Here is a 110,906-nt window from a genome sequence, read left to right as displayed (position 1 = left end):
TCTAGTGATAACGGACTCTATGTAAGTGTTTATACTCCAATAGTTAACTAAACCATTGCCCACTGTTGCTTTAATTTTTTTATGGTTAACAAGTATACAATTGGCATCAATGCATTTATGACATTAATGTCTGTTTGTGGGATGACATTGCCCTTTCTACTAATATGGAATTGAATAACGCTGTCTTCTTTCCTGTCCATCCAATTGACATGCTCATCAGTAGCTGTATAATGGTCCAGGACATTTACAGCTTGGCGATTTCCTTATCAGATATGCATTCCACAAAGGTTTATGTCAATCCCGACATTTGTAGAGCCGAGGAGCTCCGTGACAGGTACTACATGAATTAAAGTGCTTAATTCCATTATAAAAATCCTTGCAGATATATGGGTAATGAGGATTAGTATTGGGTTTTGCTGTCCAGTAGTTGGTGGACTGATATTATGGTGTAGTCTATGATAGACGCATGAGAGCGTATTTTTAATTAACTATAATTGTACTTTAGGTTCAATGTATTCAGACTTTTTATTATTGTATTAACTTGAATGCTCTGTAATTCTGATTACATGTTACAACCGGCATTTTTGTGTAATATTAATTGTGAATTTGGTGTAATTATAAAACCGAATGCAAATATATTCAACTATTGTATGCTTGTGTGAATGAGAATTTCTGCGTCTTAAATTTTCATTATGTGGTATATGATTTTTCAAAGCAAAAGTTTATTTATTTCTTTTATTTTTGATTTATAAGGAATATTTTAAACCTTGAATAAATTTCTTTTTGAAAGTTATTTTGCTCACAAAATTCAAAAGTGGTTTTATAAAATTTCCAAAAATCCAAGTTATTTTATGGTATAAATTTTATAATTTTTGAACTTGTGTTTTATTTTATAAAAATAAATCTTTATAAATGTTAATTGTTATAATTAGCAAATTACATAGTTATCCTTGCATGCAAATCTCTTCTATTCAATCCAAAAGGGATAAAGAGTCAATAACCACCCCCACTAACTCTTATTTCCTAAGCCAAATACCTTCTTTATCCTTGCATGCAAATTGAACCAAGTTCAAGTGGAAGGCTAATCATGTCAATTCTTAATTCCACTCACTTTTGGAAACACAAAAACCATAAAACAAGCAAAGACATGATCATTCACTCCACTCACCACCACATTTTCTCCTCCCTCCCTCCTCCCTCTCTCACTCTCGGCCCTCCTCCCCCTTCACTCTCGGCTTTTAGCCGAAACCCCCTTCCCCATTTTTTTCTTCAATCCTCAACCAAGCTTCCACTCTCTATACAAGTAAATGTTACTTCCCATGATCACTCATATTTCAAAGATTTTTGAGTAGAAAGTTTAAGTTTAAAGGTTGCATGTAAAGGTTTTAGTTGGAACTCAAAGTACAATCTTGATTCTTATGGATTTAAGGTTATTTTTGAGAGGACTACAAGGAATGGAGAAGTGCCAAGTCTTAAGGGGAAACTCTTGATGATTAAATGGCCATTTTCTTCCATTTCATTCGGCCATGACCATATGGGAGCCGAATGAATGGTCCTTAAAACTATTCTTGTTGCTTAATTCGATTTTTGCATGTTTATGTGATAATGGCTTGAATTTTATGGTGAATATTTGATAAAACTCTTTGCATGCTAAGTGATCATCTAGTTATATCTTATGCTAGGCTTGCATGTCAATTTTATGATAGAATATATGTAGAAAATATGTTGTTTTGGTTTGCAAAACCCGAAGACATGCATGCATGTGGATTTCTCTTAGAATGTTATAAGATTTTAATCATTTGGAAAGATTTTGTTAGTAAGCTTTAATTTCAGTAGGAATAAGGTGTTAATATTGATTAATGCTCATTGATGCATGGTAATAATTCGTGGTTATCTTTTATAAAAATGTATATCTTGTTGTTTCAAAAACTTGATGATTTGTGAGTTGAGAAGTGTAGTTTCTTTTGTTTTGCCATAATTGCACCTTAGGTAAAGGATGATCTCCACCAAAGTTATTTTGAGTATAAGGGAGTTAGTTCAGTAGATCACCATGTTTAGGTCTTGGTTTGAGTATTGGGTTGTTGGTAGTTGAGTTTGTCAAGTCAAGACTTTGGAGAAAGGAGAGTTATAGTTTCTGCAGAAAATCAGTTTAGTACCCTGAGGTTTAGAGTGAATTTTGACCATGTCATTAATGTGCACTTTGAGGCCCAATCCACCAGAAGTTATTATTGGGAGTATATAAAAGGTTTTAGGTGTTGGTTGGAGGTTTGCATGTCATTTTGTTAGGTGCACAAGTAGAATAATAAAATCTGTCCAGCAGGGGACAGTTTTGTTGTAACTTAGAAATAGGGAGATTTGACCATGTCATGGGTAGGCCCTCATTAGGCCCTGTTGGGCATTAGTTAGAGAGAGTGTCAGAGAAGTTTTTCCAACCATAGTTCATAGGATATGAGTTAGAACCGTGTGTCACAAGTTAATTCAAGTCAGGGCGTTTTCTGCCCAGAAAAACAGGGGAATCTTGGACTTTTAGCTTAGGCCCAAGAAGGCCCAAGCCAGGCCCTTGAGCCACATCAAGTTTGTGAGATGCCCTTAGGTCAGGAGAGTCTTGTGTAAAAGTTTTGAATGAAAATTTGTAGTTTAAGAGTGTCTAATGCACTCAAGAAACTATAGTTGTCATTCTGAAATTTGCACCAGTGAGCACTTTCACTTATCACATAGTTTTAGAATACTTAGGAGTGAGATTTAGGTTGACCACCATAGTTGTAAGATAGTATAAGGTCAGTAGAGCAAAAGGCACAGGTGAGGGTCAATAGGTTTTGGATAGTTTAGTAAAGGCACATCGAGTTAGGAAGCCAAAATTTGAAGACTTTGTCTAGTTTAGCGACCAAGTGACTTAAGTTGTGAGTCGAGATCATCCAAGCCTAGTGTTGCATTATGGTGTATATGGTGTTATTTAGTATTAATATATGATATGTGATTATGTGGCTATGTGTGAACATTTGTAATTTAAAAATGAATATAAAATTAAGTGCATATAGGCCTAAGTGTCATCCGTGTTAAATTTCGGGTTGTAAATAGGCTAAGTTGGTGAGAAAATATTATAATGAGGATTATTATTATTATTGTAGGATCTCAGGTCGAGGGAAAACTTGCCATAAAGGTCGAGTGAAGCTCCAGTTGTTGCTCCTACCAGTCAGACCAGACCAGCCTTTCTCAAGGCAAGTGATTCAACTTGACCTTTGTATTTACTGCTAATAGTTCATACATTGCTACAACTATCATGTGTCATTTGATATATTAAATCAAGCGTATCTTATGTTTATCTTTGAATTATATAGAGATGCCATGAACCCTCGAGTACGTATTGCAAGTAGTTCAAAAGTCTTTTCATGATAGTTGAATGCCATGATAAAATAAAGAGTTGTTATAATACTTGATTGATCCTCTTGATTAACATGCTAATGATTCCTAAGTATCAATATCTCACCCTGAAACTTGAACCCCTATAGAACCTTACCTTGAACTCTGATAGTCAGATACTTACCAACGTGATTCCTCATTGATTGATACCTTCTTTCTTATCCTAAAGCTTGACAATTCTGATATATCCTGAGTTAAAGATCATTTCTGCATACCCTAACACCCTTAGTATTCATGAAGCTTACCTTCTTGATGATCCAGCGCTTGAACCTTGATGAGAAACCATTGCTTAAAGCCCAATTTGGCATTACCCTTTTTATAATATCCAAAAGCCTCACTAAATCCCCTTGTCCAATCTTTGATATATGAAAATCATTCAATTACTTGAATAAAGTATAGTTTTGTGAATCATGGCCCTGATATTCAGTACCTTATTTCCCGTGTTTCGAGTTGATCTATAATTCCTTGATAAAAAATGTTTACTGTAAAAAGAGATTTTTGTTATAATTCAGCATCAGTTTTTGAAATAAATAAAATGTGGGTTTTCAGTCCCAAAGGGGGATAAATGTTTTCTTGAATGGTGGATCTGGACTGAGACGCGAGTCCTTTCCACACTTATATTAGGCTTAAAAGTTGCCTAGGGATTCCCATTAATATTTTAGAACCCAGCGAGGTTCGGGATTACTTCGCGGCTGATCACCGGCTGTAATCCGTAGCGTCATAAAATAATTTTGATTAAGACATGATTTTGAAATTTGTTTTGATACAAGTAAAAATGATGCCATCACTCATAGTTTTATCCCTTGTTATCATTGGTTATGTCTTTCCATTGTCATTCTTTAATGTATACCTCGAATAATATTTTGTGTCGTACTGTTAACACTTGTTGAGCATTTGGCTCACTCCTTGCTTTACCCTGATATTACAGCTAGCAGCTATGGTTAGATTCAAGCAGACTTCCATATAATGCTTCATATGGTGGCATTCCCATGCTTGCATGATAGCTGTTGTTGTAAGAAAATTCAACTAAAGATAAATGCTCATCCCAACTGCCTTCAAAGTCAATCGCACAAACTCGTAGCATGTCTTCAATTGTTTGGATAGTTCTTTCACTTTGCCCATCGGTTTGCGGATGATAAGCGATACTCATGTTTAATTTAGTTCCAAGACATTCTTGAAATTGTCTTCAAAATCTTGAATTGAAACGGGGATCTCGATCAGACACAATAGATATTGGAACTCCATGTCGCATCACAATTTCCTTAAGATACATGTGTACTAGCTTGTCGAGTGAAAATCTTTCGTTAATTGGTAGAAAATGTGCCGACTTCGTGAGTCTATCAATGATTACCCATATCGCATCATAATTTGTCTTAGTCCTTGGTAGTCCTACTACAAAATCCATCGCTAGATGTTCCCATTTCCATTCTGGAATGTCTAACGGTTGTAATAATCCGCTCGGACGTTGATGTTCCGCTTTAACTCTCTGGCATGTGTAGCATTTACTTACCCGTTCTGCTATTTCCTTCTTCATATTTGGCCACCAAAAATTTTCCTTCAGATCGTGATACATTTTTGTACTTCCTGGATGAATGGAATACTTTGAATTGTGCGCATCTCGCAATAATTCTTCTTTCAGTTCTGCCACATTAGGGATCCAGATTCTTGATACGAAACACAAAATTCCTTTATTATCCTTTTGAGTTGTGATTTCTTCCCCAGTTAAGTTATCATCTTGACTCATCACTTCTTCTTGACAACGGTGAAACTTTTCTAGCAATTCTGGTTGAAAAGTCATAGTGTAGATAGCTTCTGCAGATTCATTGGGTACATGAATTTCAATTTCCAACTTGCCTAACTCCTTGGCTAATTCTTCGCATGAAGTTAACAAATTCAATCTTTCTTTTCTGCTCAGCGCATCTGCTACAACATTTGCTTTTCCTGGATGATAACTGATAGTAACATCGTAATCTTAATCAATTCCAGCCATCGACGTTGATGCATGTTCAGTTCCTTTTGTGTAAAGATATACTTCAGACTTTTATGATCCGTATAGATTTCGCATTTTTCACCGTAGAGATAGTGCCTCCACAGTTTCAACGCAAATACGATCGCTGCTAATTTCAGGTCATGCGTAGGATATTTATGTTCATGAGGTTTTAATTGTCTCGAAGCATATGCAATGACATTACCGTGTTGCATCAGTACACATCCTAATCCACGATATGAAGTGTCACTGTAAATGACAAAATTTCCATGTTTGTTTGGCAATACGAGTACCGGTGCGGTTACTAACCGATTCTTCAGCTCCTGGAAACTTTCTTCACATTTGTCATTCCACACAAACTTTTCACTTTTTCGAGTTAACTTGGTTAGCGGCGTTGCTATTTTCGCAAAATCTTTGACAAATCTTCTATAATATCCTGCCAATCCCAAGAAACTTCGAACTTCTATCGGTGTCTTTGGTCTTTCCCAATTCAACACAGCTTCAATCTTTGTTGGATCAATATGGATGCCTTCTCTACTGATGATGTGTCCTAGAAATTGTACTTCTTTCAGCCAAAATTCACATTTCGAGAATTTCGCGTACAATTGCTCTTTCCTCAGAATTTCCAAAGCTATCCTCAAGTGTTCCGTATGCTCTTCTTCCGTCTTTGAGTAAATCAAGATGTCATCAATAAATAAAATCACAAATTTGTCCAAGTATTTCTTGAATACCCTGTTCATCAGATCCATGAATGCTGCTGGCGCATTTGTCAAACCGAATGCCATTACCAAAAACTCGTAATGCCCATATCTCGTACGAAACGCAGTCTTTGGAATATCTTCAGCTTTAATCTTCAATTGATGATAGCCTGATCGCAAATCTATCTTTGAAAACCATGCGGCTCCTTTTAGTTGATCGAACAAATCATCGATTCTCGGTAAAGGATACTTGTTCTTGATAGTGAGTTTATTCAATTCCAGATAGTCAATGCATAATCGCATGCTGCCGTCTTTTTTCTTCACGAACAACACCGGTGCACCCCATGGGGATACACTGGGTCGTATGATGCCTCAGTCTAAAAGATCTTGCAATTGTGTTGAAAATTCCTTCATCTCGACTGGAGCCATTCGATAAGGATCTTTCGAAACTGGTTTTGTACCTGGTGCTACATCAATCGTGAACTCAATTTCTCGATCTGGTGGTAACCCTGGAAGCTCATTTGGAAAGACGTCCGGAAATTCACATACAAATGGAATATCTTCCATTTTAGGACTTCATTTCTCAGTATCTAACACATAGGCTATGTACATCTCACATCCCTGTCGAAGTAATCGTTTGGTCTGCATCACTGTAAGAAATTTTTTCCGCTGTTTTTCGCCTTTGAATATTACCGTTGCATTTTCCGCAGTTTGCAATTTGACTTTCTTATTCGCACAATCGATCTGAGCATTATGACAAGCTAACCAGTCCATTCCCAAAATGATATCAAACTCTCCTAGCTTAAAAGAAATCAAATTTACAGAAAAATGATGTCCGGCTATTTCGATATTGCACGCAGGACATATTCGATCTACTGGAACTTGGTCGTCATTTGCTAATTTTATAATTTACGTCTCGCCCAACCATTCGATTTCACAATGTAATTTATCAAGAAATTCTTCAGAAATAAAGGAACGGGTAGCTCCAGAATCAATTAATGTTTTCGAATCTACGGAATTCACCAAAAGCGTACCTGCAATTACACTCTGTTAGGTCCCAATTTGTTTGTAGAAGGGGGGTTGAATACAAACAATACCAAATAATCGAATAAATGCGGAATAAAAAATGTGAAACAAAATTCAAGTTAAATAAGAATATTATTAAACTTGAAAGGTGTTACAACAACTGTATCGATTACAAGGAATTAATCTCAAATTAATTCTCACAAATCTAGAATAAATTCGACATGAACTTTTTCTATTTTTGTAATAAAAAGATTCAAATGCTAAACGCAATTTGAGATTAAGTTCTAGGGATTTTGATCCGCTAGATAGTTACACAAGAACAAGATAAAGATTTCTAGTGGTTTGGATTTAACTTTACAAACTAGAAATTATGTCTTGAAATTAGCAGAGAAGATGAAATATTTGTTCTGCTTTTTTTTCTTCTTGTTCTCGGGTTCTGTTGTGTTGTGTCTAGTTGTTGAATGGCTGCTTCTGTCTTTTTAATCAATCAACAGAATGGAATGAACTGGAATGACAATCCTGAGCTCAACAAGACAATCCCAACAGCTAACAAGACTTTCGGTAGGACTATCAAATGAACTAGCAAGACTATCAGAATGAACTAGCAAGACTATCCTCCTCCCAGTGTAACTTTCGGCAAGACAATTATTTGTACTAGCATGACTTTCGGTATGACTATCAATTGCCATACCGATTGTCATATTAGTACAACCAGATTGTCTTGTTGAATTTAAATAGATTTTAATCCAATTTAAATTCTGAAAATCCTTAATATTAATTCTGAATTAATTAATCAATTAATTCAATTAATCAATAAATTAATCTTTGCAGATATAATTTATTTTCTTAATTAAATTATATGACTTAATTAATTAATAGAGAATTAATATTAATCTTGAGCAGCAACCATTCTTCTGAAAATCTTCTGAAAATCACTGTCAATTATGAATCAATTCCACCACTTCAATGTTGACACTCGATGTACTGTCTGGTTCATGAGTGACTAACTTCCGTGACGTTTCTTCAAGCCTTGACCTTGATATTCTTGATTTTCTTCAGATTAAATCCTTGTAATTAATTGATACCCTGACGAGATCTCTGTCACTTGATTAAATCCACAATCTTGATTTATATCACTGAGGCATGATCAATTTCTTGAACTTCTTCCAGTGAATTAATTCCTCAAGTCTGTAGATGAACCTTGTCTCTGAATCTTTTGACAGATATTACTTTGTGAGATCTCTTTGACGGTAGATCCACTATATACTTATTACATTCTTATTTGAGTTGAGTTAAATCCTCGAATGTACAAATAGGATATGACATGTGCCTTACAATCTCCCCCTATTTGTTTGTTAGACAATAACACACAAATACCTAGAGGATAACTCAACTAACAAATAAGAAAAAGATATAAACAGAAATGCAAAGTAAATAGCAGAAAAGTTCTGGATTACATTTAACATTTTCCAGATTCCAAATAGATGTGCCTCTAGACTGAACATATCTTCAAGTAGTTTCATCTTCTTTTGTACAACCACATTTCCTTTTGAGAAGCGCATATCTCTCTTGCTTCTCCCCCTATGAGAATCAACTTATTAAAGAAGATCACCTTCGTTTACCACCTCTCTCGTACAATAGGATCCGCAGATAAAACCAATGGTGCTCCCCTTTTGAAAATAGCTTCTTCCCTTACTAGAAAATCACCTTGTGTTTACCACCTCTCCCGTACAATAGGATCCATAGTTACAAATAACAATGGTGTGGTGTAGTGTACATATGTAGGATCTTTTTCTTCCTCCCTGCTATTTCTCCCCCTTAGTTGAGGAATCTTCCACACTATTACTTAAGCTTTTATCTCCCCCTTAAAGAAGGAATGTATGCCGTCGTCTGAAGGAGTTCTCATATTTCACTTGGTTGGAAAAGAAATAACAAGTGTTTCTCTTTCTTCCTCACTGTGATTGTGTGATTCTGTTTAGTGTACCTCACATGTGTTTCACTCTTTTCTCCACTCGTGTTTACACTCATTCTCACAAGTGTATCACTCTTCTGTCATAGCTCCTTAAACCAGCTGTACCTGCAAGGAAAATCACCTTAGCCATCCTTAAGGAGGTCACAGGTGGTGCAATGGGAGTTCGCAAATCCCCATCCTTGTTAAACTCGTCAGATAAATCTGAGTCATAATCTATAAGTTGCTAGTTTCCCTTTTAGGGTTCCAGATTTGAATTCTGGGAAGGTAAACAATGATCCATCGAATTTAGCATAAAGATCAAAGTTCCCTTCTAATGTATGTGAAGACATTTCCTTGTGACTCATCAGGTAATATCTGAATCATTGTCAACAAGTTGTCGATCTGCACCTATGTCAGATCCACTATCCGCAGATGCATCCAGGGGATTTAAGCTTGGGGAGGTAGACACTGACCACTGACATATGGCTTTTGGATCAGTATCCTCTCCTAACACCTGTAAAGGCAATTGGTCCATTAACGAACCTTGAACAATCGAATCTGACCTTAAAATGGTCGAAACTCTTGTTTCCATCAACTCATCCTTTGTGTGTGTAACCTTTCCTTGTGCATCAAGAATTGTTTATATTTGAAGTGGTGACACTACATCGGATACCCTGGCCGACAGGCAAATTTCAATAGACACACCCTTTTGAGAGAATGAATCTAGTAACTATTTTTGTGCCTTTTCAGCCATTACATCTTTTTGAGAAGATGTATGGGGGCTAGCAGTTGTCTCGGTTTAAATACTACTCACCTATGTAGGAGACAGAGCTGCTGGGTTGACTTCAGAACCTTCCTTATGTGGTGCACTAAGGCACTATCTCCCTCATGCTCACTCATACTTCTTTTTAGTCGTAAGAGAGTGTTGGTTGGTTCTGTTTCTGTGTTTGTCTTTACAGTCTGGGATAGATGTTGTGGGTTTTCAACCTCATGACTGTCAATGAAAGAAAGCCATTGGAGACTGAACTTGTATCACAGAACATATGGCAATAGAGAGATAAAATGTACTTAAGATATATAATGAATGAAAATTATACATTTAATCTTTTAAGAGAGATGATGTACAATAGTGATTTCAAAGGATTTTACATGAAATAATAAATCACTAATGTAGAAAGAAGTTTGATTTTCTCCTAAAACTCACTGCACATATAAAACAATATGTTTGTGCCTAGTGATAAGAGAGTTATAAATATGACGACTCTACTAGTTTATATAAAATTATAACTTCAGTTAGAGTGCCATACCATGTCCTTGACGATTGCTTGAGTAGTACACTAGTTCATACCAACCTGAAGTGAGATTGTGAAGAAGAGATTGCATAGTCCAATAGATCTGCAGCTGCAAAGTCCATGAATTGTGGTGCATTGACTTCCTCTTTTGACTCACCAACCAGGAGTACACTTGTACACATCTTACTAGAGTCCAATTCCAAGTATAATGTGCATCAGGTGCCTGATATGTCGTAATATTCTCAAGTCTTATCACTGGTGCTATATGTTAGATACTGCTTCCTGATGATAACCTAGCACAATATACAAAATTTCACTGATAACATATCCAGCTTGCAAACAGCCATATCCCTCAGATAAACCTTTGCTGTTATATCCAAAGGTAACCAGGGGGCCAGCTTTCTCAACCACATTTGATAGCAGGGCTCTATCTCCGGTCATATGTCTTGATGATCCACTATCAAGAATCCACACTACCGGTTACACCTGTTTAATGCCCTGCACTACAAATGGATTAGACCTTCTTCGGAACCCAAACTTGGTTGGGCCCGGCATACTTGTAGAATTGTCCTTTGTCAGGCAAAACAACATTTTTAATTTTAATGGTCACAACATCCTCAATGACTGAACATTTGACCTTGTAAACAGCCTTAACAAATTTCTGTTTAGGCTTAGGCACAAATGTCTCCTTTCTAGCCTTAGAAGTACTAGCAGTCTTAGACCTATCATGCTTCTTATTATTCACATGCTGACGAGGAGTAGTCTTATCACTAGAAACATGCTTACCATTAAAATAAGCATACATCAAATTAAAAGCACAAGACATACAATTAGCAACACCACATGCTTTATGAGAGTGATTAACAGCAGGCAATTTATGCATGGTAGACATGGCAATTTTGTTATCCAACTCATGTGTGTCTGAGTTAGTCTCAGTTGCTTTCACAACTTTGACTGGAACTTTCGACACACTTGACTTGGAAACAACCTTCTCATTAGCATGATCTTCAACACGTATTTCTTCTTGAATAACAGAAGAGGTCGCATCAAATGGTTCAGCAATTAATGCTTTATAGAGGGGTTCATCAACACCCTTAAGCACATGTGGTACTTCCCTCCCTTTAGCACAGACATGAGGAGGGGAGTTTATGCCTAATTATCCAATAGCAACATTGTAATCATAACCTATTCCAAATGTTTGATTAACAGCTTGCTTACTGTAGAACTCTTTAGCCTTCGAACAAGAATTGAAGTAGGCTCTAACCTTAGTCTCAAGACCGGTGATCTTGTCTTTGAGAATAGTTTTGAGTTTTCTATAACAGTCAACTCTATTCTCTAGAAAAGATACTTGTTCTTTTAACTTGTCTTGATTAATGTGCACAAGTCTTAATTCATTGACCTCTTTCTCAAGGTCTTTGATGTGTAAACTTAACAGTTCATTATCACGACGAGCACAATCTAAGTTACCTCCTAGATGATAAACTAATTCAGCATCAGTATATTTTACCTCTTTTCTTGACGATGAAGCTTTTCCATCAATAGCCATAAGAGCAAGATTCTCATCTTCTTCATCTTCACTATCAGTATCATCCCAGCTTCTTCCCTTTGCCAGGTAAGCCCTTTCAGAGTTACTTTTCTGATTTGAATCATAAGAGTTCTTCCTTACTTGCTTTGGCTTCCTGCATTCTGTGGCAAAGTGTCCCAACTCATTGCAGTTATAGCATTTAATGGTGCTCCGATCAACCATCCTTGTTTTGTATCCACCACTACTGGTGTTAGAGGATGAAGATCCACCAGTCTGGAATCTGTTGTAGTTGGACTTGTACTTGAACTTGGGATTTCTTTTGAATCTGACATTGGAGAATCTCTTGACAATTTGGGCCATTGACTTATCTTCCAATTGCTCCAGCTCTTCCAAGGAATAAAAATCATCACTGGATTGATTTGTAGTAGGAGGATCATATTCTGCTACTATCACATTTTCCTCAGCCTTGGAAAACTGTACCATTCTCTCCGACTGTTGAGATTGTTATTGTTGTTGACCTTCAGCTACAAGAGCAGTAGATGTGCTGACCATTCTATCTTTCCCGTAGACTTCCTTTTGCTGAATCTGCTCCAACTCATAGGTTTTCAACACACCATAGAGTCTATCCAAAGAAATCTCACTCAGATCTCTAGCTTCTCTAATGGCAGTGATTCTATGTTCAAGATGAGTTGGCAGTGTTAAAAGGAACTTTTTGTTGACCTCCCTGATTGAATAATATTTCCCATTTATGCTTAGGTTGTTGATCAACGCATTATACCTCTCAAACACTTCAGTAATTCCTTCTCCTGGATTTGATTTAAAATGTTCATACTCGGAGGTTAGGATCTCCAACTTGTTCTCCCTAACTTCCTCTGTACCTTCATTAATCACCTCAATAGTTTCCCATATGTGTTTGGAATTTTTACAGTTCATCTCATGTCTGTTCATCAAGGGATCGAGGGAATCAACTAAAATTAACTGAAGGCTGGCATCCAAGGAGGCTTCTTCTTTTTCAGCAGGAGAAAAATCCTCAGGCTCTTTTGGATAGGTTCTAGCTTTGGTAATCACAACATCATCTACTATCACCTCTGGTTCAATAACCATTGGAGTTGTTGGACCCTTCTTTAACAAGTTCAGATATTTGGGATTTGCAACTTGTAAAAATAAGAGCATCTTCTTCTTCCACATGATATAATTTTCTTTATCAAATAGTGAAATTTTAACGGTTCCAACTTTTTGTGAAGTCATTATGATTTTTTGAATAAATAAAAATTCAAGGAGTTGAAAAATCACAAAAGTCTAGGATCTTGATTTGTTCGTTAATCAGAAGGCTCTAATACCAATTATTAGGTCCCAATTTGTTTGTAGAAGGGGGGTTGAATATAAACAATACCAAATAATCGAATAAATGCGGAATAAAAAATGTGAAACAAAATTCAAGTTAAATAAGAATATTATTAAACTTGAAAGGTGTTACAACAACTGTATCGATTACAAGGAATTAATCTCAAATTAATTATCACAAATCTAGAATAAATTCGACATGAACTTTTTCTATTTTTGTAATAAAAATATTCAAATGCTAAACGCAATTTGAGATTAAGTTCTAGGGATTTTGATCCGCTAGATAGTTACACAAGAACAAGATAAAGATTTCTAGTGGTTTGGATTTAACTTTACAAACTAGAAATTATGTCTTGAAATTAGCAGAGAAGATGAATATTTATTCTGCTTCTTTTTCTTCTTGTTCTCGGGTTCTGTTGTGTTGTGTCTGGTTGTTGAATGGCTGCTTCTGTCTTTTTAATCAATCAACAGAATGGAATGAACTGGAATGACAATCCTGAGCTCAGCAAGACAATCCCAACAGCTAGCAAGACTTTCGGTAGGACTATCAAATGAACTAGCAAGACTATCAGAATGAACTAGCAAGACTATCCTCCTCCCAGTGTAACTTTCGGCAAGACAATTATTTGTACTAGCATGACTTTCGATATGACTATCAATTGCCTTACTGATTGTCATATTAGTACAACCAGATTGTCTTGTTGAATTTAAATAGATTTTAATCCAATTTAAATTCTAAAAATCCTTAATATTAATTCTGAATTAATTAATCAATTAATTCAATTAATCAATAAATTAATCTTTGCAGATATAATTTATTTTCTTAATTAAATTATATGACTTAATTAATTAATAGAGAATTAATACTAATCTTGAGCAGCAACCATTCTTCGGAAAATCTTCTAAAAATCACTGTCAATTATGAATCAATTCCACCATCTCAATGTTGACACTCGATGTACTGTCTGGTTCATGAGTGACTAACTTCCGTGATGTTTCTTCAAGCCTTGACCTTGATATTCTTGATTTTCTTCAGATTAAATCGTTGTAATTAATTGATAACCTGACGAGATCTCTGTCACTTGATTAAATCCACAATCTTGATTTATATCACTGAGGCATGATCAATTTCTTGAACTTCTTCCAGTGAATTAATTCCTCAAGTCTGTAGATGAACCTTGTCTCTGAATCCTTTGACAGATATTACTTTGCGAGATCTCTTTGACGGTAGATCCACTATTTACTTATTACATTCTTATTTGAGTTGAGTTAAATCCTCGAATGTACAAATAGGCTATGACATGTGCCTTACACACTCGGACTCTGCATTGCTTCTTTCATTATTATGTTGAAAGTCCTTGCTCTGGTTTGATTCGGCGGCGGTGGCGGAGGTAATGCCAACACTTTCGGAATACTAATTGCCATTGCGGGTCATCTGCAATTCCTAGCGATATACCCTTTTCTCCCGCACTGGAAGCAAGTGATTTCTGATGTTTTTCCCGTTGGACATTCGTTAAAATAATTCCCTTTCTGCTTACATTTGTAACATGTCACCTCCGCTTTGATACAGATACCAGTATGTTTTCATCCACAAGTTCTGCAGTATGGCACTGGGACTCTGACAATTCTCTGCGGTCTAGGGGCTTGGAAACGATTTCCTGTTGTCTGGGTACCTTGTCCTATCCTTTTGAAATTCAAATTTGTCCGGGCTTGAAATCCCGGCTTCCTGCTGGAGCGGTCTTGGAAACTTCCTTGTCCTCTATCTCTTTATGATCTTTCACTTTCTCCTTCGATGATCAAAGCTTTCTGAACCACGGCGGTATTCGTTGTCAATTCAAAAACTGCAACTTGTCCACGGATCCACGGTTGTAATCCCTCTTGAAACCTTTGAACTTGTTTCTCTTCAGTATCCACTTGTTCTGGAAAAATCTAGCCAATTTAGTACATTCGGCTTCATATTCTGTTACAGACATACTTCCCTGCTTCAGTTCCAAAAACTTTATCTGCATTTGATTTCTCACATAGCGAGGAAAATGTTTCTCTAAGAATAACTCTTTAAACCTGTCCCATGCAACTACATCTTCACCTTCTAAAGTCTTTTTAGATTCCCACCAATAATTTGTTTCTCCTCTCAACAAATAACTAGCAAAGTCAGTCTTCTGGTCTTCACTTACTTTCACTAGCGCACACGCTTTTTCTATTTCTTTCAACCAAATAGTAGCCTTAATAGGATCTGCTGTTCTTTCAAATTCGGGAGGCTTAACCGACTGAAACTGTTTGAAAGTAACAATAGGTATAGCCGGTGGTATCTGGGGCTCAGGACGAGGTGGTTGCTGTAACATTTGCTGTTGAATTTGCTGCTGTTGTTGTTGCATCATTACCATCTGTTTTTGCATCAGATGGAACATTTGGTTCATGGTTTCATTAGTCTGTCCTTCGGAATTACTGTTAGAAGTCTCAGTCCTAGTCTTTCTTTTTGGTGCCATCTTCTGATAATAAAACAAGTGATGTTTCTTTAACAGTTTAATAAATAATTGACAATAGGTAATAAAACAATTTATCTTGTATGATTCAAATAAAGAGAACAGTTGCTTAATATAAAAATAGGAAATGTAAATAGTTAAATAAAATGTTTATTTTTTTCGGACATAATTTAAAATACGAAAAGCTGTAAAACAATAAAGTAAAAGTAAATGCGGTAAAACTGTAAAAACTGAAATTTAAATAAAAGAAAATTTGAAAAGTTCATCATATATATATATGACACCAGCCTCAGGTGTTAGTGCTTGGTACAAAAAGTCTCGCTCTGCTGGTTATGGCTAAGTCAACTAACTACTACCAGTTAAACTACTACTACAAGTCAAACTACTACTACACACATACACACTACTCACTATGTCATACTAAGCTGCATCTATATACATCAGTCATTTCCACTACGTCAGTCCCCTATAGTCAAAATCTCAGAATCCCAGCGGAATACGCCTCAGCTCATCCCTAAGTACCTGAACCAAAGTCTGTGCTAAAAGAAATATCCTGTAGAACTCCGCAAAAGAAGGCGGTCCCTCATGTGTCAAAGCATCTAACTCCCAAGTAGCACTCATCAAAATAGACTGTAACCTCTGTCTCATCCTGTAATCTGGCTGTAATGCAGCTAATGGTCCTCGGTCTCCCTGATCAAACAAGTGCATAATCTCCCTACACTGGGCTCTCCAAAACTCAACGTCCTCTCTCATAACACTATACTCATGGTACGGTACCATATATGGCTGTGCAACATGACCTACTGACTCTTGCGATGGAACCCTCTGCATCCCTGCAGCCTGCTGTGGAAATCCCAACTGTAACTCCATATTATGCTCACCCATACCCTCAATCGAAATCATCTGAAATATCTCTGGCTCCGGGGCATACTTCTGAATAGGAGGTACTACTACTGGTGGTGGAAGCTCTGGCTCAATCTCTGGCATAAACTGATACTCTACTGGAAGTGGAGGTAAAAGCATCGGCTCAAAGAACTCTAGTGGATCAAACATCTCTACTGGATCAGGAATCAGATCTGGCATTGGTGGTGCTGGCTCCTGTGGCAATGGTGGTGGAGGTGGAAGAGGTGGAAACATATACTCAGATACTGGAGGTATAACTGGTGCTACTGGCCCAGTGACGGTCCTCTCGGAAGATGCAGAATAACCAGAAGATGCCATCTGATAATATACCAAGAAAAGAAAGGTCACTAAACAGTCCTAAGATTTATACTTTCCTATTCTAATCTGACCTAAATCCTAACTCTACTCTTCCTATTTAACTATTCCTATCCTATATGATCTCCCTATCTTATCTTAACCCTAATGTTTTTGTTTTCAGGGACCAAACTTACAGCTCTGATGCCAACCTGTAACGCCCTCCAGACCAGGGGTATAAGTCTGGGGGTTACTAGCTAATTACCAACCATTTTCAATCTGATTGACAAATAATAAAGAAATGAATCTAAACCCCTTTAACACTAACCAGGATCTTTCTAAGTTGAAGTATGAAAACAAGAATCACTATCTATTTTTATTACAAACCAAATTCAAAATCTCACAAACTCTTGTTATTACAACCCATTGTCTAATCCATTTTAAACTAAGTTCGTCTTTTATTCAAACACACACACTATCTGTATACACACCACCTGTTCGGGAAACTCAAAGCTTTCTTCCTGGAATGAGATCAACATCTTGGGTATGAGAGGATCTCGAGGCTTGACCCGCTTCTTTACCACTCGAGTTCTGATGGGTTTCATAATCCTTCTTAACTGAAAACAATAAGGTGAATAACCACAAAAAGAGGTGAGCCAAAAATTGCTCAACAAGTCCACAAAATATAAACAGTGTTTAACAATTTAAGTGAAACGATAAACTGGGTATATCTACAAAGATATAAGTCCACGAGAGTAGAAAGAAGGCCATTGTTGGCGAATACAAACGAACTAAACTGGACACAAGTTCGCATCTATACCCTGCTGATCAGCCAGGATACATTGCAGATCTATATCTCATTATATAGATCCAATCGGGCACCCAGGCACTACGACCCATCTCAAGGATCCGGTTATGTCCCGGTCCTTAGGATTAAGTAAACTTAATCCCCAATGTATCACTATCCAGTCCATGGAATAGCAACCGGAATAATCGATATGCTTTGATATATTCTAATCACCAGAATATATCAATATTGGTGAGTAACAATTGAAATATGAACAATGAATTTAAATGAAAAGGAAAATCAAGAATCAAAATGAACTATGAACAAGAGAATCAAAAGAGTACAAACGTGATAAGAATCTGAAGAAATATCACTATTCTGAAAGTAGAATAGGGAAGAAACTTGCCTTCTGCGCGACTCACTGTAATTAAATCACTTTTCGTCTATCACCTACTCAACCTGCCTTTCTGGCTTGGCTTCTGTTAGCAAAATAGACTGGTTAATTCATTTTGTACTTCAATTGCATCTGGAATCGACTTCATTTCGTTCTTAACATTTACTAATGCGCTTATGACTGACTCGCATATTGTATATATATAAGCATGTAAGACTCGATGAACCACATAATACATATAAGCACATAAGCATATAATCATTTTTATAGTTAGAATAATTTTTAGAATCAAAATTGACTCGCTGATTGATTCGCTGATTGCCATCTGCTTCATTTCCCATTTTTCCGGAATTTTTCGGACTCGTCTCGGCAAACATTCCGACTGATAATCAAGCAATTATTAAATTCAACTAATTTCTAGAAGAAATTAGGTCTTCATATTATTTGTAATGAAAAGAATTCATTTTTTTGAGAAAAAGGGCTTTCGTTTTGATTAAATCGGACTAACGGTCTATTTAATATCAATTAAACACAGATAATTCAATTTATTATTCACTATAAATAATTATTACTAATTTTTAAAACTCAAAAATAATTTTTAAATCATTCTTTAAGAAAAATCAGAACCAATAATGATTTTTCTATAATTTTTAGAATTAAAATGAATTTATTATGAATTATTGGAAATTACTTGATTAATTATCAAAATAATTAATCATTTTTAAATAATTAATAATTAATAAATAAATAATAAATAATTAAGAAAATAATTAAATCTGATTTTTTGAAAATATTTTAGAATTATTTATAATATAAATCAATTAATTAAATAATTAATTAATCAATTTATAAAATGAATAAAACTGATTTTTAAAATTAAAATAAAATAAAAGTAAAAATAATTTCCAGAAACAATTGTCAGAAATCAATCCCTGACAATTTCAGATCAAAACCGGGTCAACTGGACGGGTCAAACGGGTCATGAAGAACACAACCGGGTCGACCTTGAAGGTCCACCGGTTTCTGGAAATTTACCAGATTCCGGCAGCCTTTGGCCGGACTCCGGCAACTTCCGTTCATGGCCAAAAATACATCATTCCATTTCGTTTTTGTTCCCAAATCTTTCCATGTATCCTTCTAAGTTCAATTCTGATCAAAACATGACCATATCATCACCGGAACTTCATCTCCGGTGATCTGCAACCCACAATTCCGGCCAAAGTACGTTTTTACTAACCTGAACTTACAACCCTATGTTCTGTACATCAAAATGAAGCTTAGAACATGAAGAATCTATCCACAACATCAAACAGAACCAAAAATCATCATATAGTTCACAAAATCATTCAACCCGACTTACAAACGGGTCAAAATACCAACTTTTGATTCTGTACATGAAACTTAACGTTCTATAGTGCAAATCAAAGCTAAGAACATATACAATCTAACCCCTAACATATCAGGAACCAAATATTCACAGAAATCATCGAGTTGTAATTTAAAAATTTGGTATAAACCCTAATAATCGAATATCACTATTCAGGTATCGTTTGTTCAATTAAACACCATGAATCGATTGCAAATAACATCAGGAAGTTATATCAATCATCAAAACATCACAATAACCCTAGAATCAAAAAGCCCTAATTCGAACATAAACCCTAGAAATCGAAAATTGAAAACTACGAATTAAAACATGAAATTGATACTAGTAATGGAAAGAACAGATCAAGACCTTCGATTTCGATACTCGAATCACTCGATTAGATGCAGAAATCAGCTTGAAATCACGGTTTAATTCTTGACCCGATTCTGAAAAATCCGACCCGAATTTCAGAGAATTGCAGATTTTCTGATTTTTAATAATTAATTAATTATAATTAAATAATAATCAGGCTATTTATAGTAGTAAAAAAAATTAATACCCCTAAATAAAATTAAGGCTCTAATTTTAGATCTTTTAAAATTATAAGCCCCTAATTTTATAATTTTTGAGTATTAAAATTTAATTTATAAATATTCTATATATACAATATATATGCCAAAAATTCCCAAAAATTGTGAATAATGCAAAAATGCAAAGAAATAATATAATTGAAAGTCCTATAATTTTATAAAAATAAAAATGTGATTTTTGTGGGGGTTTTAACACCCAATGGGGCCCAAAAAAGTCAATTTTCGCGAAACGAGAAATTTTGTAAAATACCTAGATGTTCAAAATAATGTGATGGTAAAAGCCGTTTGATGAAAAATAAGGCCCATTATTTTATTTGAAATACTGGCTTTAAAATCATGGTTTGGGTCATAAAACGTTTGAAATGAAAGCTATGAATGCAAAATAAATTTGTCTAAAAAATATCTTAAAATACCGGAACGACACAGAATACACGTAACATATAATAGTTAGGGTCTGACAGACAATTACAAATAAATGACACATTATTACATATAATTTATTATAATTATGATATGATACAGACGTAAATTTCTCAGACGTTACACCATCAGTATCAGTAGGAGGTGTAGGGGTCACATGAAGACTGAATGATGGAATAGAAAGATCCCTAGCAACCTGCTCAATAGACCAGTGAGAACGATGAAGAGGAGGAGGCTGCTCAGTGGAAGGGTCCTCGGTACGAGTCTGCTCAGTATGAGGATCGAGAGTGGGAGTCAAGCCAAGATCAAAAGGTGGAACATATCCATACCTATCACGAATCTGAAGATCGTGCTGGACATGACTAGATGATCTCGGCTGATGAACAGAAACAGTATGAGCAACAGAATCACGTAACGGAGGATCCCGATCATCACCAAGATCTGTAGCAATAGGATCAGTACGACCATGAGTAGATGACTCCGGCAAATCATGAAAATCAGTATGTAATGGAAGACCATCAACTTCAAGCTCTGTAGCAACAGGATCATTATCAACAAGAACTCTAGCTCATCTACCAGCTCGTTCACCGCCACGTCTACCTCGACGGCCCGGTTGTTGCCTCTCCTCCAACCTCCTAGCTCGGAGAACCTCCACAGGCATCTCATCAAAACCATGTAATGTGTACTCTCTGACAAACTCACAGCACTGGTCAGCAAACTGTGAGATGTCAGGAAGAACGTCCTGTGTCCGCTCAGATATCTGCCTGAACATAAGACCCTGAAAAATAAACAAAACAAGTAAACACATGATACAAGATTCATGTATCACAATAAAACAACTAAAGCATTTATAATGAAACTATAAAAACAAATACAACCTATACAATAAATTGATTTTAACGCGATGATTAAATGCACCAACACGAGAAATGAATCTGACAGTCCTCTCTAAATACCAAGGATGGTACTCAGGCACTGCACTCTCAGCAATAATAGCATCTCCAACAAAAGTATGATCTAAACGATGCACCCATATAGCCAGACTAGCAGCATGTTTATGAATCCATCTGATTTTGTCATTGCCCCGCAAGTTCGTACTATGATCTGCCTCCGAGTAAACAACATCAACGGGTATAGTCTGCACGAGACCAAACTGTCTAGCTACTCTATCAGGGCAATGAAGCTCCACTATGAATATACATATCAAAGGGCCACGATAGCGCCAAATATGCTCACCAGTCAAACAATAAGCAGGAAGCTCGACAATGACATCGAGAGTGTAAGGCTGCCATACAAACTGAGATGGTCCAAGCCCATCCAATAGTGTCTGAATAACAGGGAGGGTATGGCCACCCGTAGTAGTGTAGGAATGACCATAAAGCCACCTAGAATCACATTACAATATATAAATTAGTTTTCAATTTTAAATTAAAACCCATGTCATATAAAGTTGCTTCTAAACGTTTCTAAAACCCAATTTGGGGATTAATGAACCCTAGAATATTAAAAATTGCTAAATTTAAATCTCAAATGAAATTGAAGTCCGGTTCCTAAGGTTTAGGGCCTACCGGCCCTAAACCCTAGCTTAAATTAGGGTTTAGGCTCCATGATTTAGGGCCTAAAGGCCCTAAACCACGAATCCTAAACCCTAACCGTTTACATATCATATATATTTGCTCTTAAACGATTATAAAACCTAATTTGGGGATTAATGAACCCTAGAATTTTAAAAAGTTTTAAATTTAAATCTCAAATGAAATTGAAGTCCGGTTCCTAGGGTTTAGGGCCTACCGACCCTAAACCCTAGATTTAATTAGGGTTTAGACTCCATGGTTTAGGGCCTTAGGCCCTAAACCACGAATCTTAAACCCTAACCGTTTACATATCATATATATTTGCTCTTAAACGATTCTAAAACCCAATTTGGAGATTAATGAACCCTATAATATTAAATTGTGTTAAATTAAATTATAAGTACCTGAGTCCACGTGGAGCTGCAGGCTGACCCTCCCAGAAACGAGCATTAAATAAAGGAGTAGCGGTGCGAATGGGAGCAAGAGTGGTAAATCTCTCCCACGCCCATAACTGCAACAGTATCAAACAACCAGCTACCTCATCAACCTCCTTCTTGCTTGTCTTGCATAACTCCCTATACAAGTAAGCAAGCATTGCAGCACCCCAAGCATACTCTCCGCATCTGTCTAGGTCACGAAGAAAGTGTAGAAACATAGGATGGAAGAGACCTCCAGAATGATCAGTGAAAAGAACCCCACCAAATAGATGAACCAGATAACACAACACCTAAAACCGAATGTCATCTACTGTAGTATCCTGGGGTAAATGTACTGGAGCACATGATAATATAAAAGTCAATCGAACTCTAGATCCATTCATGTCTCTCTTCGGATCAGGAGTTTTGCCAAAAATCTCACCAACATAGACAACCCAACTCAAACCAGGGCCAGGGGTGACATCTGAAATAACAGCATCGCCGTCAATAGGAAGCCCTAACAAAACAGCTACATCCTGTAGAGTAATAGTAACCTCTCCCATAGGCAAGTAAAAACTATGAGTCTCTGGCCGCCATCTCTCAATAAGAGCTGATATGACTCCAATCCAACTGTAAAGTGAAAGGAATATGTCCTAAGTCCAATCAGGAATTAGGATTTAGGAATAACTTTTATGTAATCTGTTTTGATTTCATTGATATTAATAAAGACTTGTTTTGTTTTTATTACGGGCTTTATCTATTTAAGTGTTTAAATAAGATATACCATAGTTTAGAGTAAAGCTTTTTATGGATTATGATGAGATCATAATAGTGAGACCTAAAAAGATGATAACTCTAAACTTAAATTATTCCTGATCATAGGATTACTAACTGGTAATTAATAATCCACAAAGATCGATACATACTATGCTTGCTTCATTATGAAGGATGTCTGTTCTCATAGACATTTGTGTGGTGACACTATAGCTAGTATGTAGGTGCTTATTATGGAATAAGTTCACTGAACATGACTCGCCCAGCTGAACAACTGATGGAGTTCACTCACGTGTCAGCAGTTGTTCGCTTAGTGATAGTTGTACAAGTATCCTTAGACTTGAGGTCATCATAGTCATCTTGTGTACACTGAACTATGCTTTGGTTTAGTTCTTAGTCTCCAGGGACAATTATTAGGGCTCTACTGAGTATAGAAATTTGTACACGAAGATAGTGTATGATCAATAAAGGATCTACCCCTTCCAATGAAGGAAGCGTATGTTGAAGGTTGATCCACATATGCTAGTTCAGGAATCTCTGGCCAGAGTAAATGAAATTAGAAAGGAGTTTCTAATTTGCATAGAACTACGCATAGTAAATGGTAAGCAAAGTGATTGAATTAGATAGGCTTGACACGAGATCCATGCATTGTATTTAATCGGGACATTGTAGGGTAGAAGGAGTTTATTGTACGGTAACTATTCACTGACAGGTTCTTGGTATTCTAAGCAGTGAATTCATATTATCCGGATAGTCGCGATATGTTGAGAAGCATCACTCACGATGTAGAATAAATGTGATTAATTAATTAATCATATTTAATAAATTAGAGAATTTATATAAATAATGATAAAATAGTTTTATTATTATTTATTTCTACTACCGGCTTAATATTGAACCTACAGGGTCACACCATAAAAAGAGAATGATTTAATGGTGGAGGAATTAATTAATAATGGCTAATAATTATTTATTTATGAAATAAATAATTAATTGGCAAATTTAATAATTGATTAAATGAGATTTAATTGATTATAAATTAATTAAGAAAAGTTCTTAATATTATTAATTAAGGATTTAATTTTTGGAAATTAAATCAAGAGAGAGAATTATTTCTAAAGTGTTTAGAAAAAGGATTAATAATTAATAGGTGTTTTAATTATTAATGAGAATAATAAATGGGATAATAATAATATTATTTATGGGAAAATTTCAGCTGAAAATTTTGCCTATAAATACACTATTATAGACCCTATTTTATTCGAACCCACATCAAACACAAAACCCAAAAAGTTTGGAAAACCCAATTCTCTCCACCTCCTTCCTCCTCCTTAACATCGTTTTTCTTGGTGGATACTGGTGGAGTGCTTCACACTTGAGGAGTAACTGCTAAGGATCTCTGATCGTTGTCTCCGAATTAATTTTAAAAGGTTAGATTCGATCCCTCGAATTTTTATTCACGATTTATATGCTTTTATTTGGATTTTGTATGTGTAAAAGTGTTTTGCCATGCCCCCGCTGCGTTTAAAAATCCAACAATGGCATCAGAGCATAGGTTGTATGCATATAGATCTGTGGTAAAAATTTCAGAATTTTATATGCTTATATGAATTAATTATGATTTTTACAAGTTATATTATGGATTAATTTTGTCTGATGAGAAATCGTTTCTCAGAATAATTTTGAATGTTGATCTGGGTTCTACAAGTGTTGTAGATCGTTTGGGTATTTTTTTCATAATTTTATGATGTATAGATTTTTTATTATGAATTTTTGAAGTTATTGTAATTAAATTCGTAATTAAATAAAGATATATGTATATATGAATTGCATATATATATATATATATATATATGTTTGAATTGTCTGTGTAATCTGCTGTGTTGAATGGCACGGAAGAAGAGAAAAGGTACAGACAAAGAAACAGGTATGTCAGGCGGCGGCACATGTTTCGAGAAAAGGCGGCCGGAATGCATTACACACCTGTGGCGCATTCACGGAATGCGTTACACCCTTTAATGGCTTAAAAGGGGTGTAACGCATCACCGGAATGCGTTACAGCCCGACTGTTGATATTAAAATTGATTTTCTGGGAGTTTCGTAACTCCATTTTGGGCGTGCAATATACCGTTGGATTCGTTTTTTCGAGACGGATCTAATGGAGTGATCAATTTTAGTTTATATAAAAGTTTTGAACTGTTTATATTTCCATGAAGTGTTTTAAAGCTATTTTTAACTGTTTAAGTTGATTTTAAATGCTTCATGTGATACATAGAGATGTATAATGCTTAGACTAATGTGCTAGATGATGTAACATGCCTACCTTCATGTTTATTCATGTTGATATATGTGATATATGCTTAGTTTATCATGCGATGATAGATTTAGGTGAACTTAAATAAACATAAGGCGTTTGTTAGACAACCTGGTATAGTGAAATTGTTTCATAACCTTAATAATAATATTATGAATACAATCATGAGATTCTTATGTTTATGAAACACGTAATTGAATATGAATTTTCGATATGAGAGAAAGGATGATTCTGTCAACAACAGATTTCTATCTGTAAGAAAGGGTTATTAAGTGACGCCTCTTGACAATGCTCCACCCGATCTAGGAATCATCTGATTATTGATTATTAATTTGAAATATTTAATTTAAAAGGAAGAATTTCTTTATAATATGATTATGATTGTAATGTAATATAATCCCTCTAAAATTAAATAATATCAAGTAGTAATTGGCCAATGATACAACGGGCTTGTGTCGGTCATAGCCTTCCAACATGGTAGAAAGTAGTTCTTATTTTTGAATCATTGTCGTTTCATGCCACAGCCGAGGGCTTTGATTTCGAAATAAGAAATACTTGTCTATTACATAGAGATGTGTACATTGAATAAGAATCTAAAGGTCGTTACGTGCCACAGCCGTGGGCCTTTAGGGACTGATTCAATTGTACGGAATGTTGGGTTAGACTTGACTTAGAATATTGAGTTTGTCGTGCCACAGTCGTGACTCAATTATTCAAGAGGCTAAAGTTTGATTAGGGAATAACATTAGATGTAATTGACAAGAGTTGTCTGCCTATTGAACATTACATGGCGTTTCGTGCCACAGCCGGGGTTGTGTAATGGAATGTAGGATCCCTATTCCCACTAGCATTATGAATGCTTAATTTTTCATGTAGGGGGTTGAATAAATTAGGAAAACTAGTGAGAGCCACTTATGAATAAAGACCCGATTCATATAGTATTTTGAAATGAAATCGAATATTTGCTAAGTATTGTTATGTGTTTATCATTTACAGATTTACTTTGTACGTTATGTCTTCTGCACTATCACTCAGGAGCATACTAGATGCTCACAAATTGACTGGTCCTAATTATACTGACTGGCTTCGAAACTTGAGAATTGTTCTCATGATTGAGAAGCTGGAATACGTGATTGACTCACCTAAGCCTACTGAACCTGCTAGTGATGCACATAATGATGAACATGTTGTGTATCGTAGGTGGATAGATGATGCAAATGTTGCTCAATGCATCATGCTAGCTTCCATGAACATTGAGCTACAGAAGCAACATGAGCATATGGATGCTCACACTATCCTCATGCATCTACAAGAGTTGTATGATGTGGCGGGGAGGACAGCTTGATATGAGATATCGAAGGAGCTGTTCGGTTGTAGGATGTCTGAGGGATCATCTGTGAATGACCATGTACTTAAGATGATCAATTTGATTGAACGTCTTGGACAACTTGGTTTTTCCATGGATGGGGAGCTGAGCCAAGACTTGGTCTTGCAATCGCTTCCGAGTTCGTTCTCGCAGTTTGTTGTGAACTTTCACATGAATAAGTTGGATGTCAGCCTGCCTGAACTCCACAACATGTTGAAGACTGCGGAATCGAATTTTCCCCCTAAGAAGAATTCTGTTCTTCTAATTGGTGAAGGTTCCAATCCTTAGAAAAGGAAGAGGAACTCTTCCAAGAAGAAGAAAGTAGGTGAAAAAATGCCGGTTCCACCAAAAGCTGAAGACCCCAAGAGCAAAGTTGTTTGCTTTCACTGTAACAAGGTGGGGCACTGGAAGAGGAACTGCAAGGTTTACCTTGTAGAATGGAAGAAGAAGGGTAGTGAGACTACCACTTCTGATTCAGGTATGTTCATGATAGAAGTGAATATGTCATTTCTACTTGGGTATTAGATACCGCTTGTGGTTCCCATATCTGCAATTGTTGCAGGGACCAAGGAGAAGTAGGACTCTTGAGGAAGAAGAGGTGATTCTACTGATGGGAAATGGAGCAAGAGTTGCTGCTGAAGATGTAGAATCATTTCATTTACATATGCCTACGGGCAAGACTATTGTTTTAAATAATTGTTATTTTGTTCCCTCGATTGTGAGGAATATTATTCCCAAGTTAGATTTGGATGGATTTTCATTTATTATTGAGAATAATGAATGTTCTATTCTTCGAGATAATATTCTTTATGGACGTGGTGCTTTAAATAATGGTCTGTATATATGTGACATAATTTACTTCAGATTGAACAAACTAATAAAAGAAAAGGGATGATGAAAATCTCACTTCGTTGTGGCACTACAGTCTCCATCTAGTGGACATGGAAAGAGGGCTGCAGATTTGCTAGGAATGGTACACACAGATGTATGTGGACCAATGTCTACGCAAGCCATGGGTGGATTTTCATACTTCATTACTTTTATAGATGATATATCTGGATTCGGATATGTGTTTGATGAAACACAAGTATGAGGCCTTTGAAAAGTTCAAAGAATATAAGTATGAAGTGGAGAAACAACCAAACATAGTATTATAACTCTTCGATCAGATCGAGGTGGTGAATACTTTAATGGAGTATTTCTAGATTATCTCAAAGTAAATGGTATAGTCTCCCAGTGGACTCCTCCAGATTAGTATCTGAAAGGAGAAATCGAACTTTGTTAGACATAGTTCGGTCCATGATGAGCTATGCAAATCTTCCAGTATTCCTATGGGGTTATGCATTGGAAACCTCAGCATATTTACTGAATAAGGTGCCTTCCAAAATCTGTTCCTCAAACTTCGTATGAGATATGGAAAGAAAGGAAACCGAGTCTTAAACACGTTAAGATTTGGGGATGTCCAGCTTATGTGAAGTAAGTTGACCCAGATAAGCTGGAATATCGATCCGTAAAATGTAGTTTTGTGGGATATCCTAAAGAGACTTTAGGGTATTACTTTTGCACCGATCATCGGGTGTTTGTCTCCAGACATGCTACCTTCTTGGAAAAGGAGTTTATCCTTGAAGGAAACAGTGGGAGCAAAATTGAACTTGATGAAGTTCAAGAAGCACAAACTACTACGGATCAAGTGGAAACACATGTTCTGACTGAACAACCTTTTTTGGAACAGCCCATTCGTAGGTCAGGGAGAGTGTCTCGCCAACCTGAGAGGTAATATGGCCTTGTCATTGAGAATGACAATGAGTTGTCAATCATTTGATGATGACGACCCTGTGACCTATAATGAGGCTATGAGTAGTGTTGACTCAGAGAAATGGCATAGTACCATGAAATCCAGAATGGAATCTATGTATATGGTATACAAAAGATAGATTATAGCAGATGGCCAGGTGGAGACCTATAAGGCCAGGCTTATGGCAAAAGAATTCAAACAAAGGCAATGGATTGACTTTGATGAAGTCTTTTACCTGTAGCCCTGTTAAAATCAGTTCGGATTTTGCTTGCAATTGCTGCTTACTACGACTATGTGTTCTGGCATATAGCCAGATGGTTTTCTTTCCAAGGGAAATGAAAACCTAGTGTGTAAGCTACTGCAAACCATATGTGGTTTAAAGCAAGCTTCTCGTAGATGGAACATTCGTTTTGATGAGACAATCAAAGAGTTTGATTTTATCAAAAATGTAGATAAACCATGCGTCTACAAAAGGGTTAGTGGGAGCGCGGTAACATTTCTTATATTGTATTAAAATAGAGTTGACACATATAACAACATAGCAGACCCACTCACAAAGCTACTTTTTGAAAGTCACTTTGATCGCCATAAAGATGAGATGGGTATTAGATACCAGAGTGATTGGCTTTAGTACAAGTGGGAGATTGAAAGGAATATGTCCTAAGTCCAATCAGGAATTAGGATTAGGAATAACTTTTATGTAATCTGTTTTGATTTTATTGATATTAATAAAGACTTGTTTTGTTTTTATTACGGGCTTTATCTATTTAAGTGTTTAAATAAGATATACCATAGTTTAGAGTAAAGTTTTTTATGGATTATGATGAGATCATAATAGTGAGACCTAAAAAGATGATAACTCTAAACTTAAATTGTTCCTGATCATAGGATTACTAACTGGTAATTAATAATCCGCAAAGATCGGTACATACTATGCTTGCTTCATTATGAAGGATGTCTGTTCTCATAGATATTTGTGTGGTGACACTATAGCTAGTATGTAGGTGCTTATTATGGAATAAGTTCACTGAACATGACTCGCCCAGCTGAACAACTGATGGAGTTCACTCACGTGTCAGCAGTTGTTCGCTTAGTGATAGTTGTTCAAGTATCCTTAGACTTGAGGTCATCATAGTCATCTTGTGTACACTGAACTATGCTTTGGTTTAGTTCTTAGTCTCTAGGGACAATTATTAGGGCTCTACTGGGTATAGGAATTTGTACACGAAGATAGTGTATGATCAATAAAGGATCTACCCCTTCCAGTGAAGGAAGCGTATGTTCAAGGCTGATCCGCTTATGCTAGTTCAGGAATCTCTGGCCAGAGTAAATGAAATTAGAAAGGAGTTTCTAATTTGCATAGAACTACGCATAGTAAATGGTAAGCAAAGTGATTGAATTAGATAGGCTTGACACGAGATCCATGCCTTGTATTTAATCGGGACATTGTAGGGTAGAAGGAGTTTATTGTACGGTAACTATTCACTGACAGGTTCTTGGTATTCTAAGCAGTGAATTCATATTATCCGGATAGTCGCGATATGTTGAGAAGCATCACTCACGATGTAGAATAAATGTGATTAATTAATTAATCATATTTAATAAATTAGAGAATTTATATAAATAATGATAAAATAGTTTTATTATTATTTATTTCTACTACCGGCTTAATATTGAACCTACAGGGTCACACCATAAAAAGAGAATGATTTAATGGTGGAGGAATTAATTAATAATGGCTAATAATTATTTATTTATGAAATAAATAATTAATTGGCAAATTTAATAATTGATTAAATGAGATTTAATTGATTATAAATTAATTAAGAAAAGTTCTTAATATTATTAATTAAGGATTTAATTTTTGGAAATTAAATCAAGAGAGAGAATTATTTCTAAAGTGTTTAGAAAAAGGATTAATAATTAATAGGTGTTTTAATTATTAATGAGAATAATAAATGGGATAATAATAATATTATTTATGGGAAAATTTCAGCTAAAAATTTTGCCTATAAATACACTATTATAGACCCTATTTTATTCGAACCCACATCAAACACAAAACCCAAAAAGTTTGGAAAACCCAATTCTCTCCACCTCCTTCCTCCTCCTTAACATCGTTTTTCTTGGTGGATACCGGTGGAGTGCTTCACACTTGAGGAGCAACTGCTAAGGATCTCTGATCGTTGTCTCCGAATTAATTTTAAAAGGTTAGATTCGATCCCTCGAATTTTTATTCACGATTTATATGCTTTTATTTGGATTTTGTATGTGTAAAAGTGTTTTGCCATGCCCCCGCTGCGTTTAAAAATCCAACATAAAGATGCCACCCGAGCTACTCCGTAAAATCCAGTAGACTGAAGTAGAGGGACCATACGAAGATCTATCAGTGGAAGGTCATCCTAATTATTAGGGTTTTTCCGGCGACACTTCAACATATCACCACCACCTAACCTCCAAATATCGGCTGATCTATGTGTATGTTGAAGATGAAGAAGGCTAGGGTCAACAGGGCCTGGATGCACATCCTGCAAATATATATATATTTAGAGCTCTCAGTTATGGCTTTGGAGAGTTCATTGAGAAATGATTAAAGTCCAACACATAAACATAAACATAAACATAAACATAATTGTTGTCTAAATACTTTGTTTATTGAAATTATATATAAAGGACCCATTTTTGAATTGGCTCGGGGCCTTAAAAGAGGTTGTGCCCGTCCTGAACTTACATATCTATACATAAGACATATTATTCAGACCCAGTTTCATATTCAAGTTTAACACAAAGCAGACCTCTATAGCAATATCCTAAAATGTTGTTGCAACTTAAGGAAGCATCCAAAGGGATCGCATTGTTCCTTTACACTAGCATGAAAATATGTGTGTACCTATAAGATATATATGTGTGAACATTCAAAATTTGTCATTATGTAATCAACATATGATAAGGTGTATATATCAGATCACATAGACTCGAAATCCCTAGAGTAGACGTACACCGAAGTACACTAGGATCACTAGTTCTTAGATCAGTTCTGGTTTCTATTTTTAATCAGTATTCAGTAGTCAATTCCCACCCCTAATACCTGATTTATAGAGGGATTGATATGCAACCCTGCAAGAACTTATAGACTAATATGCAATTATGCATTTGTACCTGCAAGAGGACAAAGTTTGTTAGTACTATGTTTTGTCTATGTCTATGTATTTTGCTGTTTCCAGTATTTAAGGTCAAGGGGCTGTAATGATAAGACTCGGAATAATAATTTCTCAATAACATAACATTTCTCTCTCTCCTATCATTCTCTTGATTCTCTTTTACACTCATTCTTAATGTTATGATCCTAGAAAATAATTAGTTTTCATGGTATCAGAGCAAGGAGTGTGCAAAAGGGACATAAAGTATCTCAGAATATTCCTTCCTCAAACCCAACCTTCTTCTATCTAATTAAACCTCTCTTTGCCATATTTCTATCTTTCTTCAAAACCCTCTTTAAACCCTCTTTTCAAAATGGCTGCATCTGGAAGAATAACTTACCAAGAAATGTTAAACCCTCTTTTTCTACACCCATCTGATAACGCCACCTCTATTCAAGTGGAAAAACTGCAAGGCTCAGCTGATTTTAGATCATGGTCAAGATCTATAGAGATAAACCTAGCCTCAAAACGAAAACTGGGATTTGTCAACGGAACAATCACCAGATCTATAGATGATGAAGCTAAAGCAGAGATGTGGGATGTCTACAACAATATGGTAATCGCCTGGCTCACATATAATATTTCTCCATCTATTAAAAGATCTATTATGTACATGACAAATGCAAGTGATATTTGGAAAAACCTTGAAATGAGATTTGCCTTGACTAATGGTTCAAGAAAGTACAAAATTAGTAAAGATTTGTACGAGGTCAAATAACACTCATCGAGTGTAAATGAGTATTACACGATAATGAGAACCCTGTGGGAAGAATTAGATAATATGAACTTGTTGCCTGCTGTTGCTAACCCTTCAGATGAAATACAAAAACTTTTGGCCACCATTGAGCTTCAAAAGGAAGAAGCTCGACTGTTTCAGTTCCTGAATGGTCTTGATGATTCTTATAGTTCCATTCGAAGCCAACTGTTAATGTACAACCCACTGCCCACTGTGGAAATGGCCTCTGCAACTCTGCAGCAGGAGGAAGCACAGAGAGATCTATTACAAGGATCAAAATCTGAGCATGAACTGATGGCTATGTACAGTAAGAACAATACTGAGCACAAAGAAAGGTTTGTTATCTGTAGTGCTTGCAAAGTAAGAGGCCATACTAGTGAAAGGTGTTGGACTGTGATTGGTTATCTGAGATGGCATCCCAAACACAAACCCAACTTTGCTGCTAACAGGATTAATACTAATCCAACTACAAGATGGTCAAACAATAGAGTTCAAACACCAAGAATGGCAGCTACAGTTCAGTCATCACAGAACTCAAATGACATTCTTTTCACTCCACAACAGTTGGAGCAATTGGCACAATTAATGCCACAGATGCAACTTGCACAGGATAAAGCAACAGAAGAATTGAAGGACTTTGACTTCCATTTCTCAGGAATGATCTCATGCTATAAGGCTGCTAGTATTGTTCAAGAGTGGATCATCGATTCTTGAGCCTCATATCATATGACTCCATATCTGGATCTGCTCACCGAAGCGGTGGCAACAACTTTGTCTCCAAAGATAAATCTTCCAAATGGTGATACTGTGGTAATCTCACATACAGGTAACACTCAATTGTCAAATCGATTATCTCTTCATAATTTGCCATGCGTACCTTATTTTAAACACAACCTATTGTCTGTACAAAAGCACATTAAAGATAACAACTGTGAAGTGCGGTTTTTTCCTACACACTGTAACATCCTTGACACTGCGTCTAAGTAAATCTTAGGTAAAGGTGTTGCCAGAAATGGTCTTTATTACTTAACCTCGGATGTGTCTGCTCAGTTAAATACTAAATTTGTGCCCAAGTTACCTCACCAATCTTGTGCACACAACTCCTCTGTTGCACTAGATTCAAATCTTGAGCTTTGGCATTTAAGACTTGGGCATGCTCCCCTGCCTAAAATCAAACTTATTCCTCACTTGCCTGCCTCTACAAAATCTTTTCGTAAAGTTTGTGTCACTTGCCCCATGACCAGGTTCACTAAGGTACCACTGTCGCCTAGTGGATCTCATGCCTCTAAACCCTTTGACTTGGTTCACATAGACATCCGGGGTCCTTACAAGGACTCTACAAAAGGAAATTGCAGATTTTTTCTGACCCTGGTAGATGATAACACCAGGTATACTTTGTTGTATTTGTTGAAATTTAAATATGATTCTTTAAAAACTCTACAGTCATTCATAAAATTTGTTGAAAATCATTTTAAAACTTCTATAAAAACCATTCGATCCGATAATGCTCTGGAATTCAACACCTGTCAATGCCAACTATATTTTTCCAGCAAAGGTATAATGCACCAAACGTCTTGTGTGAGAAGACCACAACAAAATGCCCGAGTAGAACGCAAGCACAAATACATCCTGGAAACTGCAAGAGCACTTTGATTTCAAGCTAATCTTCCCATCATGTATTGGGGTGACTGTGTTCTCACAGCAGTCTACCTCATAAATAGGTTGCCTAACAGTGTCTTGTAGTTTAAAACTCCATATACTGCCTTGTATGGTGTTAGGGCGAAAACACGCGCTAATATTCACGCAAGTATACGCGTTCGCAAGTAATATAGAATATTTTCTAGTTCGTTCCCTCAGAGACTCAGACTAAATTATTGTCTAATTAAACTCACTCACCAATGTATGATTACTTCTCAATGTTAAGATAATAACACTTAAAATTGTTGATTAAATATTAACTATAATTAACTACTTAATTAACCACTTAACTAACACTTCAATTTATCAATAATAAAACACTCATGAGATCACAACTTCATTATTACTTCCTTCTATAGCCATTGTTATTACCTTTAGCATGTGACAGTGATGATATTAATTGAATAACACGAAACTGATAAAAGCCAACTTTCATTGTACTAATACCATTCTACCAAGCATCCACAATTAAGATAGAAGTTGAATAGTCATCAATTATGTTGAGTTCCTATATGTCTACAGAAATTGACAACACAACGATTTAAGCTCAAGTTATTCCTTTTGATTACATAGGGCAAATAAAACTGTTAGAGTTACCCACTAATCATGCTCAACGTACATGAACCTATGCTAGCATGGCAAGTTCTAAATCTCAAGATCCACCGTCGCTTCACAAGAGATTAACACCCTATCTTATATGTTCGCGACGCACATAAGACGAATACGCACAACCAATACTAGATATCATGCAATCATCACACACTAAAGTATTAAACAATTAACTAAAGAATTCCATAATAAATCCGTTGCAACCCCATGATCACGATTAGCCCATAATAGAACTTATCGTCATCATGGGTTCATATGAAATCATGACAAACAAACACAAGAAAATAATAACTAAACTAATTATATTAAAACAGAGTACGTCACAAGAGTAAATAAGTCAAAGCAAGAAAACTAGCATCCAACGTTACAACGAAACAAGAATCACAAGAAAATATGCTTCCTCTTCGTTGCGGTGTGCTAAATCGGTCTTCTTCCTTATCTCCTTCGCTTCTTGCATAAAACACAATCTAAAACATAATCCCCTTAATACTCTCTGTGAAAACGTCTCAAATCTACCTATATAATAGTCCCATAAAACTCAGATTACATAGAAGTTGGAAGCCAAACAGAAGTAGAAGTCTAAAATAATTTATCTTTTTCCCCGACCCTGCGCGGCCGCTCAGCATAGCTGCGCGGGCGCGCAGGTTGCTGCGCGGCCGCTCAGCATTGCTGCGCGGGCGCGGGGGCCTCTACTGGAAAAAATCCAGGTTTGCTCCGTTTCTTCGCCGTAATCTGCCCATTCCTTTCCTCTCGCAATGGTGAACACATGCCAAGGCTTATTCTTGATGATTCCTCCCCCGAAATTCAACTAATACACTGAAATGCATAAACACTAGAAAAACGCATCAAATACACAAAATACTTGATTTCAAGACACCAATTTAAGCCATTTTAAGACGTTCTAAGTGGTATAAAATGCCACTTATCACACCCCCAAACTTAAATCGATGCTTGTCCTCAAGCGTCACAGACTCAAAAACAAATAAAAATATGCATGAATGCAATCTATATGAAAATGCAATGATCCCCCTTACTACAATTAACCAACCAAATTGTCACATCTCAACGAATGCAGTTAGACAACTAAAGATCAATAAACTCATGCAAACGGACATACAGCCAGAAACGTGGTGTGTGCAAATGCTTAACAGATATGCTTCGGAACTAGACCAATTACTATGACTAGACTATCCTCAAGGCAATCCTACGATTATACAAAGAATAAAAATTCTAGGCACAAAGTGATATACAACACTACAAGAACTCTGGAGCTTACTACGGAATCGTGCTTTTTATTTACAACTCAAATGCTTATTTGACCGTGCAATGAGTGAGGTCCACAAAAGACTTATACAATGGTATCCATGTAACGAGCGTTAGGTTAGCGGATCCCAGACTCTAAAAGCCTTAGGTCACTAGGCACAAAGTCCCCTAAGAACTTAATAACTCGAATACCAAAGAGCCCACTCTTGATCAATTATGCAAATTTTATTTATTTATTATTTTTTTTAATAACTTCTGAGCAAGTGCATTTCGCTCCATCTTGCTCAACCCTAGACTACTCGCAACATATGCGAGCCGGCTACTAGCCATTTGACGCCTAGCCACAACTAGCAACAACTTCCATATTTTTTTCTCCAAAATTTTTTCTTTTTTCATGTCTTTATCACTAAGAACCTATAATCGAATTCTAAGCATAATAAGTAGATTGACCTTGAAAACAACCAAATCATAACAACAATCTAGCCCTTACGCATTCTTTAAGACTTAGTGGACTTACAATTGTTTCTAGCATGCATATCAACCTACACAACTTAATATCACTTTAATGCTATCACTACACTCGCATCAATATCACAATTCAGTCGATAACTTATTGCAAAAGGGATCATGGTAAATGCATGAGCTACATGACATTCATAAAAAAAAAACTAAATGGCATAAATTATGCAACTATATGAACTAAACTATCATGAATATGCAACTAAATGACACACACACAATATTCCTTAACTACCACCCCCAAACTAAAAATCTTCACTGTCCTCAGTGAAAGTAGTAGAAAGGAACACAGGGTATACCTACTCGGAGTCATCATCATCATCACCCTCAGTGGGTGGAGTATCAGGCGGTGGGTATGCAGAGTCCTCACCAAAAACTGGCCACTGGATAACAGCTCCAAGGCCTCGAAAAGCAGTCCCTAACGCAAGGGTGAGCTCCTGAGCAAACCTGCTCTGCGTCTCATACATGACATCCATCCGCCATGAAAGCCTCCTATACTGGGCATCACCCATCCCAGCACCCTCCTGAGCTCTCGAAGAACCAGCCTCACCACGCCCTGGCCTAGCCATAGTAGCACCTCGTGCTGGACGCCCTCCTGGAAGACGATAACCCAGCCCATGCTCCTTAGGCTCACCACCGGTCCACTCCTGCATCCCATTCAGAGTGCCAGAATCAATCGGAGCTGCTGGCAACTGTAACTGCTCATGAGCCGGCCAGTTCACTCCCACTGCTCGGCATAGCTTCGTAACCGTGGATGCATAAGGGACGTTCATATGCTTTGCTCCCCTCAAAAACTTCAGAATTCCTTGGTAGATAAACTCACCAAGGTCCACATAGTACTCATCATGCAGAATTCCCCACAACAACTGTGCTCTCTCAACTGTGACCTCGTGTGTATGTGAAGAAGGCAAAATATTAGCACATATAAATGCATTCCATGCACGGGCATACCTGTTCATGACGATCGCCGGAAAGTGTCGATACTCATTATTGCCTGGACTGCGGGTCCAAACTGTGCCCGGTCGACAGAGAGTCGCACAAATCAAATCCAAGTCAAAATCCTCAGCAGTCTTTTCATTCCAGTTCTCCTCCTCGGGCTTCCTCTCTCGCTGTCCAATCACACGGCGAATCGCCGCAGGATGATAATCAACCGTCAGCCCACGGACTACAGAAAACCCATTCTTTTCAGCCTTCGCGTTCGCGTAGAACTCGCGAATAACGCTCATCGGTACTGCTTCGGGTGACTCACAAAAAGCTATCCACCCCTTCTCTGCAATCATGGGCAACAACTCACCATCCCTCCCTGATGGTAAAAACCCCCTCTCCTTCAGAATCAGCTTCCCCAACAGCCTAGTGTACTCCTCCTCCGCAGCTCTGTCAGTTAACCGAGGCCTTGCAGCAGTACCCCTCGATGAATCAGCAGTAGAAACTGTGTTGCTGCTGTCAATAGTGCGTGCTCTCTTGGGTGCCATTGATTCGTGAATAAAAGTGTATAAGAACTGATTTTTGATGTTTGTGAGAGGATTTAAGTGTAGGAAGTTTTGTGGGAGATATGTAGGATAGGTGTATGTATATATGGGGTGTGGATTAGATTAGGGTTTGGGAATTAAGGGATAAAATGATGGGGTAGCGGGAACAATTCGTGGGTTTATGGGCTAAAACTGTTTTTGTGTTTTTGTTTGTTTTTTTTTTCTGAACTGTTAAAAATTTTCTGGAACTCGACCCCTGCGCGGCCGCTCAGCATAAATGCGCGGGCGCGCAGAGGGTCTCTGGAAAAAAAAATTTTCAGCCCCTGTTTTCTGATTTTTTTGTGTTTTTGGATAGGTTATTAACTTCTAAGGGTTCCTGTAACAACAATTCATGGGTTGCCTCCCACGCAGCGCTTCTTTCTCGTCATTAGCTTGACGTTCCGTACCTTTCTCAAGTAGTCAACAAAATGGCACTAACCACCTCTCGGTTTGCCATGTCCCCATAGTAGTGCTTCAACCGCTGACCGTTAACCTTGAATGCTTGGTCCGAATCATTCTCAAAAATTTCCACCGCTCCATGTGGAAACACAGTTTTGACAATAAAAGGTCCAGACCACCTTGATTTCAACTTCCCAGGAAAAAGTCGGAGCCGAGAGTTGAATAAAAGAACTTGTTGCCCTGGCACAAATAACTTAGGATGTAGCTTCCTATCGTGCCACCTCTTCACCTTTTCCTTATACATTTTGTTATTCTCGTACGCTTGAAGTCGAAATTCATCAAGTTCATTAAGCTGAACCATTCTTTTCTTACCAGCTGCATCTAAATCCAGGTTCAATTTCTTCAATGCCCAGTAGGCCTTATGCTCAAGCTCCGCCGGTAGATGACATCCCTTACCGTACATCAACTGAAACGGTGACATCCCAAGTGGAGTTTTGTATGCTGTTTTGTAAGCCCAAACAGCTTCATCGAGCTTTAAAGACCAATCCTTCCTTGACGGACAAACAACCTTCTCTAGAATACGCTTTATCTCTCTGTTAGACACTTCCGCTTGACCATTTGTTTGCGGATGATAGGCAGTAGCTACTCGATGATTCACATTATAACGCTGCATCATAGAAGTGAACTTACGGTTGCAAAAATGCGATCCTTCATCACTTATGATTACCCGAGGTGTTCCAAACCTTGTGAAAATTTGCTTATGAAGAAAATTTAGCACTGCCTTTGCATCATTTGTCGGTAAAGCTTTAACTTCGACCCATTTTGAGACATAATCGATTGCCAGCAAGATGTACTGATTATTGCAAGACGCGATAAAAGGCCCCATGAAATCGATTCCCCACACATCAAAGACCTCGACTTCAAGCATCACATTTAATGGCATCTCATCCTTCCTTGACAAATTTCCCACTCTTTGGCAACGATCACACCTTAAAACAAACTGATGAGCATCCTTGAACAAAGTAGGCCAGAAAAAACCTGCTTGCAGAATACGAGCTGCCGTCTTCTCACCTCCATAGTGTCCACCATAAACCGTGGAATGGCAGTCTCGTAATATCCCCTCCGTCTCACAGAACGGGATACATCTCCTGATGATCTGGTCAGCTCCCTGTCTAAACAAATATGGTTCATCCCACATATACCACTTCACCTCATGCAGAAACTTCTTCTTTTGAGCGGATGTCAAATTAAGAGGCATTATATTGCTGACGAGATAGTTTACAATATCTGCAAACCATGGTTCTTCCTCCTGAATTGCAAACAACTGCTCATCCGAAAAAGATTCATTGATTAACGTCCTATCTTGTGAAGTAGAATCGGGATTCTCCAACCTAGAGAGATGGTCAGCTACTTGATTCTCAGTACCTTTTCTATCTTTGATCTCTAACTCAAATTCCTGAAGTAAAAGCACCCAATGAATGAGTCTCGGCTTCGAATCCTTCTTAGAAACCAGATAGCGAATAGCTGCATGATCAGTGAATACTGTTACTTTCATACCAAGCAGATAAGATCGAAATTTCTTAAAGCCAAAGACTATAGCCAAAAGCTCCTTCTCAGTAGTGGTGTAGTTCAATTGGGCACCATTTAAAGTCTTACTCGCATAGTAGACCACATGGAAGAGATTTTTCTTGCGCTGTCCCAGAACTGCACCTACCGCATAATCACTCGCATCACACATCATCTCAAACGGTTCTGTCCAATCTGGTGCTGTAATAACTGGTGCAGTAATCAAACTCTTCTTGAGAGTCTCGAATGCTGCCAAACATTCATCATCAAATTTGAACGGCACATCTTTCTCAAGCAAATTGCACAACGGCTTAGATATCTTTGAAAAGTCCTTGATGAATCGCCGATAAAAACCCGCATGACCAAGAAAACTACGGATTCCTTTCACAGAATTAGGTGGGGGAAGATTTTCAATGACTCCCACCTTGGCCTTGTCCACCTCCAGACCCTTGCTAGAGACCTTATGCCCAAGGATAATGCCTTCACGCACCATAAAATGACATTTCTCCCAATTAAGCACCAAATTAGTTTCCACGCATCTTTTGAGTACGGCGCGCAGATTATTCAAATATTCATCATATGAGTGTCCAAAGACGGAGAAGTCATCCATGAACACTTCGACGTTATTTCCAATCATGTCAGAGAATATAGCCATCATACATCTCTGAAAAGTGGCCGGGGCGCCACATAACCCAAACGAAACTCTGCGAAAAGCAAATGTGCCAAATGGACAAGTGAAGGTAGTCTTTTCCTGATCCTCTAGTGCAATACAAATCTGATTATACCCGGAATAACCATCCAAAAGACAAAAATACTCATGACCCGCCAATCTGTCAAGCATTTGATCAATAAATGGAAGGGGGAAGTGATCCTTCCTTGTGGCTTTGTTCAATTTTCTATAATCCATGCATACTCTCCATCCTGTAACTGTTCGAGTAGGGATGAGCTCATTCTTTTCATTTGCGACCACAGTGATACCTCCCTTCTTAGGTACACATTGTACGGGGCTCACCCACGAGCTGTCAGAAATAGGATAAATGATGCCTGCATCTAGCCATTTCAGAATTTCTTTCTTCACCACCTCCTTCATGATGGGATTCAGTCTTCGCTGCTGTTCCACAGTTGGCTTACTACCTTCCTCTAGCAGAATTTTATGCATATAATATGAAGGACTTATCCCCTTGATGTCTGCTATGGTCCATCCTATAGCCGATTTGAATTCTCTCAAAATCCTTAAGAGCTTGTCTTCCTCACTACCTGAAAGGTCAGATGAAATAATAACAGGTAACGTAGATGAATCACCTAAAAAAGCATACCTCAAGTGTTCAGGTAATGGTTTGAGCTCCAAGGTAGGTGCTTCCTCTATTGATGGTTTGAGCTTCCCTTCAGCATTCTTAAGGTCAGAAGTACCAAGAGATTCAAATGGTATGTCCAGCTTTCGCTTCCATGGAGAAGCGTTCAGATATTGTAATTGCTCGTTGCTATCTTCATCATCGCTGTCAAAATCCCCCACTAAGGCCTTTTCCAATGCATCAGACATTAGCATGTGATCGAGTTCCGAAGTAATCGCAGTATCAATCACATCCACTTTTAAGCACTCCTCATCTTCTGTAGGGAATTTCATTGCCTTGAATACATTGAAGGTCACATCCCGATCTTGGACCCGTATAGTAAGTTCACCTTTTTGTACATCTATCAAGGTACGGCCAGTAGCCAAGAAAGGCCTTCCCAAGATTATGGGAATCTTCTTATCTTCCTCAAAATCCAGAATAACAAAATCTGCTGGAAAGAAGAGCTTATCCACCTTGACGAGCACATCCTCAACTATGTCCCTTGGGTAAGTAATGGAACGGTCAGCCAATTGTAGTGACATGTATGTGGGTTTTGGATCAGGCAGATCCAGCTTTTTAAAGATCGACAACGGCATCAGATTAATGCTTGCTCCCAAATCATAAAGGCACTTGTCAAAAGTTAGATTGCCAATGGTGCAAGGAATGGTGAAGCTTCCTGGATCTTTCAGTTTTGGTGGTAACTTTTGCTGCAGAACAGCGCTGCATTCTTCCGTGAGAGCAACGGTTTCAAGGTCATCCAGTTTCACCTTCCTTGCAAGAATAGTCTTCATAAACTTCGCATAACTAGGCATTTGTTCCAGAGCCTCAGCGAAAGGTATATTGATGTGAAGTTTCTTGAACACCTCCAGAAACTTCCCGAACTGTCTATCCAGCTTTTGTTGCTGCAATCTCTTAGGAAAAGGTGGTGGAGGATAGAGCTGTTTCTCCCCTGTATTAGCCTCAGGCAGAGTGTGTTCAACAGTAGTCTTCCTTGGTTCCGCCGCTTTCTCCTTTTGCTTAGATTCTTCATCTCTAACTTCAGCTTCGACTTCCTTTGCCTTTTCAGCATCAGCCACTTTTCCAGACCTTAAGGTAATAGCCTTGACTTGCTCTTTAGCTTCCTTCCTGCCTGGTACTTCCGTGTCACTGGGAAGAGTGCCAGGTTGACGATTGAGCACTGCATTGGCTAATTGACCGATTTGATTTTCCAAGGTCTTGATAGAAACCGCCTGACTCTTGCACAACAGCTTAAGTTCCTCAAAATCAGCACTAGTGGGTGCAGCTGTACTTCCCTGTTGAGGATATGATTGCCTTGTAGCATACTGCTGTGGTTGCTGGAATCCAGGTGGGTTAAACTGTTTACTCACTCCTTGCTGATATGGTGGCTGAATAGCATTCTGATTATTCCCCCAGCTGAAATTTGGATGATTTTTGTTATTAGGATGATAGGTCGCTGGCACAGGCTGCTGTTGTCGCTGATAATTATTCACATACTGAACAGATTCGTTGACAAGAGAACACTGATCCGTAGCATGAGAACCTGCACAAAGCTCACAAACCATAGTTATTTGATTAACTCCATACGTAGCCAGAGAATCAACCTTCATTGATAGCGCTTGGAGCTGGGCTGCAATAGCGGTGGCTGCATCAACTTCCAGAATACCTGCTACCTTGCCTGACGTCATCCTCTGAGTTGGGTTTTGATGCTCATTTGCAGCCATCGTCTCTATAAGATTATACGCCTCAGTATAGCTTTTAGCCCATAAGGCTCCTCCAACTGCTGCATCGAGCATGGGCCGAGATTGGGCCCCCAAACCATTATAGAAACCAGTGATCACCATCCAATCTGGCATTCCATGATGTGGACATTTTCTCAACATTTCCTTGTAGCGTTCCCAAGCCTCGCACATAGATTCTGTAGGTTGCTGCGCAAACTGAGTAAGAGCACTCCTCATAGCAGCAGTCTTTGCCATTGGATAAAACTTCACCAGAAACTTTTGCGCAAGATCTTGCCACGTAGTGATGGACCCAGCTGGTTTAGAATATAACCAGTCTTTAGCCTTATCCCTCAGTGAGAATGGGAAAAGCCTCAACTTGATAGCCTCATCAGTCACGCCATTATACTTAAAAGTGCTGCAGATCTCGACAAAATTCCTTATGTGCATGTTGGGGTCTTTAGTTGCCGCTCCTCCAAAAGAAACATAATTTTGCACCATCTGAATAGTGCCCGGCTTGATTTCAAAGGTGTTAGCTTGAATAGCCGGATGAAGGATGCTTGACTGAATGTCATCAATTTTAGGCCGAGAAAAATCCATAAGAGCTGGATCAGCTTGAACAATACGATCTCCCATGTTTACTGGTTCTTTCTGCTCAGTTCCTGAATCCGAATCCTCAAAATCTAACTTCTCCGGAATATCAAGAACTTCGTCTGTCTCCTCAGCTGTATCTAAAGTCCTCTTGCGAGCACGAGAACGAGTTTGCATAAACGCTTGCTAAAGTACCTGAAACACAACCGAAAAGAGTAAGTAACTACTACGTCCTAATCACTGAGTCCTAATAACCAATGATGGTAAGTACATAAACTAAACAAATACGCCGAGTCCCCGGCAGCGGCGCCAAAAACTTGTTAGGGCGAAAACACGCGCTAATATTCACGCAAGTATACGCGTTCGCAAGTAATATAGAATATTTTCTAGTTCGTTCCCTCAGAGACTCAGACTAAATTATTGTCTAATTAAACTCACTCACCAATGTATGATTACTTCTCAATGTTAAGATAATAACACTTAAAATTGTTGATTAAATATTAACTATAATTAACTACTTAATTAACCACTTAACTAACACTTCAATTTATCAATAATAAAACACTCATGAGAATACAACTTCATTATTACTTCCTTCTATAGCCATTGTTATTACCTTTAGCATGTGACAGTGATGATATTAATCGAATAACACGAAACTGATAAAAGCCAACTTTCATTGTACTAATACCATTCTACCAAGCATCCACAATTAAGATAGAAGTTGAATAGTCATCAATTATGTTGAGTTCCTATATGTCTACAGAAATTGACAACACAACGATTTAAGCTCAAGTTATTCCTTTTGATTACATAGGGCAAATAAAACTGTTAGAGTTACCCACTAATCATGCTCAACGTACATGAACCTATGCTAGCATGGCAAGTTCTAAATCTCAAGATCCACCGTCGCTTCACAAGAGATTAACACCCTATCTTATATGTCCGCGACGCATATAAGACGAATACGCACAACCAATACTAGATATAATGCAATCATCACACACTAAAGTATTAAACAATTAACTAAAGAATTCCATAATAAATCCGTTGCAACCTCATGATCACGATTAGCCCATAATAGAACTTATCGCCATCATGGGTTCATATGAAATCATGACAAACAAACACAAGAAAATAATAACTAAACTAATTATATTAAAATAGAGTACGTCACAGGAGTAAATAAGTCAAAGCAAGAAAACTAGCATCCAACGTTACAACGAAACAAGAATCACAAGAAAATATGCTTCCTCTTCGTTGCGGTGTGCTAAATCGGTCTTCTTCCTTATCTCCTTCGCTTCTTGCGTAAAACACAATCTAAAACATAATCCCCTTAATACTCTCTGTGAAAACGTCTCAAATCTACCTATATAATAGTCCCATAAAACTCAGATTACATAGAAGTTGGAAGCCAAACAGAAGTAGAAGTCTAAAATAATTTATCTTTTTCCCCGACCCTGCGCGGCCGCTCAGCATAGCTGCGCGGGCGCGCAGGTTGCTGCGCGGCCGCTCAGCATTGCTGCGCGGGCGCGCAGGCCTCTACTGGAAAAAATCCAGGTTTGCTCCGTTTCTTCGCCGTAATCTGCCCATTCCTTTCCTCTCGCAATGGTGAACACATGCCAAGGCTTATTCTTGATGATTCCTCCCCCGAAATGCAACTAATACCCTGAAATGCATAAACACTAGAAAAACGCATCAAATACACAAAATACTTGATTTCAAGACACCAATTTAAGCCATTTTAAGACGTTCTAAGTGGTATAAAATGCCACTTATCATATGGTAATGCTCCTGATTACGAGCTTCTTAAAGTGTTTGGTTGCTCGGCGTTTTCTACCAATCCCAATTTTTCCTCTGATAAGTTTCATCTAAGAGGCGTACCGTGTGTCATGTTGGGCTACCCAGTAACTCAGAAAGGCTACAGATTGCTCAATTTACAAGACAAGCAAGAATTTGTATCGAGAGATGTTTTATTTGTTGAGGATGTATTTCCCTTTCACCCTCAATCTGTAGATCAATATGTAACTCCTGTGCCAGCAAATGTTCTTAATCATCACACTACAGACCTTAAAGATGATATGTTTCTCACCTTACCCGACACTGAAGATGCAATTGAAACACCTATACCTGAAACACCTGAGCCTAACTCTACTCCTTCTCACACATCTATCCTTTCTCCTCCCTCTATTCATGATCCTTCCTCTGTCACTACCAACACAAGGAGGTCTACAAGAAACCACATACAACCTTTGTGGCATAAAGATTACGTAACCAATAATGTTTATACCATATCCATTGTCACCAACACAACAGTAGCACCCCAGTTCAACTGCTTCATGTCAACCCTTGTCAACAACACTGATCCAGTCACCTTTAAAACTGCTGTAACACATCCATAATGGGTGTCTCCCATGGATGCAGAATTGGACGCACTGGAATCCAATCATACATGGGATGTGACTGAGCTGCCTGCAGGAAAGGTTTCCATTGGATGTAAGTGGTTGTTCAAAACCAAATATAACCCTGATGGTTCCATTGAGAAACACAAGGCTAGGCTGGTGATTCTGGGGTGTAGACAGAAATTTGGCGAAGACTACACTGAAACGTTCGCTTCAGTTGCGAAAATGACAATCGTTCGAACATTCCTGGTTGTAGCTGATATCTACGATTGGTTTACTGTACACATGGACGTGTCAAACGCCTTCTTGCACGGTGACTTATATGAGGATGTATACATGACCCTTCCACTGGGCTACACACACAGGGGGAGCAGAATTCAGCTTGGCACTATTCCCTGCAAATCAGGTACATCTCCCAACCTTGTTTGTAAGCTCAGAAAATCCTTGTATGGACTTAAGCAGGCACCAAGACTGTGGTTCTCTAAGTTGTCAACTACCTTACTTGATCTTGGCTTCACTCAACTCAAGACAGACTATAGTCTATTCATGAGAAATACTAGTTTTGTCACTCTCATAGTGCTGGTCTATGTGGACAACTTACTAATCTGTGGTGACACCATGTCTGATATTGATAATCTCAAACAAATGCTATCTGTTGTATTCCATATAAAAGATCTGGGTCCTATACGATATTTTTTGGGCCTGGAAGTTGACAGATCCAAGGCTGGTTTTTTCTTGTCACAAAGAAAGTATATTCTTGACATTCTCTCCGAGCACAATATGTCACAGGCCAAACCAGTACTTTTGCCTATGGATCCTAATGTAAAATTGACCAGTAACAAAGGAGATCCACTTCCCAGTTCAGCTACGTACCAGAGATTGATGGGTCAGTTGATTTATCTAACAATCACTAGGCCCGACATCTCTTACTCAGTCTACAACTTGAGTCAATTCATGAACCAACCCACTACTGTGCATATGCAATATGCTAAAAGGCTTCTCGGGTATCTAGCTGGCTCCACTTCACAAGGAATATTGTTGGCCTCTACCAACACAGCCACTATCACAGCTTACTGTGATAGTGATTGGGCAAGCTGCTCAATCAGCAGAAAATCTACAACTGGATATTGTATCCTCCTCAGTGACTCACCCATCTCTTGGAAGGCAAAAAAGTAAAATGTGGTGGCTAGATCCTCTGCTGAAGCAGAGTACCGAGCTATGGTCTTGACCACTTGCGAGGTATTGTGGCTGTCTGCATTACTTAAAGATCTGGGAATCAAAAACTTGTCTGCTACTAATATCAAGTGCGACAATCAAGCTGCACTTGCTATAGCTGCTAACCCTGTCTTGCACGAACGGACTAAACATGTTGAAGTGGACTGCACTTCATTCGTGATCACATCAAGGATGGCACTGTTCAGACTTCCTATGTTCCCTCGAATGAACAGCTCACAGACATACTCACAAAGATTCTTCCAGTGCAGCAACATCAGTATCTCCTTGGCAAGCTGGGAGCTTCAGCTTCACCTCCCTCTCCAGCTTGAGGGGGCGTATAGAGGGACTGATATGCAACCCTGCAAGAACTTATAGACTAATATGCAATTATGCATTTGTACCAGCAAGAGGACAAAGTTTGTTAGTACTATATTTTGTCTCTGTCTATGTATTTTGTTGTTTACAGTATTTAAGGTCAAGGGGTTGTAATGATAAGGCTCAGAATAATAATGTCTCAATAATATAACATCTCCCTCTCCTATCATTCTCTTGATTCTATTTTGCACTCATTCTTAATGTTATGATCCTAGAAAATAATTAGTTTTCATGATTGTGATTTGAGTAATGAAGAGTTCATTTAACTATTAACGGCTTGTAAATTAAATCATTCACATGAAATATTAGGGCTCCTTGATGCCAAGATTTTCTCAGCTGATACGACATAGTTTATCTCTCTTAAGATGAGAAGCCATTCTGTTTTCTTCTACAGTGATTTATTGCGCAAACTGTCATTCTTAACTTAAAGTCATTCTTTTTAAATTGACATAATTTTTTATTTAATTTGTTGGGTAGAAGACTTAAAATGCAACCACCAAGTAAGTCTTGCAACCAACATATGTTAAGACAGACTTATCTTCTTGCTATTTTTTCATAAGAACAAATATGCTACGAATAGCCATTGTATTGCTTTTAATCTTATCTGCGTCAACTTGCAGGGGGTTCTTCAGGTCAGTCTAATTATCCATTGTAACTAATTAAGGTGCTTAATAATTAAAGTCTGGATTGTTCTTAAATAACATTAGAATTTTGTCAGTCATTTCTAATCTTGGTATCAAAAATAAAAATGATAATTCCTAACCGAGAGTGAAGAAGATAGACGACAACTGCAAGCGTCGACACGGTTAAAGAAAAGGTTAGAATCAGGATTTAGGCAGGAAGAAGATGACATCTTATAATTAAAAAACACATCTATATCTAAATGCACTATCAGTTATCTATATCGAAACATGATGATCCTAATATTGAATCATATTTAAATGAGGAACAATACTCTTTATTGATACTATTTTTCCAACCCTCTACAAGTAGGGCAAATATGCTTTATTTATAGGGCTCCCTAATTGGGCCTTTTCCCCTACAAATGGGCCCTTATTGGGCTATTTATCTAAAAACTATTATCTTCTAGTCCTATCTAATATCTTTACTTCTTTCCCTATTATGGGGCCCAACATTTGTCCCCCGCGAATATTGTAGCAATATCTTTAGATTTGCTGTTGCGGCACCTATTTATGACCTGCAAAAAATAAGAAGTAAATAAAAAGCAATAAAGTTAAAATTTTAGCTTATTATTATGTATATATATTATTTTTTATATGTTTTATTATTTTATTATTATTTATTTATTTATTTATTTATTTTACTATTCCTGCATAATTATGCATGTGGGTGAGAAAGGAATGTGATGATTTAAATATGAGAAAACTCTTCATCTTCCTTCTCTTTTATCAAGCAGATGCTACAGTGCTTATTTTAAAGGGACCAATCCTCTCTCCGGGCTTTGCCACCTCCTATGTAAGTTTTTCTGATCTTAACAGTTTTATTTTACTTAGGTTTTTGACGTAGCTGTTTCAGATTTCTAAATTGCATTCTTCATCTCCAAATCTTGATTGTCTGAGCGTGTTCTTGACTGTTGTCTTTGGAATCCATGGCTGATCCCAATTCTTCCTCTTCTAAGCCTTTTCGAAATCATGAGAAACGTCCTCTAGACGAAGGAGACGAAGAATCTGTTATAAATTTAGATAATCTAGAAATTCCTAACTTAAACTCATGTAAATCTTTCGACTTTATGAACGAAGTCGAACTTTTCTCGGGCGTCGAGGTAGCGTCTAAGGTATCTCCGCCACTCAGCCCTCGTACCTTAGAGTTCAGAGAGAGAGTTCTTCGTGAGAGTTTGGAAATTGGTCGTCTTGAGTTTCCTCAGGGTAGTAGTCTTGACTATATAAGTCACTTTTCTAATCATCAGTTAAATATAGCGAAATTAGAGTCTTGGGTTGATTTAAAGAACGGGTACAAGTTACGCGTCCCGACCCCCGACGAGCGTATGTGGGTGATGCCCGAATTCGGTATGCACGGTATCCCTTTAATTATGTTTGAATATGGTCTTCGACTTCCGATGCACCCCTTCCACTTAGCGATGTACGAGGCTATTGGGTGTGGGGTTGCTCATTTGTCGCCTAACTCTGTAGCTCAAATTACTGGTTTTATCACTTTGTGTAGTGAGAAAGATAGGATTCCTTCAGTAAAACTATTTTTTTTAATTTATCGTATTCGATATCATAACGGTCAGGTTTACTTCGATACCCAGAGTAAGCGTCCCAAGATTGTTAGTGTTAAATCTTCTAATTCGGGGTATCATCCCAAGTGGGTTTACATCGGGGGTAAGGATTTAGAGTTTGTAAGGCCCTTTCGGAAGGTGACACAGTCGACAGTCGAGTATCTAAATGGTCTCGATAAATATGACGCTGAGTATCTTGATGGGTTTCAGGGATCAAGACCCGTTTTTACACATAATGATTTGAAGGATTTTAAGTTCCTTGAAGAGCATAACCGTAAGATCTTTATAATTTGTCTTTCAAAGTCGTCATCTTTCTTTTTCGTTCTTTCTCCTTTTTTGTTACTTGTTTCAATATCTTCATATACAATTTTGTTGATGTAACTTTTTTATGTGTTGTTGGTTTTTTTTAGTTGCTGGGAGTTCGCTGAAAATGCTCTTAGAAAGCGGAGTGCTGGTGGAAATGGAGAAAACAATGATGATGTTGGTGAAGAAGTCGAAGGCAGGGGCTGTCGACGCTCCGAGGGTTGAAGAGAAGACCTCGTCGAAAACTATTTCCATCGAGCTTTTAGATGAAGCTGGAAATAAAGTTGTTGGAGGCTCTGAGCGTGTTACATGTGAGGAAGCCGGGCATCCCCCGGAAAAGGTCTAGGAATGCGGCTATTGAGGCCCCGGAGGTTGCTGGTAAGAAGCTTTGTGAGGATATTGGTGTTAGTGGTGTTAACAGGACTATAACTTTTACCGGGAATCGAGGATTTATGCAGCCTACTGTCGATCCTGAGGCAAGCAAGGAGATCATTCGGGTTGAGATTCGACCTACAGAGAGGTGGGTTAGTGGGTCGAACGCTCCGGCTCCCCTTCGGGCTTTTCGTGTCTTTAATCTTCCCCAAGATTCTAGCGCTTATGCTAAGCGGTCCCGGTCGGAACTCGTTGATCGATGCTTGGAGAGGGCTGGCAGGGTATACATGACTTTTCCTAGATGTTCATTTTATTTACATTTTATGTTCTGTATTTATGAGTTTCCTTCTTTACTACACCCGACATAATACCTTTCATTTTCATGTTTTGACAGTTTTTATCCGATGTAATGCATCTTCTTGAGGAATATAGGGCTGATGAAGGTAGGAGTTCACCTTCGGGGGTTGAAGAGGAAAGGGACATCTTGAGAGATGAGAAGAAAAAGCTTGAGAATGATTTGGCTGAAGCCAGGGGTCGAATTACCGAGATATCAAAGCAAACTCAAGTTTCCGATCCAAGGTGCATTAAAGCTCCCTTTCACTTTATTCGGTGTTCTCAGTTTCACACCTGTGTTTAAATTATTGGCTTTGTTGTACGCAGATAAGCGAATTAGAGTTGGCCAACGATAGCCTGAAAAAGGAGTCGGAGGGTGTCGGCTCTCGATTGAAAAGTGTTGAAGTCTCTCTTTCTGAGGAGACTAAGAAACGCGAGGCTTTGGAGACCGAGGTCACGACCCTTCATGAGAAGAGTGAGACTCTGGAGACAGATAATTTGAACTTGAAGCTGGAGGTGGAGAAGGGTGTTGAGGATATAGCTGGTGCCCTTGGTGAAGGTTATGATCGTTTCCTTACTAGGATGAAGAAAGCCTCGTTATCTGATGTAATGTTTGGATGATATTTTAATTTGACCAAGTACATTTTGTTGAATTTTCTGTGCGAGACTTCCCTTCTGGGGATGATTATTGTTACTTTACTATAAGCTCTTATTTTGGAGAATATTGTTTTTTTATTTCAATTTTTAAGTTTTGCATAACACATTATCTCTCCTGTTCGTCTCCCTTAATTTTGTGACTTTTATTCTATGTTGGTGTAGTGTTTACTATACTTTGTTTTGATCTTCGTTAATCGACGCCTTTTGTGTAAGTGTTATAGGGTTAATACCCTTGTTAAGCCCTCTTTTCCCCTCTTTCTTTATATTGTTATTTGATTTGAAGTTAATGTAATATTTTGATTTTCGGATTTGCACATTTTAAGGACCTTAATCTCCTGAAAATATTTTCCGAGTGGATAACTCTTCAGATATTCTTGTTGAAGTTTTATCAAGTTTCGATACACTATTGCTTTCTGGTGTATCGAATCTCGTTATGTTAGTAAGGCTTTTCGAATCTCGCGGGACTAGACTCCTCTCGGGAACTGCTTAATAATTTTTTTTATACATGTATTTTCTAGAGAGCCCTGATTTAATGGGATAAAGTTAATTAATGTAACAAAAATATATGTTTACGAATTATAAGACGTCTGAGAGTAACAAATTGCACTGATAATTTAAGGTGATTGTCTTAACGGGGATCTCATATCAACCCCTTTTCGTTAAGACTATTTTTTTATAATTAAAGATAGTTTTGATTTATACAGTCCAATCAATTTAACTACTGATAAAATTTCTTCAAGTGAATGGCATTCCAAGCATTCTTGAGAGGAGTTCCGTCGAGGGTCGAAAGACGGTAAGTCCCCGGTGCAACGACGCCTGTCACCTGATATGGTCCTTCCCACGGAGCCTTGAATTTACCTGTTATAGCCGGTTGGGAGGCTGCCGACTCTCGAAGGACTAAGTCCCCAACCAAGAACTTTTTGACCTTCACTTTCTTGTTGAAGTAGGCTGCTGTGCGAGCTTGTTGCTGGAGAACTCTTCTTGACGCTTCATCTTTGACCTCTTCTATAAGGACATTTTGGAGTTGAATTCCTTCTCGCGACACTTCAGCGTTAAAATATTCGACCCTTGGAGAATTAAGAGAGACTTCGACAGACGAGACTGCTTCCAAACCAAAGGCCATTTTAAAAGGGGATACGCCTGCTGAACTCCTAGGGGTCGTTCTATAAGACCAGAGAACATTTGGTATTTCGTCGACCCATGGCCTTGGTAGTTCATCGACCCTTTTATTGAGACCCTGTAAGATGATTCGATTAGAAACTTCAACCTGTCCGTTGGCCTGGGGGTAAGCTACCGATGACTTGATGTGTTTTATCTTGAGCTGCGAAAGCGTTTCTGTAAACTTATCTCCCACGAACTGAGTTTGGTTGTCAGTCACAACAATTCTTGGTACTCCAAACCTAAACACAATGTATTCCATCAAAAATTCTACCATCTCCTTCTCGCGAATCTTAGCCAAAGGTCGGGCTTCGACCCATTTTGTTGCGTAGTCAATAGCCACAACAATGTATTGGGCTTGATTCTTAGACTTCGGGAAAGGGCCCACGATCTCTATACCCCACTGAAAGAAAGGGCATGGGTTGATGACTGGAATCATTTCTACCGAGGGTTGATGGGAAACAGTCCCGTAAAGCTGACATGACTTACACCTTCGCACAAAATTTTCACAGTCACTTCGCATTGTAGGCCAAAAAAGACCTTGCCTTACTATTTTAAGGGATAGGTTCTTGCCTCCTAAATGGTCTCCGCAGATGCCAGTGTGGACTTCAACCATCGATAGGTTAGCATCTTCTGGGCCTAAGTATCGAAGTAGAGGCTCTACAAGTCCCCGACGGTATAGCTTATTTTCTAGCACACAATAGTTTTTTGCCTTGTATGATATGGATCTAGCTTCATTCTTATCTTGTGGCAGCTTGTTCTGCAAGATATATTCCAAAAAAGGTTGGCGCCAATCTGCCACAGAAGATATCTCATTGATCTTCAGCATGTCGGGGGATAAAGGACTTAAGTCGATGGATGGAACCTTTCTTTCCTCGACATAAATTGCTTCAGATGTTGTCACAACGGACGAGGCCAATTTAGACAGTGTATCGGCCCATTGATTATCTTCCCTGCAAATATTTTTAATTGTCCATGACTGGACTTTCTCCAACAAAGACATGGCCAGTTTCAAATATGTTGACATTCGAGCATCGTGCGCTTTGAACTCTCCCTGCAACTGCTTTGCTACAAGCTGTGAATCCCCAAATATTTCTAAAACCTTTACCTCTAGCTCAATTTCCAGGCGAAGACCTGCTAACAAAGCCTCATACTCAGCCACATTGTTTGTTACTGGAAATGAGAATTTTAAGGCCTGTTGTATTTTGAATCCCTCTAGACTGATTAAAATGACCCCTACACCCCCTGACGATGATGTTGATGATCCGCCGACGTAAAGAACCCAAGACTTTTGTGGAAATAATGTTTCTTCGAGTACAGGACTGCCAAATTTGCATTCTACAACAAAGTCTGATAAGACTTGAGACTTTACTGCATTCCGTGGTAGATATTCGATGTGGAATTGGCTAAGCTCGACCGTCCAGGCGGCGAGACGCCCTGTCATGTCGGGCTTGTGCAAGACACGCTTCAGGGGCTGTTCAGTTATGACATTTATAAGAAGGCCTTGAAAATAATAGCGGAGCTTTCTGCTTGCTACCACGAGAGCATAGACTAGCTTTTCCACATGTGGATAACGAGTTTCGGCGTCTTTCAGTGTGTGACTGACGTAGTTAACTGGGGCTTCTCGTCCGTCGACGTCTTTGACCAACACAGAGGCTACTGACCCATCGGAGGCCGAGATGTATACTTTCAAAGTCTCACGAGGCAATGCTCTTGTTAAAACTGGGGGGCTTATCAAAAATGCTTTTATAGCTTCAAAGCTTTCTTTACATTGATCGTCCCATATCAATTTTTTGTTCCTTGATGCTTCTTTGATGACCTTGAAAAAGGGACTACATTTTTTGGAGGCTTGTGGTATAAAGTGTCGAAGGGCCGCTATGTAACCAGTAAGACGTTGAACCTCTTTGATGGTCGACGGGTCTTTCATTTCAGATATGGCTTTTATCTGTGAGGGGTCAGCTTCAATTTCTCGTTGGGAAACAAGAAATCCTAGGAATTTCCCAGATGTTAAGCCAAAAGAGCAATTTAACGGGTTCAACCTCATGTTATTGCGCCTGACATTTTTAAAAGTCTCTCGAAGGTCGCTGCAATGATTATTTAAGGATCTTGATTTGATTATCATATCATCAACATACACCTCGAGGTTCCGTCCCAATTGTTTCTTGAATATTTCATCCATCATACGCTGAAATGTTGCACCAACATTGATTAAACCGAAAGTCATGTTTCGGTATGCAAAGACCCCATGATGTGTGATAAACGCCGTTTGCTCCCAGTCTTGATCATCCATCCTGATTTGATTATACCCTGAGAACGCGTCCATGAAAGATAACAATTCATGACCCGCCGTAGCGTCGATAAGCTGATCTATATTTGGCAGAGGATAATAATCCTTCGGACATGCTCTGTTAAGGTCTGAATAATCAACACACATTCGCCATTTCCCATTACTTTTTTTTACAAAAATGACATTAGCAATCCATGTCGGGAATTTTATCGGCTCGATGAAATGGGCAAGTAAGAGTCGATCGAGCTCCTCCTCTATAGCTCGTCGTTTTTCTTCTGAGAACGTGCGCCTCTTTTGTTTAACTGGGTTTTTCAGGCGGTCGACATGTAGAGAGTGCCTCGCTACATCGACGGGAATTCCCGGCATGTCAGAAGGCGACCATGCGAAAATATCTGTAAATTCCTTGAGCAACCTTGTTAATTCATCTTTTGTCTCGAAGTCTAAATCTTTTCCCACCTTTACTGTTTTATCCAGCGAACCTTCCACTATCGGCACCTCGACAGTCTCACCGACGGGAGAAAACGAGGGCTCCCTCGGGATATAGATGATGTTATCAGGGTCTATCTGGACAACCTCGTTGACCGTTTGAGAATCACAATCTTGCTTTTTGGGTATCACGGTGGTAAAGTAGCATTGTCTCGAGACCGCTTGGTCACCGCACATCTCCCCTACTCCAAACTCAGTTGGGAATTTCATCTTCAAATGGGGTATTGACGTGATGGCTTCTAGTGCCGAAATGGTCATTCGACCTAGGATGGCATTGTGACTTGAGTTTGCACTGATTACATGATATTTAACTATCTTCCATACTTGACAAGGCATTGTGCCGAAAAGAACCGGGAGATCAATTATTCCAACAACCTTTACCTCATTACTTGTGAAGCCATAGAGAGGCGAATGGGTATTTTCTAATTTCCGTTCCCCTGTATCCATTCGCGCCAAGGCGAGATGATACAGAATGTCGACAGAACTGCCATTATCTACAAGGATTTTTTTTACTGTATTGGTGCCAATTTTTGCTGTAATAACCAGCGCATCTTGATGTCCTCTTATGATATTTGGAGAATAATCTTCATCTGAGAAGGATATGACAAGAGATGGAGATGGCTTACATCTCTTGGGATATGAAGGGTTGACACTACACACTTCTCGGGCGTAGGTCTTACGAGAATTGTTTGACATACCTCCGGCGGCGTAACCACCGAAGATCACATCGACTACTCTGTCATCTTGTCTTTGTTGATTTTGGCCCTGTCCTTCGATGTAATGGACGAAATGGCCTCTTCTGATTTTGGACTCGATGAGATTGCTTAACTGATAGCATTGTTCTGTGGTGTGTCCCGTATCTTCGTGATAGTCACAATACCGAGAACTTGGAGGACGACCCGGCTTCATCGGCCTCGGGGGTCGAAAGTCAAGTTCTGTTTTTAGAATTGCCAAAATTGTTGCTTTGTTGACTGTAAGCTTAGTAAACTCTTTGTCTTTTTTGTCACGGGACTGCCATCTTCTATCTGATACGGGCTGTCGCGGGTATTCTCGATCCCTCGGGCTTTGATATTTCTCTTTTCCAGTATCCCTCCTCGGCGATGAACGTCGAGGAGATTTAAAGTCATGTCTTCGAGACCTCGGAGTCCGAGGGTTATGAGTTCTTGTTCTGTCATACTTGTAGCTAGAGCGTCGAGGAGATCTTATGCTTACCACCGCTTCTTGGAGCGTCATCCTATGCTCGACAATCTGGAAAGCTACGTGGAGATGTTGAGGATGTTTCTCTATGAGTATTTCTAGCAGAATACCATGTCTGCTTCCATCGATGCCTGCTGCTAAGTAGTTTACTGCCAAAGGTTCCTCCAGGTCTGTTATTTCAGATATAGCTTGACGAAAGCGTCCTAAATAGCTTCTCAAGGATTCGCTAGGTCTTTTACGCATCGTAATCAAAGATGATGTGATCTTGCCCCCTTTGTAGTTGCTTGAAAACTTCGTCTGAAATTTTGTTTTTAATGTAGTCCAGGAGTCGATTGACCTAGATGGGAGATTGTTATACCAACGTAAGGCTGTTCCTTGAAGACATGTGGAGAAGAATTGGCAACGGGCGACTTCTGAGTGTCCGTAAAATGCCATTCGACCGTCGAAAGTATTGAGAAAGCCTGATGGGTCTGTTGATCCATCAAATTGGTCGAGCGCCGGGGTCTTTAAAGTCCTGTCTATCTTAGCTTTTTCAATGCTTCGAGATAAGGGGCTTTCCACCGGGGCTTCAAATCTCGATTGCGTTTTCACTAAGTCATGAAGTTGAGCCATATCTTCCTGCATCTTATGGAACTCCTCTTGTGATATCGAGTCGGTCGACATCGACCCTTGTGGAGTACCGCCTGAGGAAACTATCTTTGGGCGTCGAGGCCTGGAATATATAGATTCTGTGGATACTTCCTCCTCATCATAGTAGTAATCTTCGTCGTCCTTTGACAGCTCTACATATCCCATCTCTTCATCACCCCCTTCTTTAATTGATGCCTGCTTCAACTCCTGTTGTAAACGATGGATTTCTTTTGTTTTCTCTAACTTTGCTTCTAGTCTTTTAGTTTCAGCTTCTAACAACTTAAGCTCTTCATTTGAACCTTCCGTGCCCTCTATTTCCTGCTCCCGTAAAAGTTTTTTCTGTCTCAATTTCTGCAAATGCAACCTAGCATCACTGGAGAGTACTTGCTTTCCTTTTTCTGTTAAGACGCGGGAACAGGTGTCTTTAATGATCCTCCTTTTACGCTTAACATTTGGTTTCTGCATCTGGGAACCTTTAGGTGGGGGATTATCCTCCACCGGAAACAGCCTTCTTCGCCTGAGGGTCGATGGTTCCTTTTCTTTTCCTGCTGGATTGATTTGCTCTGATTTTTGGACAGTTTGAATTTCTGCCGTGTTTCTGCATTTCTCTGGATCTTCTTCCTCAATTATCATGTTGGAGTATCAAATTTCAGAGCTCCTTCTAGCGCCAAATGATGATCCTAATATTGAATCATATTTAAATGAGGAACAATACTCTTTATTGATACTATTTTTCCAACCCTTTACAGGTAGGGCAAATATACTCTATTTATAGGGCGCAAATATACTCTATTTATAGGGCTCCCTAATTGGGCCTTTTCCCCTGCAATTGGGCCCTTATTGGGCTATTTATCTCAAAACTCTTATCTTCTAATCCTATCTAATATCTTTACTTCTTTCTCTGTTACGGGGCCCAACAAAACACATAAATGAACACACATTTATGCACACAGATCACACATGTATATACAACTTAATACTAACATTTTAGGCCTTATTCAGTACAATTAGGGCCATTATTCAATTTAAACCATCAACTACTGAGGATGAGCAAGAAACTGATAATTACGTCTTCGATAACGATGATGATTCCGATTGCACCGATGTCGATCATCATAGCTCCTCGGCCAATCGCCACCAGGTACTTCTGAACTTTCTCATATCTCAAAAAATTTAATAAACTTTTTGTGTGTATGTTTGTATGTAGTTGTGTTGCTAAATGTTTACCGGTTTGCCCGATTTGTCGGAAATGTTAGTTGAAATAGTAGTGGGTATATGGTGTGAGCTGGTTCGGATATGATAAGTGAAGTTTTCATTTCTCGAAAACAGCAAGTGAAGTTTTCATATCTCTAAAATCATAAGCAAGGTTTTCATTATGTGAAATAATAAGTACATTTTTCATTTTTAATATATATTGTGTGTATGTATGTTTGTATTCATTTGTCTTGCTGAATGTGAATCGATTAGTCTGATGTGTTGTTAATGTTAGTTCGAATTGTAGTGGATATATGTTGTTAGTTATCAACTTGCTCGGTTAATTTGTTGTATACTTATCGTTTTCTAGAAGAATCAAAATTGAATTGAACAGAGAACAGTGTAAGTTTAATTTTTATTATGAATGAAGAGAAATATCCTCGATTTATCTGTACAGCTAAAATTCTATCAAAAAAGAGATTTAGGCTTTGCGTCGGAGAATTTATTTTGAAGGGTAATTATTTGTTTACGGTAACGAAATGTTCTTCATGTTTTTTCTGAAATTTCGCTTTTTTATTCTCGCTTTTTTTGGTAATTTATCTTTCTAAACTCAGTAGAAAGAGTAGTTAATATGTTGACATGTTTCCCTGTTTTTATTCTTGTTCTTTGCTTTACTTCCTTGACAGCTGACATGTGGGATCTGTTTCGATTCCTATCCAACTCATAAGATCAATAGTTCTGCTTGTGGTCATCCTTATTGTTGTACATGTTGGGCAGGTAGTTTTAACTTCACGTTATCTTGGAGATCTTATTTACACAAATTTTCAGTAATTGTGGTGATCTTTTGTTAGTATGTAAGGGTCACAGAGTTTGTGCTAATACAAGACAAGTTGAAACGACTGATGACTCTTCAGTTTGTCTCTAAGTTGGCAAATTCTTCCCTGCTTGCAATATGTTATGTTCTTTTGGTTCAATTTGATTTACACATGGTTCTCATGTCGGTAAGTCGAGTCGAGTCAAGTCGATAGAGGTGCAAATTGACTAGTCTATAAATTATTAATAGTATATTAAGTAATATATAACTACTAACTATGTATCTTATATATGTGGTTTCTCATAACAAAAGTCCAACATTCCCATGTGTATATTCATTACAAAATATATAAGTAACTCTGTCTTTCCTTTCCATATACTCATTTGTATATACGCTGATCATACATATATACACAGACTCTACACAGATATATATATATATATATATATTCTATCACTTTTCACACTCACACAAGTTTCTATTCAACGGAGAATAAGTATAAAAGAGAGAAAGAAAATCTGAGATTAGCATGTTGTGTGTTGTTGCTGTTGAGTAGGATTTTAGAAATTCGTGTTTTCATCAGTTTGAATTTTGACCAGATTTTGCATCTGCTCTATAAGTTGATCGACTAGTTGACAGTTTGCAAGTTGACCTCTCTTGTTTGACCCTCTAAAATCGACTAGTCTCGACAATTTGCACCTACTACCTTTTGATTTTTTGTCATATTGTTGCTTGTATTAGGTCGTATCTAGCATCTGTCTTTATCCTGATTTTTTTTGTCTGCATTAAAGTTGGCACATGTAAATACTATAAAATCTGATTGCGTATGTATATGTTTGTGTTGATCATTTCAGCATATATTAGCACATCTATCAATGATGGCCCGGGATGCTTGACACTAAGGTGTCCAGACCCATCTTGTGGTACTGCTGTGAGTCGGGATATGATCAATACACTAGTGTCACGTGAAGATAAGGAGAGGTATTATCGTTACCTTCTTCAATCTTATGTTGAGGATAGCAGAAAGGTACGATTTTCTGAGCCTCAGGGCATATGTATTTGTTACATTTTTTATCCTTTAATGCATGTTAAGTACTCAATGTGTGAGGTTGAGTTTGGGATGTGTTTCATTCTCTTGTTTATCATTACATAAATAGTTTTGATAGTCTTTTCCGTAGCTATTTACTTTAAAGTGATTACTCTAAAGATTTCCAGAACAAATGTGTTTCATCATTAAGCATCATCTCTGTGAATTATTCTTGCGTATCTGCTTAATTAGTGGAGTCCTGCTTGTGCAGGAGCTATAACTTATGCGCAAGTAATTTTTTTCTTTTATTATATATGTTTGGGATTTTGTGTTACCGTTGAAAGAATTTTTTGCAAATTGAGAGTTTTTTTGTGGTCTTGAAATTCTCTGTAGCTCTCTTTTGAAAAAATGAATCTTTACTTTTCCATGTTTAATATTTTGCATATGGCTGAACCTCGTGCATAGGTGTTTTAATTACACTGCTCCAGGATGTGATTGTGCTGTTGAATTTGATGTTGGAAGTGGCAGCCATGACGTGTCATGTCTTTGCTCATATAGCTTTTGTTGGAATGCGAGTTCCTCTTATATGAACTATCCTTTTTATTTATTAACTGAAGATGGGTCACGAGGTATAATTTCAAATTACTGTTACAGTGTAGGGAGGAAGCTCATCTTCCAGTGGACTGCGAGACTGTGGCCAAATGGATATTGAAAAATACAGCAGAATCTGAAAATATGAATTGGTAAAGTTATTACTTTTGCATAGTTCTTTAGGAAATTATTTCAGCACTTCCTATTCTCTGCATTGACTATCACAGGTCATGATCATCATCAGTTATATCTTAGGCGTAAGACACTTCTCTCAAGTGTAGGCCTTCTACATCATCTATATACTAACTTTCTAACCGTAGGATTCATCTTGTGAAAAGAATCCTCCTTGACTGGTAAAACGATTCTAACAAATTATTATGGATGCCTCTCTCCCCCCCCCCTCCTCTCTCGCATACACACACACACACACACATTGACACTCACACTCAAGTCTACGCGAGCTAGTTTATATTTCTTTCATGGTATAATATCTTTATACTCGAAAAGAAAAGCCATGTGCACCACAGCTCTGCATCTATGTTTATATGAAAGTCTGTCATCTTTGTTTTACTTGTTTGTACTGAAACTGTTTCCTTTTGTTGTGATGAAGTGCTTGAGAAGTGGGATTTTTCAATTGACGATGTTCTATTATTATGACACAGGATACTTGCTAATTCGAAGCCTTGTCCCAAATGTAAGAGACCAATTGAGAAAAACCAAGGTTGCATGCACATGAATTGTACACCACCGTGCAAATTTGAGTTTTGCTGGTAAGCGGCAAGTTTTATTACATGTATTGCATACTTTTCTTTGGTGGTCTGTTGAAGTGTCCACTGCCTTCTTATGATCTTAATGTCTTTATAGAAGTTTAACATCTTGGATCTACGGCAATAATAATTAGCTTGTTCTTATTTTCTCCTACAAATAACTGATTTTGCATTCAGCAGTCGGCCAATCTCATAGTCTTACCGATTTGATGGGCAGGTTATGTCTTGGTGTCTGGTCTGATCATGGGGAGAGAACTGGTGGCTTTTGTGCATGTAACCGCTATGAAGCAGCAAAACAAGAGGGAGTGGTAAGGTTTGTTGCTTTGATTTCATGGCCTTGCAGAGAATATGCATATAAATTAATTTCTTATGTATTATATTTTTTGCAGTAAGATGAATCTGAGAAGAGAAGGGAGATGACTAAGAACTCTTTAGAAAGATACACTCATTATTACGAGTGGTGGGCAACCAACCAGTCGGTATGTTCAAGTTTGTCACTTATATCTCCACTTCTCCTGTAATATAGTATAGTCATTATAAAAATCAAAGGTCATCCAAGTCTCTCTTTTTTCCGATAGTGGTCAGTTAACCTGCCTCTACTGAGGTTCGAATCCTCTATCTTTTGTTACCAAGAGAAAAGGCGTATCCACTAGGAGGCATTAGGGATAACTCTTATTGGAAGTAGGAACTGTTCCATTATCTTTGTGAAAGTTATTTTCCTTGAAATGGAGAATATAGGTATGGTTCATAGTATCTTTAAGGAGTAATTTACGATTTGTTATCCTGGATGTCCACTAATGTTCATTCAGTTGGCTATATTATTTAAGTTGAGAAAGGACCAGTTCTGTTCATTCCATTTTATAGTTATTACTTCTCTTCTAAAACCTGTATCCACTAGCATAACAAAGAATTCAGAGAAGCAGTAAAAGGCAAGGCTAGTATAAAAAAGTTTGTGAGTCAGTCGTGATTAGCTTGTGCGAAGAAGAATCACTAGGCAGTCTGATTTGTAGTTGCAACTTGTTTGGGAAGGGGTGAAGAAAGATAAAGGGCATGGTTTGCGGCTTATGCATATGTTGTATTTTTCCTTTTTGTTTATATATAGCATCTGTTTGTTCAGTTATAACTTAAGGGTGATGGTGTGTGAATTGTTGTAACTCTCAAGCTGCCTATAATATATTATTAAGAATATTTATATATAATGAATACATGCAAAAGTACTGGTTTTAATTGTTTCATACGTGTTCTTTTCCTATGGGGAGTAGTGGTGACAATTCATAGATTATTAAAACTTTTGAGCTGTAGCTATTGTTTATTTATTTTCCTTAAATGCAGTTTAAGTAAGTACTCATTTTATTACATATGCTCAGTGTAAACTTGAATACCTGTGTTAGGAATTTTGTTCAAATAGTTTCCAATTCTCGTGTGTTTTTGTACTTCAGTAACCGAAAATGGACGTTGGCTAAAAAATAGGAGACAATTATGTGTCAATGTATTAGTTTATTTTTGGATATTTCTCTGTTGTAAATCTGTTTAAATGATTTGCTTACAAGTAATCTGACATTTTATCTTTTTCAATGGCAGTCGAGGCAGAAAGCCCTTGCAGATTTACATAAAATGCAAGCTGTGCATGTAAGAACAAATCTTTATTTTTCAGTTGTGATATAATATGACCTAGACTAGAGTGATGATTGTATCATTTGTGTAACCTCTCATTTTTATTTGCAAGCAAAATGCAAAATAGAATTTGAAGCTATTGTGGATAGATTTAACTTGATTTTTTTGTTCCACAAAATTGTGGAATTGTTACTCATGATTACAACCTACATCTCTAAAGAATAGCTATTTTGATCTTTTAGCACGTTCATGTTACATAACTGTACTCATTATTAAATTTAAAAGTTTATATCAAATCAAAATTTAGATGCGAAACTTTATTTGTTAAAAAAATTTGAATTTTATATTAATTTTGACTATGTGTATTTTGCACCACAACACGTGTGCCAAAAATCAAAGGGACTGTTGTTTAGGAATGGAGGGAGTATCCTTTGGCATGTAATTTACATCTACTTTCCAGTTGGTCAGAAGTGTCTAATTTTTAACTGATAATGGAGATAAATTAGAAAATTAAGCACTAGTTCACAACTATAAATCTTTAAAACATTATTCTTTATCCAGTCAAATTAACTCTCTTAAACTACATGATTGCATGCATTTAGTTGTTGAGCTTTCTTGAAGAGATCAGCGAATTCTTTATACTGAATTGGTGTATGGAGTGATCTTGTTTCTGTCGCCAAAAATAGAGTAAGCGTCAATTTAGCCATATTGTTTTTTGGGCTGCTACATCTCCGTATTGACTTCAATTGATCTATAAGTACTTAATTTGCCCCCCTGCTTCTTGTAAGTTTTGTTTTTCTCCAGCTTGAAAAACTTAGTGAGAAGCAGAAGATACCAGAGTCACAATTGAAGTTTGTATTGGAAGCATGGTCACAGGTATGTCTAAGTTTCTTGATCTTAACTCTTGCTATTCCTGTGCCCTTTCCTTTCAGTGTCCACAACTTGTTTACAAACAAGTTTATGTGGCTTTTAGACCACTTATGTTCCTAGTCTTCATGATGTAGTGTGAATTAGCAAGATATAAAGAAGAGTAATTAGAAATTGTGGTATGTAACAAAGATAACATCAAAAGATATACTTAGGAAATTAATAGCAGAAAATTTACTACACAGGATTATGCTAAGGATTTCTCAAAAAGTAAAATAGACGAATATAAAGAAATAAATAAAATGTTAATCTTAATCAGTAATCAAATATCAATTCTCATTTGTAATCCATACATGTTCCTATATATCAACAACAAGAGAGTAGTGATGATCTCACTAGAATAAAGCTTAAATTACATTAACTGGGTTTAATCATCTTTGCATCATAATGAACTTAGATACCAGTGCACATTTGGTGAACCAGGCTATGTAAACACTACTAATTATTCAACTATTTTTGTCCTAGAACTTTTGATCTCCTATTTACTTTAAGAAGTTCATCTAATATCTCATCTTTTTTAAACATTTATGTTTCCTACAAGAAGTTAGGAATGAATCCCATTTTAGCATTATTAAGTCACCGAAACTGTCTTTTCTTGTATGTTATTTCTGTAAGCCAGATGGATTTTATGTTCAGATGTCAAAAACTGGTGGTTCCATTCAACTTGCACAGGGCATTTTTCCCACTTGCACGTTGATACAGTACGAATTGAAAGTTAAAGAATATACCTCTTACACTTTGAAGCAGCAGATCTATGATTCTTTAGATCATTTTACATTGTGCATGAAGATTAATAGTTCCGTTGAAATTTTTGTGCTGGCAAATTGTCGAATGTAGGCGAGTGTTGAAATGGACATATGCATATGGATTCTACTTGCTAATATTGTTAAGGCTTAAATCATAACAACAAATATCATGGCATATATCATGCACTCCTGTAAAGATATAGTCATTAAAAGCATAGTTGTATATATGATTATATCTCCTGATTACTAGAAAATCGCCTAGATATTAGTGATTGTAATCGCTGATATTCAGCCTTGTATACCTCTTGTATGTATCTGATATTATTATATAATGAAAGTACCTCTCAGATGGAGGTCAATTCAATCCAAATTGACATGGTATCAGAGCTAGAATTCCGAACTTTAAGATTATTTTTGTAGTCTAAATCTGGGCCTCGGGGATTTTTCTAAGTTTGTTTTTTTGGAATATCATGTAGAATAGCAACTTGGAGAATATGTGTACATTTCACAGGTAAGAATTACTCTACTTGGGAGATGGTAGCGATGCAGCTCCTACTGAAGCTGCTAGTTTGGCGAAATGGCTAGTAAAAGATGCTAGAGTCATGACTTGGATATTGGGTTCAGTTGATCAAACGCTCGTTCCAAATTTGAGGCCATATAAGACATCTAAAGAAATGTGGGAGTATTTAAAGAAGGTTTATAATCAGGACAATTTAGCCAAACGTTTTCAGTTGGAATATGAGATTGCCAAGTATTCTCAAGGTGATCTTTCTGTTCAGGATTTTTTTTCTGGATTTTTGAATTTATGGGCAAAATATGTTGACATAATCTATGCTGAAGTATCGAAAGAATCGTTGGTTGCTGTTCAAAAAGTTCATGAACCGAGTAAACGCGGTCAGTTTTTGATGAAATTGCGTCCGGAGTATGAGGCAGCCCGCTCAAATCTGACGAATCATAATCCTCCTCCTTCCTTGGATGTTTGTTTTGGAGAATTATTACGAGAAGAGCAACGTCTTGCCACACAAGTTATACTTAATCAATATAAGATTCATGAGACTGTTGTAGCTTATGTTACAAATTATAAACAAAACAAATGAAGAGACTTGAGACAAGTTCAATGTTATAACTGTAGGGAATATGGACATATCGCTGCTGATTGTGTAAAGAAATCTTGCACATACTGTAAGAAGCCAGACATATTATCAAGGAATGCCCGATCAGGCCTCAACGTCGTCAAGTTAAGCACGTTGCTACTGCTAATCAGGCTGTTGTTGCTGCTACACCAGACGGTAAACCAACAGTTACTCCAGAAATGGTTCAGCAAATGATCATTATAGCTTTTTTCAACATTAGGGCTTCAAGGTAAGCACACTTATCCCTCTTTATCATGGCTTGTTGATTCTGGCGCATCCAATCACATGACAAATTCATGTAACACCCTTAGCAATGTTCAGAATTGTGAAGGGGACATTCAGGTTGCTAATGGTAGTAAGTTGCCCATTCATGCTATTGGGGATATTAACTCTTCAATTAAAGATGTTCTTGTGTCTTCTGAGCTATCTACCAATCTTATATCAGTAGGACAATTGGTTGATAATAACTGTAATGTTCGATTTTCCCATGATGGTTGTTGTGCAGGATCAGGTATCGGGGAGTATACTAGCGAAGGGGCATAAAGTTAGAAGTTTATTTTCTTTGAATTTTTCTATTCCTAATGTTGTTTCCTTGGCTAGTATTGATGTAAACCACAAGGGTAAAGTATGGCATAAGCGTTTAGGCCATCCGAATAATGTTGTTCTCTCTCATATAATAAATTCTAGATTGTTGGGCAATAAAAATAATCTTTGTTGGGCAATAAAAATAATCTTTCCTCGCATCTTTCCTTCGATTGTTCAGCTTGTAAATTAGGTAAAAGCAAGTCACTGCCTTTTCCTTCTCATGGTAGTCGTGCAGAAAAGTGCTTTGATATCATTCATAGTGATGTGTGGGGTATTACTCCAATCGTATCTCATGCACATTATAATTATTTTGTCACATTTATTGATGATTACAGTAAGTATACTTGGGTTTATTTTCTTCGTTCAAAATCTGAGGTATTTACTGTGTTTAAAACCTTTGAATCATATATTGACAATCAATTTTCTGGAAAAATTAAAGTGCTAAGATCTGATTCGGGTGGGGAATATATGTCTCATGCATTTCATGATTTTCTACAACAAAAGGGAATTGTTTCCCAACGTTCTTGTCCCTAAACGCCTCTGCAAAAAAAATGGGGTTGCTGAGCGTAAAAATCGTCATTTATTAGATGTTGTTCGCACATTATTACTTGAATCTTTTATCCCTTCTAGATTTTGGGTTGAAGCCTTAAGCACCGCTGTTTATTTGATTAATAGGTTGCCCTCACAAGTATTGAACTAGGATTCTCCTTATTTTCGTCTTTATCAGAAGCATCCCGACTATCTTGATATGCATACTTTTGGATGTGTTTGCTTTGTTCATCTACCACCTCATGAGCGTCATAAACTTTGTGCTCAATCTGTTAAATGTGCTTTTATGGGGTATAAACTTTCTTTACGTTGATCTGAAAGAGGAGATTTACATGACTTTACCTCCCGGTTTATCGTCATCTTTTTCGTACGTGTGTAAGTTAAAACGCTCAATTTATGGATTGAAGCAATCTTCCTGAATTTGGTTTGATAAATTTCGAACCACATTACTTCAGTTCTCATTTAAGCAAAGTCAATATGACCCATCCTTGTTTCTTTGCAAGACATCTGCTGGCATTGTTCTTCTTCTTGTTTATGTTGACGACATTGTTATTACCGGGACATATTACATCTTCATGCCTCATTTCACATGAAAGATCTTGGTCCTCTAACTTCTTTTTTGGGCCTGAAAATTGATACCGATGCCTCTGGTATTTTTCCGAGTCAAATTAAATATACTCAAGATTTGCTTAAGTTAGCTGGTCTCCAAGATGCCTCTCCTGTAGATACTCCATTAGAAGTTAACACAAAATACAGCAGAGAGGAAGGTGAATTACTTTCTGATTCTACTCTACATCGTCAATTAGTAGGTAGCTTGAACTACTTGACCATTACACGTCCGGATATTTCTTTCGATATTCAGCGAGTCGGTCAATTCATGCAAAAGCCTCGTCATTTGCATTTAGCTGCTGTTCGTCGTATCCTTCGGTACCTTCGCGGGACACTTGGCCGTGGATTATTCTTCTCAGCTGGTAATCCTCTTCATCTTGTTGCATATAGTGATGCTGATTGGGCCGGTTGCCCCAACACTCGAAGATCTGTAACAGGTTGGTGCATGTTTCTTGGGAACTCCTTGATTTCTTGGAAGAGTAAAAAGCAAGCTCGTGTTTCAAAATCTTCTACTAAATCTGAATATCGTGCTATGTCTGCTGCTTGTTCAGAGATTATTTGGCTTCGTGGCCTTCTAGCTGAACTTGGCTTCAGCTAGTCTAAACCCGCTTCACTTTATGCTGATAACACTAGTGCGATTCAGATTGCTGCTAATCCAGTTTATCATGAGCGTACAAAGCATATTGAGGTGGATTGTCATTCCATTCGTGAAGCCTTTGACACTCACACGATATCTCTTCCTCATGTTTCCACTACGCTTCAAGTAGCTGATATTTTTACTAAAGCTATGACATACCAACGTCATAAGTTTCTTGTTGGCAAATTGATGCTTCGTGACAAACCAACATCAATTAAGCATCAATTTGAGGGGGGATGATAATGTTAAGGCTTAAATCATAACAGCAAATATCATGGCATATATCATGCACTCTTGTAAATATGTAGTCATTAATAGCATGGTTGTATATATGATTATATCTCCTGATTACTAGAAATTAGCCTAGATATTAGTGATTGTGATCTCTGATATTCAGCCTTGTATACCTCTTGTATGTATCTGATATTATTATATAATGAAAGTACCTCTCAGATGGAGGTCAATTCAAACCAAATTGACACTTGCCAGAGCACGAGCTTGCCAAGAGGCAGTTCTTTGAGTATTTGCAAGGTATAAAATTTCCCTGGTGTTTATCATGTAATTTAGCAGGAACTTATGTTTATTGGGTTGGTAATTTATTCTTGTTTTTCATTTGTTGAACAGGTGAAGCTAAGGCTAATTTAGAAGGGCTCCATCAGTGCGCAGAGAAGGAATTACAGAATTACCTCGGTGATGGTACATCTGAAGATTTTCGTGGTTTTCGTACAAAACTGGCTGGATTGACTAGGTATATATTGTGTAAGATATTTATTTGCTGTTATATTGAAACAAAATGAAATGCAAAAGAAATTGCTGTATGCACTTTACTGATGGGCAGAGAGGGGGTTTGAAGGAAGGCTATTTAGTAGGGTGGACTGGAGATTTACTGAGTTGTCCCAGTCTGGGTGCGCTCACTAAATCAAGCTAACCCTATGAATTAATAAGTTGTCAGTCAGTTAATAGTCTTTTTCTATTGAGCAACATACATGCTTAAATTTAGTAGGTGTTTAGTCCCTCTTCATTGAGCTTCTGTATCTGAAGATTTACTTCGAAAATTGCTATGGGATGTTATGGGAGTATGAAACTCTAGGTGAACTCTAGAAGTTAATGATTTTGTAAACCAAGATCAGTCTGCAAGTAGCTTATAACTTGTCAATATGTGGAATATTCTTGGGGAAATTTGGCAATGTGTAAAATGAGATATTGGACTGTTTCTTGGGGGCGAGTTTTAACATCAGAGCTCATTCTGCAAAGGGTTTGTAGGCTAGTGAATTGTTAAAGTTTGTTTATTTATGTTATATACAAAGAGTGCTTGTTTTCAAATTAGTAGATGCTGGAACACGTGTACTGTCATCAGTTAAAAGCAATTAGTTTGGGTACTTTGTTAGCCTCTTCTTGGGGTTTCTTTAGTAGGGTTGGATTTTAAGCTAGGCACTACTACATGGGCCATGAATCAACGAAATTATATGAAAAGTCTTGTTAAAAACTTAAACGGAAAAGAGTGCGCAGGCCGCAGGTAGAACTTGAACATATGGGAAGTCTTTGTGCTAGAGTTTTTAGAAGTTATCCTAAAGATTTTGTAATTGACCTAGCAGTTTAAAACTGGGAGAGGTCCTCTTCCATGCAAGGAACTGAAATTTCTGAGGTTGTTTTGTTTTAAACCCAATGAATCGTAATCCCACCATCTATCTAAGCTATATGGATCTGGAGTTCTGTTTTCATGTCTGTGTTCAGAATATTTGCAAGTTTACCTGATGATACCGCATCAGTTGCCTTTTGCATTATCTTGTACTTGGCTTCTTTTTTGTTGTCGGAGAAACAATCTGAGTTTGCAGTATATTGTACTTGACTTTCTTTTTAGTTGTTTGAAAAAGGATATGTGAGTGAGCATGTATTGCGCAAGCTATGTAAACACTAAAGCATACAGCTGTACCTGGTTAACATTATGAAAACGTAGTCAGTTGCCCACTTGTCAATATGCACCAATTGAAGCTAGGCTCTGAAGAGAAGCTGCTATTAATATATTGCAGTACCTTGTTTTTTTTTATTCTTGTTACAAAATAATTTTCTGGGAAAATTTTGTTGATAGATCACTTAACATGCTATTGAATGCCACAACAGTGTCACGCGAAATTACTTCGAAAACTTGGTCAGAGCACTGGAGAATGGTTTATCGGATGTTAATTCTATAGGAGCCTCTAGGAAGACTACAAGCTCAAAATGTGTTGCAGGGAGTCAGATGTGTCAGATATGCAGCCAACGCAGATAACTTGCTCAAATTTTTACGTCAGGATTAAATGTCTCATAAACAAAGACTTCAGTGAAGCAGTAAAAAAAGAAAGGCTGGTATAAGAATGTCTGGCTGATATCCGTGATTAGCTTTTGCGAAAAAGAATCACTTGGCAGACTGATTTGTAGTTGCTACTTGTTTCTGGAAGGGGTCAAGAAAGAAAAACAGGACAAGGGTCATGGTTTAAGTCTTTTGTATAAAATGTTTTTGTCCGTTTTGTGAATAGCATCTGTATGTTAACTTGTAACTTTAAGGTCATGGTCTGGGAACTGTTGTAACTCTTCATCTGCCTATGTTGTACTATTTTGGATTATCATAATAGCGGAATGCTATGCGAATGTACTGGTTTGAAAAGGGTTTCATAGTAGAAATTTAGTGATCTTGGTGGCCATGTCAAGTTGTATGCATCAAGTATTGGTGGAGTCCTGCTTGTGCAGGAGCTATAACTTATGCGCAAGTCAATTTTTGCTTTTCTTAATATATGTTTGGGATTTTGGGTTACTGTTGAAATATTTTGCATATTGAGGGTTTTTTTTGTGGTCTTGAAATTCTTTGTAGCTCTCTTTTGAAAAAAAGAATCTTTACTTTTCCATGTTTGATATTTTGACATTTGGCTGAACCTCGTGCATAGGTGTTATTAATTACGCTGCAGCAGTTTGAACGTTCATTTTCTTTTCTTGTGTAGTTCAAGTGGTGTCCTGCTCCAGGATGTGATTGTGCTGTTGAATTTGATGTTGGAAGTGGCAGCCATGACGTGTCATGTCTTTGCTCATATAGCTTTTGTTGGAATGCGAGTTCCTCTACTATAAACTCTCCTTTTTATTTATTAGCTGACAATGGGTCACAAGGTATAATTTCAAATTACTGTTACAGTGTACGGAGGAAGCTCATCGTCCAGTGGACTGCGAGACTGTGGCCAAATGGATATTAAAAAATACAGCTGAATCTGAAAATATGTATTGGTAAAGTTATTACTTTTGGATAGTTTTTAGGAAATTATTTCAGCACTTCCCATTCTCTGCATTGACTATCACAGGTCATGATCATCATCAGTTGTATCTTAGGCGTAAGACACTTCTCTCAAGCGTAGGCCTTCTACATAATTTATATACTAACTTTCTAACCGTAGGATTCATTTTGTGAAAAGAATCCTCCTTGACTGGTAAAAGGATACTAACAAACTATTATGGATGCCTCTCTCCCCCCCCCCCCTCTCACACATACACACATTGACACTCACACTCAAGTCTAGGCGAGCTAGTTTATATTTCTTTCCTGGTATAATATCTATATACTCAAAAAGAAAAGCCATGTGCACCACAGCTCTGCATCTATGTTTATATAAAAGTCTGTCATCTATGTTTTATTTGTTTGTACTGAAACTGTTTCCTTTTATTGTGATGAAGTGCTTAAGAAGTTGGATTTTTCAATTGATGATGTTCTATTATTATGATACAGGATACTTGCTAATTCGAAGCCTTGTCCCAAATGTAAGAGACCAATTGAGAAAAACCAAGGTTGCATGCACATGACTTGCACACCACCGTGCAAATTTGAGTTTTGCTGGTAAGCGGCAAGTTTTGTTAGATGTATTGCATACTTTTCTTTGATGGTCTGTTGAAGTGTCCACTGCTCTCTTATGATCTTAATGTGTTTATAGAAGTTTCACATCTTGGATCTGCGGCAAAAATAATTAGCTTGTTTTTGTTTTCTCCTACAAATAACTAATTTTACAGTCGGCCAATCTCATAGTCTTACCGATTTAATGGGCAGGTTATGTCTTGGTGTCTGGTCTGATCACGGGGAGAGAACTGGTGGCTTTTATGCAAGTAACCATTATGAAGCAGCAAAACAAGAGGGAGTGGTAAGGTTTGTTGCTTTGATGTCATGTACTTGCTGAGAATATGCATATAAATTAATTTCCTACGTATTATATTTTTCGCAGTATGATGAATCTGAGAAGAGAAGGGAGATGGCTAAGAACTCGATACACTCATTATTACGAGCGGTGTGCTACCAACCAGTCGGTATGTTCAAGTTTGTCACTTATATCTCCACTTCTCCTGTTATATAGTATAGTCATTATAAAAATCAAAGGTCATCCAAGTCTCTTTATTCCGATAGTGGTCAGTTACCCTGCCTCTACTGAGGTTCGAATCTTCAATCTTTTGTTACCAAGAGAAAAGGTGTATCCACTAGGAGATATTAGGGATAACTCCTATTGGAAGTAGGAAATGTTCCATTATCTTTGTGAAAGTTATTTTCCTTGAAATGGAGAATATAGGTATGGTTCATAGTATCTTTAAGGAGTAATTTACGATTTGTTATCCTGGATGTCCACTAATGTTCATTCAGTTGGCTATATTATTTAAGTTGAGAAAGGACCGGTTCTGTTCATTCCATTTTATAGTTATTACTTCTCTTCTAAAACCTGTATCCACTAGCATAACAAAGAATTCAGAGAAGCAGTAAAAGGCAAGGCTAGTATAAAAAAGTTTGTGAGTCAGTCGTGATTAGCTTGTGCGAAGAAGAATCACTAGGCAGCATTGTTATCACGAAGACGACTAGTCGACGACTAGTCAGCGACTAGTCGACACGAAGGTACTCAGGCGCCAAGAGTCTCCAAGCCTGACTTGTCGTCGACTAGTTGACGTAAAGGTCACCCAAGAGTCTCGTAGCCCGACTTGGGGGCTTCATAACCATAATTGTGATGTACCATGCTTATTTTGAACTAATTATTCTATTACTTTTGATCTAAATTATAAAATTAATGTGTTCAAATATATTATATATTAAATCTAGTAACTATACGTATAATGAACACTTTGTCGACTTTTTACGACTAGTCGGATGACTTGTCGACTAGTCTTCACGAAGGTACTCAGGCTTCGAGGGTCGACTTAGCGCCGTGATAACCTTGCTAGGCAGTCTGATTTGTAGTTGCAACTTGTTTGGGAAGGGGTGAAGAAAGAAAATCAGGATAAAGGGCATGGTTTGAGGCTTATGCATATGTTGTATTTGTCCTTTTTGTTTATATATAGCGTCTGTTAGTTCGGTTATAACTTAAGGGGTCATGGTCTGTGAACTGTTGTAAATCTCCAGCTGCCTATGATATATTATTAAGGATAATTATATATAATGAATACATGCAAATGTACTGGTTTTAGTTGTTTCGTATGTGTTATTTCCCCATGGGGAGTAGTGGAACTTAATAGTGACAATTCATAGATTATTAAAACTTTTGAGCTGTAGCTAATGTTTATTTATTTTCTTTAAATGCAGTTTAGATAAGTACTCATTTTATTACATATGCTCAGTGCACACTTGAATACTTGTGTTAGGAATTTTATACAAATAGATTCCAATTCTCGTTTTTTTGTACTTCAGTAATCGAAAATGGACTATGGCTATTTGTTATCAATATATTAGTTTATTTTTGGATATTTTTCTGTTGTAAATATGTTTAAATGATTTGCTTACAAGTAATCTGACATTTTAACCTTTTCAATGGCAGTCGAGGCAGAAAGCCCTTGCAGATTTACATAAAATGCAAACTGTGCATGTATGAACAAAACTTTATTTTTAGTTGTGATATAATATGACCTAGACTAGAGTTATGATTGTATCATTTGTATAACCTCTCATTTTTATTTGCAAGCAAAATGTAAAATAGAATTTGAAGCCATTGTGGATAGATTTAACTTGATTTTTTTGTTCCACAACCTACATTTCTAAAGAATAGCTGCTTTGATCTTTTAGCACATTGATTGAGGTGCTTGAAAACATAATTATACTCATAATTAAAGTTAAAAGTTTATATCAAATCAATATTTGATGGGAAACTTTATTTGATATAGAAATTTGATTTTTATATTAATTTTGAATAGTTTATTTTGCAGCACAACACATGCGGGCCAAAAATCAGAGGGACTGTTGTTTAGGAATGGAGGGAGTATCATTTGGCTTGTAATTTACATCTACTTTTGAGTTGGTCAGAAGTTTCTAATTTTTAAATAATAATGAAGATAAATTAGAAAATTTAAGCACAAGTACACAGCTATAAATCTTTAAAACATTATTCTTTATCCAGTCAAATTAATCTCTTAAACTACATCATTGCATGCATTTAGTTGTTGAGCTCTCTTGACAAGAACAGTGTATTCTTTATACTGAATTGGTGTATGGAGTGATCTTGTTTCTGTCACCAAAAGTAGAGTAAGCGTCAATTTAGCCATATTGTTTTTTGGGCTGCTACATCCCCGTAAGGACTTAAATTGATCTATAAGTACTCTCCCCCCTGCTTTTTGTAAGTTTTGTTTTTCTGTTTTTTCCAGCTTAAAAAACTTAGTGAGAAGCAGAAGATACCAGAGTCACAATTGAAGTTTGTGTTGGAAGCATGGTCACAGGTATGTCTAAGTTTCTTGATCTTAACTCTTGCTATTCCCGTGCCCTCTCCTTTCAGTGTCCACAACTTGTTTACAAACAAGTTCCTAGTCTTCATGATATAGTGTGAATTAGCAAGATATAAAGAAGTGTAATTAGAAATTGTGGTATATAACGAAGATAATAGCAAAAGATAAATTTACTACACCAAGGATTTCTCAAAATGTAAAATAGATGAATATAAAGAAGTAATGAAAAGTAAATCTTAATCAGTAATCAAATATTAATATTCATTTGCAATCCATACATGTTCCTATATATCAACAAGAGAGTAGTGATGATCTCACTAGAATAAAGCATATATTACACTAACCGGGTTTACTCATCTTTGCATCATAAATTAACTTAGATACTAGTGCACATTTGGTGAACCAAGCTATGTAAACACTACTAATTATTCAACTCTTTTTTTCTAGAACTTTTGATCTCCTATATACTTTTAGAAGTTCATCTATTATCTCATTTTTTAGGGTTTTTTACTAATATGTCCCATTATAAAAGTCCATTTATAAATATATCCCATTTATAATTATATTTTTAAATATATTCTATATTAGAACTTTTCTATAATTTTAGATTAACCATAGTTAATTACACAAGTGCATGTTTTTAAATGACATAAATAACCCTACAAATGACTTGGAGAATATAAATATTAACATTTGGTAATTAGGAGATGTATACAATCCAATAAATTTTAAACTTTGGTGGTTTCACTTAGGTAGTGATTTGTGATCACAATGGAAAAGAAATATCATTTTATTTCACCTTAGCTCAACTTGATGCAACCAGGAACAATCAATTTTGATCGGTAAAATTTTAAAAATTGAAAATCATTTTACACCCCCGTTAAATTGATGCAACACTCAATTACAATGGTAAAATTATAAAAATTAAGGAATTGATAGTACATGGTCTGCCCCCGCCTATTTGTACACTAAGAAAAATGCAACAATTATTGCGAGGCCAAGTTAAGTTTTTAAACATTGAACTTTAAATTTAAAAAATCCCAGAGCCCATTGATAGTAATAAAAAAACCAACCAACCACCATACATTCCTGTGTCAAATATGGTGAAACAAAAATTGATAGAGACCCAATGATTTTATGTTCGGTGGAACAAGTGATTTTTTTAAATTGTATTGTATTATATTAGGGGCATTTTAGTACATATGTTCATATTGATGAGATTATTATACATGTATGAGGGTTATACGTCAGTTTAAGTTAACTATAGGACATATTTATGATTATTGAACAAAAGGGGACTCATTCACAAACTAACTCATTATTTTGGGATGTTTTATACAAATTCCCCAATTTTTAAACATTTATGTTTCCTACAAGAAGTTAAGAATGAATCCCAGTTTAGCACTAACCAGTCCAGAAACTGTCTTCTCTTTTATGTTACTTCTATCGAATGTAGGCGAGTGTTGAAATGGACGTATGATTATGGATTCTATTTGCCAGAGCACGAGCTTGCCAAGAGGCAGTTCTTTGAGTGTTTGCAAGGTATAAATTTCCATGGTTTTTATCATGTAATTTAGCAGGAACTTATGTTTATTGGGTTGGTAATTTATTCCTGTTTTCATTTGTTGAACAGGTGAAGCTGAGGCTAATTTAGAAAGGCTCCATCAGTGCGCAGAGAAGGAATTACAGAATTGCCTCGGTGATGTCTAAATTTCTTAATCTTAACTCTTGCAATTCCTGTGCCCTCTACTTTCAGTGTCCACAACTTGTTTCCAAACAAGTTTCTGTGGCTTTTAGACCACTTATGTTCCTAGTCTTCATGATGTAGTGTAAATTAGCAAGATATACAGAAGAGTAATTAGAACTGTGGTATATAATGAAAATAACATTAAAAGATATACTTAGGAAATTAATAGCATAACATTTACTACACTAAGGATTATGCTAAGGATTTCTCAAAAAGTAAAAACGAATATAAAGAAATAATAAAAAGTAAATCTTAATCAATAATTAAATATCAATTCTCATTTGTAATCCATACATGTTCCTATATATCAACACGAAGAGAGCAGTGATGATCTCACTAGAATAAAGCATAAATTGCACTAACCGGGTTAATCATCTTTGCATAATAATGAACTTAGATACTAATGCACATTTGGTGAACCAAGCTATGAAAACACTACTAATTATTCAACGATTTTTGTCCTAAAACTTTTGGTCTCCTATATACTTTTAGAAGTTCATCTAATATCTCATTTTTTAAACATTTATGTTTCCTAAAAGAAGTTAAGAATGAATCCCAGTTTAGCATTAACAAGTCACCGAAACTGTCTTCTCTTGTAAGTTATTTCTGTAAGCCAGATGGATTTTATGTTCAGATATAAGAAAGTGGTGGTTCCATTCAACTTGGACAGGGTATGTTTCCCACTTACATGTTGATACAGTACGAATTGAAAGCTAAAGAATATACCTCTTACACTTTGAAGCAGCAGATCTCTGATTCTTTACTTTAGACCATTTTACATTGTGCATGAATTGATTAACAGTTCCCTTGGTATTTTTGTGCTGGCAGATTGTCGAATGTAGGCGAGTGTTGAAATGGACGTATGCGTATGGATTCTACTTGCCAGAGCACGAGCTTGCCAAGAGGCAGTTCTTTGAGTATTTGCAAGGTATAAATTTCCCTGGTGTTTATCATGTAATTTAGCAGGAACTTATTTTTGTTGGGTTGGTAATTTATTTCTGTTTTCATTTGTTGAACAGGTGAAGCTGAGGCTAATTTAGAAAGGCTCCATCAGTGCGCAGAGAAGGAATTACAGAATTACCTCGGTGATGGTACATCTGAAGATTTTAGTGGTTTTCGTACAAAACTGGCTGGATTGACTAGGTATATATTGTGTAAGATATTTATTTTCTGTTATATTGAAACAAAATGAAGTGCAAAAGAAATTGCTGTATGCACTTTACTGATGGGCAGAGAGGGGGTTTGAAGGAAGGCTATTTAGTAGGGTGGACTGGAGATTTACTGAGTTGTCCCAGTCTGGGTGCGCTCACTAAATCAAGCTAACCCTATGAATTAATAAGCTGTCAGTCAGTTAATAGTCTTTTTCTATTGAGCAACATACATGCTTAAAATTAGTAGGTGTTTAGTCCCTCTTCATTGAGCTTCTGTATCTGAAGTTTTACTTCGAAAATTGCTATGGGATGTTATGGGAGTATGAAACTCTAGGTGAACTCTAGAAGTTAATGATTTTGTAAACCAAGTAGCTTATAACTTGTCAATATGTGGAATATTCTTGGGGAAATTTGGCACTGTGTAAATTGAGATATTGGACTGTTTCTTGGGGGCGAGTTTTAACATCAGAGCTCATTCTGCAAAGGGTTTGTAGGCTAGTGAATTGTTAAAGTTTGTTTGATTTATGATATATACAAAGAGTGCTTGTTTTCAAATTAGTAGATGCTGGAACACGTGTACTGTCATCAATTAAAAGCAATTAGTTTGGGTACTTTGTTAGCCTCTTCTTGGGGTTTCTTTAGTAGCGTTTGATTTTAAGCTAGGCACTACTACATGGGCCATGAATCAACGAAATTATATGAAGAGTCTTGTTAAAAACTTAAACGGAAAAGAGTGCGCAGGCCGCAGGTAGAACTTGAACATATGGGAAGTCTTTGTGCTAGAGTTTTTAGAAGTTATCCTAAAGATTTTGTAATTGACCTAGCAGTTTAAAACTGGGAGAGGTCCTCTTCCATGCAAGGAACTGAAATTTCTGAGGTTGTTTTGTTTTAAACCCAATGAATCGTAATCCCACCATCTATCTAAGCTATATGGATCTGGAGTTCTGTTTTCATGTCTGTGTTCAGAATATTTGCAAGTTTACCTGATGATACCGCATCAGTTGCCTTTTGCATTATCTTGTACTTGGCTTCTTTTTTGTTGTCAGAGAAACAATCTGAGTTTGCAGTATATTGTACTTGACTTTCTTTTTAGTTGTTTGAAAAAGGATATGTGAGTCAGCATGTACTGCGCAAGCTATGTAAACTATAAAGCATACAGCTGTACCTGGTTAACATTATGAAAACGTAGTCAGTTGCCCACTTGTCAATATGCACCAATTGAAGCTAGGCTCTGAAGAGAAGCTGTATTAATATATTGCAGTACCTTGTTTTTTTTCATTCTTGTTACAAAATAATTTTCTGGGAAAATTTTGTTGATACATCACTTAACATGCTATTGAATGCCACAACAGTGTCAAGCGAAATTACTTCGAAAACTTGGTCAGAGCATTGGAGAATGGTCTATCAGATGTTAATTCCATAGGAGCCTCTAGCAAGACAACAAGCTCAAAATGTGTTGCAGGGAGTAGCAAAACAAAAAGTGGGAGAGGAAAAAGCTTGTTCCGGATTGGAGGATCAAGCAAAGGCGCTGAGGATCCAGGAAGTTGGGCTTGTGATCAGTGCACTTATCTGAATCCTTCCAGGTCTGCAACGGTGTGTCAGATGTGCAGCCAACGCAGATAACTTGCTCAAATTTTTATGTCAGGATTAAATGTCTCATAAACAAAGACTTCAGTGAAGCAGTAAAAAAAGAAAGGCTGGTATTAGAATGTCTGGCTGATAGCCGTGATTAGCTTTTGCGAAAAAGAATCACTTGGCAGACTGATTTGTAGTTGCTACTTGTTTCTGCTACTTGTTTCTGGAAGGGGTCAAGAAAGAAAAACAGGACAAGGGTCATGGTTTAAGTGTTTTGTATAAAATGTTTTTGTCTGTTTTGTGAATAGCATATGTATGTTAACTTGTAACTTTAAGGTCATGGTCTGGGAACTGTTGTAACTGTTCATCTGCCTATGCTGTACTAATTTGGATTATCATAATAGCTGAATGCTATGCGAATGTACTGGTTTGAAAAGGGTTTCATAGTAGAAATTTAGTGAGTGGTGGCCATGTCAAGTTGTAAGTTGTATGCATCAAGTATTTTATTTCCTATCTTGCTTTCCTTTATATCAACCTCCTTGGTTGGATGAAACTGTTTGCTGAGAGTGCGTAATCTCCAATTGCATGCTTAATCTGGTAAAGAGGATGATGCGTATTGGAGACAAAGTAGAAAAATGGATGAGCATGTTGTGTATCACGAATAATCATGTTATCGTCGTGTTTTTTTTTTTTTTTTTATTTGTGGTTGCAGCTCTTTGTATGGGAAGTACATGCGTCAAGTTGTGATCAAAGCCTCGAGGCCCTCAACAAACTAAAAAAACACTAATGACATGTATACTCTCAATGCATTAAAAGCCAGAAACTTGAGCAAAAGTGTAAAAGTATTTTATTTATCATACACAAATTAAGGATGAAAAGAGAACGATATGTAAGAATATTAAACATGTAAGAAAGATGTAAATAGATGCTTGAGATTAAAGCTAATTAAGGATGAACAGAGAACGATATGTAAGAATATTAAACATTTAAGAAAGATGGCTTGAGATTGTAACAAGACAACAAATCAAGAATCACATAAGTTTGATCCTTTAGTAAGGAATCCAGATTCATCAGCTAGAATTGGAGTACAACCTAAGTTGATAATAAGCTCAGTAATCCACAAAGGACCCTCATCTCCAAATATTAAAATCAATACTAGTTAGCATCTTCCTAGTTGAACATACTCCTCTAGTGGAGGGTAGATATTATACGCTTGAGGATAGCCAAGCTGCTCTGCTCATTCTTCCAGTTAGACATACTCCTATAGAAAACAAACAAACAAACAAACAAACATCATGCTTTTTATAAAAAGATTATAAACATATGTATCTAATTCTTAAATATTAAGAAAAAAGTATATATACCCCATCATGTCCACCAGGAAAATGTGGAACCCTATCTTTTCTTGACTTGTTATCCTTGCCTTTTCTGTGATGCGAAGATCCCGCGCCGCCTCGAGATGAAGTCCATTTTGTAAGATTTTGGCTTATGTAAGACCTGAATACGCGGCTTGGTAGTACATATGTGAATTCACAATGTTCCAACATGATCAATCCAACAAATCCACCACGCTTATCAAACACGGGGCTGCCATAGCAATCCTGATCTAAATAGATATCCTGATTGACACTGAATCCATGAACTTCAATGAGCGGTAATTTTGGATGTAAATGGCTCAATTTCCTCCGCCCTTCCCCCATGTCTTCAACAATCCCCCCAATAGTTCTAAAAGACGGTGTTTGTAAGAACGCATTTTCCCTAATTTCAACTACTTCTCCCGCAAGAGCATTACCAATCGTCTTCCTGCTACTAGGTCGTGGAAAAACCACCGACTCAAACGGGAAGGAAACCTTTCCGGTAATGTTTGAAAAAGCAATATTAATGCTGTGAATCCACGAGAACAGTGGATCTCCCTCCTCAATAGGGGGGAAATCTTGTCCAATATCAATGAACCCAAATATCTCATCTTCTTCACGAGGATCAATGACCAAAACACTTATATCAAACGAAAAATTTACGTTCAAAACCGTTGCTCGCCTAAACTCATTGGAATTTCTTGAACGAACGACAACTTCTGTATGGTTAGCAGGAGTTACCATGGCAGTAGTAATTATCACCCCTTCTGGCCTAATGCATAGACCACCTCCGATAATATGCTGCATGCTTGGTACTTCTGTCGAGATCACGTACACAGCATCTAATTCATTGATCTCTCTGCTTCTCCTAGCCATACCTGCGTGTTGATTCAAGTGGTTATGGAGGAATGAGGATAAAATATCTAACGGTTGATTGACTTCAAATATTATGAACATTAAATCATATTTTCACATCGAAAATGCACATTAAGCCATTATAGGAAATGTAGTTTTCGGGGTTAACAGGAGGAGAACAAAAAATACCTATCAATACTAAAACATGAGTTCTTCTTTCTTTACTAAAGGAAGACTATCACTTCTTACTTTATTTCAGCCATTATTTTCCCATGTCGAAATTGAGCATTTAAGGAAGGAATGGTTTACAAATTAAAGGAACTAGACAGATGGTTGATTTAGTAGTGGCAGAACAGGAAGAAATGGTATCACGTGAGATCTCTATGCATGTTCTTCTGAATAATGTTATAGTAAAATAGTGCGAGCATTGTACTAACCTCGCAAATCATTTGAGTGTCTAGCCATTTCCAGTTCTGCATTTAACTGCAAAGGGTACCAAGTGAATAGATCAGTATACCTTTTTGGAGGCGATAAAACAGGTAGTTTGTAAACAAGCATATTTGAGGCAAATATATCCTCCCCATACTTTTAAATTTTACCAAAAATGTAAAAATCAATTGTGCTAGGCAATTGTTTATTGATGGTGAGTGAGGCTGTTATATTCTGTTACATACTATTAAGCAGGGAAAGTTAATTATCGCACTGTTGGGTTTGAAAAGTCACTAGGCAGAAGTACTTAGTTTTTCAGAATTCGATTTTCTTCAAAGCCAAATATCTTGCATGGTATTATGTTCTGGAGTCCAAGCAATTCTTTCAAAAATGTTCAAATTCATAACAAAGCAAATTTATGAACAATGGTACAGTGATTTTCAAATACATGCTCATGAGGTTAGATTTTAATATTTGTTTTGAATATAATACTGTGACAAGTCAAAGGTCATGATGGCTTCTTTAATTTCTAAAATTCACTATCATTCATGAACATAATACAAAGAAATTACTATTAATTTTGAACTGGAATTACAGCTTCTAGACAAAGTACTTGATGCTAGTTTATACATATCATAATATGATGCCTCTTTTATTCCTAACAGGTACCGTCACGCAGGACATCAAATTATTGGTGTCATTAGGTCGTATAAGGGAATCATCACTGATGAGTAAACGTGAAAATACAAGGTTGAATGAAATAGAAATATTTCATGATCATGTCGTGAAAATCGTGATGTCAAGATCAAGATACGTGAGACAGACTCTCACAGACTGACTCCTCACAGATAAAGTAACAGTAGCAGAAGACATCATCATACATATTTTTTACACACTTAGAAATAAAAGTGACCTGAATACCTTCCAGTACCACTAGGCTTAGATTTTGCTCGATCAGTTAGTTTTTATAGGACTCAAATAGTACATTACTAGATTTGAATATAATACGGACTATTGCAAACTTCATTCAAATAATACCAGTAGCTTCGAACCATCGAATATGATGTGAATATAAATAGCTTACAAGTTCTAAATTATTGTACTAGTGTTGATAATTAAGAATGTTAGTGGTATATTTGTAATTATAACAAAAATGTAATCAGATACTATATATATATACAAATATTTCCCATATATCTTTCAAAAGAATGAGACTTAAAACAGGTAAAGCACGTAAGTTGACTTGGTATAAGTAGATTAATAGTAAGATATATTTGAACCACAAAAAGAGTAGTAATTGTCACATATTGATTGAATATAATTCGCACAACTCAAGTTGGACTCCGGTATCATAACATAGAGTACTAGTATGTTTAAGATTCAGCTTGAATAAACACAATACAAGCAATGTGTCATATTTTTGCGCTGATTGGGGTCGAATTGACAAACTTATTAACCCTACCAGTATTGCATGCCATATCTCTTCTATTTTTCTTCAACTTAAACTTTGCTACACCTAATTACTTAAGTTAGAGGACACCATGATTATAACTTGTGTACTGCATTTGTCAATTACTAAAAACAACACATTATATAAATCAAGAATAAGTAAATATACCCCGACGTCATATCCACGAGCTGCTGAAGGCCGGGTCCCCGTTATAAAATCCAGATAAGACTTGATCATGTTGCTTGGTAGAATATAATTCATTTCACGATACTTAAACAGGATCAACCCCACAAATTTACCACCCATGTCAAATACCGGGCTGCCATATCCCTTAGTACAAAGAAACCCATGGACTTCGATCACCGGTAATTCTGGATGTAAAGAACATATTTCCGATCTACGAGGATTGCTCTCGATAACTCCTCCAATAGTTCGAAAAGACCGTGTTTCTGAATATTCGTTTTGCCTCAAATCAAACAAATCATCTTCAACAGTAGTATCAACAGTAGTACTACTATCAAATGAAGGAAAAATTGCACCTTCAAATGGAAAGGAGGCATTTCCGGTGATGAATGAAAAAACAATGGGATTATTGTGAATCCACGAAAAAAATCCATCTCCCTCCTCAATCGAGAGATTATCTGCAATATTAAGATAGTTGAACACCTCGTCTTCTTCCACATCTTGAATGCTTAGAAAAGCTATACCAAAACACGATTTCACGTGTAGAACATCTGCTGGCCTAAATTCAGTGGAATACCTGGATCGAACCCTAACTCGTTCAAGATTAGCTGGAGTTAACGTTGCGGTGGTGATTATCCATCCTTGTGAGTTGATACAAAGACCACCCCCAATTCTAGGAACCTCATCTCCATAGATTTCTGTCATCACCACATACCCAACATTCAAACCTTTAATCATTTCACTAGCCATATTTGGACCAAAGAATCAACGAGTAGTGTATTCTTTCTTCTGCTTCTCAAACTTGTCGGCTTTTCTCAAACATGTTACTGTTTCTCAAACCTAACATTCTATAAACATTTTACTTTACTTATATTTTCCTAAATTCTCTTATCTACTTCTATTAAATATGTTCCTCTACTTATCTGCTATTAATATTCCACTTGTCTTAATTAAGTTAACGAGCTTATTTTTTAAAATAAAATTCTTTCTTCTTTTTTTTTTTTTGTGTTCATGTAAGATAATTTTATATTATAAGATTTCAAAGTAAACAAAAACGATTAAAATCATGAAATATCTAGTAAAATTAATTCTATATTTTTAAGTGTCAATTGATACTTAAAGATACATCACACGATTAAAAAAGGTTTTGACTAAATAAAATGATGGCAATTTTGAGTTATATATAAATTTATTTGATTTTTTTTTGAGCAACCCATAGTAGGATATAAGAAAGAGTATAATTTTTTGATCGAATTTGTGTACATAATTACCAAAATAAAATAAATATAAATGCTTAATTCATTTAGATTTGTGTCATATCCTAATCTTTATATTTTGGTCTTATATCATTTATTTAAATTTGTGTCATAATTATTACCAGATATTATGTCTTGGTCTTATATTGTGGTGGTATTATATACCGGATATTTCCCTTCTATTTTGGCTTAAATTTTAGAATTTCTGATTTTAAATCAAATGTAAATCTAGATAATTCTGAATTTGAAGATGAAGTGTAAAGAAGTCAAAATCCATTTGAGTTTTTGTGAACCTATGCATCAAATTAAAGTACACAGGTTAGGACCAGAACATCTTCAAAAGATCTGAAAAAAAAATGGATCATTCATGTTCTATATTCCAATTATCAATTTGAATGTGGATATTGGCAATCTGATTATAAATGCAAAGGGATTTCAAAATAGGTATCAATTTTTATTGGAAAGCAGAGCCAAACATATACAAATTTCAGACTGAAGTGTGTTTTGCAGTGTTCGTAATAGCTAGTACATGGGAATTTTTTTGTGTAGGTATAGAACATCTGAGTCTGAAATGAGGTATTTTGGTATTTTTCATTACGCTTATATCTCCAAGTTCTGTGCATAGATTCGTTCAAGAAAACCTTTATGAACAAAAACTGCCTTGTCCTGGATACCATCTTTCTCCGCAAATACTTCCCATTTAGATATTTCTAAATGGATTGGTACCATCTCCGTACGAGAAGACCGTCATCCAACCTATACAAAAGAAGTAAAAGGACCAGATTAAATGGCCATTCTAACTGCTTAAAAGTCCAACCAAATGAAACAATAATATTCATTTGGCCATTTTAATTATCAACTTCAGAGTTCGGTTGTCACGGTTACGGAATTTGAAATACCTTTGCTGTGTTGGATTATACATTGTTGCAATCTGGGAGTATAATGACCAACCACACTGGCAGGTGGAACCTGAATGGCTTTTTCAGGCCCAATTCCATATATTTTTGTTGAGGCAATTCTGAGATCTTCGACATCGGAGAGTTTTTATCGAGAAACCAACAACCAGAAGTGCCTAGCCGTGTGTAGACCGAAATGGACTCGCGAAGCTGGTAAACGTTTGGCTAAGATCCTTTCTGAAAGCTCGAGAGTACCAAATGAATTTCTGACATGAAGAAAGGTTCACCTGTCTAGAGTTCTCAATACAAGGTTCAACTCGATTCAAAGAAGTCTAAGCTTTTACGAGTGAATGGGTTGTGAAATTCCACTACTGTTCCCTCTTTATGGTCCAAGTTAGCAATGAATGGAGCACATATTCCTGGACCATCTGCATATATATCAACCTAAAAAAATGGCTTTAGTAACAGAAATAATACAACTCACTAAGAATTGAGACCAGAATTGAGATGCTAGTACTGATTTTGAGTTAGACTGCATATTACTATTATCTATTAAACAAAGCTCCCAAGTTGCTTGCTGCACATAGGATCAAAGAAAAGCTCCTAAAACACATCGAGACATTCCGCATTGTTAAAGTGAGAAAGTTCGAATGCCTAGTCTCCTAGACAGCCAAAAGTCAACAGCAAATGTGTACAAGAAGTAGCAAACAACTGGGGCAGGGATTTAGTCGTTCACTACAAGTCGGCCTGCGTGATTGTCTTAGCCTACATCACTAACTTAGGAATAAGTGCCATCATTAAAACCAAGATTGGAGTCACTAATAACAAAATTTGAATAGGAAACATATAAACAGTAATGACTACGAAGATGAGAGGTGAAGTAAAAATTGCAGTTTGACGATAATTATATTTGTGTAGGACATGAGCACGAAGAAAGGACAGGCATTCTACATTATACTACAAGGAACAAGCTATTGTTTACACTTGTGGAATGAGAAGGGGGAAAAATGACAAGTACGCATAATGTACACGAATTAGTCTTAGTTTATTCCATTCTACCTCATTCTGTTCCTTCTAACCAAATGGAAACACTGCAAATAGGAAATGCTTATATACTGTAACTGTGAGTGTGGATAACTGTGAGACAGAGAGGGTGGGAAGAATCGGGTGATTGTGGACGTAGGGTCATTGGGCTATAAGATGAGAAATTCTGACTATCAATGAGGGTGTATTTCTAAGACGCCATATTGTAAATTGTAAGATGGGAAAGGTTCCATTAAAATGACAAAACTTGAATGCCCATTAACAGAAAATACTAGCTAGACAGCCCAGACTCAATAAAGATAAGATGATAAAAATTTCCCCTTGGAAACTATTACAGCAGACACTTATGGTGTCTGTTAGTTGGGCGGAATGGAAAGTATTGTTAACAAATATCTGAATTCGAGGTAAGAGTTGGGTTTTGAAAAAATAAAAGATTTAGTTCTGTTACTTTTATAGGTTGGGAGATACAGGAGTTCTATATTCTAACCTGTAACAGATATATTATAATCAGAATTTATTAATTTATAGTACCTAACCTCTCAGTTAATTTACTTAGCTTGCTCTGAACTTGACTGGCTAAACTACTACATGTGAAAGTCTTCCCAAATGCAAGTACGAACATGACGGTTTATAAAGACTTACTGTAGATTTTTAGAAGCACTGTACACCTCTTGTAAAAGTCCAAAAGAAAGTATGGTCCGGGCATTCTTCAGCAGAGCACTCTCGTACAACTTAAGAGCTCTATCCAATTCCCAGAGATGTCCTCCATTTTGGGAGATTTAACAAACTCGAATGCCAGAAAAATAATTACATTGTAATGAAGAAACTGAGACCACATTAATCACATCACAGACAAAAAACATGAGTGGGTAATTCTTTGTCAATGTTTGAAAACTAACCATTCTCATCTATACGAGCATCATAATCATAACTTGTTGTAAAAAAATGCGCCAGAAGTACGCCCAAGTTTGTCCCACCAGGAAAGTAGGTCCAACACACAAGAGTAAATGACAGTTGAGTAAATGCTTATCACATGTTTTAACAATTAAAACTGGTGACAAGATAACATCATCCAGGTGTCCTTAGTGAGAGGAAAAAAACTGGTGTATGAATTTTTATATTATAGAGATTTCAAAAAATTAAAGATACAGTATAATACGTAGCATATACCAGTTAAGCACTCTTCCTCCTTTCTGGAAAAAAGTGCAGTAGCATAAGCAATATCTTCAGCGGGCCTATGAGAACTGCAATTCCAAAAGTTTTGATCCTGAAAGTTTAAATATAAAAATGCAATTACTACAGAAAGGCACATACACCACACACACACACATTCATGATACATAGTAACATTATATCATATTATTTATAGCATCATAAGGGATAGCAAAAAGATTTGTACCAAAGTGAATAGATCAATAGACCTTTTAGGGTTCGTAAACAAGCATATTTGAGGCAAATATGTTCTCCCCATACTTTTAGGTTTTAACCAAAAATGTAAAAAATAAATTGTGCTAGGCAATTGTTTATTGATGGTGAGGCTGCTATATTCTGTTACACACGGCAATGATGGTCCTACCCGCTCAATTCACTGGTAAAAATTAAGTATCGCACTGGTGGGTTAGAAAAGTCACTAGGCAGAAGTACTTGTTTTCCAGAATTCGATTTTCTTCAAAGCCAAACATCTTGCATGGTATTATGTTCTAGAGTCCAAGCAATTCTTTCAAAGATGTCCAAATTCATAACAAATCAAATTTATGTAGTCGATCAATGGTACAGTGACTTCCAAATACAGGTTTGTGAGCAAGTCAAAGGTCATGCTGGGTTCTTTAATTTCTTAAATTTACTATCAGTCGTGAACATAATACAAAGAAAATACTATTAATTTTGAACTGGGATTACAGCTTTGAGACAAAGTACTTCATGGCAGTATATACATACTATCATGATGTCTCTTTTATTTTTAAAAGGGAGGACATCAAATTAATGGTTCCATTAGGTTGCATAAGGGAATCGTACTGATGAGCAAACGTGAAAAGATAAGGTTGTATGCACACAGAAATAATTCATGATTATGTCTTTAAAGTCGTGATGTCCAGAACAAGATACATGAGACTGACTCCTCACAGATAAAGTAACAGCAGCAGAAGACATCAGGCATATTTTTTACAGACACCCACTAAGAAGTAAAAATGACCTGAATACCTTCGAGAACCACTACGCTTAGATTCTACTCGATCAGTTTTTATAGGACTCTAATAGTATAATAGTACAGTACTAGATTTGAATATAATACAGACTATTGCAAACTTCATTCAAATAATACCAGCAGCTTTGAACCATCGAATATGATCTGAATATAAGTAGCTTACAAGTTCTAAATTATTGTACTTGTGTTGATAATTAAGAATGTTAGTAGTATATTTTGTAATTATACCAAAAAGGTAATCAGATACGATATATTTAAATATTTCCCATATATCTGTTAAAAAAATTCTGTACATCAGATAATAAACAGGTAATACAGGTAAGTTGACTTCGTATACGTAGATTAGCATTAAGATATGTTTGAACCACAAAAGGAGTAGTAATTGTCACATATCAGTCGTATATAGTTTGCAGAACTCAAATAATTTTACGAGCAAAGCCCTTTGCTCATATTCAAATCTGGTATCATAATATAGAGTACTTGTATGTTTAGGATTCAGCTTGAATAAACACAAATACAAGTAATGTGCCATATTTTCGTGCCGATTTGGGTCGAACACCAAGCTACTTGACAAACTTATTAACCCTACAGTATTGCAGTAAGCCATACTTGTCTATTTTTCTTTCTTAAGATTTGTATCGACTAATATACTCATTACTCACTCACAAATCCTCCAATAAGACTTGAATCCTGAACCTTTTGTAAAGGTAGGAACAAGAGATTAGATACTCACAAAGACAGATACTAGGCTCAAAAAGCCTTGAATCATCAACTTTCCTCAATCTTTTGACAGTAAAGGAATTTTCAAATGCACACACATCTTGAACTTTAACCTTCCTAGACCTCTTTGGAAGGTGGGTATATAACTACCTAAGTTGGAGGACATGGTGATTATAACCTATGCAGTAGATTTATCAATTAAACATCTTAAACTAAGTTCCTTTTTAACTTTTATATATGTCACATACCTCACTTGCCTCTATTCCCATTGTGTAAAAAGAGTAATTAAAGTGCATACAGTCATTAAAATCTATTAACTTGTGACTCTTTTTTAGATTTGATTGGTTACCAACTATTAAGAACCCCATATTTACATATTTTAAAAAATTGTTTATGTTTGACGCATCCAAATCAGGAAGCAACATTTATTGGGCTGATTTTAAATGGACGGCCGCATATTGAACAAATCTGTTTTACTCCCTATTTCTGGATGATATGATGAAATAAAATAAATTTAATGGACTACAGAGTAGAGGACTAAAAAAGTTTCTACAGCTTGTCATAATATAGACGGTTTTACAATATTGATCATATCTCAGACATATATTCATGTCCGAGTATAGTAGATTGTTCTTAGTGTTTGAATCAGTTTCTGAAAGTACTGCTAAGTCATGATGGTGCTCAAGTTCTGGTGGTTACCGTTACTGTCTTTAGAAAGGACAGTAAGATTCTGGGTTTGAAATATTTTGGTTGAGTGCAGAAAGATTACTATTTTGGAATGCAAACCTGCTGCTACTGGTGCTTATTTGTATGGATGCCAATTCCCCGATGAGTTTGTGGTAATGCTGCCCTTCCGATGCTAATAGTTCTCTATTGGTATACCTGGTTAATTATATGGCAGGAACCTAATATAGTTCTCAATCCTTGATCTAGTGCAGCACTAGTTTAAATTCTCATTGTTTATATGCTTGTAACTTTCCCCGCAGTACATACGGGAGAATTTTTTTAAAATGTTCAGCTTAGCAAAAATAACAATTATTTGTATTGAAAACTAATATGGTAAGACACTAACCATAGGCTTTGGAGCATTTGGCTGCTTGCACATTACCCAAGGTACCCTGTATTCTGAGATGTAGCAATTTTTGCAGCCCAAGAGAGATTAGCTTTGCCTACATCGCCACATTTGGATTCAAAAGCATGTACTCATTCTCCACCTGTGCATTAAGAGAAGTTAAAACCCAAACTTTTGTACATTAAAAAACAGTTTCAAGCATCATGTTAGGCAAAGCACCAACTATACAACAAATTGAAATGTAAATGCAAATTAGAATTAGTTTAACATATGTATGACATTAAATAAAATAAGAACACAACAATCAATTCAAGTAAACTAGACAGCAAAATAAAATTAATCACTTAAATACAATTAAGTACCTCATCCCGTCGGTTACCCCAAATAGCTGCATTGTCCAGAGATGGAACACGAGGAAGAGGAGCTAACGTAGGCGATCTAGTCCATGCCCATGACCGCAGTAGGAGTACGCATCTGGTGTTCTCCTCGGATGGCTATCTTACATGACTTGCATAACACCCTAAATAAATATGCAGGTGCTGATTCCCATGAGAAATTCCGACAACCCTCTAAAACTTGATCAATGGTAGATACATGCAATGAACCTGACTGCCTGATTGATCTGTGAATAAAACCCCGGAAAACAGCTGCAACAGATATGAATGTGTGTATCGCATGAGCTCGGGAGATGCATCATCAGGCAGTCATTTGAAGTTTTCAGTCGGCCAGCTCAACTGAACCTACCACCTATAAAACTTTTTCCAGGTGCTTTTCCAACAAACCTCCACAATAGGCTTGTCCCGCCCATTATCAAGCAGTGTAAGACCAAATACCTGATCAACATCTATGCGCAGACCAAGGAGGACACTAACATCTTGAAGTGTGATGATACACACTCAGACAGGTAGGTGAAATGTATGTGTTTCAGGCCACCAACGCTCTACTAGTGCAGTGATCAAACCCCAAGCCATGACAATGCAAGAGAGCCGTGAAACACCATCAAACATCAGGTCTGAAAGAATGGGAATCATCCTCTCATATAGCTTCCAATGTCTAGCCTGGTTAGGATTAAGCCGCCATGAATTTTGAAATTCTCCAGCACCCGCCTTTCTCACAACATTGGATACGAATGGATGTAAATGTAGCACGCAAGTCTCTACTCTCTAGGTCCAGGGTCCATGGACAGCTCATCCTCAGGGTGCACACCCTAAAAACAAAACATAATTACAATGTAGTACATCTGTTGATAAGCAAATAGGTTGATTGTTTATAAACTTAGGAAAAAGCAACCGCAAAATCACTTATAATGTTATATACATGCTATAGTATGACATGATGCAGTAAAACATTTATTGACACGAAAGTATGTATGTAAAAATACAGAGTTACATATAAACACTCAGAATCATTGAATGACAAATTCAGCATATCGTATTTAAAGTGAAAAAATGTGATATATACATGTTGGTAGATAGCAAGCATATGTAGTGAAATGTAAACAAGAAGCATAGTGCAACGCTTATAGAATCCAACAGCGGCAAGTTTAAAGTGCTGTAAGTCTACCTAAGTGGATTAAGCTACCTGACAATCATCGTAAGTAATTCGTATTTAAGTTTGCAGTATAATAAGTTTAAATCAGATGCAAGTGCTATTCCGGAATATTAATATTGATTGTCTGTTAAGTATATGCGAGCTCATCATACCAACAAAATATTGGTTCTAAAAGCCATACAAGCAACAAATTAGTAATAGTAATGAATAATCCATTCAAATTAGTCTCACAAGTAAATGAATAAATTATCAAACTCTATTTTACAGTGTGATGATTTATAACATTCACAACACACATTCAAACCTAAAATTGCAACACAATCATGAATACAGATTAATATAAATATACATATTAACGTTGATGCTCGCAGAATTTGACTTCATAATTTCGTTTCCCCCTTTGCGAAGATGCATCCACTGTTGAGGCGGGTCGGGTTGAAGGAAGATGGATGAATACACCAAGTTATTTTCCCCAAAACTAATTGGAACCCCGGTACAAAATTACTAAAATCCCCTTCAATTTTAAAATCTCTTTATATCATCTTTTAAAATCCTTTTTCCAAAATCTTTTTTTGCATTCACATCAATTTTGTAAAAAAATAAGATTAATTTATATAATTGCAATGCAGTCACTTAATAAAGAGTAAATACAGTTAAACTTCTTTAAAGTAATACCAAATTTATTACTTTATCGATATTTCAGCTTTTTATATGAGGAGCTCCGACGGATGTATGAATGACAAGGTGTATGCTATGTATCGGGAGGTATTTGTGATCCGAGATGTTCTGATGAGATTGATGAGGTGTATGTGACCTTTTGTACCTTCACCAGAGGCAGGTTCTGTCGAGGTGTTTTGTTAGGGAGATTGTGCACCTATTATTGCGGTTCCCGCCGTTATTGCGATTGTCGCTAAGAGGTGCTGGAGAAGGAGTGTTAGCAATATGAGGGGCACACATAATAAATGGATTGGTTCCATAGTTGCGTTGACGGTGGGACTCCTCGTGCACGAGCATACTGCGAGCAGTTAAGAATGAAGGGAGGGGATTCATGATATTGATAAAACTACATGTAGCATCAAAGATTTACGGGAGTCCATTCACGATTGAAGAACGCGTTGTTGATCACTCACTGTCTCCTTAACATCTTTGAGTTGACCAGCCAACGACTTGAGGTGCTGATAATAAGAAGTGACATTAGGAAAATCCTCCATCTTAGTATGATTAAATTGATACTCAAAAATTTGCAGCGCACACACCTTTGTTATCCTGAAACAAATCATTCACATGAAGTCAAGCATCTATGGCACAAGAACCAGGATGAATAATAGTAAAAAGAAGATCCCACGATATAGTGCTATATGATAACTCCGGTGTACGGGGCTACTCCTTCCGACGCCGCGCCTGGACCTTCGTAGCGGCTGTGGTGTAGCTGTGGTGGGGTATCTGCAAAACAACACCGGAAAGGGGGTTTGAGCCATGCGGCGCCTCCGGTGTGAGAGTAAGAGTTTACTTTGAGGAATATGAAGATAGATAAGAAATTATGGTAGTTGTGTGTCTATAGGCGTGTACGAGAATGTGTAACCCCTAAATTGTTTCCCTTTGAGGTATTTATAGCCCAAATGTAGGGTTTAGGGTTTGGTACCTTTAGATCAGGGCCGTTCGCTTCTGGGGGCGGAGGACGCCTAGCTCGGATGGATTCGCTACACGTGTCCAGGCAGGTACCACCTTTGAGACGACCCAAAGGCGTGTTGACGCGTGTCATGCTTATCTCAGGTGTTAGTTGTTGATAGCTGTCACTGTCATGTGCCCTTCCTTGGTGGGATGTGGGGCATACCTGGGTTTGGGGTGTTGGGTTCCGAAGGCATAAAACGCAGCGGATGGACGTAAATAAAATAAAAATTTCGAAACCCAAAACAGGATCCATGTATAATTATGGGCAGATTATGGAGATAACGAATCATACCTTTCAAGAGATTAACTTTCACGAACTCAACGGAGATCCTAGCTATCACGCTTTGTGTCTACCTCTCGGAGAAACACCTCTATGGTATCCACACGAGCACCTTCAAGAACGTCTCACGAACTTGACTACGGAATGGATGTACTAGCCTCCTTCTTGACGATCTGAATTGCCTCTGCCTCTCTTTGCTGCTAGGGTTTTCTTAAAAAACGTACAAGCCTCTTTAACCTCTCATTATCTATTTATAATGACTGATTAAAAAGGCCCATAATAGCAAAGCCCAACCCTAGTAGGTATTGGATTAAATAATAAAAACGAATTTCTATTATTTAATTAATAACTAAGTCATACTTAATTATTATGGGCAAAAACATTCCTTTTAATTCGAATTTATATTATCTCAATTAAGTCTTACTTAATTATAATAAAATTCAAATAAACATCAATTAATTTAAATCCATAATTTAAATTAACTATTCCATTAAGTGCTCTATTTGTGCGACCCTATAGGCTATTATTTAATTGGCAATAATTTTATTCTCTAATAAAATTATAAACAATGAGCGGTATCTAGTAATACATCATTGTTACCCAATTAAACAATAATTAAATCGTGATTAGATAAAATCTTTCGTGATTAATGTTTTTCGTGTAATATAATCCCTTTAACCATACATATTATAGATTAAACTCGAGGCATGTATTTAATCATCCTCTTCAACATTTAATCCGGGTTTACTTGATCCATGAGTAGATTATCGAGACAAATCATTATTTGAGCATGGCCATGCTTTTATAATCTCACTCAATCAAGAGGCCAATAATATCTCTCCTAATTATAGGAGGGTTAAATCCTTTATCTATCATTCATATTTCTCATACGATTCATGATATACCCGATGTCCACTTTTATCATCACCCGATCAAAAGTAACTTTTAATGTAGTCAAAGTATATTAATCCTCATATAGAAATATAATGATTTCAAGTCAAAGGATCGTTACACCATTATCACTGTGAGTCTTTCTTATGACTTTATTAAACATGAAGAATCTCACTGTGGGTCTGTCCGGTACCATGTACTCTCACATGTACCTATGTATTGACTTTAGTATCCCCATACTTATAACCAATGAGATGTAGTTATCTTGTCAAACAACATACTAGTCTATCTATGTATTATTATTGTCCTATATAATAATACTCGATTAGGGACCTTTAAGAATATGATATATTATATAATCTCAAGTTCAAGTCATGTACTTAAACTATACAATTTGTATCATGATTCTAAGGACATTTATTATGCTAACAAAATATCGCAGTAATTAAGGTCATAATAAATACATTTATTGAATGATCAACTGACATAAAGATAAAAGAATAATGTATTGCCTCTAGGGCACCTACACTAACAATCTCCCACTTGCACTAGAGCCAATCACCCATATATCTAATACCCATAGAACTAGTGTGACCATCATACTTCTGCTGCGACAAGCCTTTGGTCAGTGGGTCTGCAATGTTATCATTTGTGTGCACTTTACATATGTGTATATCACCCCTTTCATTAATCTCTCGAATAAGGTGAAATCTCCTGAGTATATGTTTAGCCCGGGAGTGTGATCTAGGTTCTTTAGCCTGTGCAATGGCTCCATTATTATCGCAGTATAGATCAATGGGATCTGTGATCGATGGAACCACTCCCAAATCAGAAATGAACTTTCGAATCCAAACGGCCTCCTTAGCTGCTTCACAAGCTGCAATGTACTCAGCCTCCATTGTAGAATCATCTACTGTTTCTTGCTTTGAACTCTTCCAGCTTACAGCACCTCCGTTTAGATAAAACACAAAACCAGACTGTGATACAGTATCATCTCTGTCTGTTTGGAAACTTGCATCGGTGTAACCTTTTACAACGAGTTTCTCTTCTCCTCCATACACCAAGAATGAATCTTTAGTTCTTTTCAGGTACTTAAGAATATTCTTAACTGTCGTCCAGTGACCTTCACCTGGATTAGACTGGTATCTGCTCGTCATGCTCAAAGCATACGAGATATCTGGGCGAGTACATACCATTGCATACATGATAGATCCAATTGCTGAAGCATATGGAACTTTATTCATGTGGTCCTTCTCATCCAATGATTTCGGACACTGGTCCTTAGAGATCGTTATCCCTTGAGACACGGGGACATATCCCCTTTTTGTATTTTGCATTCCAAAACGATGCAAAACCTTATCAATGTATGTGCTCTGACTTAGATCGATCATCCTTCTAGATCTTTCTCTATAGATCCTCATTCCTAGAATGTAGGATGCCTCTCCTAAGTCTTTAATGGAGAAATTGCTCCCTAACCAAGTCTTAACAGCCTTTAGAGAAGGTATGTCATTCCCCATTAGTAGTATATCATCAACATATAGTACTATGAATGCCACATAGCTCCCACTAACCTTCTTGTAAACACAGGGTTCATCTTCGTTTTGAACAAAGCCATACTCTGTGACTATTTCATCAAAACGGATATTCCATCTCCTAGAGGATTGCTTCAATCCATAAATGGATCGACGCAATTTACATACCTTGCCAGCATTCCTTGGATCAACAAAACCCTCAGGTTGTGTCATGTACACATCCTCTTCAAGGCTTCCATTAAGGAAGGCTGTTTTGACATCCATTTGCCAGATTTCATAATCATGGAATGCTGCAATGGCAAGTAAAATCCTTATAGACTTGACCATAGCCACTGGTGAGAAAGTTTCATCATAGTCAATACCATGAATTTGTTTGAAACCTTTTGCAACCAGCCTAGCTTTATAGGTCTGAACATTTCCATCCATGCCCTTTTTCTTCTTAAAAACCCATTTGCGCCCTATGGGTTTTACCCCTTCAGGTGGATCAACCAAAGTCCATACTTGGTTTTCGTACATGGAATCTATCTCGGATTTCATGGCTTCAAGCCATCTCTTAGAGTCTGGACTGTTCATAGCATCTTGGTATGTGAGAGGCTCATCTTCATCTATGAGCATCAAATCACCACACCGAGTCATGAGAAATCCATATCTCTCTGGCTCATGGCAAAATCTACCAGATCTACGAACAACCTGTGTTTGTTGAGCATTATCATTATTCTACTCTTGTTCCACTTCAGGTTCAATGCTATTTTGCGGTTCTCGATCTTCATCGAGATCTATAGTTCTCCCACTGTTTCTTTTGGAAACAAAATCTCTTTCCATGAAGACAGCATCTCGAGCAATAAACACTTTCTGCTCAGAAGGGCTATAAAAATAATACGCCTTTGTTTCATTAGGGTATCCTACAAAAATGCACTCTTCGGATTTAGGTCCAAGCTTGTCAGATTCTTGACGTTTCACAAACGCCTTACATCCCCAAACTTTCATAAAGTTCATGCCTGACCGTTTCTCTTTCCATATCTCATATGGAGTCTTTTGAACCTTCTTAGTAGGAACACGGTTAAGTGTGAAAGCCGCTGTTTCTAGAGCGTAACCCCAGAAACTAATTGGAAGATCTGCATGACTCATCATCGATCGCACCATATCCAACAAGGTGCGATTTCTCCTCTCTGAAACTCCATTCCATTGAGGTGTTCCTGGCGGAGTGAGTTGTGATACAATACCACACTCTTTCAAATACTCTCTAAATTCGGTGCTTAAGTATTCACCCCCACGATCGGATCGTAAGATCTTAATACTTGCATCTCCGCCAATTTTTTTCTCTACTTCAACCTTGTATTCTTTAAATTTTTCAAAAGAATCGGATTTGTTCTTCATAAGATATACATATCCATATCTACTAAAATCATCAGTAAATGTTATGAGGTAGTAGTAGCCTCCTCTAGCCATTACACGCATTGGGCCACATACATCACTATGTATTAGCTCCAGACGTTTAGTGGCCCTTTGACCCTTACCAGTGAAAGGGGCTTTAGTCATCTTACCAAGCAATCAAGATTCGCATTCTTGGTATGATTTAAAATCAAACTTATCCAAGTATACATCCTTATGTAATTTGGATATGCGTTTCTCATTTATGTGGCCTAGACGACAATGCCAGAGGTATGTTTGATTTGAGTCATTCATTTTAAGTCGTTTGTTTTCTATATTACAGACAGGGTTATCTAAATCAAGAACATATAAACCATTAAATAAACGCGCAACACCATAGGTTAAATCATTCAAAGCAAAAGAGCAACTGTTGTTCTTTATTGTAAACGAAAAACCTTTCTTGTCCAAACAAGACACAGAAATAATGTTTCTGCGAATCGCAGGCACGTAAAAACGGTCTTCTAGTTCTAAAACAAGCCCATAGGGCATAGATAAATAATAAGTCCCTACAGCTAAAGCAGCAACTTTTGCTCCATTGCCTACTCTTAGGTCCACTTCTCCCTTAGCCAAAGTTCTACTTCTCTGCAGGCCCTGCACATTTATACAAATGTGAGAAGCACATCCAGTATCAAATACCCAAGATGTAGAAATAGACAAATTGACTTCTATAACATAAATATCTGATCCAGAAATCTGAACTGCTTTCTTTTTCTTCAGATCCTCCAAGTAAATTGGACAGTTTCTCTTCCAGTGACCATCTTTCTTACAGTAGTGACATTCACCCTTGGCCATACCACCTTTAGGCTTTAAAGCCTGTTTGGGACCTGACTTTGGCTTGGGTGTAGAATCAGATCCAATCTTCTTCTTACCCTTCCATTTGCCCTTCCCTTTGGCCTTACCTTTATTTCCCACCATCAGTATGGGAGCAGGTTCAGCTGTCTTCATGTTGGTCTCATATGTTCTCAACATATGCAACAATTCAGTAGGTGTTTTGTCAAATTCATTCATATTGTAGTTCATAACAAACTGAGTGAATTTGTTGTTCAAAGAATTCATGATTAGGTCAATACCAGTTTCCGGACCAATCGGGAAACCCAAAGTTTCAAGGTACTCAATGTAACCAATCATCTTCAGAACATGTGGGCCAACTGGTTCACTCGCCCCTTGTTTGCAATTAAAAAGTGACTTACTCGTGTTGAACCTTTCTTGACGAGTTTGGCTTGCAAACATGCTTTGCAAGTGCTCATTGATAGTATATGCATCCATATGCACATGCTGTCTTTGAAGCTCAGCACTCATAGTTGCCAACATAAGGCATGCAACATCATTTGCATCATTCTCATCCCTTGTGCGTGCTGCTCGTTCATCAGCAGTAGCACCCTCAGGAAGGGGGCCTGGAGGAGGAATATCAATGACATGAAGCTTGCGCTCCTGCCTGAGGACAATCCTCAAATTCCTCTGCCAGTCTAGGAAGTTGTTTCCTCCTGTCAGCTTGTCCTTCTCAAGCACTGAACGTACGGATAGTGTGTTTGTGTTGTTTGCCATTACTCAGTATTTACAATAATAAAAGTGCAAAATAAACATTAGATTGTCTGAGTTAAAATTTTATGTTCATATGATTATGATATATTCGTAATATATCTCCCACTTTTTTTTTATCAAATTAATAGCCCTAACTATTAATTCGGAAAGTATATCCCATAAATCTTTCTAGTGAGCCAAGATCCATATTTCGTCATGTTCTAAGTCAACCACTGGTATCCTTAAAACATGATTATTTAGGTAGACAACAGTTGTCAATTATATCATATATAATTCTTGGATAATTTGGTGAACAACAATTGATCTTATCTATCTAATAGATTTTTAACCAAACTCTATGCTTCTAAGTTCATAATAGTTGAATATAACCGTTTATATTCACCTTATTATGATGACTCAGTTAAGTTAGACCCAATGATACAACGTCCGAATATAACCGTTTATATTCGTCGCATTTCACCATGATAGATAGGAGTCCCCTACCACTGACAGCCCTTCCCCTTATCGATCTAGGATTTAATGAGTGTTCATTCATTGGAAAGCATCTGATTAAAACTTAATATTTTTACTTAGGGATTTTTAATTTAGAACGATCATGATCCCATCATAAAGAGATTCCCAATTTTTCCTTGAATAAAATACTTCAAATCAATACTCGTCAATGGTTTGATTTCCAGGTAGTGGAGGAGTCACATCGGTCTCGCTTAAAACCCATAGCCTTACAAGTTCTATGAACCCGTTGTTGACAAAATCGCCCCATGTCAGAAATAAAGAAAATTCGTATTTTATTCCGTGTTTCATAAACACGAGAATCTCATGATCCGTTTGTTAATTTTAAATCTTGAGTCGTTACAGATTTTATCTTGTTTAAAGGCATGGCATGGGTGATGTATCTAATACATACATGCATCATTAATCTAATTAAAACATGCATTTTCTACTCTACACATACTATTTATACATCATATAAAAAGTACGTAAAGTAAACGTGCAATAGTTATGGCCCAATCCTATGTGATGTTTTCAGGCTAATGAAAAGATCAAGGTCAATCTATGGTGTAAAAATAACTATTACATATGTCTTCTCTATTGCTTCCATTGTCTCCTTGGCCTCCATAAGATGCCTCCTCTTTCCCTTGTCCTTCTTGGATGTTAAATTAAGAATTATACTAATGAACTTACAAAAGAACTCGAGTTACATTCGAGATAAAACAACTACAAATAGAAAATGACATGCAAGTCGTATTTATTACAAACTAAAAGAATAAACCATTACAACTAAGGTCTTAAGGCTATAACTATGCACCATGCTCAAGTAACCATTAAAGAACATGATAGATCATATAAAGATGACATACTATTTATCACTTATCATGATCCAATCAAGAATAATAAATAAGTAAAGCATATGTCATAAGCACAAATTAAAAACGAAACCCTAAGCACGCGGATCGACCTCCGCGGTGAGGTCGCTGGGGGGGTTCGGGGGGCAGCGAGCCCTCCGATGGCGGAAATTTTTGCAAAATCAAGTATCAGAATACTAGAAAAACATATATCAGAATACTATTCCAGAAGCATGTATCAGTATACACACGATCCATATCCCAGTTACCAAAAACGTGTATCAGTATACATATTTTAAGAGATCGCATACATATGAGTTATGGCAGATCTTAAACATACGAGTATCATCATATAGATCATTAACAGATTCATCATATCATCCATATAACATAACTATTATCATGGCAGACTCATATAACATAATTGTTATCATGGCAGACTCATCACACATGCATACTTGTAAAAATACAGTAAACACGTAACCAAATCAACCCCTTATACACGTAGCTCTGATGCCATTGTTGGGTTCCGAAGGCATAAAACGCAGCGGATGGACGTAAATAAAACAAAAATTTTGAAACCCAAAACATGATCCATGTATAATTATGGGCAGATTATGGAGATAACGAATCATACCTTTTAAGAGATTAACTTTCACGAATTCAACGGAGATCCTAGCTATCACGCTTTGTGTCTACCTCTCGGAGAAACACCTCTATGGTATTCACACGAGCACCTTCAAGAACGTCTCACGAACTTGACTACGGAATGGATGTACTAGCCTCCTTCTTGACGATCTGAATTGCCTATGCTTCTCTTTGCTGCTAGGGTTTTCTTAAAAAACGTACAAGCCTCTTTAACCTCTCATTATCTATTTATAATGACTGATTAAAAAGGCCCATAACAGCAAAGCCCAACCCTAGTAGGTATTGGATTAAATAATAAAAACGAATTTCTATTATTTAATTAATAACTAAGTCATACTTAATTATTATGGGCAAAAACATTCCTTTTAATTCGAATTTATATTATCTCAATTAAGTCTTACTTAATTATAATAAAATTCAAATTATCATCAATTAAAAGGAATGTTTATATCAGTTGATTATTATTTTATAATCTTATAATCTTTATGGGAGCAACACAGGCCCAACACAGGAGCAAGATCACCTCCCAGATAGGGTCCAACCCAGCTAGAGCAGACTCGATGGGGGTCCCCCATGTTAGTGTAGGTGCCCTAGAGGCAATACATTATTCTTTTATCTTTATGTCAGTTGATCATTCAATAAATGTATTTATTATGACCTTAATTACTGCGATATTTTGTTAGCATAATAAATGTCCTTAGAATCATGATACAAATTGTATAGTTTAAGTACATGACTTGAACTTGAGATTATATAATATATCATATTCTTAAAGGTCCCTAGTCGAGTATTATTATATAGGACAATAATAATACATAGATAGACTAGTATGTTGTTTGACAAGATAACCACATCTCATTGGTTATAAGTATGGGGATACTAAAGTCAATACATAGGTACATGTGAGAGTACATGGTACTGGACAGACCCACAGTGAGATTCTTCATGTTTAATAAAGTCATAAGAAAGACTCACAGTGATAATGGTGTAACGATCCTTTGACTTGAAATCATTATATTTCTATATGAGGATTAATATACTTTGACTACATTAAAAGTTACTTTTGATCGGGTGATGATAAAAGTGGACATCGGGTATATCATGAGTCGTATGAGAAATATGAATGATAGATAAAGGATTTAACCCTCCTATAATTAGGAGAGATATTATTGGCCTCTTGATTGAGTGAGATTATAAAAGCATGGCCATGCTCAAATAATGATTTATCTCGATAATCTACTCATGGATCAAGTAAACCCGGATTAAATGTTGAAGAGGATGACTAAATACATGCCTCGAGTTTAATCTATAATATGTATGGTTAAAGGGATTATATTACACGAAAAACATTAATCACGAAAGGTTTTATCTAATCACGATTTAATTATTGTTTAATTGGGTAACAATGATGTATTACTAGATACCGCTCATTGTTTATAATTTTATTAGAGAATAAAATTATTGCCAATTAAATAATAGCCTATAGGGTCGCACAAATAGAGCACTTAATGGAATAGTTAATTTAAATTATAGATTTAAATTAATTGATGATAATTTGAATTTTATTATAATTAAGTAAGACTTAATTGAGATAATATAAATTCGAATTAAAAGGAATATTTTTGCCCATAATAATTAATTATGACTTAGTTATTAATTAAATAATAGAAATTCGTTTTTATTATTTAATCCAATACCTACTAGGGTTGGGCTTTGCTGTTATGGGCCTTTTTAATCAGCCATTATAAATACATAATGATAGGTTAAAGAGGCTTGTACGTTTTTAAGAAAACCCTAGTAGCAAAGAGAGGCAGAGGCAATTCAGATCGTCAAGAAGGAGGCTAGTACATCCATTCCGTAGTCAAGTTCGTGAGACGTTCTTGAAGGTGCTCGTGTGGATACCATAGAGGTGTTTCTCCGAGAGGTAGACACAAAGCGTGATAGCTAGGATCTCCATTGAGTTCGTGAAAGTTAAGCTCTTGAAAGGTATGATTCGTTATCTCCATAATCTGCCCATAATTATACATGGATCCTGTTTTGGGTTTCGAAATTTTTGTTTTATTTACGTTTATCCGCTGCGTTTTATGCCTTCTGAACCCAACATATTTCCAGTTGGAAGCAGAGACCGTAAGATCCGGGGGAGTCGTCACAAGATCATCAATATGATTCATCATGTTGTGGGCCATGACAACGACTTTAAATACCTAATCCCACATGTGATATTGTACATGTTGCAAATCAAGGGTAAGAAAGATGATGCCCTTAATATTGTGTATCGCTTGAGCAGGATGAAGGGTTGAAGAGAGGGGATGTGTTGTTTTGTTATTTCCATCGCCCATGGTGGTTGTTGCTTAGATAATTTGAGAGAAAAAGAAAAATTAGGCTTAGGAAGTTTGGCTCGATACCATGCTAGAATACAGGAAAAGTCCCCTGCCTTGGGATTGTATTTCATTCAATATATATAGAGTTGTATGTTACAATATCAATCTATAACTAGCATAATAACCCGTGCGAGGCACGACTCATTTTCTAGAATTTTTTTACGCATCATGCAATTATAATGTTTTTAATTGTTTTCTTATTTGTAAATTTTGTACAATATCTAACGTATATCGAATACAAGTTGATTATTTATCAATGTGTATTATTTTCATAAAAGATAATATCAAATTACACAGCGTTTCAAATATAACTCATTAGCAAAATATATATATATATATATATATATATTCTTATTTGTGTTGTATAATTTGTATTTAATGAAGGGATATAAATAGGGTAGTCAATGTACGTTTAAAACGAAACGATTATACTTAATATGTAGAATACGTTAGTATGTTTACAAATAAAAAGTTAAAAAATAACATTTATGTTGAATACAGAGTTAACCAAAAATTTTGAATTTTATTTAAATAAACTATATGTACTGGTCTATATTATTACTAAGTTCACTACTAACTTATAATTAACTTATTCAATTTAAAAAGATAAAAAATACATAATTGAAGTCAGGATGACTAGCAATCATAATATACAATAATGTAAAATTTACACTATTATTAATATAAAAGTTGATTTTAATGAAAAAGGTTAGTTTTTGAAATTCAACGTATGTATGCATGGAAAAATGTTAGTTTTTTATTTACACTACGGTTACCAAAGTAACATTAAGTTATGTGTGTATGTGTCAGCTTGTAAATTGTTGTATGTTACATTTCTTAGTAAATTACGATGGTTTCAATTATTTATATGCTAAATATCTGATTTATGTACATGTATAATCAATATTAACATCTAGTGAGACAAATGATTACTTAAATAACATGCATTTATAATTATTCGAAAATTAAAATTATGTAATAAATAAATTGCAATAATTTAAATATGGTATTCATATTATCATTGACAAACAATCTATTTCCAGTTTTTATGCAACTGAGTATCAATCATAGTTGTAATATAAAAATAAATTATATATTATAAAGACTTATTATTGATATTTATGATTTTTATTTCAAGGATTCGAAGAAAAATTATAATTATATCGTTATTTAAACCATTTTTAAGTTTCTTTTATTACTACTCTAATATTTCTTCATATAATAATTTCATAATAGTGTATACTATTCTCCTAAAATTAAATATTTTTCAATTTGATAAAGTTTTATAAATATCAGTTGAACTGGTTAATTCATTCATATTATTGAATACTATATATATTTTATTTAAATAATATAAAATGCATTGAATCAAATGTTACAATATAGTATAGATATAACTTTTATTTGAATAATTCAAAATATAAAAATAATTCAAAATATTTGTACAATATTATCTTGATAAATGAATATTATTTATATAGAAGAATTCTTTTTAAAAAGCTTTTTAAAGTGAAAAAGAAAAATAAATCGATTTAATATATCATCGTAGTTTTAAAAAATATCGTGAGATCTCATATCAAATTTCGAATATTTTTAAAATCGGAACAAGTCCCAAAAATAATAATGCGCTACCAGTGAAGTTAGTAATTTTAATATAAATAATCAATTGACTTGATCTTATAAACACCTCAAACACATTAATTTATATTAACATAAGATATTAAAAAAATTCACATTATTGGTAAGATATTCTCGCCGAACTTGTAATTTAAATTTACTAAACGTACAATATGACGATGTTTTTTGAAGGGTCATGTAGTCAAATTTCGAGTATTTTAATTACTTTTTATAATAATAAAATATGTTAAAAATATATGAGATACATTTTTAAACTAAAAAAAGATTATTAAATAAGATAATAATTCATTTATGTACTATGTCTAATTTTGTATCTAGAATTTAATTCTGTAAAATTAACTGTACAAATATTCAAGTAACAATATTTAAGTAACTATCTTTTTTTTACAGAATTCAAGTAACTATCTTTAAAGTTAAATAAAATATTCATTTAGCACACTTACATATTATGTGTATGATAAAAAGCACATGTGACCTTATGATGTAGTGATATGAGGTTGTATAAGTGAATAAAATATATTGAATTCGATTCCCACAAAGCACATCTTTTATATAAAAATTAAAAACAGGGGTAGTTTGTCTTTTCAATGAGACTTTTTAATCTCACTAATTTTATTATTATTTTTAGTTTTTTTTTTAATTTAACTCGAAAAATTAGAAGGGAGTCGAGACACAAGTTGCGCTCCCACCCCTTTCTGAATACAAAAACTAAACCTATGAAAAAGAAAAACACCACTCTTAGCATTATTAGAGAGAATAATGGAAAGAGTCTTGAGACGCGAGAGAACATCCAACGCTTCCGTGTCTAGTTCCCCAAAAGTAGAGAAGGCAAAGGGGATAAACGAATAACCATGGTCAGCGCAAATCCTAGAATACTTCCTTTTTTTCTTTTCCACCGTATTTAGCAACGCCACCCCAGGAGCCCATGAACTCACTCCCCCACCAACAAAAGGAGAAATACCAGTCACATCCAGACATGCATCTTTACCTTGGGACCAATTGAACAACAATAGATCTGTAGGTCTGAGTTCTTGCCCCGTATCCGAAAGAAATCCCAAAGGAGCCTCCTTACGCACCGGAACGCTAACCTTGGAGCAGATATCCACCAGAATGTCGCGCACCAAATTATGCCTGAATTTCACACCTACATCACTTGAACAGTGAATTGCATGATCGCCCCACTGGTCCATCCTATGAACATTACAACTCAGACACAAGGTGCCTTCAGTAAATAAAGGAATTGCAAACCGGTAGCACAATACCACCCAAAATTGGCGTTGGTTCATCCTCTGCCCCAACCCATCAATAGGGATGGGAACAGTACCCACCTCCAGATTAAGCTGGAAATCCAGAAATAGCAGGTTAGACTTTTTACAAACACACACTAATTTGTAAATGCCTAATTAGAGTGCAGGTCGCGTGTTTGATAAATGATGTTAGATTGTGCATTATTTTAGAGCAGGCAGTTGGGCATGAGAATATGATTGTAAATGGAAACACATTATCTCATTTATCCAACACACATATATAAGTGAGAGATTTTGGCATTAGGACGGCAGTGGTACAATCTAGTCATAAATTTCCCTTAGTTTCACAAATTGAGTTAACCTCAACTGATCTTAAGTTGGCACCTGACATTTCTCCATTTCTTTTATTGTTAAACATATTTTCCCAGTTCATTTATTAGCTTAATTAAAATTTTAAAGTAAATCTTGCACATTACTTTTTTGTACACAAATTGCATAGAGGACTGATTTATTAGGGGAAAAAAAATTAAGTTTGCTCGAACTTACCAAGAGCTTGTCTTTTTCTAATAGGATATCGTATAAGTAAAAATTGTCCTCATATTCATGTTTTCCATATCATCTTCATGGCCTTCGTCGTTATCAGGTCCCAAGTGGTCATCGGTATAATTCAACCTGGGTGAAATATTCGAGAACTTAAAGTCTCGTTGTCAATGTCATCAAATGAGTTGATTGCTTGTATGCTTTCCATTTTTCTTCAAGACACGTGGAGTGGGCTTTCTTAAAAATTATAACTTATGACTTAAAGTTGGAAAGCGTCATATAAGTAATATGAACATTGTAACTTATAAGTTGTTTAGGTGTTTGGATAATTTTACGTATAAGTTTTTTATAAGTTGATGGTGTGTTTGGTAAATCATAACTTATAAGTTATAATTATTTTAAAATAATATTAAAATATAAATTAAAAATTGAATTAATATTTTTAATACATGATTATAAAATAAAATGGAGAAAATTTAAAATAAGGATAATAACTGTTGCCAAACGATGTTACTGAAGCACGGAAGTTAGCTGTTCGAGCACTAAGATACTCTTTAATAGATGGGATTTTGTATAAAAGATCTTTTGTGGTCCCTTACTTAAGGTGTCTCAGGCCTGATGAGGCACGTTTGGCTCTTAAAGAAGTACATGAAGGCATACGTGGACAACACTTGGGGGGCAGAGCATTAGCTCATAAGATAACCCGTTTAGGTTTTTATTGGCCAGAAATGATGGCTGATGCCAAGGAATATGTGAAGAAGTGTGACCGCTGTCAGAAGCATGCACCTATTGTTAGGCAACCCCCTGAGATGCTGACCTCCATTAACTCACCCATCCCCTTTACTATGTGGGGAATGGATATACTTGGGCTTTTCCCTATGGCCACGGCACAAAGGAAGTTTTTGATTGTGGCCATTGATTATCTTACTAAGTGGATTGAAGCCAAGCCCCTGGCCAAAATCACAACTAAGCAGGTTGCACAATTTCTGTGGGAAAATATCATGTGCCGGTATGAAATTCCCCGTATCCTAGTCACTGACAATGGAACACAGTTCAACAATGAAGGATTCAAGAAATATTGTGAAGAAAATGAAATTGAGTTACGGTTTACCTCTGTGGCTCACCCGCAAGCCAATGGGCAAGCGGAAGTGGCAAATCGAATAATCCTGGATGGACTAAAGAAGAGGATCGAGAAATCGAGGAATAATTGGGTGGATGAGATACTTCCAATACTATGGGCCTATAGGACTACCTGTAGAGTCACGACCGGAGCAACTCCCTTCATGTTAGCATATGGGGCAAAAGCAGTTGTTTTCGTGGAGATATCACATTCCTCTTCCAGGATTCAAGCTTTCAATGCTGAGGAAAATGAGGAAGGGAAAAGATTAGCCCTGGATCTAATCGACGAAGTGCGAGATGAGGCACATGAGAAGATAGTAGAATATCAGAAAAAGGCTTCGTTCTACTACAATCTAAGGGTTAAGGAAAGATTCTTCATGCAAGGAGACTTAGTCTTGAGGAAGGTGGAAGCCTCTGGTGTTGGGCAAAAAGGAAAGCTTGCCCCGAATTGGGAAGGGCCGTACAAGGTTAAGAACGTTCAAGGAAGAGGAACCTACAAGTTAGAAACTATGGATGGTTTCGAAGTACCGAAAACTTGGCATGCACAAAATATGAAGGTTTACTATGTGTAAGTCAGTTGAGTACGATTCTCACTTGTCAAAATGACAAGTAGGTTTAAAAGCACCTTGAAGCTTTGCTTGCGTAGGATTTTATATTCCGGTAGAATTTACATTCTCGAGTCATTGTTGTTAAGGGTCGAACCCATACTATGTAAGGTTTTGGAAAACTAGACTTCATATTAATGAGTTTGAAATTATTTCAACCTATGGATGTTTAAGTTGTGATAATACCTTGTGTGGTTTTAACAAAAATCACACTTTGATCATTGAAAGAAGAAGACTTCAAGGATTCTTTTATAAGAGTGCATGTTGCACAACTCAAAGGGCCAAGTAGTTCAAGTTTAAATGCATATTAAGTACTGGAAAGATAAAGGAGAAAGATGTGAATAAGAAAAGCAGCATAAAATAACCCCGAAGGGTAATAAGTTCTGATACAAACAAAGTTCAAACATAAGTTAAGAATAAAATTACAAAATAAAAGAACTACTCCTCCATGCGGGAGCCTTCATTCCCTTGCTCCTTATCAACACCTTCATTTTCAGCATCCTTCGTAGGAGAAGCGGGAGGAGAAGCAGTGTTAGGATCCAAGATGTGATCATCTGGCTGAGGGGAGTTGAAGAGGGCATCTATGTTGTCCTCCGTCTCAGCCTGCTCAGGACTTATAAAGTCCTTAGGGTCGACTAAGCCTGGATGCCTCTCAGAAACCGCCTTCATGGCCGCATCCCATCCCTGAGTAAACTGTAGGGAATAAAGACCCTCATCATGAATCTACATGAGATTCTTAAACTTGTCGGAATCCATGTAGTCATCGATGAGTTTTTCCTTATCACTCCTAAGTTTCACCAGCTCGGAATGAGCCTTAGCCAGCTCCTCCTTCTTCGTGTCCAGCTTCTTCTCCAGGGCTTTAGCTCTCTTCTCCCATTTCTTCATCTCCTTCTCAAACTCATCAGAGTTACCCTTCCAAGACCTAGCCTGATGGAGGGCCGCCTGAAAGTAGGTGTTACTCTGCAAAGAAACATGAGTTAACACAAGTTCATTGAAATACGAGAAAGTTGGAATTTAAAAAAGAAAGAGTAGAAAGTTACCGCAGCTTGGGCCTGAGAACCTAGAAGCTCAATAGTCTCGATGTCACTCCCCATAACGATGACAGTGAAGTCATGGGGAGTGATGGAATGGTACGACCAATCCTT

The 110,906-nt window shown here is 36.8% G+C and overlaps 4 protein-coding genes, 1 long non-coding RNA gene, 1 other non-coding gene and 2 pseudogenes across 13 annotated transcripts; 5 read left to right on the top strand and 3 right to left on the bottom strand.

Moving 5' to 3' along the window:
• Nucleotides 1-32,232: 32,232 nt before the first annotated feature.
• Nucleotides 32,233-32,637, top strand: LOC141724835 (uncharacterized). Its single transcript, XM_074527125.1, has one exon. The coding sequence runs from the start codon at nucleotides 32,233-32,235 to the stop codon at nucleotides 32,635-32,637; it is 405 nt and encodes a 134-aa protein (XP_074383226.1).
• Nucleotides 32,638-43,399: 10,762 nt separating this feature from the next.
• LOC141683990 (small nucleolar RNA R71) lies at nucleotides 43,400-43,506 on the top strand. The gene has a single exon (XR_012560526.1). It is a non-coding gene; the product is annotated as a small nucleolar RNA R71 (small nucleolar RNA).
• Nucleotides 43,507-50,797: 7,291 nt separating this feature from the next.
• LOC141718904 (uncharacterized) lies at nucleotides 50,798-51,629 on the top strand. The gene is made up of 3 exons (XM_074521279.1): nucleotides 50,798-51,041; nucleotides 51,155-51,339; nucleotides 51,421-51,629. The coding sequence occupies exons 1-3, from the start codon at nucleotides 50,841-50,843 to the stop codon at nucleotides 51,422-51,424; spliced, it is 390 nt and encodes a 129-aa protein (XP_074377380.1). The 5' UTR covers nucleotides 50,798-50,840; the 3' UTR covers nucleotides 51,425-51,629.
• An 839-nt stretch (nucleotides 51,630-52,468) lies between these two features.
• On the bottom strand, nucleotides 52,469-58,141 carry LOC141724820 (uncharacterized). The gene has a single exon (XM_074527104.1). It carries the CDS (start codon nucleotides 58,139-58,141, stop codon nucleotides 52,469-52,471), a length of 5,673 nt encoding a protein of 1,890 aa, XP_074383205.1.
• A 287-nt stretch (nucleotides 58,142-58,428) lies between these two features.
• Nucleotides 58,429-71,464, top strand: LOC141659290 (putative E3 ubiquitin-protein ligase ARI8; annotated as a pseudogene).
• LOC141724813 (putative E3 ubiquitin-protein ligase ARI8) lies at nucleotides 71,441-80,406 on the top strand (annotated as a pseudogene).
• A 434-nt stretch (nucleotides 80,407-80,840) lies between these two features.
• Nucleotides 80,841-84,987, bottom strand: LOC141659282 (uncharacterized). The gene is made up of 4 exons (XM_074466083.1): nucleotides 84,134-84,987; nucleotides 82,524-82,569; nucleotides 81,241-82,109; nucleotides 80,841-81,137 (listed from the first exon to the last, which is right to left on the bottom strand). The coding sequence occupies exons 1-4, from the start codon at nucleotides 84,896-84,898 to the stop codon at nucleotides 81,126-81,128; spliced, it is 1,692 nt and encodes a 563-aa protein (XP_074322184.1). The 5' UTR covers nucleotides 84,899-84,987; the 3' UTR covers nucleotides 80,841-81,125.
• An 850-nt stretch (nucleotides 84,988-85,837) lies between these two features.
• LOC141659258 (uncharacterized) lies at nucleotides 85,838-93,401 on the bottom strand. 8 transcript variants are annotated; one of them, XR_012549693.1, is made up of 8 exons: nucleotides 93,243-93,401; nucleotides 91,705-92,549; nucleotides 91,343-91,484; nucleotides 91,057-91,152; nucleotides 88,515-88,611; nucleotides 87,987-88,170; nucleotides 86,304-86,744; nucleotides 85,838-86,160 (listed from the first exon to the last, which is right to left on the bottom strand). It is a non-coding gene; the product is annotated as an uncharacterized LOC141659258 (long non-coding RNA). The 8 variants fall into 8 exon arrangements; XR_012549688.1 differs by lacking the exon at nucleotides 91,057-91,152 and adding an exon at nucleotides 88,244-88,275 and having other exon boundaries at nucleotides 87,987-88,131; XR_012549684.1 differs by having other exon boundaries at nucleotides 87,987-88,611.
• Nucleotides 93,402-110,906: the final 17,505 nt, after the last annotated feature.

This window comes from Apium graveolens, chromosome 1 (genome assembly GCF_009905375.1).
Source record: "Apium graveolens cultivar Ventura chromosome 1, ASM990537v1, whole genome shotgun sequence".
NCBI classification, from domain to species: Eukaryota; Viridiplantae; Streptophyta; class Magnoliopsida; order Apiales; family Apiaceae; genus Apium; species Apium graveolens.
The sequence above is the reverse complement of the archived record's forward strand: the minus strand, read 5'-3'. Positions and strand labels throughout refer to the sequence as shown.

Bases quoted from the DNA above. Each gene is read 5' to 3' on its own strand.
- LOC141718904 (XM_074521279.1), top strand. From the start codon at position 50,841: ATGCAGCCTACTGTCGATCCTGAGGCAAGCAAGGAGATCATTCGGGTT. The intron at 51,042-51,154 runs GTATACATGACT...ATGTTTTGACAG, and splicing joins GCTTGGAGAGGGCTGGCAGG to TTTTTATCCGATGTAATGCA.
- LOC141724820 (XM_074527104.1), bottom strand. From the start codon at position 58,141: ATGATAATTGAGGAAGAAGATCCAGAGAAATGCAGAAACACGGCAGAA.
- LOC141724835 (XM_074527125.1), top strand. From the start codon at position 32,233: ATGGCTGCATCTGGAAGAATAACTTACCAAGAAATGTTAAACCCTCTT.
- LOC141659282 (XM_074466083.1), bottom strand. From the start codon at position 84,898: ATGGCTAGTGAAATGATTAAAGGTTTGAATGTTGGGTATGTGGTGATG. The intron at 82,570-84,133 runs GTATATTTACTT...TACCCTTTGCAG, and splicing joins CTCGTGGATATGACGTCGGG to TTAAATGCAGAACTGGAAAT. The intron at 82,110-82,523 runs GTTAGTACAATG...ATCAACACGCAG, and splicing joins ACACTCAAATGATTTGCGAG to GTATGGCTAGGAGAAGCAGA.